The 144179-nt window shown below is 33.3% G+C and overlaps 1 protein-coding gene and 1 long non-coding RNA gene across 2 annotated transcripts; both read right to left on the bottom strand.

The window, feature by feature from the left end:
* Positions 1 to 63419: 63419 nt before the first annotated feature.
* Positions 63420 to 71486, bottom strand: LOC126883906 (uncharacterized). The gene is made up of 2 exons (XR_007697747.1): positions 70030 to 71486; positions 63420 to 67850 (listed from the first exon to the last, which is right to left on the bottom strand). It is a non-coding gene; the product is annotated as an uncharacterized LOC126883906 (long non-coding RNA).
* Positions 71487 to 71586: 100 nt separating this feature from the next.
* Positions 71587 to 130728, bottom strand: LOC126883655 (uncharacterized). The gene is made up of 4 exons (XM_050649310.1): positions 129417 to 130728; positions 101868 to 101898; positions 99963 to 100076; positions 71587 to 77103 (listed from the first exon to the last, which is right to left on the bottom strand). The coding sequence occupies exons 1-4, from the start codon at positions 130726 to 130728 to the stop codon at positions 71793 to 71795; spliced, it is 6768 nt and encodes a 2255-aa protein (XP_050505267.1). The 3' UTR covers positions 71587 to 71792.
* Positions 130729 to 144179: the final 13451 nt, after the last annotated feature.

The following is a 144179-nucleotide window of genomic DNA, read 5'->3' as shown; positions in this document are numbered from 1 at the left end:
AATAATAATAATAATAATAGCTCAAAGGTGGCTAAAATTTTTGTTATTAATTTTTATTGCTATCTATTACTATAGCGGTGCTATTGAGCTTTACCCTACTAATCAATCACCCTGTATTATTTCGTTCTGTTATAATAATAAATTTGTGTTTACTTTTATTCTTAAGTACAAGCTTTTTATCTATCATATTTTCCATTTCTGCGAGAAATTAAACTATAGTGGTATTCCATAAACCATCAAGTATCATAAAATATAATGGTTTAAAAAGTGTTTGCATAAAATAAATAGCTAACTTCGCTAAATATAGGTTGTATTAATAACTTGATTATATGAGGATAAAAAAAATATTTCGTATAATTACAAGGTGTGTCAGAGAAATTATTTGTTATTTGCAATAACTATTGATTACAAGGGAATTATATGTCATCGCATCTGCAGTTTTGTTTTACTTGTTTTTGAATACTATATAGGGTGGTCAATTAGTCAAGTCAATAAGCACTTTTTTTATTATTTGTAATTAACGTGTCTCAACTGCTTATGGTCATTGACACCGGTACAGTTTACCTACAACAATATACAGACGATGAAGATTATACATATAAAAATGTGGTAATATATAATCCATCTTCTGTATAATAGAGAAGTCCCCCTAGATATCATAAAAACTATTGAAAATATCTACAAAAAACAACAAAATGGAAGTCAGGATGGATGGATCACTTACAGAACCTATAGACCTAGGCAGCGGAATAAGATAGGGAGACTAATTGAGTCCTCAATGTAAAGGAAGAGGATACTGAATGGGAAATAAAGAAGTAAAAATACTGCGATACGCAGACGACCCAATATTGACAGAGCAAGATGAAGATAGTCTGCAAAATTTAGTCCATAGATTTAACATAAAAGCAAAATAATTACATATGACAATTCCATCTCAGAAAAAAAAGGTAATCAGTAAAGAACCAATCAGATGTAAAATAGAAATTGATGGGATCAGTATTGAACAAGTAATGGAAATAAAATACCTTTAAATTACATTGTCAAGCTACGGAGACCTGCACTAAGAAGTGAGAAATTAAGTACAAAAAGCAAATAGACTGGCATGATGTCTTAACCCGGGAGCAGTCGCGCTGTTAGAAAAAAATCTAACATTCTACCCTTTTTCGTGATAACTGGATGAAAAATTTTGCAACATAATTTTCCACTCGTAAGTGCCTCGAGGAAGGGTGTAGTAATGCGTAGGTTTATTTTTGAAAAAATTTTTTTGCTTCTACTTCTTCTCTTTGTGAAATTTATGGCTTTGGTGAGAACCAATTAGCATTAATAATGGTTAGAAATAATATTTTTAACGTAACAAGTAAATAAAAATACCATAAAATAAAAATTTGTTGTAAATTCGAATTTATATTCGTATTGTTAAATAAAATCTAACGCGCGACTGATGACGTGACAGAAGTGAGCGTGACTGTTAATAACCCTATATGACGAAACGACATCACTGAGATGAAGTCAGGAAATTATAAAGCCAGTGTACGACCAATAGTGACATATGCATCAGAAACAACACTCAATACAGCCACAACACAAAGACTACTAGAAACGGCAGAGATGAGAGTACTGAGAAGAATTACCAGAAATACGCTGAGGACGCTCTGACGACTACACATAAAAAAAGAATGGAATAACCACATAAGCAGAATGGAGAAAACCTCCTCCTCCTCTATATTTTCTCCTTCGTAAGGATTTAGTGGCGTCATGTAAGTCGTTTGACTATTTCTGTCCAGTTCTCTCTCTCCTGCGCGTACTGTTTTGCTTCGGAGAATGAGTAACCAGTAATGTCCTTTATTTGGTCCGACCATCGTAATGAAGATCTTCCTCTGGATCTTCTGCCCTCTACGTTACCTTAAACTATCATTAGTCCCATGCCTTCTCTTCTTCTAATTATATGTCCAAATTATCGCAGTATATTTTGGTTGATAGTTGTGGTGAGTCTAGTTTTTATGTTAAGTTTGGCTAATATTGAATTATTTGTGCGATGTGCGGTCCATGGTATGCGCAACATTCTCCGGTAGACCCACATTTCAAATGCCATTACACGTTTTGGATCTGCTTTTTTGATGGTCCAAGTTTCTGAAGCGTAGGTGGCGATAGGAAATATAAGCGCTCGAACAAGGCGTAACTTTGTGTTTTTTGTAATGTCAGTATTCTTCCATATTTTTGTGAATTTGGCTGTTGCCAATCTGGCCATTATGATGCGTCTACGGATCTCGTCTACCATCCTCCACTGTTACAAATAACGGAGCCTAAGTAATTAAATTGTCTGACCACTCCGTAGCCTGCCGAGTTTCTTATCTCCGTCTGGTTGTTTCTGATTCGATCGATGATCATTACCTTGGTTTTCTGCATATTTATTTTTAAACCATGTTCCGTACTCACCGTTCTTAGCCTATTCCAGTTCCTCTGGCGAAAACGCCAATGTAACAGTGTCATCAGCATAACGTAGGTTTTTGATTTTTCTTCCTCCTATAGTTGCTCCACCTTGCCATTACTCAAAAACTTGACGCATAATGTGTTTACTATATATACAGTGGAACCTCGATAACTCGGATTAATCGGGACCGCGACCGATCCGGGTTATCGAAAATCCGAGATAGCCGGAGAATATGGTAAAAATTAATAAAATAGGGTATACTTACAGATAAACTCCGTTAGAATTGAAATAACATGAAATATATTTATAAATATGCACAGTATAATACCTACTCATTAAAATTACTAAAAAAACACCAAACACAAACGTAAGCAAATGGAAGCGAACAATACAAGACACACAATACAGTCACAATGATGTAATGTTATTATTTTAACAGTGAAAACTAAAGACCATTGTTTATAAAAGAATTTTTTAAATACTCTTTCCTAAACAATGCTGACAGTTTGAAATAAAAAGGAATAGGTACTACAGACAGGTGGCTGCATTTTCTGCGGCGTGTGCTATGAGTCATTTTTAATATCGTATAGTTCAAATTACGCACATACACATTATCTCTCAAATATTATATTACATACATTTTTATTGTTGAAAGGTTTGTCTGATAATTAACTATTTTGATGGGAAATAAGCCACAATTAAATTGAAAAATACAAAATATTGAAAATCAAAATGTTTATCTGATGAAAATCGGTCCGGGTTAGCTGGACTTCCGGGTTATCGGGGGCCGACTTATCGGGGTTCCACTGTATTGAATAGAATGGGGGATACTATACATCCCTGTTGCCCTCCAGATTTTAATTTGAAGTTTTTCGAAACCACATTATTAACTCTTACATTAGCGGTGTTATTAACATAAAGTTCTTGTAATAAATACATTAGATGTTCTGGCGTACCCATTTCTCTAAGTATATGGGGAAGACACAGGTTGTCAAAATAGCAAGAGATAAATCACCAATTATTGGTAGAATAAGTAATGGCCGACCGCGCAGAAGATGGAGTGGCAACCTTCCATAAAGGTATCAATCCGCCAATGAACAAGCAGAATTGCTTATAAAGAGGAAGAAGGAGAAAAAGAAAAATGTGGTACAAATAATTAGTAGTGGAACTGTACGTTAAAATGTACACTATGTATCGGTTAGATTAGGTTAAATAAACATGTTTTTTAAACTATCCTAAATAAAGTACGTGACTCCTAGTGTTATAGGGGAGGAGGGGACACAGGAGACCGGCGGGCACATCGGTCCATTCGTTTTATTTCATTACAGGTAGCCTCACCTTTTGGATATTATCAAAAATAGCAAGTATCACTAGCAATAGTAGTGCTCCACGCAAAAGAAAATGTTAAAATTCTAGACTACGTTAAGGCCATTGGTAATGTTATTGGACCAAAGAATATTACCTTTGTATCCAGAATTTACAATAATAAAGATCTCCAGATATCTAGCGAATCTCAATCTCGTTGATCAACTTCTGAGGTCCCACCCAACTATCCAAATCGGTCCAAAGTTAAGAGCTTTGATCTACAAATAGCCTCCCCAGTGTTTCTTCTTGCAGCAGGCATACCAGGTGATGGGAACTTCCACTTACGCAGCTTCCATCGTCAGGTCTATATCTTTTCTCGCTCCGATAATTCAAAGCTTTACTTACACCTCCTTGAATGTGTGAAATTGATCACATTGATTGATCTCTAGCGCAAGCAATTGATATGCTAGAAAGGGTACCATATACCGTTAAACTAAGTTTAATGTCCTGCTTTAATTTTTTGAGCAGACAATTTAATGACATTACCTTTGAAATTATATCGAAACTTTTATTATGAGTTCCCAGAGTTCTTAAAAATTTCGATATAATTTTAAAATTAAATTCATTAAATCATCTGGCCAAAATATTTAAGCGAACGATTAAACTTTGTTTTCTGTGCTCTTTTCATACCTATGTGCAAACGGATTTTGAACATTTCAATATACAGGGTGTTGTTTCAAGGTTACAATTACTTGATATTGTTTTGTTAATCCGGACCTGGATTTTTGTTGTGATTTGTAAGTGGGTCGTTCGAATGTCGTAAATAAGTATTGGTTATTTTTAAAATGGGTATTTATTTAATAATTTTAATAATTTATTGTTAAAAGTGCTTTAAAAATCTGCTTTTTAATTTCAGTGTTCTTAAAAGTATCAATATTTTTAATTTTAAAATTAAAGTAATTAAAATTTCTCCACAAAAAATTAGAGCAAACCGATAAACTCAGATTTTTATGGTGTTTTCAAATGTGCTAACAAATTTTGAAAATGTGATTATATGTCAAGGTCACAATTACTTTATGTTTTTTTGTTAATCCGGACCTGGATTCTTCTTGTGATTAATAATTGGGTCGTTCCAATGTGGTAAATAAGTATTGACTAATTTTAAAATAAGTATTTATTCAATAGCTTTAATAATTTATAATTGAAAGTTAATAATACCTGCTTTTTAATGTCAAGAGTTCTCAAAAAATTCAATATAATTTCAAAATTAAAGTCATAAAATTGTCTGGCCGAAAAATTGAAGTAAACGGTTAGACTTAGTTTTTTGTACTCTTTTTAAATATGCAAACAGATTTTCAGAATTTTAATATACAGGGTGTTGTTTTAAGGTCACAATTACTTTATAATTTTTTGTTAATCCGGACCTGGATTTTTCTTGTGATTTGTATGTCGGTCGTTTGGGTTTTGGATGAGACACGTGTGTACCAAATATCAAAAAAATATACAGGGTGGTTCTAAAGTTATGGCTTAGGAAAGAAATTGGCAAAATCGATAAAACACCCTGTAAGTCGGTCATAAAAGTCGGTAGGGCAAAAAATGTAGTATACCTAGAACCGCCTCGGTGACCTCTATTCAGAATTAAAGTATTTCCGTTTCCCAATGAAACACCCTGTATAGGAAAAATGCCCTCATTCCGAGAATTCAATTTTTTTTTACTTTTTTACGTTCTATGTGAATAAAAAATAAAATTCAGCGGAATTTTAACCCTCTACCTCCTTTCTCCTCCACCCATACAACCAAAAATATAATTTTTTGTCTTTTTTCGGTGGGATTTAAAAATTTCAAAAAACATGTTGTATTATTTATAGAGCCCTAGGTTGAGTGTAGGTACATAACCTGAAAATGCATTTCTATTTATTTTTTTTTGAAAAATGCGTATAATTTTTTATGGAGTAGACTCCAGGTCTAATTTTGTTGTAGTTTGTGTATTTTATCAAAAACTATATTCCTAACGTTTTTCAGATTTTTCCTTATGATGCGCCATCTTGAAAAATCCAAAAAACTGACTTCAAAATAAATCCAATTAAGGTTTTTTTCGTAGGTTATATTATAATAATTAAGGTAATTATTGACTTTTTTGGGACATTCAAAAATGGGAGAAACACGTTAAACCCCCTCAAAAAGGTGGCGGTCTTTTTTGGAGGTTTAAACGTGTTTACTTTACTTAAGTTACTTTAAATTTTGTACAATCTATACAAAAACCTTGATTTGGTTTAAAGTATTTAAAATGGGGAAAATCCCCGAAAACCCACTAAAAGACAGCTTTTGGGATTTTCAACCTTACGGAAAAATCTGAAAAAAATTAAGAATGTTTATGATAAAATACCCAAAAACAAAAAAAAATAGACCTGCAGACACCCACAAAAAAGTTATCCTCATTTTTCAAAAAAAATATAAAATAAAAATGAATTTTGAGGTTATGTACACTAAAATGGAATACTTCTAAATGGAGAACGCCTAATCAACATCCGCTATGCAGACGACACCGTTATTTTTGCAGACAGTTTGAACAGTTTACAGCAACTAATAAACAAAGTAAATGAAGTAAGTGAAAGATTTGGACTTCAAGTAAATATATCAAAAACTAAATTTATGATCATCAGCAAAAATAAAATTAGAGACGCCCAACTACTTATCAATAATACACCAGTGGACCGAGTAAAACAGTATAAATATCTTGGAACAATAGTAAATGAACAATGGGATCACTCACAAGAAATAAAATGTAGAATAGAGAAGGCTAGGAGTGCACTCAATAACCTCGCCAAACTCTTTAAAAGTCACAACCTTAATCTAGAGATAAAATAAGGCTCCTAAGATGTTATATCTTCTCAATATTGTATTACGGAGTGGAATACTGGACACTCACTGAAGCAATGGAGAAAAAACTTGAAGCCTTCGAGATGTGGCTATACAGGCGTATCCTAAGGATATCATGGACGGACAAGATAACCAACGAGACCGTATTACGAAGAGTGGGCAAAGAAAGAGAGGTGATGTATACCATTAAAAGGAGAAAGTTAGAATATCTCGGACACATAATGAGAAACGGCACTAAATACAGATTACTGAAGGTAATCCTTCAAGATAAAGTATTCGGAAAGCGAGGAATTGGGATAAGAAGAATATCATGGTTAAAGAACCTGAGGAAATGGTCCTCCACAACAACAATTAATCTATTTAAAGCATCAGTTAATAAAATAATTATAGCCAGAATGATCGCCAATATTCGAAAAGAATAGGCACTAAAAGAAGAAGAAGAACACTAAACCTAGGGGCTCTATAAAAAATAAACATGTTTTGTAACAGCCTCAACTATGCCTGTGAATTTTTTAAAATTTGTAAATCCATTGCATCCCACCTAAAAAAAAAAAAGAAAAAATGACGTTTTTGGCGGTGGGGGCAGGGGGTGAGAGGGTATAGGGTTGAAGTTCCGCTGAACCTCATTTTTTAATCACAAAGAACGCAAAAAAATAAATAAAATTGAATTCTGGGAATTAGGACATTTTGAAAATATTTATGAGTTTATGTTCCTTCAGAATTTTTTTATTTACATAAAGTACTTTGACAACTATGGCCGTTGGTGCAACGTTACAAAAATAAAAAGTAAAAAATAAATGCAGAGAACGTCATGAAATGATGTTATGCAAATAAAAAGATACATTTTCGGTTGCCTCAAATAGAATGCCCTAGTGAACTTCAAATATTTTAATGACGTCAAAAGAAATAACAGGCAGCCACGTTGAAATTCAGCACAGAAGACAGCATTTCGTTGAATGGGTAACATTTCAAGTTAAGGACATTTATTTTTTCAGTGCATTTTATGCATGCATTGCATCTAAGAGGTATATTCTTTTGAAAAACGATTTACAAAAATACCTGTCCTCGTGCTTCAACGGTCGTGCTCTGACTTCAGAACTTATAGTTAAGGGGCTGATTGATGTTCCGTGTGTTATTATAAGTACAAGTATAAAAATTACGGTGAATGTTATTTACCTATTTTCTTCTACCAGTCTCTTATTTTACAATTTCTTTATTATTTGTCGATTTGATTCCATCGAACCACGTTGTACCTATGTATTAGGTTTCTAACTTTTAATAATAAATTATTAAAGTTAATGAACAAATACTCATTTTAAAAATAATCCGGATTAACGAAAAAACATAAAGTAATTGTTATCTTGAAACAACACCCTGTATATTGCAATTTTAAAAATCAGTTTGCACATTTGAAAATAGCACAAAAAAATAGGTTCGCTTTAATTTTTGCACAGTAAAATTAATGCATTTTATTTTGATATTAAATATATTGAAATTTTTAGAATTCTGAAATGAAAAAGCAGGTTTTTATAGCACTTTTAATAATACATTATTAAAGGTAATGAATAAATAAAACTACAAACCACTACAAATCTTTTCAGAGCAGCAGTGTGCAAAGTACAGATTGCCATGATGGTCGCCAACATCCGAAAAGGATAGGCACTACAAGAAGAAGAAGAAGGAGAATGAATAAATACTCATTTTAAAAATATTCAATAATTATTTACTACATTTGAACCACCAACACACTAATCACAACAAAAATCCAGGTCGGGATTAATAAAAAAATATAAAGTAATATTGACTTTGATTGTACATTTGAAAAGAGCACAAAAACTAAGCTTAACGGTTTGCTTCCATTCCAACTCTAACAAAAATTTCGATGTAATTTCAAAAGTAATGTCAAAAAATTGTCTGCGCAAAAAAATTTAAGCGAGCCATTAAACTTACTTTTTCGTGCTCTTTTCAAGTCTAAAAACGAATTTTGTTTATGAAAATTTTAATATAGAGGGTGTTGTTTCAAGGTCACTATTACTTTATATTTTGTTGTTAATCCGGACCTGGATTTTTCTTGTGATTAGTAAGTGGGTCGTTCCAAAGTAGTGAATAATTACTGATTATTTATTCATTAACTTTAATAATTTATAATTAATAGTGCTTTAAAAACCTGCTTTTTAATTTCAGAGTTCTTAAAAATTTTAATATATATTTAATATCAAAATAAAATTCATTATTATTTCCTGCGCAAAAAATTAAAGCGAACCTTTAAACTCAGTTTTTTGAGCTATTTTCAAATGTGCAAACTGATTTTGAAAAAGACTAAGTTTTCAATCTAATGGCATATAAAACAACATAATGTTACTCTACATCTCACCAGACTGAAAACAATGGGAACCTTCTCTGGTTATACCTCCGAGGCTTCTACAATTTGCAAGCCATAGCGGATGCTGAGACTAAGGAAGATGAGGGAATTTTAAAATATATAATTCACGTCCCATCTGCTCAGCGCGGTAAAGTTCCAACGTGAATGGTTCACTTCGTACTCCAATCAGAGTAAACATGTAAATCAAAAATGAATAACCATTTTCAATTTCGTTGCAAAACGAAAATACACCCGCATCGTATTTTAGTCCAATCAGAGAGTGCAGCAAGCACCTCTACCGGTTTCGAAACTTATTAGTCTCTCATCAGGAGGCACATATGCTGCTCTCTCTGATCCAACCGAAACAAACCCTGGCGTGCAGTCATGGATTGCAACGATCGAAATGGCATAGATGCCCTAGCAGCAACTGCTAGCAAAAGACTAAGTTTTCAATCTAATGGCATGTAAAACCACATAATGTTACTCTACATCCCACCAGACTGAAAACAATGGGAAACTTCTCTGGTTACACCTCCGAGGTTTCTACAATTTGCAAGCCATAACGGATGCTGAGACTAAGGAAGATGAGGGAATTTTAAAATTTATAATTCACGTCCCATCTGCTCAGCGCGGTAAAGTTCCAACGAGAATGGTTCACTTCGTACTCCAATCAGAGTAAACATGTAAATCAAATGATTGGACTAGAATACGATGCGGGTGTATTTTCGTTTTGCAACGAAATTGAAAATGGTTATTCATTTTTAATTTACATGTTTACTCTGATTGGAGTACGAAGTGAACCATTCTCGTTGGAACTTTACCGCACTGAGCAGATGGGACGTGAATTATAAATTTTAAAATTCCCTCATCTTCCTTAGTCTCAGCATCCGTTATGGCTTGCAAATTGTAGAAGCCTCGGAGGTGTAACCAGAGAAGGTTCCCATTGTTTTCAGTCTGGTGGGATGTAGAGTAACATTATGTTGTTTTACATGCCATTAGATTGAAAACTTAGTCTTTTGCTAGCAGTTGCCGCTAGGGCATCTATGCCATTTCGTTCGTTGCAATCCAGGACTGCACGCCGGGGTTTTTTTCGGTTGGATCAGAGAGAGCAGCATATGTGCCTCCTGATGAGAGACTAATAAGTTTCGAAACCGGTAGAGGTGCTTGCTGCACTCTCTGATTGGACTAGAATACGATGCGGGTGTATTTTCGTTTTGCAACGAAATTGAAAATGGTTATTCATTTTTGATTTTGAAAACTTCAATAGACAATAGTTGTTTCAAACTCAAATGAATTTATAATTTTGTTAGTCCGGGCCTGGATTTTTCTTGTAATTAGTAGTTATAGACCTATGTATACCAAATACCAAAAAATTATACAGGGTTGGTCTAAAGTTATGGAACCACAAAGAAATGTGCAAAATCTAATAAAACACCCTGTACCTCGGTTTCCTGTTTATAGCCTATTTTTATGACCTGTTTATAAAAATAGGTGAGGCAATAAATGTAGTGTATCTAGAACCACCTCAGTGACCTTTATTTATCATTCAAGTATTTCCGTTTCCTAATGAAACACCCTGAATATAGCCACTTACGTTGAGGTTTCTTGTTAAAAAATTTTATCGCTAAAAGTTATTTTCCTTTCAAATAGCTTGTAAGGAAAAGACCTTTACCATTTCTTTTATATTATATATACTTCCCCATTTTGTTCTCATCTGTATATTTATTTTGTTACCTAACTTGGAATTGAAGTATTACATAGCCTAAGAAAATGAATGAAATATTTAAGAATTATTCCTTAAAGTAGCGGGCTTATGAAATAATGAATTTATTCCTTTCATTTGCACCATACTGTCTAATTAATATTAGTATAAAAAATATCGCATATCTAAATAAAAATTATGTATATATTTGCAAAAATATGTGCATGTATTTATATATGTGCATATTTTGTAAAAATTTTGTACATATATGTCTGGTCTCTAGTTATCAGTGTTAATGTATTTTTTTATTCCTTGAGGCCCTTTGCTGATGATACTGCCGTCTTGGTCGTAGGTGAAGACCATGAAGTAGCAGCAAGACAACTACAAATCTCTGTTAACAGACTAACAAGTGGACTAAATACTGACGAATTAAATTAAATGAAATGAAGTCAGTGCATATAAATTTTACAAAAAAGAAAAAACAATACAGTCCTGTTAACGTAAATAATATTCAGATACAATATTATGCTGATACCGCGAAATATTTGGGTATTACATTAGACGCTTGGCTACGCTGGAGGGCCCATGTTAAAAAGAAAAGAGAAAATGAAATATATTGGCTATTGGGAAGACAATCCACTTTGTCAATCTACAACAAAATACTTTTTTTTAAACCTGTATGGACATATGGCATCCACCAGCTATGGGGCTGCGCTAGTAACAGTAATTTAGACATCATTCAGCGATTCCAAAACAAAGTGCTAGGGAGCATTATCAACGCTCCTTGGTACTATAGGAACAGTGACCTCCATAGGGACCTAGACATGGATACTGTTAACAAGACCATTGAAAAATTTGCCAAGAGTCACGAACAACGACTTCTTCAACACGTCAATGTTGAGGCCATTCAGCTCCTCGACAATACGGATCTAGCTAGAAGACTCAAGAAGAAGAAACCCTTCGAGTTAGTTAAGTGAAAAGTAGTGCACGGTGAAAGTGATGGTACAGGTCTACATTTGTGCAATAAATTAACAGAACCTAGGGGGTTCTGTAGTAATTTAGGTTAGAAATAAGTTGCTCATTGATCATATTATTTGATCAGATTGTAATGTTCTTAAACATCTTATTCTTTTTCTTTTTCTTTTTCTTCTTCTTATTCTTCTTCTTCTTCTTCTTCTTCTTCTTTTATATAGGCAGTACTGATTGTTTATCTCCAACGGTGCCTTTCATTCTGCCTCTAAGTTGTCATTCCATCTTTTCTTTGGGCGTCCCATACTTCTTTTGCCTAGCGGTGACTTGTCCCTGGCTATTCTTACTATCCTTGATTCAGAAATCCTGATTATGTGTTCATTTCACTCTTCTTTTCTGTTCTTTACCCAGGTATTTATATTGTCTACCCCATACATGCGTCTGATTTCCTCACTCCTTACCCTATCCTGTAGTCCTTTTCCAGCCACCCTTCTTAAGATCTTCATTTAGTGGTCTCCAGATGTATTTGTATTTTGCTTGTATCTGGTCTTGTTTCGGCCGTGTAAGTAATAACTGGTCTAATAACTGACTTATATATTCGGGCCTTTGTTTCCAATCTTAGGTGTTTGTTTTTCCAAATTGTGTCGTTTAGGCATCCGGCCGTTCTACTGGCTTTAATTATTTAGTGTTTTACCCCGTGTTCGATATTGTTGTCGGCTGATAGATTAATCTGCAGGTATTTGAAAGCACCTTATTGTTGTTTAATAAATAAAAAAATAAAGTTATTTATGATATAAGTGTTAAAAGTACACGTTTAAGGCACCCATGTGAAAGTTTGCAGAATGAGCGAAAGCGAGTTCTGCAATTCATATGAGTGCCTTAAAAATGTACTTTTAACACGCATATCATACAATATTTTTTATACAAACGTAATTACAGGACAATATCTACAAAAACTTTTACTTGAACTTGACTGACATTCCATTTTTATATTTTTTTATTTTTTTGACATTACATCAAAATTGTCTATACGGTCAATACGAACTGCAGTGCCTTAAAATATTTTAAAGCAATAGTGCCCTATACAACTAATTGTCAATGATGAATCAATAACAAAAGTTAACCATTTTAAATACCTAGGATGTTGGATAAACGAGACACTAAATCCGGATGAAGAAATTAAAACTCATATACAAATTGCAAGAGGAGCATTTATGAAACTTAGATCTATTCTGAGCAACTCTCAGCTGAACTTACAACTAAGAATCAAGTTCCTAAAATGTTATGTGTATCCTGTATTACTATATGGATGTGAAACCTGGATCATGAAGGTTAACATGATGAACAAATTAGAAGCCTTTGAGATGTGGTCGTATCGTAGAATGCTCAGAATATCTTGGGTTCAACGCATTTCAAACAGAGAAGTCTTAAACAGAGTAGGTCAAGGCGAAGGTGACTTAATGAAGATGATAAAAAAGAGAAAACTTGAATATCTGGGGCATATAATGAGAGATAGCAGATACAGGATGCTGCAGTTAATACTCAATGGAAAGATCGACGGAAAAAGAGGAATTGGTCGAAAGAAATATTCATGGCTCCGAAACCTTCGTCAGTGGACTGGCTTATCAGCAGATCAATTGTTACATGCCGCACAAGATCGAGAACGATATCGGCAAATTGTTATGGAAGCTACCCACGCCTAAAAATTTGGGCACGGTACTTAAAGAAGAAGAAGTGCCTTAAAGTAGCATTTTTAACCCTCGTATGGAGTGCTAAAAATTGCATCATTAACACGGTTGTAGAAAAAATCCTTTAGGCATTTTTTGTCACAATTTTCAGATTAATTAGCGATTTCTGCTAATCTGAAAGGACAAAACATTTTATTGTTTTTTTTTTCTCATAATCCAGGTTTACTAAAACACTGGTTGGACTCGCATAATAGGTTAAGATTATGGACAAACTTGTCGTAAGGAATTAAACTTCGAAATTTCTTCTATTACAAGCTGTTTTACAAGAACTATATTATGCTCATTTATTTATGGTAGTTATATTATATTAACTAGACTCAATAAAGTACACAGAGTCTATAAAGTTACTGTTTGTATTTTGTAACACTATAAATTTTTCGAAAAACTGTAAAGTTGTACACTCTATATTTCTTTGCTACTCGGCCTATAGCTTGAACCTCAAATATATAATGCGACTTTTTCCAGGAACCAAACCTACACAATCGTGTTAAGATGCGGGTAGCTTTATATTGATTTATTTTTTAATGAATATATGTATACATATATACTTCTTTCATCCAATGTTTCTGCATTTAAAAATAAATTGAATACTTGAGTTTGAACTTGGCGTGAGTAAACATAGTTTGTAATTCATGGAAAATTTAAAGTAAAATTCGGCTAAACTAAAGCAATTTAAATAATACTTAGAGTTACCATTAGAACGATGTAGAATACCAAGAATTATATTGTCTGTGAAATTTTGAATTATACGTTGGTCAATAAGTCCCGCGCCTAATTAATAAAATAACATTTTGTTGCAAAAATTATTCTTTATGTATCAAAATAATCTGATTGCGTTGTGTGATTTTAAAGGTTCATCATCATCACCCCCTCCAGCCCTTTGCGTTCACTGCTGGACATAGGCCTCCCTCATTTTGTACATTGTGCTCTATTTTGAGCACGTTGCATCCAATTTCTTGACATGTTCTTGAGATCGTCAGTCCAAGGAGTAGGAGGTCTTTCTCTACTTCTTTTGTCTAATCTCGACCTCCACTCAAGTAATCTCTTCGTCCACTTTTTATCACTGATTTTGGCGACGTGTCCGGCCTAGTTCCATTTCAGTGTGGCAATTCGGGAATTTACATCAGTAACTCCTGTTCTCCGTTTCAAGTCTTCATTTCCAACTCAGTCAGGAAGCGATATATTCAGCATTTACCTTTACATTTTCCTTTCAGCTATTTGCAGCGTTTTAGAAGTTATAGCTGTCAATGTCAAAGTTTCAGGACCATATTCAGGATTTTTTCAAATTTTATCGTGTCTTTTGGACAAAGGCTTTTGGAAATCTACAAAAGCCAGAACGTGTGGTCAATTATATTCGATAGTCCTTTCTATTACCGTTTTAATGCTCTGTAGGTGATCATTTTTTCCAAGTCCGGTACGAAATCCCGCTGGCTCTATTGGCTGGTAGAAATCAAGTTTTCCCTCAAGACGATTCGTTACTATTCTTGTAAGGAGTTTGTATAGATGACTAAGAAGGCTTATAGTTCTGTAGTTTTCTAATTCATGGGATCTCCTTTTTTTGTACCGGGTGTCCCAATAAGAATTGCTCTCGGCCATATCTCAGGAACCGTTTAGAGTACAGCATTGGGAAAAAAAATTTTATAACAAAAGTGGCCTCGAGAAAAGCCTGGAAATTATTTTCATATTTGTAAGTCCACCGCTAGAGGGCGTAATTGAATATCAAAAATTTAAAAATCAAAATTTTACAAAATTTACATAATGAAAGAGCACTGAAAATCGGATCATCATATTCTTCGCAAAAGTATGCGAATATTTGATTTCACAAGTGTAACTCTACCTTTGCAAATAAGAAGTGGGGGTGAGTGGGAACCTTGTTATGAAAAATGGCTGTAAGTCCGGTTCTGCTTAATCGATATTTGCAAACTTGGCCTCGTTGAAAACAGATCTTTTTCATTAATGTAAGAGTTATAATTACGAAACAGTCTAGTAAGTAATATGCCAGCAAGGGGGCGCTATTTTATGTTTTTCAGAAATCTAGTTTTCTTTGGAAAATATTAAGCACAAGTATGCACTTTTAACCCTGTATTACAAAATTAGACCAAATTATCAACAGAATATAAAAAACCGCATGTCGATACCTTTTTTCTATCTCGAGATATCTTAAGAAACGTATAAATTGTAAACAAACTGATAATGTCACCGGTAAACGAAGTTAAGGAAATCAAAGTGAAAACGGGTAGTGTGCTATAGAAACAAATTAGAGCGGGACACTTGCGGAGTACCGACAGAAGTGAATATTTCTCATAGATTCAATTATATTCGGTTCGATTCAATTCGATTCCATTTAATTGAATTTAATTTTATTTATTATAATTATGCTTATAATTTAATATATTTAAAATATACCCAATTTAATACATAATATATATGGTTTGTCAAACGTAGGAAAGAGTTTGAAAATCTTACAATCGCCGAAATTTTTAAACTTTTTGCTACGTTTGACAAACTGTACTAGTGATTTTACCCATTAATTTTAGAATTAACAAACTTTCAAAAGAAGTTTTACTTCAAATTTGATAGTGAATTTAATTATTATTATATAAAATGAATAGGATGTTTAAAAATACAATTTGAGGATAAGTAGGTTGAAAGGAATAATATAATCAACGAATTTAAAAAAAGTCACTTTTGTATAACGGCCTCCCCTTTAATGAGAGTATCTAAAAATAAATGAACTCTTTCATGCATTATTTACGATTAAAACTTACACGAAGTATTTACTATACTTCATCAATAATTAAATTTTTAAATTAAAAAATATCGGTTACATTATTAAGAAAAATAATAATTTAAAGCTTTATGTATCTTTATATCTTATTAATCCTAATTTTAACGGGTATAATCACTAGTATATAATATTATATATTAAATTAGGTATATATTATATATTTATATTAAATTGTGGATATAATATATATTAAATAAAATTAAATCTAATCGAATGGAATCTAATTGAATCAAACGAATATAATCGAATCTATAATAAGTATTCACTTCTGTCGGCATTCCGCAAGTGTCAGGCTTTAATTTTTTTTCCACAGCACACTACTTGTTTCCACTTTGATTTCCGTAACTTCGTTTACAGGAGACATCATCAGTTATGTTTAAAAATTAACACGTTTCTTAAGATATCTCGAGATAGAAGAACGGTATCGACATGCGGTTTTCGATATTCTGTTGATAAGTTGGTCTAATTTTGTAATACAGGGTTAAAAGTGCATACTTGTATTTAATATTTTCCAAAGAAAACTAGATTTCTGAAAAACATAAAATAGCGCCCCCTAGCTGGCATATTACTTACTAGGCTGTTTCGTAATTATAACTTTTACATTAATGAAAAAGATCTGTTTTCAACGAGACCAAGTTTTCAAAAATCGATTAAGCAGAACCGGACTTCAGACATTTTTTCATAACAAGGTTCCCATTCACCCCCACCTCTTATTTGCAAAGATAGACTTAAACTTGTGAAATCAAATATGCGTAGAATTTTATGAAGAATACGATGATCGTATTTCCAATGCCATTTCATTAGGCAAATTCTGTAATATTTTGATTTTTTAATTTTTGATATTCAATTACGCCCTCTAGCGGTGCACTTACAATTATGAAAGTAATTTCCAGGCTTTTCCCGAGGCAACTTTTGTTATAAATATTTTTTTCTCAAAGCTGTACTATAAACGGTTCCTGAGATATGGCCGAGAGCCATTCTTATTGGGACATCCGGTACATTAGAATTACCTCAGCATTGTGCCATTTGTCGAGTATATTACTGTCCAAAAGGCACATGTTAAAATAGTTATTTATGTACCAAGTCAATAAAGTTACTCTTTATCGAACGAGTCTGATATTATGAAGAGGCTTTACTGACGTGGTGCATACAAAATTTTATCGCCAACAATTTGATATTGGTTAACACTTACTTAAAATTTAAGAATTTTTTAAATATTAGACGTAATAAAATTTTTATAACAGTGATGACAGATGACTTTTGCATAATGGCCGCTTTCGATTTTTAATCGATAGTTATCAATACATATTGATTAATTACTAAATCGGTCAAGTTTTGATTTATTTTATATGAATATAAATACAAAATACTACAGAATTTCACTTTTTGGTATAATAAATTTAATTAACACTGTCGTAAATTTGGTACAATATTTTTAATAATTAAAGTACATAAATTGTTAGTTAACTCAAATGAATAATCGATTACTGCCATTAACCACTTACATTCAATCTCGATTAATCGCGGCAGGTAAAGTAAAATTCTTCTTTCAGTACAATAAAGTGTTACTTTAGTGCCGCAAATGGAGGCAAATGAGTACAATAATGAATGACTTTAGTGACGGTTGGCGATAAAGGTTTTTTATTTTCTTAAGTAGGCAAGTGCCTTAAATTTTGATTGCATCAGTAACTACACAATCTTTGCTTGGAGAGTTGTTATTCTTAGCTTTTCTTAAGACTAGTTTTATTTCGTCTATTTTGATTTCCGGTAGTTGTTCTGATCCCTGGTTGACAATGCCCTTTTTCCTTGTTAATATTTCTGGTACTTGATCTTCTTTGCTATTTGCTTTGTGTTGGCTTGTGTACAGCAATGTGTAGAAGTCTTCAACTATTTTAAGGGTTTCCTCTCTGTTGGTTGTAAGTAGACCATTTCTATCTTTAATCTTTATTATCTGCCTTTTCCCTGTTCTGAGTCTTCTTCTAAATACTTTCATACTTCTATTGTTCTCATTGGTATGTTCGATTTGTTCTTGGTTGTATTTTCGATTGCCTTGTCTAACCGCTTTGGATATTTTTTATCTCGCTTCTCATTTCTCTTCTTTTCTGCATTAGTTGCCTGGTATTTTGGCTGATCTCTTCTTTTGAGTTCTAGGACAGAATTTGTTTAGACTTTCCAGTAAGGCATTTGTTAATTTATTATGTAAGTCGTTTATATTACTTTCTGCTTCAGGACTGCTAAGTATGTTGGAAATAAATTGCTTTTGAAGGTTAGCACTACCGAAATAGCAAATGAAAAATTCATTACATTCGTCATGTACCGGTAGGTACATGACGGAGTAGGTATATGGTAAATCAAAGATTTAAAAAAATTATTCACATATACCTACATACGTTCCGTACTATTACAAGATTGTACCCACATATTCCATGTAATCACTCTAACAATAAATGACTAGTTTGGCCCTTACATTGATTTATACATTGCTTTTTGCCTGTCTTAATATATATGCAAAACTTTCAATAAAATAAATTATGTTTTACGACTATTACGCTTACATACTCCTCCTTACGTTTCATTTTAATCATTACTTCTTGTCCGATGCAAAAGTTGGGTTCAAGACCTTATAAATCATGGTATTTTATCTAATGTTCGTTACTGTTACTTTTTTGTTTCAATCGACTCTTTTTTCAGGAAGCTTATATTACGTGAGTACACACTTATACGGGTCCAGATCAAGAGGTATTTACATCATATTATTAAATTATTTCCTTTATAAATTATTGTACGTTCCCAATAATATTTCTACATCGACACAGTGAAACGAACTGATAACAAATTATATACAGGATGGGCAAATGAAAACAGTCCACGTTGATATTTTGCAGTATTTATTAGATTTTAAGGAAATGAGGAAACAGGTCGATTTTTGTTCTACGGGGGACACATTTTTACGATCCATACATCCGTAATTTGTCAAATCCCTCCCTTCCACTTTCTCAACACCTTATTTTTTGGCACGCCAGGTTTCCTCAATACGACTCTACTTTATCGGCAGAGTCTACGAGAAGTGTACGGTAAATTGAAGCTGTAATTACAAAGAAACAAATACCTATGTAGGGGAATACGGGGCGGAATGGACCGGCGGGGCAGAATGAGATTTGTATTTTCTGACGTGTGTATTATGCTGCCACCTACGATGTTTGGTAGTAAGCTACGCTTCGATGAGTAGTTCTGTAACTGGTACTCGCCATTGTTCACTGCGAAGCGGTGGTGGTATTTATAACGTATTTGTGAATTTCAGTTGTTTTGTTGCACTTTCTGTCCATTTCAGATTTGAAGGTAAGTGACTAAATTTTTCTTATTGCTTATTCAGCATTACTTACTATTGAAATAGACATTTTAGCTTGCTGTAAACCCCCATAGTTCTTTAAAATATTGCTGTATAACCTCACAAAACTTTGAAATTCAAAATAACGAACTGCGGGGCAGAACGGTACGGGGCAGAATGAGACGTGTCTCATTCCGCCCCGCTTTATCTTTTGTTGCTTAAGCAAAAAAACTACCTTCAAGTTTTCTTGTTACAGATGGTGCGAAACTGTTAGAAAAACAGAGAGACAAAGTTGGCCTGTGGATTCTATGGAACAGGCAATATCCGCAGTAATTGACGGTAATATAAGTTTAGACAAAGCCTCGTCTCAATTTGGTGTACCAAAATCAACATTGGCTAGATATGTGAAGAAAAAGCGGAATAGTCCGGAATTTCGCATTAACAAACAGTCAGAAAAATTTACGTTTATTTTCAATGAACAGGAGGAGTTAGAACTTGTTAATTACGTTTAAGACATGGAAAAAATATTGTTTGGATTATCCATGAAAGATTTACGTAGGCTATCATATCAGTTAGCACACCGCAATGGAATCGTTCATAGTTTTAACCAAATTAATCAAACAGCAGGGCAAGACTGGATTAATGGCTTTTTGAAGAGACATCCCGATTTAAGTTTAAGAAAACCTGAGGCAACCTCTGGAGCTCGTGCGATGGGCTTTAATCGGGCAGGTAGCTGTAGCACAATTCCAATCTCTTCTAAAAGAATGCATTGATAAATATAAACTGACTTCTGATCGTATTTTCAATTGTGATGAGACCGGCATTAGCGTGAATCCAAATGGACATTCTAAAATATTAGCAAGGAAAGGCAAACGTCAGGTAGGCACGCTAACATCATCTGAGAGAGGTGAAACTGTGACTGTGGAGTTGTGTTTTTCCGCCACTGGATCTTACATGGCCCCGATGTTAATTTTCCCCAGGAAACGAACGCAGCAAGAGTTTGAGTTGGGTTTGCCACCTGGAGGTTGGGCAGAAGTCTCTGACTCCAATGTGCAAATTAAAAATTATGTTAGGCGTAATATTAATAAAGTTATTTCCCACTAATTATACTTTTTTCCATGCTTTTCTTATGACTGTATTCATTAAAACCTATTAAAAAATTAAATCCCGTTCTGCCCCGCATACGGGGCGGAATGGGAAAAGTGAACTACTTTTTATATCAAGTAAAATTGTCAACTATCTTGATTTTTTCTAAAGTTTTATTCTATTTATTGTTTTTTAGAATAATTGATTCATTAATTTCTGCAGTTTGTTTTCATTTTCAATAAAAACTGGTTGACTAGTCAAGGCATCAAAATTAGACGTGCCATTCCGCCCCGTGTTCCCCTACGTCTTTGTATTCACTTTATCACGCTTAACGAATTACGGGATCTGGATTTCAATGCATATTTTTTTTATAATTCTCGTATCAAAGTTACGCGTGAAGTTAGTCGTATTAATGACAGTTGGAGAAACATGGGCGACCCCTTATTTTTGAATAGGGAATATACCTTGTGCGGCACATAATGGACCGTGATAGTCGTGATGTCAAATCAATGTTGGCTACTCTGAAAAGTTTCCAAACAAAGCTAAAATACACACGTGGTGTTTGTTTTCGTTTGGAATATATTGCTTGTAGAATGTTTAATTTTTACAAAATGGTAATGTGTTGGTTACCCGTGATTGTAATAAATGCTCATAGTATATTTTCCACCATATTTCCAAATAGGACAGGTTAAGAACCTGAAGAAACGCAGTATGGTTCATTCCACCAACATACGACTGTTTTATTTTATCGCGACAACGAATATTTCAGTGTGCAACATAAGAAGTACGAAAGTATATGACTCTAATAATAATTATTCCAATAAACAGCAATGTAATTTGCAATTTATTTTCGTTCTTCATATTTTGCACAATAAAATAATCGTTGTCGAAATAATCCAACATAGTCGTATATTCGTGGAATAGGGTATAAGTACTATTTAAAAGTGTAAATCCTTGATTTTGTGTACGGACATTTATAAAATTAAAAGCAATATGATTAATACGACTAGCAAGTAGTGTTGCCCAAATGCAAGACCAAGACGAGACTTGGAGAGTCTTGGTCTTGGTCTTGCACCAATATACCTGGTCTTGTTCTTAGTCTTGGTATTGCACTCCCGGTCTTGGTCTTGGTCTTGGTCTTGCAGCAAGAGTCTTGCAAGTTTCGCAGTAATCCACCAGCATATTGCTATTTATTAAACGTTACTTTAGATCTTAGAAAATATAACAGTGTAGGTACGTTTTCAGCTTGACTTAACATACAGGGTGAGGCAGATAACCTTCCTATCAGAAATATCTCGAGAACTAAAGACAACAGAATCATGAAAATTGGAATAAATGGGTTTTGAAGAGTGATCTATTTAATGAAAAAATTTTTATATAATTTCCTACTTCAAGTTATACAGGAAGTTGCTTATAACTTCGTTTTTTAAAACGGGACACCCTGTATATTTTTACATTTCTGAATTCTATTCCATGTCTTCTTTCTAAAAGTATGATAGGCTAATATTTGTAATGTTATATAGGGTAGTCTAAAAGATAATTACGTTTTCTTATTAATTTCGTAGCAACTTTCACACTCTGTAGAATTGTAGTTATTTGACATCAAAAATTTTATTTATGTTCAAATGATTTTTAATATAGTCTACTATTATTAAAAATTATTAGTATGTATATCTAAATATTGCATTTGATATACAGGGTTGGGCGAAACTAGGAATGAGTATTTTCTGAGTTTTCTTTAATGGAACACCCTGTATTTTAGTATTGTAATGAAATGATATTTTATGATATTTTTTTATTTCTTAAGCATTCCCTATACCTAACTGCCTTAATTTGTGCTTAATTGTTAATCGCACCAACAATCTTAACTACGTAGGTATTTTGATAGCTCAACCATTATTGGTAACTTTTAGGATCAGTCTAGATTGATATGTATCTATCTCCGAAAAATTAGTTGCGATTGAATATGTTCACGACCAACCTAATAAAATTTCACGTATTTTTTGTTGCAATTAATATTTGGCTTGAATCACCAATAACTCACAAACTAAAGCAGTTAGGTATAGGGAATGCTTAAGAAATAAAAAGGTACCAAACATATCATTTCATTACAATACCAAAAAAACACGGGGTGTTCCATTTAAGAAAACTCAGAAAATACTCATTCCGAGTTTCGACCAACCCTTTATTCTCAAATTAAAAATTTATCTATACTAACAATTCTTAACAATAGTGGACTATAATAAAAATCATATGAACATAAATAGAGTTTTTGATGTCAAACTACTACAATTCTACAGAGTGTGAATATTGCTCAAAATAAATGTAATTTTCTTTTAAACTACCCTATGTAACATTAAAAAACCTTATATTTTAACAACCAAGACATCGAGGAAAATTTAAAAATGTAAAAATATACAGGGTGCCCCATTCAAAAAAACGAAGTTATAAGCAACATCCGGTATAACCGGAAGTAGGAAATAGATGAAAATATTTTCATTAAATAAGTAGATCACTCTTTAAAACCCCTTCGTTCCCATTTTCATGATTCTGTTGCCTTTAGTTCTCGAGATATTTCTAATAGGACATTTATCTGCCTCACCCTGTAGACATAGTAAAAACCAACCAAATTAATAAATATCTAAACAACTCACATCGGGTGGGGTTGAACCCACGAACTAAACAACTATCCCTTCTTATACTCTCACAAACTGAGCTATCTACCAGATCCCACGGGAGTCAGTTTGTTTCTTTAAACATTTGCATTTAATAACCTTATATTACATGTGCTAAAACATGGTTAAAACACAAAAAACCAAATACATGACATAAATTTTAATGTATTAAAGAACATTATCTGTCTATTTTTTTTTTAGAAATGAATTTTGTTTGTCCCATTGATATAAAATTGCACACTCTGCAGAAAGTTTACAAGTACGATGTTTAATCATAATTTAGAATCCTACTAACTGATAAGGAAAAACAACTGAGTGTGTGTCGTATATTTTTTATTAATAGCTTAGGCGACCAATCTTTAAAAAGTTTCAATAGGATATTATGTACTGTCGGCGTCACAACACTAGATTATTTTATGAAAGGACAGCTATTCTCAAAATCTATACAATTACAATTAATTTCAGAGCGAAGGCGTCGCCGTCGTCTGCTAGGAAAGAATGTATTAAAAAATATTTTATTTTTACATTGTAATAATTTATTATGACCTCTGAGTACGTGTCAAATAAATATGTCAAGTGTTATTTTAATGAATATTTTGATTCGCTATGTATGTTTATTGTATTGTTCATAATCCGCAAGTCAAATCCGCAAGTCCAATTTTCCAAATTTTTGTTACTTATTTTTTTGCCTCTCGTAGTCTCTGAGCATAATATATCCGAACTACTAAATTCCCTAAAATGACACTCAATCCTAACTACAAGACGCAAGAGTCTCGCAGGCTTAGTCTTGTTCTTGCTCAAGTCTTGCATGGTCAGTCTTGGTCTTGGTCTTGCTAAAATAAAGCGGTCTTGGTCTTGGTCTTGCTAAAATAAAGCGGTCTTGGTCTTGATCTTTCGGAAACACAAGAACAAGACCAAGATTGCAAGACCAAGACCGATTTTGGGCAACACTACTAACAAGGATTGTGTCTATAGAAAAAATGCGCAGATGATTGTTAAAACCAAATAAAATTAAAAATGATTACACAAGTCACGTGTATAATCCATTGACAGACGTCAAACATTTGATTTGTTTGAAAACCTATTTGACGTTTTGACGTCACACTATCACGGTCCATTAGAAAGGCATGATGGAGTATTCAGACATAACGATCGCCAACGATTTTTTTTTCGATATTTGCACCGTCTTTGTCAAAAAAGTCTAAAAAGGTAATTTATTTCAAGTACAACACCTCTTAAAAATGAATGGAAATAACCTTAATTCGTTCTGTAATAGAATAGGACATTCCAAAACTTTCACGTTTATGACACCGCTGGGAGACAAACAATGAACCAAATATTGTATTTATTTATATTTGTATCTCATTGCGTTTCTTAAGATTTTTAGTGGTATTTTCCGAACATTTTGTTGTAGATTTTGTGTAGTTTTTAGTTGTAGAAGTACTCGAACGACTTTATTTAGTTTTAAGCAGTGAATAATTAAACATGAGTGAATATTTTTGAAAGTTGTTGGTAGACAATACAGATGTTGATAGTAGGTGAAAATATTGACAAAATAAGTAATATATATTCATTTTTCGTCAAGGAGTCTGAGTTCATCTAGAGTGGAGAGAGTTTTCCAAGCGTAAATAACATGGACATAGTTAGTTATTTAACATTTTTTTAGGACATTTTATAGCATTTAACCATAGTTTTGTCACTCAGATGATAACTTATTTAGTTCAGTTTAATGCTTAAAATGTGGCACTGATGGTAACCTATAAAACTGAACATTATCATGATTAGGGGAAGGTTGAGGAATACAGCGCACTTAAGCGGAAAAGGTGATTACAAGCAACTAAAACTAATTTTGAAAATAAATTTTGCAATGGCCTTTTGGTGATGGTATTGGTCAAAAATTGACTATACTCTATTCCATTCTATTCAAACAGTTTAATAATAATAATATATTTTCTACACTAATGCATTTGCGCGATATTCCTCACCTCGTGGGGTAATTTCGCGCACAGTGTGGGGTAATACGCATGTTAAAAATTGATGATAGATTCTATGATATTTATGTAAATACGTATTAAAAAAAATACAAATTATTTGCATTGTTTTATTAAGGCCATCGGTACGTAATTCGCAAATACTTTACGAGTATCCCTACTTTTTCTGTCTTTACACGGCAAATTACGTGTAGTAAAATTAACACTGGTATGGATATGTAAACATTACTAGAATGTCATTCTACCTGAAAATGTCATCATTAATTTAAAGAGATGGCTTTTGAATGTTCTTGGATAACTGTTATTTTTATAATTGCAAATTATTAATTCAGTTAATAAATGTGATAATTTTTTTACTAACTATGTATTCAGTGATTGTAATAATTGATATGTACAACAAACACTAATACTCAATCGAGAAAAGAGGAAAAGTGTTTTTTTAATAATATATTGTTACTATGGAACGCTTACAATTATGAACATCTTTAACAACAAAATAATTGGATCACAGAATATATTATCTTGATGTATTTACTGCTTGGATCTTCCACAAATAAAATAATACACAATAAATAACTTTTTATTAAGTTCACGTCTTAAATCAATTATTTATCAAATACACTATACAGTGATGAGCGCGCTAATAACCGACAAAATATCGCAAAAGATGGAAAACATATTAAGTTGTGAGATAAAAAGGAATAAAACTAGTAGACTTGTTAAATTTAGCGAAAGTAACATATAAATTGACATTATATTGATTGTTTCCCACCTTTTGACCTATCAGAGGAGTATGCCAACTAAAACTGTCACTGTGACAGTGGTGTTTCTCAAATTCATCTGATACGTCTAAAGGTGGGAAACAATCAATATAATGTCAATCTATAAGTTACTATCGCTAAATTTAACACCTCCACTAGGTTCATCTCTTTTTATCTCACAACTTAATATGTTTTCCATCTTTTGCGGCATTTTGCCGGTTATTAGTGCGCTCATCACTGTATATTAATATTATTTAATCAACAACTCAAAATATTCCCGATTCCATGTCAAATATTTCAAATTGTCACTGATTGTTACTGTCTGACTGGACTGACAGTATGCTGACAATATTCTATTCGACTGAGTGCGTTGTATGACCAATATATTACCACAGACATTGTGTTCATTTTTTTTTTAATCCTGATAAAACCAATAAATATTTTTGAAAAATTTAAACGCAGAATAAAAGACTACATTATTACCAAGGGCCGAAAGTCCCTTAGAATAAATAAAAAGTTTATTTTGAATGAGATATTTTAAATTAAATATCACACTAAAATTTCTTTCAGTTTTTCACCCCTGTACCTTATTAAAATAAACATTATAGAAGTTCTCAGGGACTTTCGACCCTCGCCAATAACGTAATATTTCATTCTGCGTTTAAATTGTTCAAAAATACTTATTAGTTTTCTCAGGATTCGAAAAAAATGAATCCTTATTTGAATAGCAGTGCAGCCGAAAATACGTACCCATCCTCTTAAGGAATACTTAAACCTTTAATTTTTTTTTATAAATTTAAAGACTTAAAATTTAAGTACCCTTTTTAATTTCTGAAAGATGTGGAACAAAAATCGTATTTAAAATTGGTAGGTGAATCCCAACCGCTACATTCCTTATGTATCCAATGACCACATCCCAAACAGCAGAACCACATTTCTTTATTTTGATCAAACTCTTAACAGAGCATACATGTGTTTTCCTCGTCCATGAGAATACCAACTATATCGTCATTATGACTTACATCTGACATATCAACATCGGATTCATTTGTCTCACTTGCATTTTCAATTATACCTACTAATTTTTTGTTTTTTTTACAACTTTTTTACTTTAGGGTTCATTTTATTCGTTTTTGCAACAGTTTTATATTTACCTTTTTTAAAGCTTTTGATTCTTTTTTTTTTTGTTGGTTTTCTATAAGTTTTGCTTTTATGGGCGTGCTGGTTAAAATGTCTGATTGTTGTTTTTTAGGTCCACCTTTCTTAGTAATCTTGCGAAAACCTTTATTCGGAATAGGTGCAGTGTTTTCACCACCTGCTTACGTACTTAGACCTGAATCATCTCTTGAATTTGAGAATTTGGAAATTTATGTACCCCCAACTTCTGTTATTTTAATTTTTGATGTGGTTGGTTCTGTTTCATCGGCTTTTCCGGGAATATCCCTCTGGTCTAAGTCACATTCTACAGGTACATTAAGATACTGTTTAGCTGGGGCAAATTCAACTTGTGTAAATCTATCTATATCTAAAGGAAAGATGACAGTCAATCGGAATCCGGATACCCCTTTTTCCAGTGTGGCCATTTTGACATAAGCGTTATATAAACTTGCTAGGTCAGCCATGTTAATTTTTTCGTGGCTGCTTATGTTTAGGCGTTGATCGCATTCTCGATAAAAGGCTCTCTTTAATGGACTGTAGAAGGATACATCAAGTGGTTGAGTGGTATACGACGTGAATAATATGATGATTTTTACAAAAATCATACATGGATAAAGAAATATGACTGTTATGGTTATCGCAGACCAAAAGAACTCGATCGTCCTCTGACGGTTTTGTATGTTTATTAAAGTGCTCTAACCAAATTAAGAACAAATCTTGAGTCATCCTCACACACTATCAGAACAGCTGTGTATTGCGCCTTGAAGACCCCCGACTTCCAAACCAGGACTCATACGTGGATGAATGAACATTGGTGGGATATAGCCTCCGGTAAAATTCATAGCACACATTACTGTAACATTTTTCCTCGTTCAGCAGATGTGATAACAAAACATTTACTCAACACACACCACACTACACTTTGCTCCCTTGAGCTAGTGATAACTATATGTAATTACCTGGCTAAAGGTTAAAACCCAAGGCCAGAAAACAAATAACTTTCATTCACTTAGAATGACATTATTTTTTATCTCCAATAATTCCAATGCAATCTCCGGTGCTCTGAACTATTTGTCGTTTTTTCGATTCGCCTTCATGTATTAGTTTCAATATAATGTCAATTTTTTCCGTATAATACTGTACTTATAAAAGTAGGGTAATGGTACTTTTCGATAGTGATATAAAATACAGAGTGTTCCATTTAAAATTATTGAGGAAATAATGTACTTGAGTTTTGACTCACCCTGTATTCAATATAAAGAAAATATTCAAGTATTCAATATATCAATATTCAGTATTCAATATAAAGAGAATAGGAAATCAATCATTTATGAAAATTTTGACAATAAATAAAAAATATGGCATCAATAAACTACTGCCGTTCTGCTTATATTTATTTATACAGTGAGTTGAACTTGTTGGGATTTTCATATAAAATTGGTTATAACTTTGTAAATGCCATGCAAAACATAACAAACCTTTATATTTTTGTAATGGAGAAGTTAAGAAGATTTCGCATATAAAATAAAATACAGGGTGTTCCAATTGAAAAACATAAGTTTGGTCTGCCACTATGTTGTCGAACGTAACATTCTAATTAATTTTGAAATATGAACCTAAAAGTTGGCTACAATTTTTGTTATACTCTATTCCACGAATATACGACTGTGTTGGATTATTTCGACCACGAATATTTTATTGTGCAAAACATGAAGAACAAAAATAAATTGCAAATTACATTGCTGTTTATTGGAATAATTATTAGAGCCATTTACTTTCGTACTTCTTATGCTGCACACTGAAATATTCGTTGTCGCGGTAATCCAAAACAGTCGTATGTTCGTGGAATGAAACATATTAACTTTTATTTCTATCCATTACTATAATGGATCTACGGAGCTTTACCCCACTAATCAATCACCCTGTATATGAAATGAATCTCTTGGTGGACCGCTGTTTTCTTTTCTATGACCTGTGTGATTGCAAATATATGACTAAAGCTCGGATTTATAGGCAACAAAAATTGAAGAAAAAGGCGCCTATATAGGCAAATATTTTTATTAAAAAGGCAGGAATATTAACATTTAGGCAAAATATAGGCAATAAAGGAATATAACTTATTATTTATTGTACAAAGTGAATTAACGTAATATTAACTTAAGGCAGGTATATTTACACATTAGTATAAATAAACTAGTAACTAAATAACTGTTAATTAATAATTAAACATTGTAACCACTTAAAATTTTATCATTAATAGAAACAACTAAATGTTTTTCAATATTTTCGGTCTTAAAACTATGTCTTCGATCACTTAAAATTAATTTGTACATTGAAAACGAACGTTCGACATCGACATATGTAATTGGAGCATATTTCAGAGCGGATAATAAATCTAGCATAATTTGTAATTCCTCGGAAAATGTCCCATTCAAAATTTTAGCAACATTATATAAAAACGAAAAACCTTCATTCTTGTCGAAAACATATTTCATTCTTTTTTAAATTAATTGACCGTTACTTCCAGGTGCCGATTTAATTTTCGTCTTTAAATTATCTATTAATTTTATTGACTCACATAAATGTATCTCTTGTTTTTCTAATAAGGTAACTGTGGTAACTATTAATTTATAATTGTCATTGATATAAGCGAGTTTCTGTTTCAATTTGGGATTTTTTAATATTTTTTTTGCTTCTCGAATGGCTTCGGAAATATCATCATCAAATTCTGACATAACTAATTATATTTCATTGCAGTGTTCAAAGTAAAAAAAACTGCTTCGAGCCAGGTTCCCCACCTTGTAATTACTGGTTTAGGTGGCAAAGGGACACCGGGAAGTCTTTCTTTATATATTTGCACCCTCAACGGAGCCTTTACAAAAACTTTTTTCATAAAATTTATAAAATTATTTACCAACGGAAACAGATTTCTTATTTCTTCAGCAATTCTATTTACCCCGTGGGCTACACAAGTGCAATGAGTTAAATTAGGATAAAAAATATTTAAACTAACAGCAGCTTTTAACATATATGCCGCAGCATCTGAAAGCATTAAAACTATTTTATTCACTGGTATAGGGTTGGGTAAAAAGAGGTTTGTTAAACTATCTTGTATAAATCGACTTATTGTTAAATTGTTTGTTTTGTTTGTTTTTTCCAATTCTTTAACAGCAACTAAATAAGGTTTTCTCGCAAAGTTTTCGTTCAAAATTCCAATCATTAAATTAGCTATATACCTGCCGCATACATTTGTCGTTTCATCCACGATAATATACAAAAAATTGCCCTCTAACTCCCGCTTAATTTTTGAAATACATTCCACATAACATTTTTCCACAGTATGTTTTCTCAATGTACTCTCGTCCGGTAAGGATTTATTAAGATATTTTTCGAAAAAGCATTTAAAACTAGGGTTATTAATTTTATATAGAGGAACGTTGGATGCAATCATCATCTGGCATAAGTCAAATTTAAATGCGTCTTCCTTCTTTTTTTTTTAACTGCTTAAACTATCCCGCAGAGATATTTGGGCTAACTTAGAGGAATTTAATTTTTCCAAATTACGTTTATGAAGTGGGGTTCCACAATGCTGGTCAATAAAGTACTTTTTTCTACTTGAAATCTGGGAATTAAAAACAAATAATTAGAATTCTAAAACCGCTTTAGAATTTAGTTATGTTGTGGGACGAGAAAAAAAGAGAAAAAATAAAACTTACCGATTTGCCGCATGGTTTACAAAATGCTCCATCTCCTTCTAGAGAAAGTTCCGAATAAGGTGCGATCCATAGCCTTAATTTAGATGTCATCTTTTCACACAAATGTCTAAAACGTTTTAAAACGTGTTCTTTGCTTTTCGGTATACGCAACAAAACTAAACTAGGATATAGCAATTTGTGACTAAACTCTGATACAGTAACCGACTGTACAACTGATAATAAATAAACTAATAAAGCTTAGGGATTTCCAAATAGTTAACCCTCAAGTCTCGATCAGGTACATTTTCCTAGAAATCTGTTATATAAACAAACCATTGATATTTTATTATTAACCCAAAATTTTATTATAGAATGGTTTAGTAATAGAATAATATCATGGGTAGCACCATGAAATTTCAAAAAAGGCACAAATAGGCGGAATTTACGGAAAAAGGCAAAAAGTGCAAAAAACAATTGTAATAGGCAAAAAAAGGCATTTTGCCTATAATCCGAGCTTTATATATGACCAATTGTAGATCTTCCGGCTCTAAATCTTGCTTGATCTTCTGTCTCCATTTCCTTATATTTGTCTTCTATTTGGTTTTTTGATATCTTTCCGTATATTTTGCTGACCAACTGCCAGCGATTAACATGTCTCGCCTGAACTAAGAAGAATAAGAATCAATTATGGTTTAATACCACATAAAATAATATTTTATATTAATAATCTTTTAATAATTTTATACTAAGCATACACCTGTATCTCACATTTTTCAGTGTATAAAATTACTAATATTTTATACCCACGTGTACGTACAATCTACATAACCATGTTACAATTTCCATATTTTTGTATGGTAGTTTGTCAAGGTCAAAGTTTAAGTGAATTTCGCTGTCAAATAATGAACACCAGCAGGCAGGCCTCTTAAGTGCGTCTCTCTATCTTTTAAAACGATCGATTTTTGATACTAACAGTTGCTTAATTCTGGTCTTCTGGTGTATGGTAGGTATAATGAAAGAGATTATTTCATTCATAGAGATTTTTTATAACATACAGCGATAATTTTTTAATGATTTTAACTTCCAATCACGTGTTTAATTCTGTCCAATCAGATTATTATTACAACGGAAATATTCTACTCTACATTATTACAGTGAGAATAATTTTAAGTGGATTGTTTCTGTTTAATTTCAATCAGTTTCCTAGTTTTGACAACTGTCACATTTAAGAAAATATCCATAATAAACTTTTAGTTCTGCATCTAATGTCAAATTTTCACGAGGAGAATACAAATCGGCAATTTTAAGCACTCAAGTTTATTTCGGTAAGATTATGTCATGAAAAAAACTGTAGGTATAAATAATTTTAACTAATACTTTAATAATATCTTAATCTTTCTAAACATTTGCTAAACTGTGCTGTTCACTTTGACAAGTTGAAAAATGTGTGTCACATGAATTGAGATCAATGTCATTGAATGCTTTTATACAAAGACTTGAATTGTATAGGTAAGTATTAAAAGATAATCTGTCGAGTATCACGCTATGGTAAGAATAAATAAGAAAATAATGCTCCAATTTTCTTTCTTAAACTCTTTTCCAATCGGCAATAGTACTCGAGCCCTCAGGGCTCTCCTGTCTATTGGCAGGAAACAAGTTTTCGAAAAATTGTCGCATTATTGTCAATTTATTCTCACTCTCTTGTGATATTAATGTTGATTATTTCATTCATAGAGATTCTGACCAATAGAAACCTACAAGAATAAAAATTGCCGCGGTAATTTTTTTCGATAATTTCCTGTCGTCAAGTATTACGTCAGATGCCCTTCGTTGCTATGCAAAAATGAACATCCAGTGACATTAATGACAATTAATGTTTTACAATTTAGAAACAGTTTAATTCATGAAATAACCTCACCGAATTACATTCGGGCTCTTAAAAATTATTGATTTGTTTTGCCCTCGTGACACTTTAACATAATTTCACTCCCTTTCGGGTCGTGAAATTAAAACTGTCAAAAAGTGTCACTCGGGATAAAAATCGATAATTTGCTCTCGTGTAATTACTACTGATTATTTCATTCATAGGAGATTCTGACCAATAGAAAGCTACAGATATCTGAATTAAATCGATAATTTTTGATAATTGCCCGTCGTTAAGTATATTACGTCAGATGCCCTTCGTTGCTACGAAAAAATACATTCAGTGACATTAATGACAATTAATGTTTTAAAAATTATAAAAGTGATGACTTTCAATCGTCAAATATTTATAAAAACTTTGTGTTTAATTGTACTAATTTGTACTTCAATAAATAAATTACAGTAAAATTTTGGTTCTGAACAGTTTTATTCATGAAATATTCGCAACAAATTGCACTCGAACTCTAAAATTAATATAGAATTTTTGCCCTCGTGACACTTGGACATAATTTCGCTCGCCTTTGGCTGGTGAAATTAAAACTGTCAAAGTGTCACTCGGGAAAAATTCAATAATTTTAGAGCTCTTGTGCAATTACTACTGATTATTTCATTCATAGGAGATTCTGACCAATAGAAAGCTACAGAAATCTGAATTAAATCGATAATTTTTGATAATCTCCCGTCGTTAAGTATATTACGTCAGATGCCCTTCGCTGCTACGAAAAAATACATTCAGTGACATTAATGACAATTAATGTTTTAAAAATTATAAAAGTGATGACATTCAATCGTCAAATATTTATAAAAACTGTGTGTTTAATGGTACTTACCTAAATAAATTACAATAAAATTTTGGTTTTGAACAGTTTTATTCATAAAATAATCGCAACAAATTGCACTCGACCTCTGAAATTAATATAGAATTTTTGGTCTCGGGGCACTTTGATATAATTTCACTCGCCTTCGGCTCGTGAAATTAAAACTGTCAAAGTGTCACTCGGGAAAAATTCAATAATTTCAGAGCTCTTGTGCAATTACTACTGATATTTTTTTTCGATAATTTCCCGTCGTCAAGTGTTACGTCAGATGCCCTTCGTTGCTACGCAAAAATACATTAATGACAATTAATGTTTTACAACTTGTCACAGAAAACACCAAGAGAAACAGATTTAGCAAATATTCAGGCGAATATATCAATAAGATATTACTCTCGAGCTCTTAAAAATTATCTATTTGTCTTGCCCTCGTGACACTTTGACATAATTTCCTATTTGTCTTGCCCTCGTGACACTTTGACATAATTTCACTACGACCGTTTAATAATATGCTCATCATTCGCTATTTTTGAATAAATAAAAACACCCATTACTTTACCCGTGAGCAGGGCCGCCGAGAGGGCGGTACAGCCGGTACATTTTACCGGGGCCCGGCGACGTAAGGGGTCCGGCGTCGACCGGACCAAAGACGTAATTTTTCCCGTTTTTTTGCTCTTCAGTTATATAATACTCGGTTATATTTAGTATTATGTTATGACCTTTAATCGATTTGACCTTTAAAATTTTAACAGCAACAAGTCACAGGAGTCAAGTACTACAGTGCAGTCAGATAAAATTATGGTATGTATATGGAAATTAAAAATATATCAGAGCTTCTAGAAGATTTACAAAAAATCAGAAGAATCTATGTTGAAGAATCTAAATTAGTTACCAGTATTTATTGAATAAATCCAGTATTTACATCAAATAAAGAAAAACGGCGCAAAAAGCCGGTGAGATTTTTGATGATTTGTCTGGGCCTAGTAGTGATGCGACTGATAATTTTGAGCCCGACGCAATATTTCGCTGGAAAATATTTAATATTGTCATATAATAAGCAATTTAACCAGAATATTTAAGGCTGAAAATAAAATTCATTCGCTATTTAAAATTTTATGGATATTCCGAGATGAAGATGAAGACAATATTAAAAAAAATATTAGGTAGGTATATATGTATTGCGCGAGTTTTATAAAGAAGACATCAATGAAGAATTGTAGATGAAATTTTTTATTTGAGAGCGATATATCTACGCGGATAATATTGGTGACTCTCAACTTTCTTCAATAGATTTGCTTAATAAAATCAAACATATCAAGTTTGAATCGTTATTGCGTTAAGAATATTTTGCACATTACCGGTGACAGTCGCAAAAGTAGAAAGATCTTTTAGTTTTATTTTTCGCATAAAAAATGCGAGGTAATAGCTACAATGAAACAGGATCGGTTAGCTGCCTATCAACTTTGTGAATTGAGAATGATTTGGCAAAATCATGACATTTTTCGAAAATTACAGACATTTTTGTCGATCAGAAAACTCGAAAAACACCTATATTATAAATATTTTCACTATTATAAATACATATAATCAAAATTTAACAAAATTTATATTTGAAATGTTTCTTATTATTTATTATTAATAATTTTGTTTTTATAAAAATGAAACAATTTTTTTGGCTCTTCACATTTTGCCGGGGGCCGCCCTTCACTTTTTGCGGGGGCCCGCCCTTCACTTTTTACCGGGGCCTGCTCATCTCTCTCGGCGGCCCTGCCCGTGAGTAATAGTCCAATACTCACGGGCTGAAGTTACTCACGGGTCATTACTCACGGGATGAAGTTAGATTCAAGTGGTGCATGGCACTTTTAATATACCTATTAGCAAATAAAATTACTGTAACAATGGGTTAGTATATGTAATTTTTACGTTTAAATTTCAACATTTGACATTGTAAGATTAATATATATATATATATATATATATATATAATCGTTAAACCTTCTACCCTCTCGGGTGTAGGTATTAACGTGTGCTCTGTTAACAGTGCACAAATCTCTTCCATTGTTTCCTGTCCTGTGCCATCGCCTTTGCCTCGTTCCATGCTATTCCTTTTTTGTCCAGAATCCTTGCCATCACTTCGTTCCATGTCTCTCTCGGTCTTCCTCTACTTCTTTTTCCCTGCACCTTCGTTTCCCATATCTTTTTAACAGGTACTTCTTTGTGTAGTCGTTGTAGATAACCCCACCAACTTAATTGTCTTTTTTCTCATTGTCTCGATTTTCAGTTCTTCTCTTATGTAGTTATTTCTTACCCTATCCCTTCTAGTGACTCCTTGAACTCTGCGTAGATACCTCATTTCTGCTGCCTGTATCTTACTTTTCTGTTGTCTATTTAGTACCCAGGATTCACATCCGTATGTAAGTACTGGTCTGTATATAGCCTTAAATACCTTGATTTTCGTATGTTTCGATACTCCTTTCTTGTTAATAATTGTTTTTCCTATTGCGTGGTACAGTCTATTCACTTTATCAATTCTTTTGTTGATCTCAGCTCCCTGTCTGCCTGTTTCTTCAATGGTTACTCCCAAGTACTCGAATGATTGTACCTGTCTAATCTCTGTATCATCTACCTGGACATGCACATCCTCTCTTTCTTTAGCTATTACCATTACCTTCGATTTCTCTTTGTTCATAGTCATACCATACTTTTTTAAAACTGTGTTCCATGTTTTTACGCTTCTTTGTAGCTCGTCTTCAGTCGCTGCTAAAATTACTACATCGTCGGCAAATGTACAATCTGCTATCTCCGTGCTTTTCAGATTTCTATACCCTATGTGTAATGGTCTGACTTTTGTTTTTGTTTCTTTTATTATTTCGTCCATAAAAGTAATAAATAGTAACGGGCTCAAGCTTCCCCCTTGTCTTACACCTTCAGTTGTTCTGAACTGGTCAGATATCATATTTTTACTTATCACACGGTTTCTAGTGTCTCTGTATATTGATTTAGTTACCTGTATAAGCTTCCCTGGTATGTTTCTGTTCTTCAGACTTTTCCATACTTTTGATCTAGGGACTTTGTCGAATGCTTTTTCCATATCAAGGAAACTGAGGTACCTTTTTTTCTTCCTAGATAATCTTTTATTTATTATATCGTTTAACGTAAAAATGTGATCTTGTGTACATCTACCAGGTCTAAAACCACTTTGCGATTCTTCTAAAGTTGGTTCTATTATTTTTCTCAGTCTACTCTCTACTATTAGCTCATAAACTTTCATCACTGTACTTAACAGAGTTATTCCTCTATAGTTATTGCAATTCTTGTTGTCACCCTTTTTATGTATAGGTACAATCAGACCAATCTCCCAGTCTGTAGGTATTTGTTCGTCTCTCCAAATCATTTGAAATAGTTCTAATAACTTTTGTACTCCCATATCATTGGGATTGTAAGATTAAAATAATCGTAAAACAATAATGTTATTAAAAGGTAAATAAACAAACGGTATTAATTCCGTAAAAGGACTTACGGATATGAAATTTATATCAATGAATTCTGTTTTACTTACTGTTGATTGTACAATAGATTTTTATTGAGAGCAGACGTTCTTTTTCATGTAATTGCCTTAAAATATGTGTCCTATTTTTAAAAGCCACCGCCATCCGCCATTCCATGACACTATTAATGACAACTGGACAACTGTTTGATTGTTTCATAAGCTCAAGAAGGGTGATTCTAACAGTGTTGCCACAGTTATATAAAATATGTTTTCTTATGAAAAATAAAATTTTTCGATTTTAAATAATGTTAGTAGTTGATAATTATATTTTTCTACTAATCCAAATAAAAAAGGTCGTAGCAAAAATATAGTATTTTACTTGCATGTAATGACTATTATTCAGTCTGATGAATTACGACACTCGCGTACGGCTCGTGTCGCAAACTTCATCATCGTGAGTAATAGCCATCATTACATGCTCGTTGAATAATATACTATTTTCTACCACCGTTTAAAATATTCTCATTATTCACTATTGTTGAATACATAATATCACCCATTACTTTACCCGTGAGTAAAGGCCGGAGCCCACTTATACGGAACAGCCCGCTATGGAACGGACCCCGATGATCGGCATTTTAACACGTTGACGGACAGAATGTAATGTGATACACCATGTCTATAGACGTTGCACTTTTCCCTATTCTACTTTGCGAAATACATATAGTGTCACAACACTTGCTTATACATTTGACGCACTGTCTGTCAACGTGTTAATATTTGCGTGTATTCAAATGACTCAGCGCGATGTGCTACGATTCCGTAAAGGAGGCGCTGAGCCATTTGAATACACGAAAATATTAAAATGCCGATCGTCGTGGTCCGTTCCGTGGCGGGTTGTTCCGTATAAGTGGGCGCCGGCCTTAATAGTTCATTAATCACGGGTCATTACTCACGGGCTAAAGTTAGGTTCAAGTGGTGCATACCACTTTTAATATATTATAGTCTGTTTTTAAACCAAGAGGAGTAATTCAAATTTCCCGCGCCGTAAAGCTTGTTTGTAATTGGTCTAACTTCAGGCAAGTTTACTACACTGTTATCAAATTTTGACATTTATAAAATTTTGACACTTCTGTCATTTTAGAGGTTAAATAAGTTATATCAGCGGTTTTTTGTATTTTCTACGTTATTCCTTTAATTTTTTAGATTTTTAGTCTGTTTTTATATGAAAAACAGTTGTTTTTAGAACTCTTTAGCGATCTATTAGTATAATACACTTAATATTTATGGCTTACCGTCAAAGGCCGATATGATCAACCAAAAAAGAAGATGTATTTGTTGATATTTCTAGTGACTTTCTTGGGTGTGAATCTGTCTTTTTTGTTTACTCCTCTTGGTTTAAAAATAAAGCTTTTTTAATACAATAATTTTTGTACTTTATATCAATAACTAAGAAAACTTTTTAAAGAATTTTTAACTGTAATGGGTCAGTAAATTGTTTACGTTTATAAATTTTTTACTATAAATTTTGACGTTTATTATTTTAAGTGACAGTGACATTAGCGCATTTCAATGTGTCTAGTGAAATTTATAACTTATAAATAGACTTAGGCAAATATGCAAATAAAAAGGTATGGAATATGCAGTATTTTACCCAAAAATATGCAAGTTTATCTAGAAAATATGCATGTAATAAAAAGATATTTACAAAAATTTTTAATTTACAAAAATATTTAAAATAGCTTCACATGTTGTATTAATAACATGTGTATTTTTTTATGTATTTTATAAACTAAGCTTATGTAATTAAATATTTAAGTATTTTAAAAATTAAATTATTTCGAATTGTGGTAACAACAAAATTATCAAATGCTTTTTTTTCTAACAGAAAAATATGGCTTCTATCTGGGTACATAGAAAAACTTCTTTCGACATCAACTGATGTAACTGGCGCATTTTTCAAATTCACCATAATAGTTGGCTCTAAATTAAGTGGTTCGGAAAATGTCCAAGCTACTACTTGAACCACTTCAGAAAGAACCTGGTAACCACTGTTTTTTTCCATGGTTGTTGAAAAATGTTTGGAAAGTTTTCTTTCCAATATATATTACTTTTAACGTTTTGACACAATGATTCAAATTCTTTTATTAAAAATGAATTGTCTAACAATTATAATTTGGAGGAATCCAATTGGGTAATAGTTTTCTGAAAGAAACTATAGTTTGATTTAATGAATGGCACTGAACACAGGTGTTCACAGCTTATTTTACAACAAAAGTGAAAAGGACCGTCATACTAAATTTTTTTACCTAGTTAGGAATATAAACTGGCATATTTTGGAACCCTTGTATCAAGGACAAAACGTGAGAAAATTATGTATAAGCCGCTATATTATTTTATGCTATATACTAATAAAAGCCGCCGCTTACCAAAAATCCGATAGCAAAAATTTGAATACCAAGAGATTATAAAACAAAATTAAATATTGAGATTTCCAAGCTATTTTTTACATGAATATAAAAATTTATATACAACCAAAATTTAAAATTATATTATGCACATTTATACAGGGTGTCCAGAAACTCTACCGAAAAACAAAGACAGGAGATTCCTCAGGTAATTTTAAGACAATTTAACCAAATTCACCCAGTCCGAAAATGCTTCCTAAGGGAGCTAGAGCTCTTTGAAAATGGCGTCTTGTAAATAGTTTTTCTTAAATACCTACAGAACGCTTCTAGTTAGAAAAACAAAAATTTGTACACATACTTATCTTCCACAGATAAATCGATTCCATCCATTGCGAATTTATAGTACCGGTCATAGGCGTCCGGTTTGGGTAGGGTAACGGTTATTTTATCGCATAACTTTTTTATCTTTACATTTTAAGCATCTTTCGCTTTGGATTATTAAATTGTGAGATATGGTAGTACTAAAAGTTACTCCTGATTTACGTCGGTAGGACACACCGTTTTCTAGAAAAATCGATTTGAACGTTTTTCGTCTCTTGAATTTGAAAAAAAAAATAAAAAAATAATTTAAAAAAAAACGACGTATTTTACCAACTTGAAGCAAGAGGAACTTTTACTACTAGAATACCTCATAATTTAATAATCTAGTGTCAAAAATGCTTAAAAATTAAAGAAAAGAAAGTTATGCGATAAAATAACCGTTGACCTACCCAAAATCAACGCATATGAACGATGATAGAAATTCGCAATTAATGAAACTGATTCATCTCTGAAATGTAATTAAACGTACAAGTTTTCGTTTTTCTAAATAGTTTTTTTTTTGAATTTTTTTTTTGAAATTTAAAAAACGAACAATTTTCAAATCAATTTTTCTAGAAAACGGTGTGTCCTATCGACTTAAAACAAGAGTACCTTTTAGTACAAGAGTACCTCACAATTTAATAATCCAGAGTCAAAAATGCTTAAAAGTTAAAGACAAAAAAGTTATGCGATAAAGTAACCGTTGCCCTACCCAAAACGGACGCCTATGACCGGTACTAGAAATTTGCAATAGATGGAATCGATTTATCTCTAGAAGATAAATATGCATAACAATTTTTGTTCTTCTAAATAGAAGCGTTCCGGGGGTATTTAAGAAAAACTAATTACCAGACGCCATCTTCAAATAGCTCTAGCTCCCTTAGGAAGCATTTTCGGACTAAGTGAATTGGGTTAAATTGTCTTAAAATTATCTGAGGAATCTCCTATATTCGTTTGTCGGTAGAGTTTCTGGACACCCTGTACAAAAATATGCAAAATTGAATATTTTTGCATCTTTTATGCATAATATGCAAAATATGCAATTTGCATATTTGCCTAAATCTACATAAAATATTGTGTTCATTTTAAAAGATGGGAAAATAATAAAGCAGGAAGCAAGGTTTAGATATCTGGGAATAGATATAACCAGTTACGGAGATGTTGAAGAGGAAGTACGACAACAAAGCTTAAAAGCAAGTAAAGCGGCGGGATCTCTCAATGACACAATCTGGAAGAACAAACACTTAATACAAGACACAAAAGCAAGAATCTATAAAGCAGCAATTAGACCTATATTAACATACACGGCGGAGACAAGGCCTGACCCATCTAAAACGAGACGACTACTAGAAACAACCGAGATGAAAATACTCCGACGAATATCAGGGAAAAGTCTGTTGGATAGGGAGAGGAGCGAAAACATAAGAAGATCATGCAATATAGAAGACATAAATGGATGGGTGACAAAACGGAAACAGGAGTGGAACGAACACATTAGTAGAATGGCAGAGGATAGGATAGTACGAATAGCACGAGATAAGTCACCAAATGGACGAAGAAGTATTGGCAGACCAAGAAAAAGGTGGTGCGATAACCTAAACAATTTAGGAGGATAATATTGAAGAAGAAACAGGCTTTAAAGCCTACATACAAGAAGGAAGAAGAAGAAGAAGATGTTAAAAGAGATAAATATAATATAAAATATTATATATAATTATAATATTGAATTATATATACCTAGTTAAATACAGGGTGTTTCATTAATAATTGCCCATATGTCCTTAGGAGAAACCTTAGCACAAAATACGAAGATTTAACCTAAAACACTTAAATAAAATGTGGTTCCTTACTGAGTTGCAGGGTGTTTTATTTAAAAATTTAAAAACTATTTTTGCTCAGCATTTTAAAACTATTCGACGTATCCTTTTTATACTTGGCAGGAAGTATAGGTACTGTACAAACTATTAAATTATGTTAAACAAACGTTTCTGGCTATTACCAGAAAGAGAATGGTTGACCCTTTCTAAATTCTACGCCACTGGCGCAATTGCTATTTTTGTTCAATTTTTGGATTCTCCAATACTTTCTATGAAAATAATATGTTCTTTATTCGTAACGATAAAGTCATTAGTTTTCGAAATATTTAACGTTAAAAATGAAACGCCACGGTTATTTTGATTAATGTATTGTGTCGCTTCATTTTTAATTTCAAATATCTCGAAAACTAATCATTTTATCGTTACGAATGAAGAGTATATTATTTACATAAAAAGTATTGGAAAATGAAAAAAATTACGCTAAAATAGCAATTTCGTCAGTGGCGTAGAATGTGGGAAGGGTCAACCAGCCAGTATCCCCTGTTGTACGCCTCTGGTAGTAGCTAGAAACGTTTATTTATCTTAATTTAGTAGGGTGGCCTACACTTTCTGCCAAGTATGATAAGGATACGCTAAATAGTTTTAAAGTACTGGGTACGAATAATTTTTAAATTTTAATCATACGAATCATATCATAAATAATTAATCAAAATAACTGTGCCGTTTCATATTTAACTTCAAATATCTCGAAAACAAATGACTTTATCGTTACCAATGAATAGTATATTATTTACGTAGAAAGTATTGGAGAATCTAAAAATGGCACTAATAGTAATTCTTCCAGTGGCGTAGAATTTGAGAAGGGTCAACCATTCACTATCCCCTGTCGTACGCCTCTGGTAGTAGCTAGAAACGCTTGTTTATCATAATTAAGTAGGGTGTATAGTAGTCGCACTTTCTGCTAAGTATGAAAAGGATACGTCGAATAGTTTTAACATGCTGAGCAAAAAGAGTTTTTAAATTTTTAGATAAAACACCCTGTAGCTCAGTAATGAACCACATTTTATTTAAGTGTTTTAGGTTAAATCTTTGTATTTTGTACTAAGGTTTCTCCAGTTGCTATATGGACAATTATTAATAAAACACCCTGTATAAATAATGTACATTATAACTTTATAAAATACGTCACCCGATAATAGCCATTTGCCATGTATTAGGTACATTGACAAGTAGGTACAAATTTGTGCCTATAATTTTTCGGAAACGAATAGAACTTGAATTGACTATTTCTTGATGTATTTCTTCAATACATAAGACAGCATTTGCTAATAGTAAGTAACTATTTATTTAGCCGCGTATTATTGGCAAACAACATTTATTTTTAAAATTACAATTTTAATACCGCCATTAAGAAGAACAATAAAATACCCTTTCTTCAAATAAAATTTTTTATCCGATGCCTAGATTTTGTGTCATTTTGGAACTACTAATGAAACAAAAAATTTTAGTAGTTCCAAAATGACACAAAATCTAGGCATCGTTTAAAAAAGTTTATTTGAAGGAAGTGTATTTTTTTTGTTCGTCTTAATGGCGGTACAGGCTCGTTTTTTTAATATTGTATTTAATTACAGAGTAATTTTCACATATTAATATATTTTTCAAATTGGGCTCTGTACCGCCATTCTTTACTATATAACGAATGCGTGTGCCAAATATCTCGAAAAAATATTCAAAATTACAGCCGCAATCTTGGAACGCGTTTTTGCTACCTGTTGATCGCTACTGTTTCCTCTTAAACAAATTAGTGAAGGTAAAAATAAATTAAGGGCAGAGTGACTTATACTTAATTACTTAAGGGGGACTGCACATAACTTTAATTTTTAGTATGTAATTTTTAGTGTACACAATAAATAAAAAATAAACCAAAAACAAATAAAAACAAAAAAATAAACAAAAAACAAAGCAAAACAAACCCTTAAACTATTTTTAGTATTTAATTTTTAGTATTGTACATAATAAATAAAAAAATAAACCAAAAACAAATAAAAACAAAAAATAAACAAAAAACAAAGCAAAAAAAACAACCTTTGAACTCTCCAGTACTTTGTGCTGCCAGTCCTAAGCCTGAGTAAAGGGTGAAGAGAGGTTGATGTTACCCTTGCTCAGATTACAATCCTGTTTGAGCACCCTATATTATGTACCTAGTACTTTTCGGTCTCCTACTGTTCGGTCTAGTGAGGTTTCGGTAAAGTGCTTTTCGGTCTAATGAGTTCGGTCTACTGCTTTCGGTCTAATAGACGGAGAGGCAGCGCTGAAAAATCTCTTTGAAATTACTAAAGCTAAATTTTTCACAGTTGATTACTGTGATTGTGTAGAGAAACATACTGTGGTCGGTCAAGCGAAACGTAGAACAGGGGTTCCTGAGAGGGTATCAAAGTTGCTTTCCTACGAAGGTAATTATTTCCATTTACTAAGGCTGAAAATCAGTACACACATTCTAAATTGAATATAAATAAAAGTTATTATAGTCGGTCAGCTGTATGACGGGACAGAGCCGGTCGGTCGGCCCCAATGAATGTACAGGGTTATTAACTATATTTTGACTCCCTTGTAAACTGCTTTATTTACAGATTTAGAAAAAAATCTAAAATACAAAAGTTATTCGATTTTTTAATTACGGTTTTTGGACATATATAACGTAGTAGTGACGTCATCCATCTTGGCGTGATGACGTAATCTACTTTTTTTAAATGAGAATATGGGTCGTGTGCTAGCTCATTTGAAAGGTTATTCAATTCTCTATACAGTAATATAAACATTAAGATCATTATTTATACGGGCTGTTCAATTTTTTTTAATTATTAATTAAACAATTAATTTAATTAAAAATTTGTTTTTGACACCCTGTATAATTAATCATGTTGATGTTTATACTACTGAATAGGGAATTGAATAACCTTTCAAATGAGCTAGCACTCGACCACTATTCCCATTTAAAAAAATAGTCGATTACGTCATCACGCCCAAATGGATGACGTCACTAGTACGATATATATGTCAAAAAATCATAATTTAAAAATCGAATAACTTTTGTATTTTTATTTTTTTCTAATTCTGTAAATATAAAGCAGTTTACAAGGGGGTCAAAATATAGTGAATAACCCTGTACATTTACTGGGATCGACCGACCAGCTACAGGTGACCGACTATAATAACTTTTATTTATATTTAATTTAGAATGTGTGTACTGATTTTCAGCCTTAGTAAATGGAAATAATTACCTTCGTAGGAAAGCAACTTTGATACCCTCTCAGTAACCCCTGTTCTACGTTTCGCTTGATCGACCGCAGTATGTTTCTCTACACACTCACAGTAATCAACTGTGAAAAATCTAGCTTTAGTAAATTCAAAGAGATTTTGTAGCGCTGCCTCTTGGACTATAATTATTTCGGCCTCTTTACAGTAAACTGCATAATAGGACCCGACGGCGGAAATGACACTTTGTCAATGTGGAGGGAGTACGAGTAAGGGTGAGGCCAATAGTAACGAACTATTGCAGGGGTCACCAATTAGTTTCCCTGAGGGTCCGTTTCGAAAACCTATGATACTTCCGGGGCCCGAATTTATGCTGCCTGTGTCTGATTGTTCTGATTCGGTTTCTTTGTGGATTATTGTTAAAAAATATCCCCTATAAACAAATCAGAAGGGTGTCGGGAGAAATTTTTGGGCAGAAATTGTTTATTATTTTTCTTATCAAATTCAAAACATCACCTTTTTTGCCCGCGAAAATATGTTTTTAGCATTTTTGGGTCATGTTAAATAAAAAAGATCTGTCATTTTATTAAAACTTAAGAGATTTCAGGCATCGCAAATGCATATTTTCGCATTTTTCCGATTTTAAACCGCTTATAACTCGAAAACAATCAACTTTTCAGAAATATGACAAGAGACCTTTATTATTTATAGTTACCCAAGAAACCTAAAAATACATTTTTTAGGCACCCTTCTGATTTGTTTAAAGGGGACATTTTTGAACAGGAATCCTCAAAGAAATCGAGTCAGAAACATTTTTCATACGAAAGTGGCCTCACACATGGACTAATATGGAAAGGAAAACTAATAATATCTAATTGTTTTTTGGTTACTGTATACTTTTCTTTAAGTTTTCCTGGTAGAATAAATAAAATATAAATTCATTGTGTATTGTTTTGATGTTATTATCAGTATATTTTGAAAACAGCAGTATTGTAAATTGTTACTGAGAATATTTTAAAAATTTTATATTTAGGCATTTATATTTAGAATGCTAATAAAGTTTTTAGATATCTTCAGTTTTGTAGAAAGGAAACTGAGGAATTTAAAATAAATAATCATAGTACAAAATGCTAATTAACATGTTATCTTTTCTATATTGGTTCAATGCATGGTGTTTGTTGCAAACTTATTAAATCTGAAAATTATTTTAACTAAATGCACATCTGAAAAGTACTCCTGCTTAATATATAGTAGAGAGGAAATGGATATAAAAAAATGCACATGACAATTTGATATTACAGTTTACTTAATTTCAAAATTGATGATTAGTAAGTATGTATAACAATAAGGGGGAAAACTCTTTAGAAAATTAAATTATCAGAGAGAAAAATGACATTTTTTTATGTACAACCTGTGTGGAGCTTGGAGTGAGTTTAGTGCAAATAAGTCTCATTAGGGAGTTGAGATATTCATCTGTTAAGTGAGATCTCCACCGATTTTTAACCCGCGAGTAGTCGCGCGGTGAGATAGAATCTCAATTTTGATCCTTTTTCGCGATAACTTTATGAAAAATTTTGCAATTTTGAAAAAATTTCGTAAGTGCCTCGAGGAAGGGTGTAGTAATGCGTAGGAATTTTCTCTTTTTTTCTTCTTCTTCTTTTTTTGGAACTTCTGGCTTTGGGAAGAGCCAATTAGCTTTAACCCGCTAGTAGTCGCGCCGTTAGATAGAATCTCACATTTCATCCTTTTTCGTAATACAGTAAAACCTGTCAGTAACTGCCACTAAAAATGAAAGAACTATTGGCCGATATAGAAAGGTGGCCGCTAATGCCAGTTTTTGTAGTCTACATATAATTGGTTTGGGAAAATTTTAAACTGGCCGTTAGGACAGGTGGCCGATGTTGGCAGGTGGCCGTTAACACAGATTTTACTGTACAGCAAAATTTGTCAGTAAGGGCCACTAAAAATTAAAGAACTATTGGCCGATATAGAAAGGTGGACGGTATTGCCAGTTTTTGTAGTCTACAGATAATTGGTTTGGGAAATTTTTAAACTGGCCGTTAGGACAGGCGGCCGATGTTGGAAGGTGGCCGTTAACACAGGTTTTTTTAATAAAATTGTTAGAAATATATATTTTCAATATAAAAAGTAGATAAAAATAGTACAAAATAAAAATTTGTTTTAAATTCGTATTTTGAGATAGAATCTCACACGCGACTATCGACGTTACAGAAGTGAGCGCGACTACTCCCGGGTTAATAAAGTTCATTCTTGATAAAGCGGAATCGCACACATAAGTTAAGCCAAACATCGTACACAATTTCATGGCCAAACATTTTCAAAATTGCCAAACACTAGGTATATTCTGAATTTATTGACGGTCTGCACAAAACTAACTCACGGTCCGGATGCGGACCGCGGTCCGCTAATTGGTGACTCCTGGACTATTGTATATTGTAAGCCTACTGAAATGTTTTAATTTTATCATTTATTTTATTTAACATGTCTTGAATTTCTGCAGTATAAATATTAAAAAGTACAGAACTTAGGACTTAATCTTAATAAATTCCGTATGATTATAATCAAAAACTGTACATGTGATTTTCTGATTCTCTAATAACATCTAGAATCTCATATCTGTCCTTATACAGATATGAGATTCTTCGTACAAACTTAAAATTCAGAGCGAATTTTATGAGCTGTAAAGTTAGAATACCAATATCCAGAGTATCATAACTCATATTTACTATCAATCCATAAAAGACAGGCCATTATAACACTGACTGAAAGTACGTTATGAATGTCGGGATAGAATAGAATGGAAATATACTTTATTGTCATTGAAAATTTAACAATTTTATGGACAAAGCTTACAAATAGTCAGAGAAAAAAAAAACAAAAACAAATACATTTTACTAAAATTACGTAAAGTGTGGCAAAGCCAAATGGAATAAATTTATTATTTCGTGAATGAGCGATTTTGGAAATAAATCCTGAAACAGGTCGATTTTTATTTTTAAACTATTAGTTCAGAGAAATAAGGAAAAAAAATATCCTGTTGGTGACACAACCCCCTCCAGGCCGAAACCAAATTTTTTGAGTATCTAGTATGGACATCTATATTAATGACCTGTATGTTTCCTGCTGCCGATTTTGATGATATACATAGTTATAAACAAATGAAGATCAAAAAACGGTAAATTTTCGATTTTTTCGTCTATAACCAAAAAGTTAAGTATTTTAAACAAATGTGAGAGTGAGAAACTCATAAATCGTATAAAAAGCTTTAATATATGGCGTTCGCTGGATATGTCTATCCTTATTGGTTGCTTAGAAAATTGCAAAATAAATAATAAATTTTGAGTTTGTATAAATATTCATAACTTATATAGAAATTAACTTAGAACGTTCTTATTACACGGAATTCTGAGACTTTTGGTGCTTAAATCATACAGTAAATTTCAAAGCAATTGGTCAAATAGCTTAAAAGGTATTGAATTTATTTATCCCAAATTATTTTTTTTGCAACGCTATAAGTCAGAAAATGATAAAGTTACATTAATACTTTTGATAGTTTATGAAAGAAGAAGATTTATAATATTAATTTAATTAAAAAAATGACAAAAAATAATTCTAAATACTGCAAAATTATTTTGCAAAAACATGTGAATTAAAAAAGGGGGAGGGGGGGCTAACTTCGTCCCTAATTGTCCTAGGACAATTGTTTTTCTATGTATAAAAATTCAGTCTTTCCAAATATGAAAAAATAAATTTTCTACGGGTAACGGTTAAAAAGTTATTCTAATTGTTTTTAAGTAAGCAAAAAATCGACGTGTTTTTGCAAAATAATTTTACACTGTTTAAAATTACTTTTTGTCATTTTTTTAAATTAAGTCAATAGTATAAATGTTCTTCTTCCATAAACTGTCAGAAGTTTTACTGTAACCTCATAATTTTCTGACTTATAGTGCTGCAAAAAAATGAATTTGGGATTAACAAATTAAATAACTTTTAAACTATTAGACCAATGGCTTTGAAATTTAAAATATAATTTAAGCACCGGAAGTTTCAGCAATTCGTGTAATAAGAAGGTTCTAAGTTAATTTTTACATAAGTGATGAATACTCATAAAAACTCAAATGTCACATATATACCACGTTCTGCGTCGAATAACATATAAATGCCACGTCATGCGCCAAATGTCACATGAATGTCACGTCAAGCGTCAAATACCACATAAATGTCACGTTCTGCGTTAAATGTCACGTCGTACCTGCGTCTAGTGCCACATACGTGTAACACGCCCTACGTTGAATGTTACATAAATAGCACGTCATACGTCAAATGTCTCATAAATATCACGTCCTGCGTCGAATGTCACTTAAATGTCATGTTTTGGGTCAAATGTCACCGGTACCTTCCCTTTCATTTAACGCCTGACACGTCAAACTCGCACCAATAACAACGGAGATATGATATAGTGCCGTTTTGGCAATGACCTTGCGTTTGTTTTTGTGTTAACGTGACATAATGTTCTACTTGTCGGACATAAAATTAAAATACCCAGCATATTTGTCGGACCAACATTTTTTCATAGTTTATATAAAGTTTGCTATTGAATAAATTTTAAAACAACCTGCTAGTTTTCACAATCATAAACTTGTCAGGATGACACGTTCCACAATTAGAATCACGTTCCACAATTGAAACCTCTCTGTTCCAGTGTTCCCATATATCAAAGTTTGTCCGACTAGACACCGTTAAGCTATTAACAAACATTTAGCTTGTTAATAAACTTTTTTCTGGTACGAGGGATTCAGGTCTATTATTCGTATTAGAATGCTTTGGCATTTTTTTATAAAAATATTTTCGTTTTCAAGGATTTTCATTATCAAAAGTTAAAGGTAATGTATTAACGTGAGTTCTTCTACAACTGAAATTAATTGCGTGATTTTAATTATTTTAAATAATTTATTATCTATGTACAAGAACTAGATAGTTATACGACGAAAAAATTAATTAAAATAGTTTTCTACAAACCTAATTTGATTTAAATCTATAGTCTTTCTGTTTAATATCTATAATTAATTATTATTGAATTCAATTCTACATTATTTGTATGTAGGTAACCGATATTCAGTTTACCAAACCTATAATTTTTCAAATTGGTTTTGCTTCTTAATAGCATTTTGTAATTTTATATTTATATAACGATACCATTATGATTCAACACACGAAAAAAAAATATTATATTTTTAGCAAAAAGAAGTTTTAGGCTAGAATGGAATATACTTACACTTGAATCCAGTGTTCTTTACCAGTGCGTCATTAATACCTGGTGAGATAAAACACATAATTTTTATGTAGCATCATTAACTTCCACGCATGAAACTAAAGACAAACCAGCTACCGCCTATTATTAAGTAAAGACACATGTTATTTTCCTGAACGCTCTAGACTCAGTACAAAAAACAAGCTTGGGGACGTTTTCAGAGTTTAAGTACAATTTGTGACGTTTCTGGTTTGTTTACTTGTCACTGTAATTTTTTTGGATTTTTTTGATGTTTTTGCTTTTAGAAGTTATTTATATTACACAAACAGTTGTTTTCAAAACTAATTTTATATTGTATTTTGAAATGTTGCGGTAAGTGTATTTAATTTTGCAATTCATTTTTACAACCTACAAATTTAAACCTCATTCACACAGTTAAGGAATGATTATTTTTAAGTTACCGCCAAAGTGAATAAAATTACAAGAAAATATTTTATTATATTTTTGTTATAAATTGTTAAAAAATCCCTATTGATATTAAATAATTTATTAAGCTACTTCGAACGTAGCTGTAATTCTGCACCAACATTTTAAAGCAAAACATACATTTGACATTCTATTTATTTGATAACGTCAAATTTAATAATATAACCCGTGATGGGAACAGTGGCCACTTTCTGTCACTTGCTGTTGCGTGGAGTAAATTTCCGACTTATTTTATATGGTTTAAATGATGACGCACGGGTAAAGAACCCTGGACTTAACTGTACACTCAACGAAAAAGTACGTAATATCAATAAAAATGTTAATTTAGACAACAAACGCAATACTTAAAATTTGTCCAATGTCCAAAACAAAGCGATGTTCATCAATTCATTATTTTCGTTAGTTGAGCCAACGTATTACGTTTATTGAATAAATGAACATTCATTCATAATATCACTTTGTTGATATTACGGACTCTGTTCATTGAGTCAACGAACACTATTCATTGAAACAACAACGTCGTTAATTGACCGACGAAGACTATTCGTTGTGTCAATAACAGTGTAATTTATCCTAACGTATTTCGTTTATTTCTACAATTATTTCCGTTTATTCTTACAATTAATTCCGTTAATTCCCACAATAAATACGGTTATTCTTACAAGCAATTCTATTCATTCTTACAATCAGTGTCGTTCATTCCTACTATGAACGTATTTTATATTAATAATTACTGAATGCATTAGCCCAATGTATGATATTGATTAATAATAATTTTTTAAATCACCCTTTTTTGTCATAAACCTAATGGACTTTGCACTGATAATATGAGAAATCATATTGACTGTGTGATTTCTCATAATATTAGAAATCATATTACGATTTCACTTATACAGTGCGCTGGAATAAGTGTTACACACCCCACTCCTCCTTATTAACTTATTTATTTTTAGCACATAAGCAAAACGCTCGGACAGGTCGATTTTTAAAATAATCAAAGTATATTATAACATCAATGTCTCGATGACATTGCACCACGGTGGAACTTTGCACCATCCCTCTTTAGGTGGCAGGCATAAATTTGATTTTTTTAAATTGGAAAGTACATCATGTGACAGCTCATTTAAAAGCGTTTGAAATAGTGATTCCAAAAATGTATAACACTTTTATCCTTTTTGAGAGCGCAGGTGCAAAATTTCGATCGAATTCTTATTAAACGCACTCATTTTTTTTGGAATCCTAAGAAAACTAATAAGTATTTTTGAAAAATTTAAACGCAGAATAAAAGATTACATTATTACCGATGGCTGAAAGTCCCTAAGAATAAACAAAAAGCTTCTTTTGAATGGTATATTTGTGACATTGTTTTCACCCAATTTTGAAAAAATGTGAAAACTTTGAATTATACACGTCCGTCTGTCCGTCTGTAATCACAACTGTTCCGTCAATATACCAGATATAATGACAGATGAGGTGTCAAATGAAAGCTTATAATCCAAGAATGGTACTAAAGGTGAGATATTTGAGCTAAGCTGTCTGTTCGTCGGTCCGACCTACCGCGAATATAACTCCTCCGTCATTATACCCTGTAAAATGACATGACAAATGAGGTGTCAAATGAAAGCTTATAATCCAAGGATGGTACTAAAGGTGATAAATTTGACCTAGGCTGTCTGTCCGTCTGTCCATCCGACCGCAAATATAACTCCCCTGTCATTATACCAGGTAGAATGACAAATGAGGTGTCAAATGAAAGCTTATAATCCAAGTATGGTACTACAGGTGAGAAATTTTAACTACTTAATTTTTAATTTTAATTTTAGCAAAAATGACTAAGAATTAGTAAATTCGTATATCAATCCACGCAAAGTTATACAAAGAATTCAAATAACGTCTTCCAGTTCTACTTTCGATTACTTTGGGTGAAAACCTAGGACTTACGAAGTCCAATTACTTGTTAAAATAATTATTATAGAAGTTCTCAGGGACTTCAGACCCTCGATAATACTGTAATATTTTATTCTGCGATTAAATTTTCAAAAATAATAATTAGTTTTCTCAGGATTTGAAAAAAATTTAAAAATAATTCGACCGAAATTTTACTATAATAGACACACGAAAACTTCCTTCTACTACGGACTACACTTGGAAACGAAATAAAATTATTATTCGGCACTTCGGCAGAGGCAACAGCATTGTTTAACAAAGAATTATTTTTTAAACAATGGTTACACAGAGAAGCTAGGGGTATAACGATAAGGAAAATCCGTTACATTTCAAATGGTCAAGCGAAACATTTATTGTCTCAAAAACTACGTTTATTGTCACCATGAACGCATTGATTGTGGTTATTAAACGCAGTAGTAGATTGATTAATACATTCGTTGTCACAACAATCAGTTTACATATATACAATGATCATACATTTATTACTCTATATTAACAACATTTGTACATTGTTTTAATGAAATCTGTACGTTGTCACGATAAACCAAGGTAATTGCTTGTCATCTACGAAATCAACAAAGTGAGTTGCTGCCAGAATTAACATTATTTATTAAATATACGAAAGTAAGTTATTGTGACAATAACCAAATACATTCGTCAATGTATAAAAGTTCGTTGAAACAAAAAATTAAATTGTTGTTACAACGAATTACTATTCAGTAATCACTCTTAATCAATATTATGAACTAAATTTTTTTGAATGTATACTGGTTGTTCAATAAGTTTTGCGCTTTGATAAGAAAAACGCAATTTTATGATTTGAAGTACACTTTATTATTCAGTATAGTCTCCCTGAACATCAATACACTTGTTCCAACGAGATTCCAATTTATAAATTCCATCCCTTAAGTGAGAATCTGGAAGGGCTGCAAAATACGCTTCCACAGCTGTTATTTACTGACCATTTGATGAAAAACGTTTTTCATGCATGAATTTTTTAAGGTATTGAAACAAATGGAAGTTGCTAGGAGCCAAATCTGATTAATACGGTGGATGCTCCAACAATTCGAAGTTTAAGGATTTTAGCCATTGGTGAAATGCTCATATGACAAGGAAGATTATAATGATGAAAAAGGGGTTTTCTTTTGCAAACCGGGTCTTTTTTCACATTTTTTTCCTTCAGCTGGTTTAAAAGGTTACAATAATATCCAGAATTAATTGTTTTTTCAGTTTGCAAGTAACCTTCTCACATTCCAAAAACTGATGCTAAAACCTTCTTGGCCGATTTCACGGCAAAATAACTACCGAATCACGACAAAATAACTCGATATGGATGCCGTAGCGACATCTGCCTAAAACAATTCGAAGTTTTAGTTTCGGAGAAATAAAACTTCTAATAAGACCAAGTCTCTGGTTACGCCATCGTGGTTTCTTTTACTTGCAAACCAAACGAATGCTGATTTAAAGAAGACACGGGTAGGTCTATAATTTACATCTTACTTCCTGTCTATTCAGCGTGCCAAAATTCCACGAATTGTTTATTTTAACACTTTATTTAATTGAACACTTAATTTATAATCTTTATTTTTAACGTATTTACACATACTTAATTTTTTATTCTAGTTACTCTTTACCATAATTTATAACACATGTACTAAAAACATATAATTTATATATAATTTGTGGAACTTATTAATTTAATAACCAACATTCAAATCACTACTTTAAGGATCACAGAAGGGGCTCCTGGACAAAAAAATCTGAAAAAATTCAAAAATATCTGAAAATAAAATTTGGGAAAACCGGTAGCCCCCCCTCGCAAAAGTAAATAAAACGTAAAAATATTGCAGTAAAATAGCTTTTAGCAATATTGCTTTACAAAATAAAGTTTTATAACAGTTACAACTACGTAAATTGTATTTAGCCGTAAATACAATTATTATATTTTTATGCAAAATTTTTTCAGTTATTGTGTATAGTCCCTTTTATAGCTTCAATAGAAACAGATGCATGTGAACTACTATGTTACTCTTTCTAACGGTAGTTTGATGTATAAATTTGGAATATGTAAGATGAGTAATGGGATAACGTTTGAAAATGCATCTATGTGTCGGTAAGATAAAATCGTGGATGTCACGTACCGTATTTGAATGCTTTATCTATATCTGTAAAGAGTTGTCCAATGTTAGTATACAAATTTTATGACGTACTTCCAAGCCTCTTCCGCTGTTTTATTGTGTGCTTATATACATGCTAATGAAATGGCGAATTAACTTTACGGCGCAGAAATATTTATTCTAAGATTTCACAAAGGTTGAAGTTTGAAAGTAGAATTAATTAGATGCTGAATTTTGTAATTTTTGTTTAATGTAAACAGTGAAAAATTTATACCAGTGATTCACAGGATGCTTTAGAAAAAGATAACACCATCTTTAGGATTGGTAAAAAACTGAAAAATAATTGGGGTTGTCTATAAAACAGCCATAAGACCGGCTATGATGTACGGAACTGAATGTTGAGCAGTGAAAAAGAAAGAGGAACAACGAATACATGTGGCGGAAATGAGAATGCTTAGATGGATTAGTGGAGTGACAAGGAAGGAAAAAATTAGAAATGAGTATATTAGGGGAAGTCTAGGTGTGACACCAATTGATGCCAAAATGAGAGAGCATAGGTTGTTACGGTCAAAATTACTAATTAACTTTAAATCATGTCAGGTTCACGATTAAAGTATTTATAAGCTAGTACATTCTTTGTAATAAAACAACTTCATCTATTTGATTAAATATAAATAGCGTGAATTCATTAATTCGATTTGTAGGTATTTTATGTTTTTTTTTTTATATTGTCATTGAAATTGGCCATTCACTCTATAGCTGACGTTTGTTTGAGTCTAGGTAAATAAAGAACGTTGACACTTCTCCTTTTTCGGATCCAGTATGGTACTGCTTTATCGTATTTTTGTTCGTTTTATGTTTTGACAGACTTTTAAATCTGTCAAATTAAAGTTATATTTTTAAAATCTTTTTATATACTTGGCTTGGTTGGTGTCACGGACTCCGCAAATTTTGTAATCCATTTTAAAAATAGTTCTAGGCTACCTAGACACCTGAAGTTTTCAGGATAGCTTAGAACTAGCTAACAATGCAATATTTGACTGCTATTATACAGGGTGATAAATTATTAGTGGGGTGAAGCTCCGTAGATCCGTTAGAGTAATAGATAGCGATAAAACTTAATAACATAAATTGTAGCGACCTTTGAGCTTCACATTACAAAATTAGCTAGAGTGTTACAGGGTGTTCGATAAAATAGTGGCAGACTATATAGCAGACTATATAAGATAGTAGCTTATGTTTTTTTAAATAGAGCACCCTGTATTTTATTTTATATTCGAAATCTTCGTAACTTTTCGATTACAAAAATATAAAGGTTTGGTATGTTATACAGGGTATTTACAAAGTTATAACCAATTTTATATAAAAATCGTAATAAGTTTAACTACCTGTATAAATAAAAGCAAGCACAAGGTCAATGGTTTATTGACGTCATATTTTTTTATTTATTGTCAAAATTTTCTTAAATGTTTGTTTTGCTATTTTTGTTTATATTGAATACAGGGTGAGTCAAAACGCAAGTACATTATTTTCTCAGTAATTTTAAATATAACACCCTGTATTTTATATCATTATCGAAAAGTACCATTACCATATATACTATAATTTTTGTATAACATTCCCTATGTGTAAATTTATTAGTTTTTGAGATATTTTCATTTTTCAGAGCAAAATTATTAATAATTACGTGTCTAAATCTTTCCAAATTTTAAGTAAGCCATGACTGAATAATTGTCTAAAACTTATAATTTACGATTATTGATTATCAATATGTAATCAAAGTTGGCTACAATTTTTGTTATTAACTTTTATTACTATCTATTACTTATAACGGATCTACAAAGCTTGACTGACCAATCACGCTGTATGGGTAAATCATTTTTTTTTAAATTTTAAACTATTTTAAAAATGTGACTACTGAAATGATATTTTAAAGTGCGTTAATAAATCGATATCTACAAATTGATGGTGCCTAAGTGGCATTAGACTGCAGATCGAGAGGTCCCCAGTTGGAACCCGGCTGTTGCGTATCTTTTTTACTTGTTTTAATAAATAATTAAAACTTTATATACTTAAAATTATATATACCGTTTTAAACAACAGTGGTATTTGGTATTTTAAAAAATACTATTTTATACTAGTGGAATTTTTGGAATAATATTTATAAATAACAGTTAATACATCTACTAAAAATTCATATTTTATATGTTAATTATTCTTTTCAAATATGTTATGACTAGTTAGGCCGTACTAAATCCATAAAATAGTATAATTTTATAATGTACTATGCTCTAATACTAATATACTATAATATAATACGGCACTTATGATTAGAAGATTTTAACCAGAAATGATTTGCTAAGACACATCGAATAATATATCGCTTATACTATTTCAGTGAATTCAAAACGGTACTTCCATTTACTACTCAAAAACCTTATTTTGGAGGTCAAAATTCTCACGTTTTCCGTACAAACTCGCACCTCTTAACAAATACGAAGGTACGCCACTGACAAGAGTCGTAATCGGTAAAAACAAATCGCAAAAAATTCAAAAAGCTCAAGTCCTAAACCACAAACCTTATATTAATCTCCCATGCATATACAAAACTCGCACCCCTTAAAAATACGCAACTACGCCACTGACAGGGTCGAAATCGGCAAAATCGAATCGAAAAAAATCCATAAAGATTAAGTCCAAAATTGCAAACCTCATTTTGCCCTCCCATGCGTATCCAAAACTCGCAGCCCTTAAAAAATACGGAAGTACGCCACTGACAGTCAAAAATCCGCAAAAACAAATCGCAAAAAATTCAAAAAGCTTAAACCTGAAAATACGCCACTGACAGGGTCGAAATCGGCAAAATCAAATCGCAAAAAATTCATAAAGATTAAGTCCAAAAGGGCAAACCTCATATTGCCCTCCCACGCGTATCCATAACACGCACCCCTTAAAAAATCCGAAACCACGCCACTGTCAGGATTAAAATCGACACAAAAAATTCACAAAAAGTTCAAAAAGCCTAAGGCCAAAAGTACAAACCTCATATTGCCATCCCCACACCTATCCAAAACTCGCACCCCTTAAAAAATACGAAAGTACGCCCACGAAAGGGCTAAAATCGGCAAAAAAAATTCTCAAAAAATTTTAAAAGCCTAAGTCGAGAAGCACCGACCTCACATTGCTACTTACACACCTATACAAAACCCGCGCCCCTTAAAAAATTCGAAACGACGTCACTGACAGGGTTAAAACGGTCACGAGAAATTCGCAAAACATTGAAAAAGTCCAAAAGCACAAATCTCATATTACCATCCCCATATATATTCAAAACTACGCACCCCTTAAAAAAACGATAGTACGCCCATAACATGGCTAAAATCGGCACAAAAAATTTTCGAATAATTTTAAAAGCCTAAGTCCAGAAGCACAAACCTCATATTGCTACTTACACATCTATACAAAACTCGCACCCCTTAAAAATCCGAAACGACGCCACTGACAGGGTTAAACCGGGCACGAAAAATTCGCAAAAAATCAAAAATCTTTTCCACAAGCACAAACACCATTTTTTATTTTGTTTTTAATCTCACGTCTATGCAAAACTCGCACCTATAAAAAATCCGTAACTACGCCACTGACAGAAAAAATTTTAAAAAAATTCAAAAAGTTTAAGTTCAGAAGCACATACCTCATATTGCTACTTACATACCTATACAAAAGTAGTTCTCCTAAAAAAATCCGAAACGACGCCACTGATAGGGTTTAAACCGGCACGAAAAATTCGCAAAAAATTCAAAAAGCTTGTCCGAAAGCACAAATCTCATTTTGTGATTTTTTTTTCTAAATTTCACGCCTATGTGAAATTCACACCTCTAAAAAACCACAACCATGCCACTGACCGAGTTAAAATCGACACGAAACATTCGCAAAAAATTCAATCACCTTAAGTCCAAAAGCACCAATCTCATTTTGCGGTTTTTTTGAAAATATCGCCATTTCCCCCCTTTCTTCTCTCCATGGATGCGCCACTGATTGAAACTTGTTTTTTCGAATCCGCTCTGTCAAACCATTTACAATAATAAAAGTTTGAGCAAAATCGAAGCCATAGGGGCGGAGCTACGTCTTTTTTTTTATTTATATTTTAAATTTTTTTTTGATATTTCCCACCAAAAATTGAAGATTTTAAAAAACGTATATTTTTAAATATACCCCCACCAAAAATCATCAAAGAATTCAAAAAGCTTAACTCGAAAAGCACAAATCTCCCCACCTCGTACTTCCGGAGCTACAAAATCGCCCCAATTTGAATTAGTATATACTATACTCCAATATACTATACGATACCACACTACGGCACTTTTGTTTAAAACTTTTTATCAGAAATGATTTTCTAAGTCACGTCGAATAATATATCGCTTATACTATTTTAGTGAGTTTAAAACGGTACTTCTATTTACTACTCGAAAACTTTATTTTTGAGATCGAAATTCTCACGTTTTCAGTAAAAACTCGTACCTTTAAACAAATACGAAAGTACGCCACTGACAGAGTCGAAATCGGCAAAAACAAATCGCAAAAAATTAAAAAAAGTCCAACCTCATATTACCCTCCCACGCCTATACCAAACTCGCTCCCCTTAAAAATAAGAAAATACGCCACTGACAGGGTCGATATCAGCAAAATTAAATCGCAAAAATTCATAAAGATTAAGTCCAAAAGTGCAAACCTTATATTGCCCTCCCAGGCGTATCCATAACTCGCACCCCTTAAAAAATCCGATACCACGCCACTGTCAAGGTTAAAATCGACACAAAAAATTTGCAAAAAATTCAAAAAGCCTAAGACCAAAAGTACAAACCTCATTACCATCCCACACCTATTCAAAACTCGCACCCCTTAAAAAATACGAAAGTACGCCAATGAAAGGGCTAAAATCGGCATAAAAAATTCTCAAAATTTTTTAAAAGCCTAAGTCCAGAAGCACCGACCTCATACTGCCACTTACACGCCTATACAAAACCCGCGCCCCTTAAAAAATCCGAAACGACGTCACTGGCAGGGTTAAAACGGGCACGAAAAATTCGCAAAACAATTGAAAAAGTTTAAGTCCAAAAGCACAAACCTCATATTAGCATCCCCATATCTATTCAAAACCCCGCACCCCTTAAAAAAACGAAAGTACACCCGTGACATGGCTAAAATCGGCACAAAAGATTCTCGAAGAATTTTAAAAGCCTAAGTCCAGAAGCACAAACCTCATATTGCTACTTACACACCAATACAAAACTCGCACCCCATAAAAAATCCGAAACGACGCCACTGACAGGGTTAAACCGGGCACGAAAAATTCGCAAAAAAATCAAAAAGCTTTTCCACAAGCACAAATACCATTTTTTATTTTGTTTTTAATCTCAAGCCTATGCAAAACTCGCACCCCTAAAAAAATCCGTAACCACGCCACTGACAGAGTTAAAATTGACATGAAAAATTCTCAAAAAATTCAAAAAGCTTAAGTTCAGTTCAGGAGCACATACCTCATATTGCTACTAACACACCTATACAAAAGTAGCTCCCCTAAAAAAATCCGAAACGACGCCACTGACAGGGTTTAAACGAGCACGAAAAATTCGCAAAAATTCAAAAACTTGTCCAAAAGCACAAATCTCATTTTGTGATTTTTTTTCTAAATTTCACGCCTATGCAAAATTCATACCCCTAAAAAATCCGCAACCACGCCACTGACCGAGTTAAAATCGACACGAAAAATTCACAAAAAATTCAATTTGCTTAAGTCCAAAAGCACTAATCTCATTTTGCATTTTTGTTGAAAATATCGCCATTTCCCCCCCTTCTTTCTCCCCATGGATGCGCCACTGATTGAAACTTGATTTTTCGAATCCGCCACATCACACCATTTACAACAATAAAAGTTTGGCCAAAATCGAAGCCATAGGAGCGGAGCTATGTCACTTTATCTGTTTCTTTTTATTTTTTTAATTTTCAATTTTTTTTTGACATTTCCTGTCAAAAATCGAAAATTTCGAAGAACACACGTTTTTCGCCTCGTTGATGGCCAAATTTTGATGCCTCGCGCGACTCGATGCGTTTTGCCATAAGGGCGCTACTGGGGCGTGAAATCAAAAAAATGACCCCCCTTTGGTAGCCACCCCCACCCTTACCGTAGGGGTGGGAAAAAAAATAGAAGTTTTCGTAAGTATGGGAACTGTGAAATATTTGGGCTATGTTGGAAATCTTTGGAAAGTTTGAAAACTCTGTGCACACGAGGGACGATATCGTGATTGTTGGCCATTTCATCAAAATTTCCCTTTTACAAATTTTTTGTGCCGCCACTGTTCGATCTAGCGGCACCAGTCGAAAAGCACATTTATTCCTAACGCTTAGCGTCAAAACGCACTAAAATTATATTACATACGACCAACCCACCCCGCACCCCTATAAAAAACTCGCTCCCCTTAGAAAAAAAGAAAGTACGCCCCTGGGAGGGATAAACATTCCACCAAAAAATCGCAAAAAATTTAGAAAGCCTAAGTCCAAACACACAAACCTTCCCGGTCAAAAACACCCGATTTACGCCCATCTAAATTTTTTTTTCAACTTTTTTACCCTTTTTTTCTCCAACCCGCAAGTTTGATAATTTTGTGTGACGCCCCTGTTCGAGCTAGCATCACCGGGTCAAAAGTGACACTTATTCCCAACCCTTGGCTTTAAAACCCAATGAAATTTTTTCGCCTTAGACAATCTCACCCCCAACCCCTAATCAAAACTCGTACCCCTTAAAAAATCCGAAAACACGCCCCTGACCGAATCCAAATCCCCACCAAAAATCATCGAAAAATTCAAAAAGCTTAACCCGAAAAGCTCAAATCTTCTCACCTCGTACTTCCGGAGCTACAAAAACGCCCACTTGTGAATTATGTATATAGAGACTAGTTAGGCCGTACTAAATGCATATAATAATACTATATATAAATATATTTTTACATTTATACTATACTTTACTATATTATTGAACTACTGGTTATGGGCCATTCCACGAACATACGCCTGTTTTGGATTACTTCGACAACGAATATTTTAGTGTGCAACATAAGAAGTACGAAAGTAAATGGCGCTAATAATTATTCCAATAAACAACAATGTAATTTGCAATTTACTTTCGTTCTTCTTATTTTGCTCAGTAAAGTATTCGTTGTCGAAGTAATACAAAACAGGCGTATGTTCGTTTAATAGGGTATAGAACTTTTTAACCGGAAATTATATAAAAACCAACAATATACATTTGTTTTTATCTTGCTAAGGCACGTCGAATAATATATCGCATATATAATCTCAAAAACCTTATTTGCTAGGTCAAAATTCTCAACATCTTTGGATTCAAAAAACGTAAGTCAAAACGTAACGTAAATTCAAAAAACGTAAGTCCAAAAGCACAAAACTCATTGTCACCCACACCTATACACAGCTTGCACTCCTAAAAAAATACGAAATTACGCACATGACAGAGTTCAAATCGACACAAAAAAATCCCAAAAAAATTAAAAAGCTTAATCTCAAAAGCACAAACTTCATATTGCCCCACACACCTATAAAACACTCGCACCTCTTAAAAAGTACGAAAGTACGCCCCTGACATCGTTGAAATCGGCATAAAAAAATTGCAAAAAATTTAAAAAGCTTAATTCCAAAAGCACAAACCTCATATTCACCTATACAAAGTTTGCACACCTTAAAAATACGAGAGTACGCCCCTGACAGTTGAAATCGGCACAAAAAATCGCAAAAAATTCAAAAAGCGTAAGTCCAAAAGCATAAATCTCATATTGTCCTCCCACACCTATACAAAACGCGCACACCTTAAAAAACACGGAATGTACGCCCCTGACAGGGTTGAAATTGACAAAAAAAATCGGACAGATGGACAGAGTCATAACATCTGAAGAATATAATATATTTGTTCTCGTCTGGCTAAGGCGCGTTGAATAATATGTCGCTTGAACTATTTCGGCGGCTTTAAGCAGTACTTTCGGTTACATTTATAAAAACGGAAGTGAGACTTCACAATTCTCATCTTGAATACCATCCTCGGGTGATAAGCTTTCATTCGACACCTAATTAATATGTCATTCTGTCTGTAATAATAAAGGAGGAGTTATATTTGCGGACGGATAGTTAGATGGACGGTCTTAAAAACGGAGGTATGTATATATTTGTTTTCGTCTTGCTTGATTGTCGCATCGAATAATATATCTCTCGTAGATGTAAAATCACTATAATACTCTAGATTTAGCCATACGGTCCACACTCCCTCTAAGGGGAAAATTGACTCATCCCAGATATCTAGGGTACCAAAATGATTGAGCTCTGGTGTGACTCTTTCTCTAGTGGTAGCACAGCTTTCTACATAGTTTTGTAAAGATGCTCATTTAGACTTTATACCAATCTTTTTGATGTTTTCTATGAGGTTCTTTGGAATTCGTGGGATCACGATGAGTAGAATTCTATTTAACCGACGTCACGTTGCCTAGCAACCCACGATTCTCCCATTGTAAAATTCGTTTTATGACGTCAGCAAAATAGAATTCTAGTGATCGTGATCCCACCTCTCTGTAGTATAAAGAATAATAGGTAGCTACTCAATTTTTTTTATTTATCGTTTTTATAAACACAATTTCCTAATTATAACTAAGATACATTATATTTTAACAAATACATATATTACATAAATTACATTAAAAATACATACTAATATTAAAGACTATTATATAAACATACATACTAATATCAAAGACTATTACCATTGTTTATATAGGGATAGTTGGTAAGCCCAATAGGAAAATTTGTTTGATTCAAATTGACAGTCCCCAGATGACCCCACAATTTTTGTCAGGGTCGCAATGTCAAAATGCATAGACACCAAGTTGGATACGATCCTATTCATAACACCTCAACTCGCATAAATATTAAGAAAAATAAATATATTTATATTGAAGAATATATTTAGAAATTGAATTAATGATGTCATGCTATTATATAATATATAATGTATAGTAGCATGACATCATTAATTCAATTTCTAAATATACTCTTTTATATATTTATTTTTTTAATACGTATGCGAGTTGGAGTGTTATGAATAGGATCGTATCCAACTTGGTGTCTATGCATTTTGACGTTGCGACCCTGACAAATTGTGGGGACATCTGGTGACAGTCTCAATTTGAATCAAACATATTTACTTATTGAGCTGACCAACTATCTCCCTATATAAACAATGCTATTACTAAATGCTTATACTAAACCAATAATGGATATTACAATAAATTTTTCTTTCAGCGCTAAGACCTAAACCTGATTCAACCTCGGAGATCTAGGCTTTGTTTGTTATTTTTTTTTGTTTGTTTTTTTATTGTTTTTGAATATTTATTTCTTTTTTTTTTCTTTTGTTTTTTTTATATTTTTTTATTGTTTTTTTATACAGTAGAACGTCAATAATCCGGATTAATTGGGACCGGACCCCATCCGGATTATCAAATTATCCGGATTATCGAAATGACCCCAAAAAAGGGCCAGTATTCACATTAAAGTACAACAAACGTTTTAAAATTTTATGTTTTCTCTTGTACAGTAAAGTGTCTAGAGGTGAAATTAATCAAAACATTTTTTTATGTTTAAACACTGTATTATAATTAATTTATAATAGCACCATGTGTACAGTAAAAACATCAGACACTATTTGGGCTTTTAAAAAAATATTTTTGAACTGCGGTAGAGGTTCGTTTTTCGCAGCGAAGTACTTAATTTATTTTAAAAGAATCAGATATTTTTGCTAGATACAAATCCGGATTATTGACGGTCTGGATTTTTGACGTCCGGATTATCGACGTTCTACTGTATATTTTTTTAAATATCAATGTTCATATTTTTTAAGTGGTTATAAACAATTTTACAGAAATTTATGTTACGTGTATAATGGATTTAAATTGGTGGGGAGAGTAACATTGGTTTTATAATAATAATTATTTTTTAATATAATTATTATTTTTTAGGTATACACGTGCTAACAAATACCAAGCAATTAAATGTAGATGAAATATTATGTTTCGAATTGAAATACAATACAATGCTACACTTCCTAGATCGCTATTTCTAAGTTTATTGTTGCAGTAAATTGAACAATTTACGATAGATAAGAGAGGCCACGCAAATGCAGCTTTTTTTCTTATAAATCTTTACAAGAACAAATTACTTATTAATTTTTGAATCAGTTATGTTAATAATAAATTTAATATTATCTTAAAATTAACAAATAGTACCTTTGATTTAGGAATTTTTAATAACAGTTATAATAATAATTGTACATATTTATATGTCGTCTTATAATGTTTACGTTGTAAGGCAGCAAGCAAGCAATTTGATTTAACCCAGCCTGTGAGACTTGTTCACTTCTTAGAAAGACATTCGAGTGTAACAATTCATTGGAGCGAGGTGTATTAACTCGGGTAAATACAGGAGTCACTCCACCACGCTCCAATGCTCCAGACCATCCCTTTCCCCCCTATAGCACTCTGATGCGCGATAGGGGCACAACTATGAGCCAAATGCTCTTCACGTGGGAGTTCTGGGTAATAAACCTCCAACGTGATGCCCTAATCGATTGTAAATTCAGGCTAGCGTGAAGCGCTTTAGACCTGTTATCCTCTAGTGACTTGTCCGCGTAACTAAAATTGCTTGCTTGGGCTCCAAGCCACTGCTCCGGGCCGCAATTTTACAAAATATACCTGCTCTTATCACAAGCTCCGTCTTATACGAATATGTCATCCAGAAAAGAAGTATCCGTACCCGCTATCAACACATCTTACAAAATATACTCGATTTCAGAACAGATGTTGTCATTTGAACCTTTTAACGAACTATTATGCAGTAATCTTGAGTGTGGTCGTCAGTTTATTGGTGGTCATCGTTTCATATAAATACGTAGAAAAACTATCTGAATCTGAATTATATTTAAGAAAATATTTAAAACTGTACGATGAAGATGAATCATGTTCTGATAATGCTTATCTTGACGTGTGCGTACGAACAAATCTAAACCGAAATAATACCGAGATAGATTATAGTGTGCAATGCAATAAATGGATAGAAAATTTTAGTGAAAATACAAAAACCACAGTGGATTCAAATTACACCACATGTGTTGGAATCGGGTATATTTTTTAAGATGTGTTGATAGTGGGTACGGATACTTACAGTTCTGGATGACGTATGTGTAGAAGGCGGAGGTTGTGCTGACAGTGGGTATATTTTGTAAAATCGAATCTGGGTTGGGCTCGGTTCAGAGACTTGGAGCTCAAAGGGTTGGGACCTACTTTCCCGGGTTTTTTGTTTTTTGTGATTTTTTTTGGCTTGCGCCGATTTTTTAATATTTTTTTTATTTTTTTGGTGGCCGAAGCCGTTTTTTGTGTTTTTTTTTGTGGTTTTTTTTTGTAGGTGTCCTGAAAAAAATTTCATATTAATTATAGTCCAGGTTGTATCGTCGCCTCCGTTAGGTAAATTATTCCGATTCAATTTTTTTGTATAAACTTACTGAAAAATAAGTCCTTATAACAAATCCACAAGGTACCTGGAGGTACCGTGGTCGAAAAATTGTTTAAATAATATTTTTAAACAAATTAAATTAATTTCGGACAAATTTTTATTAGATCATTTAGGTCATTCGGAGCAAAAAAGGTCTCTTGTAATTTTTCTTTAAAATTAATTGTTGTCGAGTTTAATGCGATCTAAAATTTGAAAAATGCGAAAATTATCGTTTCCAAGATTTAGTATCGGTTAAAAATTATTATTATGAAAGTCAGAAAGTGACCAAATCAAAGTTTAAATCCGTTCCTACAAGATTCTTAAGAAGTTTTTGTCATAATTTTATTACTAAGCTATTATTTTCAATTATTAACAATGAGCACTAAGAGCGTATTGAGACGGCCGTCAATGTGAATGTGAGTAAGATGCAACATTGAAAGGCCAGAATGGTGCATCTCTTTCGCACTTACCATTGACGGCCGCCTAATACGCGCTTAGCACTGATTGGTAATAATTAAAAATAATCGTTTAGTGATACGATAATCATACACATAGCGTCAGGATCTTATAGGGGCGACTTTTAACTTTGATTTCCTTCCTGATTTTCATAATAATTTTTAGCTTGGTTATTAAGACTTGAAAATTGACTATTTTCGCGTTTTTCAAATTTTAAATCGCATAAAACTCAACAACAATCAATTTTAGAGAAAAATCACAAGAAATCTTTTTTGCCTAGAATGAATGACCCAAATGATCTAAAAAAATTCGAACTAAAAATTATTTTTGTGAATTTCTTTAAAAAAATCGTTTACAATTTTTTGACCACGGTATCGCCTGGCACCCTGTGGATTTGTTATAAGAAGCTCTTTTTGAGTAAGTTTGTGCAAAAAAATCGAAACGGAATAATTTACCTAACGGGGACGAACATACTTTCTTCCATGGTGATGACGACGAAGTTTGCGATGACTTGCGATGTGAGCCAGCAAGCAAGCAATTTGATTTAACCCAGCCTGTGAGACTTGTTCACTCCTTAGAAAGACATTCGGGTGTAGCAATTCATTGGAGAGAGGTGTATTAACTCGGGTAAATACAGGAGTCACTCCACCACGCTCCAATGCTCCAGACCATCCCTTTCCCCCCTATAGCACTCTGATGCGCGATAGGGGCACAACTATAAGCCAAATGCTCTTCACGTGGGAGTTCTGGGTAACAAACCTCCAACGTGATGCCCTAATCGATTGTAAATTCAGGCTAGCGTGAAGCGCTTTAGACCTGTTATCCTCTAGTGACTTGTCCGCGTAACTAAAATTGCTTGCTTGGGCTCCAAGCCACTGCTCCGGGCCGCAATTTTACAAAATATACCTGCTCTCATCATAAGCTCCGTCTTTTACGAATATGTCATCCAGAAAAGAAGTATCTGTACCCGCTATCAACACATCTTACAAAATATACTCGATTTCAGAACAGATGTTGTCATTTGAACCTTTTAACGAACTATTATGCAGTAATCTTGAGTGTGGTCGTCAGTTTGTTGGTGGTAATCGTTTAATCTAAATACGTAGAAAGAATATCTGAATTATATTTAAGAAGATATATAAAACTGCACGATGAAGATGAATCATGTCATGATAATGCTTATCTTAACGTGTGCGTACGAACAAATCTAAACTGAAATAATACCGAGATAGATTATAGTGTGCAATGCAATAAATGGATAGAAAACTTTAGTGAAAATACAAAACATAGTGGATTCAAATTTCACCACATGTGTTGGAATCGGGTATGTTTTTTAAGATGTGTTGATAGTGGGTACGGATACTTACAGTTCTGAATGACATATGTGTAGAAGGCGGAGGTTGTGCTGACAGTGGGCATATTTTGTAAAATCGCCTCTGGGTTGGGCTCGGTTCAGAGACTTGGAGCTCAAAGGGTTGGGACCTACTTTCCCGGGTTTTTGTTTTTTGTGATTTTTTTTGGCTTGCGCCGATTTTTTTAGTATTTTTTTTGTTTTTTTGGTGGCCGAAGCCGTTTTTTGTGTTTTTTTTATGGTTTTTTTTTGTAGGTGTCCTGAAAAAAATTTCATATTAATTACAGTCCAGGTTGTATCGTCGCCCCCGTTAGGTAAATTATTCCGATTTGATTTTTTTGTACAAACTTACTGAAAAATAAGTCCTTATAACAAATCCACAAGGTGCCTGGAGGTACCGTGGTCAAAAAATTGTTTAAATAATATTTTTAAACAAATTAAATTAATTTCGGACAAATTTTTAGTAGAGCATTTAGGTCATTCGGAGCAAAAAAGGTCTCTTGTAATTTTTCTTTAAAATTTATTGTTGTCGAGTTTATTGTGATCTAAAATTTGAAAAATGCGAAAATTATCATTTTCAAGATTTAGTATCGGTTAAAAATTATTACATATTATGAAAGTCAGAAAGTGACCAAATTAAAGTTTAAATCCGTTCCTATAAGATCCTTAAGAAGTTTTTGTCATAATTTTATTACTAAGCTATTATTTTCAATTATTAACAATGAGCGATAAGAGCGTATTGAGACGGCCGTCAATGTGAATGTGAGTGAGATGCACCATTGAAAGGCCAGAATGGTGCATCTCTTTCGCACTCACCATTGACAGCCGCCTAATACACGCTTAGCACTCATTGGTAATAATTAAAAATAATCGTTTAGTGACACGATAATCATAAAAATAGCGTCAGGATCTTATATGGGGAACTTTTAACTTTGATTTTCTTCCTGATTTTCATAATAATTTTTAGCTTGGTTATTAAGCCTTGAAAATTGACTATTTTCGCGTTTTTCAAATTTTAAATCGCATAAAACTCGACAACAATGAATTTTAGAGAAAAATCACGAGAAATCTTTTTTGCCTAGAATGAATGACCCAAATGATCTAAAAAAATTCGAACTAAAAAAATTATTTTTGTGAATTTCTTAAAAAAAATCGTTTACAATTTTTTGACCACGGTACCGTCTGGCATTTGTTCTAAGAAGCTCTTTTTGAGTTACTGACATTTGTTATAAGAAGCTCTTTTTGAGTAAGTTTGTGCAAAAAAATCGAATCGGTATAATTTACCTAACGGGGACGAACATACTTTTTTTCATGTTGATGACGACGAAGTTTGCGATGACTTGCGATGTGAGCCAGCAAGCAAGCAATTTAATTTAACCCAGTCTGTGAGACTTGTCCACTTTTTAGAAAGACATTCGGGTGTAACAATTCATTGGAGCGAGGTGTATTAACTCGAGTAAAAACAGAAGTCACTCCACCACGCTCCAATGCTCCAGACCATCCCTTTCCCCCCCATAGCACTCTGATGCGCGATAGGGGCACAACTATGAGCCAAATGCTCTTCATGTGGGAGTTCTGGGTAATAAAACTCCAACGTGATGCCCTAATCGATTGTAAATTCAGGCAAGCGTGAGGCGCTTTAGACCTGTTATCCTCTAGTGACTTGTCCGCGTAACTAAAATTGCTTGCTTGGACTCCAAGTCACTGCTCCGGGCCGCAATTTTACAAAATATACCTGCTCTCAGCACAAGCTCCGTCTTCTAAGAATGTCATCTAAAAAAGAAGTATCTGTACCCGCTATTCACACATCTTATAAAATATACCCGATTCCAGCACATAATGTTGTCATTTGAACGTTTTAACGAACTATTATGCAGTAATCTTGAGTGTGGTCGTCAGTTTGTTGGTGGTCATCGTTTCATTTAAATACGTATAAAAAATATCTGAATTATATTTAAGAAAATATTTAAAACTGCACGATGAAGATTTATTAGGGATTGAATCATGTTCTGATAATGCTAATTTTAACGTGTGCGTACGAACAAATGTGAACTGAAATAATATCTACCCAGATATATTAAAGTGTGTAATGCAATAAATGTATAGAAAACTTCAGTGAAAATACAAAAACACAGTGGATTCAAGAACATTTACTTGAATCGGGTATATTTTGTAAGATGTATTGATAGTGGGCAAACATACAGTTCTGGATGCAGTATGTGTAGAAGGCGGAAGTTGTGCTGACAGTGGGTATATTTTGTAAAATTGCCTCCGGTCAGGTCCGGTTCAGAGACTTGGAGCTCAAAGGGTTGGGACCTACTTGCCCGGGTTTTGTTTTTTGTTATTTTTTTTTGGCTTGCGCCGATTTTTTTGTTTTTTTTTTTTTTTGGTGGCCGAAGCCGTTTTTTGTGTTTTTTGTGGTTTTTTTTGTAGGTGTCCTGAAAAAAATTTCATATTAATTATAGTCTACCCTGTATCGTCGCCCGCGTTATGTAAATTATTCCGATTTGATTTTTTTTTGTATAATCTTACTGAAACATAAATCCTTATAACAAATCCACAAGGTGCTTGGAAGTACCGTGGTCGAAAAATTGTTCAAATCATTTTTTAAACAAATTCACAAAAACAATTTTTTAACTTCGGACAAATTTTTATTAGATCATTTCGGTCATTCGGAGCAAAAAAAAATTTCTTCTGATTTTTCTCTAAAATGTAATGTTGTCGTGTTAAACCCGATTTAAAATTCGAATAATGTGACAATGACCGTTTCCAAGGCTTAATATCTCGGTTAAAAATTATTATTATGAAAGTCAGAAAGTGACTAAATCAAAGTTTAAAGCTGCCCCTATAAGATCCTTAAGAAGTTTTTATCATAATTTGATTACTAAGCTATTATTTTTAATTATTAACAATGAGCGCTAAGAGCATATTGAGACGACCATCAAAGTTAATTCGAGTGAGATGCACCATTGAAAGGCCAGAATGGTGCATCTCTTTCACACTCACCATTGACGGCCGCCTAACACGCGCTTAGCACTCATTGGTAATAATTTAAAATAATCGCTTAGTGATACAATAATCATACAAACATCTTCAGGATCTTGTAGGGGGGACTCTAAACTTTGATTTGTTTACTGATTTTCATAAAAATTTTTAGCTGAGTTATTAAGCCTTGAAAATTGGCTATTTTCACGTTTTTCAAATTTTAAATCGCATAAATCTCGATAACAACCAATTTTAGAGAAAAATTACGATAAATATTTTTTGCTTAGAATGAAATGACCCAAATGATCGAAAAAAATGATTCGAACTAAAAAAATTATTTTTGTGAATTGGTTTAAAAAAAATATTTACAATTTTTCGACCACGGTACCGCCTGGAACTCTGTGGATTTGTTATAAGAACCTTTTTTTGAGTAAGTTTGTGCAAAAAACTCGAATCGGAATAATTTACCTAACGGGGGCGACGATACAGCCTGGTTTTCTTCCATGGTGATGACGGCGAAACTTGCGATGATGACGAAACTTGCGATGACGACGAAATTTGCGATGATGACGAAACTTACGATAACGACGAAACTTGCGATGACGATCAAACTTGCGAATGTCGACGCGTAGCTTATTGGAACCGATTCATAACCGATTCATAAACTACGTTGCGAGCCAAAGTTCTGTTTATGTGATTTTCCTTAGTCGTTCCTTGATGTTCGCTTGTTCGAATTTGGACTTTAAGTGCTGACATTCGTTTGGCACGTGAAAGTGCAGTGTACAACTGACCGTGTGCGTACACTGGTGTCGTTAGACATATACCGACTTTCTCCAAAGTTTGACCTTGCGCTTTATTCACAGTGATTGCAAAGCTTAATTTCACTGGGAATTGTCTTCGCTTGAGATTCACTGAATGCGTGTCGACTCTGCATTTGATGTCGAATTTTGGAATAAATACAGTTTTTCCTTTATTCACTCCGAAAGCAATGTCGGCTATGATAGCGTTTTGACTGACTTGTTTTATGATGAGGCGTGTGCCATTCACCAAGCCTGATCTCGCATCAATATTGCGCAGCAAAATGACGGGTGCGCCTACCTTAAGCATTAATTCGTGATCAGGTAAGCCGCCGTATTTGATACGATTCAGAAATTCCATCGGGAAATTTTCTGCGTCTTTCGGATTGTCAGAGTCGACATTATCGACACTATAAACGGTCACGATATCGCCTGGCAACCGTCTCAGCATCTTATTATTTATCTCGGTGCAGACGTCGTTCCTTAGGCAAATTATTGAGCGGTCTGCTAATAATTGTGGAAAGGTTGGGAATTTGAAATCAATATCACCGTATATGGCTCCCACAACGTCTTCCACCACGCATTCATTCGGTATTTGAACTAAATCGGTTCTCATCGATCGTGGATGGGTTATTCGAATCTCTGGGCTATGCCGACCAACCTTTTCGAGCCAATTTGCAAATTCCAGTTCGGCGGGATCAGCACGCATGTTCACGTTGAGTTTCATGTGCTTGAAACTATGCCATTCGTTACAATGGTAGAAGAGCGATTGTAACTGTTCTGCTCTTCCTCCGCTAACGATTGGTAGCAGTTGTTTTATATCACCGCCCAATATAGTGACAATATTGCCGAATGGTCTTTCATCTTGGCGAATATCCCTTAAACATCTGTCTATTATATTAATTATTTCATATCTGGCCATTGATATTTCGTCAAATATTAAAATTTTCGCATCTCTCAACATTTGTGCTTCTTCACTTTGTGCCATTATTGTAGAAGTGCTCTCAGGGGAAAGATCAATGGGTAGCTTGAACTTTGAATGTGCCGTTTGTCCTCCTCGCAATAACAGGGCGGCAATACCTGTAAAAGCTACCACGATCGCCGATATGTTTCGTCTGGCCAGCAAATCAATGATGGTATTATACAGGTACGTTTTTCCACACCCGGCGCTACCATAGATAAAAAATCTACGATCGTGGTTAGCGTCGTTTAGTACGGCATTTTTTACTTGCTCGTAGCATAACCTTTGTTCAACATTCATACGATCGATAATTTCTTCTACGGGCGCAACAATATTGCCATCGTGTTGTACTCCACCGTCGTTGTCAGAATCATCATCGTCATGGTTGATCGGTTCGTTTGTTTCGGGTATGGAAATGCCGTAGACGCTTAAGCTGGTTCCCAGATACCGCAGAATGTTGTCAACTCGTCTAAGCGCTTTCACTTCTGCGATTTCCTCAGACTCACCTCTGCGCGCGTAATCTTCTATGAAATGCCTTTTGAATTTACGCCATAATTCCAGTGCATTTTCTATGCTGCAGTAACATAAAAGATATGCAAACAACCTTCGTAGTTGTGCAGGCATTTTTGAGTTTGAGCATTCCTCTATGCACGCAATCCACGCGTCGTCATTTTCAGTTAGCTGGCGATTTCGCGCTGCCTCTTGGAAAGTAGCACATAGTACACCGTCTACTGTTTTTAAGGCACTGAAGGACGTGGCGCCGGCCACATGAAGGAGTAGTATCCGCAAGTGCATGCGTTCCACTTCTTTGGGCGAAACGGTGTACATTCTCGAGATAATAATACCTTTATCGTAAACTCTTCGTACCCATTTGTGTGCAGAGGCATTCCACCAATAATACATGGGTATGTCGGGATACTTAATGTTGTTCGCCTGTTCATCTTCCCGGTTTAGAATAAAGTAGGCTTCGAGTTTTGAAAATTTTCCTTCGGCATTTTCTATTGCCGCTTGTTCATCGCCTTCTCGAAAGACAACGGATCTCTCTCCCTCTAAATGAATAGGCAATTTTTCAATTTTTTGCATTTTGTCAATTAGAGGCAACTCGAATATTCGCCATGCTGCTTCGCAGGACGATAGATATCTACTCTCTATATGTTCGGTAATTTCGTCATATTTTTTGTTCGTATCGTCCGCATCGGTCGTATTTGTTGTCTCGGTTGTATTTCTCGTACTTTGTACGACATTCATTACGGCAGAATCTGAGCCCTTCGAAATATACTTGAATATGTACTTGCATGCACGTGTAGTGTTCACAAGTTCTACATTCAGGTGACAGTTGTATTTTTTCAACAGCCAAGGATTGTAGGGTACGACGTCCTGATTGGTCATATCTTCGTATATCCGTTGACCTCGTTTTACCTTTCCATTTCTTCCGTTGTTTCTTCGGCGATACTGCGCGTAGCGACCGATATTCGGTATGGTTGTTTCGCGAAATTCTTTTGGATATTTTTTGCTGCACGTATTATCATCGTTTCGCATACATGAGCATGTTGGATCTCTAATACCACATGGTCCATGCATCATATGTTTAAGCACCAAATCATTCAATTCCGGTTCGGTGTTCATATCGGGAATTTCTGCACATATGACGCTGTCTATGTCATTTGCTTCTACAGGCCGATCTTCTACTCTGATTGTTACCAATATATGCGCATGTGGCAAACCTCTTTTCTGAAACTCCACAACATATATGAAAGTGCTCACTTCGCCTAAAACTTGCTTGACGACAATGTCGTGAATTAGCTCTTTTAATTTTAGGTGAAATACACGAACCGTGATGTCTGGTCTATCTTGAGCGCACCGATTCGGTCTCATGAACTTTTCTATTTCGGGCCATTTAGGATTGCACGTCATCGTTACAAAATACGTCGGTTTACCAAAACGACTTACAATGGCCATGCAATCTTGATAGTACTCCATCATAAATCGCTTACCGCCATAGTAAGTGGAGGGTAGAATAATTGGGTGCCCGATTCGGACATTACAGTTTGATTCGTATTGGGCTAGATAGTCTTGTAATCCGGAATAGTTTGTCACCATTAGCTTCTTTTGGTTTATTCGTAAATAATACATGTTGTTGCTCTCTATTTTCGTATAGCAATTAACAATATATTGTTGCGTTAATTTTGCACTTTCTAAAAGTGGATTGAATGTATCGCGAACCATAAACCTATACGCATAAAAAGCTCTTAATGTGACGCGTTTTCTGGTAGTGCTTTGGCGTGTTAATGATATGTTCTTGCACCAACCACGACCTCCAGTAGGATACAATAGCACATAACTTAACGGATCGGCTAACGGTGACAAATGTGAAATTGTTAATAAGCTGCTATCGGTTTGATTGTCGGCAACTTCCGGTCGGAGATAGAGCTGTAATTCGATATTTGCGGGGATTTCCCCATCCCCCGATACGAATATAGCTCCTATTTCATCATTGGCTGTTGGTTTATTGTAGACGCGCCTATCGATTCCAGAATCATCGAACCAAACCAACGAGATTTCGGGCACTGTCGCGTTGTTTCGTGCTGCATTCTTTCGTGCTTTTTCATAGACCTCTTTCATGGTGCAGTATAGACCAGCGTATGGATTTACTTTCCTTATAACTTTATCGAGTTGGGTAATTAGTTCCGCAGACATTTCGGCCGTAAATATTGTATTCGCGCTGCGAATGTCGTTGGCGCGTCCTGAATCCAAAAAGTACAATTGTCCGAAACTTGGTCTTGTATCGTTTTGGTATACATGCATCATCTTGTGATACATGTTGCCTTGTATTACGAACACATCGACTCCAGGAGGTAAGTCAGTTCGCAAAGTCGACGAAATCGATGCGAAACTTAGGAGCGTGTTGTACTTCATAATGTTTTTCAAATACAACTTGGAAGTCGAGCTATCGGAAAGCAGTTTTGCTTTTAACACTGATGGATATTCATCTAGCGGTGGCAGTACAACATTTCCTTTATTACAGCACATTTTTCTTTCTTTCTTGTAAAACTTTGCGCCGCACTGGTCGCATTGTTCTACCATATCACCAACAGTGAACGTATCCACTTGTCTGGAACGTTTGGCTAGCAAGTACGTATTTGAACGCCCAGGTATACGTACATTGCTAGATGATGCCACAGGAACTTTCGGAGGAACAGGAACTGTAGGCGGAGGCATCAGCAACGCCGTTGGTGATACTGCATTGTCCTCTGCTATGTTGTCTTGCAGTACAATTGTTATAGGAGCAATTGTAAATACATTCCGATAGTAGTTATTCACGTTTGCTTCCGTTTCGTTTTGCCAATGTACGTGCATTATGTGCTCTGCTAGTAAGTCCATAGAAACGAACTCCAGCATACATGCTTTACCGTTTGGCCGTGCTCGACCATATTCGTCTCTAGAGTGCGAGTCGAACAAGTAGTACATTTCATTATGTTTTGTTATCGCCGTGGATAGCATATTGCAGACGAATATGCCAGAGTCATATTCGTCGAAGAACTTAGTTATTCCTTGATGCAAGTTAATGATCTCTGCGTCGATTGTTCGTAAGGAGCCGTTAACATGATCTCCTTCATCTGTATTTAGCACGTACCGACGATTTAAAATCGTCATGTTTGGTGCTAACTCTATGGGCATTAAATACTCAGAGTTTATTTCTCGCCTTAGCCGGGTTCTTCTTCGGATTGATTTTCTATAAAAATCGTCACCGGTATTTAATATTTGGTCGATTATTTGACCATTCCAATTATTTTCGCTGTGTATTTTCCTAAATACCAGCGCTGTAGCAGCCATTGCTGTGCATTGCTTGCCCCTCGATCTTATAGGGAAGCTGTCACTATCTTGTGCTTTGCTTCCACGTATTACCTTCGACGCTAGTCGCACATAGTCGTCGATACGTATATGAATACCCGCCGCATCGCCTGTCACATCCATCGAAATGGAATGTTCGGCGTTTTTTTTGACATTTCTTGTCTGGTCCGAGTCGTTGCTTGATGTAGAATAATTATCCGTCGAATTCCTCCTTCTGCTCGTCTTAGGAATCGTTGTTCTTTCTAATAATTCGATTTCTGCTCCATATCTTCGTTTCTTTCCTTTTTGACTCACATCCGGATTATCGTTTGTCAGATTTATGTTGTTTATTTGTCTGAAAGAAATTAAACCGTCACATTGTAGATATTTTGTTTACATTTAATAAGTTGTGTGTCATGCATAAACTGTTTTACTCGGATATTTTTCACAAAAATTATTTTACTTCCTCGTTAACAAGAAGTAATATCCTAGAGTTATATGTATATCGCTAAAACCAGAATCAAAACACTGGTAAATGACACCTTAGCATACAGGGTGACCCGTTCAAATTTTAAAAATTAAATAGATTTCTGGTTAAACCGGAATTGAAATTGTATAATTATTTACGTAAAATAATCCTCCCTAATGAGCAAAAAAAGTACAAAAACAGTTTTAAAAAATATTTAATACTTTTCTAGGAATATTTATGTATTTAAATAAAAATGATCATCACATAACCTCACTTCTTTAATTTCGGGTATTAGGGGAGCTAGAAGAAGTATGAAACTTTACAAGGAGTGAAATTATAAAATCTTGGTAGCGTTTTTGAGAAAATTGATTTTAAAAATTCTCCCTATTTTTTTACGTTCTTGGACTGTTAAAAGTATATATAAAAAAATATCCAAGTAAAAATTATAGACAACATATTTGTGCAAAACGGCGTCAGTCAAATCCGGAAAAACACAGAAGGGAAATATATATATATATATATATATAATAAAACAGATGAAATAGAGAATGTGGAAAAAAAATAGAAAAAAAAAATATATATATATATATATATATATATATATATATATATATATATATATATATATATATATAAATCCTACTATCAATTTGGCATCGATACATTATGCATTTACCATCAATTTGGCATCGTCTTGCAAAGTGGCATCTGTATATCGATGCCACTTTACACTACCTTAATAACTTTTTTCCTGTACTTGTTAGCAGAAGTCTAATCAACTCTGTAGTTAGAGATTTGATTCCTTGATGTTACTTTAATATATCAGCTTTCTTTGTTTATTCCTTACTGACTTATATAAGTTTATTCCATAAAATGTTTGAGTTCAAAATGATGGCACAGTGAAAATATTATATACATTTAGTTCAGTGTTTTACCGTTTTGTCGCTGCCGCTATATACATGAAAACGTATATCCCACTTTCATTATCAATCATTTTGGCATCAGAAATTTGGCATCACTGTTGAATACAATATTATCCACAACGAAAAATAGGCAATTTGAGAATGTATATATTATTTTCATCAACAAATCATTCTGGCATCAAGTTGTTTTCACCCAATTTTGAAAAAATGTGAAAGCTTATAATCCAAGGATGGTACTAAAGGTGAGAAATTTGACCTAAACTATCTGTCCGTCGGTCTGTCCGACCGCGAATATAACTCTTACGTCATTATACCAGGTAGAATGACAAATGAGGTGTCAAATGAAAGCGTATAATCCAAGGATGGTACTAAAGGTGAGATATTTGACTTAAACTTTCTGTCCTTCGGTCTGTCCGACCGCAAATATAACTCCTCCGTCATTATACCAGGTAGAATGACAAATGAGGTGTCAAATGAAAGCTTATAATCCAAGGATGGTACTAAAGGTGAGAAATTTGACTTAGGCTGTCTGTCCGTCGGTCCGACCGACCGCGAATATAGATCCTCCGTCATTATACCAGGTAGAATGACAAATGAGGTGTCAAATAGAAGCTTATAATCCAAGGATGGTACTAAAGGTGAGACATTTGACTTAGGCTGTCGGTCCGTCCGACCGCGAATATAACTCCTCCGTCATTATACCAGGTAGAATGACAAATGAGGTGTCAAATGAAAGCTTATAACCAAAGATGGTACTAAAGGTGAGAAATTTGACTTAGGCTGTCTGTCCGTCGCGTCGGTCAGTCCGACCCCGAATATAGCTCCTCCGTCATTATACCAGGTAGAATGACAAATGAGATGTCAAATGAAAGCTTATAATCCAAGGATGGTATTAAAGGTGAGAAATTTAACTTGGGCTGTCTGTCCGTCCGACCGCGAATATAACTCCTCTACTATACCAGGTAGAATGACAAAAGAGGTGTCAAATGAAAGCTTATAATCCAAGGATGGTACTAAAGGTGAGAAATTTGACTTACGCTGTCTGACCGTCGGTCCGTCCGACCGCGAATATAGCTCCTCCGTCAATATACCAGGTAGAATGACAAATGAGGTGTCAAATGAAAGCTTATAATCCAAAGATGGTACTAAAGGTGAGAAATTTGACTTAGGCTGTCTGTCCGTCGCGTCGGTCAGTCCGACCCCGAATATAGCTCCTCCGTCATTATACCAGGTAGAATGACAAATGAGATGTCAAATGAAAGCTTATAATCGAAGTATGGTACTAAAGGTGAGACGTCGGTCCGTCCGACCGCGAATATAACTCCTCCGTCATTATACCAGGTAGAATGAAAAATGAGGTGTCAAAAGAAAGCTTATAATCCAAGGATGGTACTAAAAGTGAGAAATTTGACTTAGGCTGTCTGTCCGTTTGTCCGTCCGACCGCGAATATAGCTCCTCCGTCATTATACCAGGTAGAATGACAAATGAGATGTCAAATGAAAGCTTATAATCCAAGGATGGTATTAAAGGTGAGAAATTTGACTTGGGCTGTCTGTCCGTCGGTCCGTCCGACCGCGAATATAACTCCTCTACTATACCAGGTAGAATGACAAAAGAGGTGTCAAATGAAAGCTTATAATCCAAGGATGGTACTAAAGGTGAGAAATTTGACTTACGCTGTCTGACCGTCGGTCCGTCCGACCGCGAATATAGCTCCTCCGTCAATATACCAGGTAGAATGACAAATGAGGTGTCAAATGAAAGCTTATAATCCAAGGATGATACTAAAGGTGAAAAATTTGACCTAGGCTGTCTGTCCGTCGATCCCTCCGACCGCGAGTATAAATCCTCCGTCATTATACCAGGTATAATGGCAAATGAGGTGCCAAATGATAGCTTATAGTTCAAGCATGGTATTAAAGATGAAAAATTTTACCTAGGCTGTCTGTCCGTATGTCTGTCCATCCGCGAATACAACTCCTCCGTTATTAATACAGATAGAATGACAAATCGGGTGTCGAATGAAAGCTTTTAACTTAAGGATGGTATTATTAAAGATGAGAAATTTGACGTCGGAGTTCCGGTTTTAGAGTTGCAACCGTAAGTATTTACTATTTTAAAGTTGCCGAAAGAGAATAAGTGATATATTATTCAACGTGGCTTAGCAAGATGAGAACAAATGTAAAATTTTGGTTTTTACGTAATTTCCGCTTAAAAAGTTATAACCGGAAATGCCATTATTCGCGGTGTGCAAGTACTTGGAACGGATACGAGAAACGATCGTGCGCGAATAGCGGAGAAATATTGCAACTTTCTTAAATAATTCATATTGTCCATTGAAATTGTCAAATTGACGTACATTTCATACCTACTGTCATTGAAGAAGAAAAATTATATGTTGCTCTGCAATATTGATATTATATGCAATTATTATATGAAGGCAAATTAAATTAATTGTATTTTGCTTGCAGTACTGCATTTTAATAACTAATTTTATTTACTACATACAATTGTTTACGTTTTAATAACATAACCTGAATCTTATTTTTTCTTCTTATTATTTTTTTGGATTATGGCCTTGACAATTATCCAGTAACCAGGACTAATATAATTGGCCAATATAATTAAAAGTGCGAATAAAGTTGCAGAGCGTAGAAACCAGGTGTCGTTTTGCCGAACTTGCACGGTCCCAATAGACTCAGAAATAGTATACGAACACATAAATCGAAGCGTATTGAAAGGTTTGAATCTTTAGAGTTATTTCTGTGTAAACAGTTTAGTAAAAATGACTCAAAATTAGTAAATTTGTATATCAATCCACGCAAAGTTACACGAAGAATTCAAATATCGACTTCCAATTCTACTTTCGATTACTTTGGGTGAAAACCTAGGACTTACGAAGTCAAATTACTTGTTTTCTTTAAAAATAAGACATGTCATAAATATGCCTTAGGCATCATAGAAGACAATGACACAGAAAAATCAAACAAGCAGCAGGTCAAAAGGGCCTTAGTTATGTATCTTCGGTCCTATTGGTTCAATCGTGACGTACAGCGCCTGAAACGATGGGATTTAACTGGCAGAATACGATGGTGTAGACAAATGAAAATGACGGCATGTAATAACACTTTAAAATTGTAGAAATAAAATGGATTAACGCACATGGTATGACATATTATGTGAGAGTATTTAAAAAATAGAATACGATTACATACGTCCAGTTTTTGACAAGCGACTTCTCTACATATGATAAACGCGAAAGGGCCCCAACGTTCACTGTTCGACATAGGCCTCCCGTTCACTGCATATACCCACTGCTTTCTGACGCTGTGACTTAAGAGGATAGGATTTAACGAATAAAACGACAAAGAAGACTAAACAAGGCAGATCACGGGAAAAACACAACTGTCCGTTTTATACTCCACAGGGAAGCATCAAATATTCAACGTAAGGATATATTATAGTATAACGGTATGATAAATCTTTTTCTTTTTTTTTTTTTTTTCATTTAGTGCATTCCGTACGTTTTTTAAACATAATCAGGAGAAGTTGTTGAATTTCTGAAGTCTATAAAAGAATTTCTTAACAAACCTTTTTTTAATTGTGTTATGGATTATTTTTAAGAATGTGTTTAAAAGGTAGCTCACAGGCTTATTGTTCAATGGTCTTATCACTTTTAAACGCCTGTCTTTTTTGTAGGACTATTAATTGTGATTTCAAACATTCTAGCGGGACAATGCCTTTTGTGTAACTGAAATAAATATTGTTATCCATTTAATTTTTTTCCTCAATTAATTGAATGCCTCCTACTGGTGTTTGGTCTAAGCTTACCGCTTTTCCCCATTTAAGCTAAACTGCTCGTCAAAAGTTAGGGATATAGAAAATTATGCTCATTTTCATAGCTAATTTTTTCGAGAACAGATTAACGGATTCCACTAATTTTTTTTAATATTTTAGATTTTTCGTTAGTATTTACACAGTTGTGCAAAAGTTTACCCAAACTTTTTTTTGTACTTTTACCGAGTGGTATAAGTACAAAAAAGAAGTTTGAGTAAACCTCTTGTTAGGTATTAGTTACGTATCTTCACTCCCATTGGTCCAAACGTGTCGTACGGCGGCTCAAATGATAGGAATCAGTCAACAGAATACAATGACACAGAAAAATCAATTACAGTAAAATATTGAAAGGGCCTTAGTTACGTATATTCGCTGCTATTTTTCCAATCATGACGTACGGTGGCTAAAATGGTAGGAATTAACCAACAGAATACAATGACACCCAAATCCGGTGTCGGAAAGCTGGTCGAGAACACTTCGTCGACGGAAAATTGGTCGACAACAGTTGGTCGACAAACAGTTGGTCGAATGCACAATTCATCGAATGGACAATTCATCGACGAACATTTGATCGAATGGAATTTTCGTCGACAAACTGTTATTTATCTTTAGGATAAAGGGATTAATGGTGACAAACGACGGGTAACTGGAATATTGTATTATATATTTTTTTTGGGTTTTGTTAATTTTGTACCTAAATCTTACCGGAGGTATTGCGCCTTTTATAAATGTGTAGTTGTGAATTAAGTTTTTGATAATAAAATCAAGAGGGTAAGAATCGCTTTACTTTTAAACTCTTCACTTTTGGCGCATCATGGACGGCTCGTTTTTAAAAGAATCGTTTTAATTTTTTTTTGTATAAACATGCTCTTTCATTCGTTTAAATGTTGCTTTTCAAATTTTCTAATATTTATAAACAAAGCCCCGGTGAATTTTTGAAAAAAGTGGCTAACTCGGGTTTTAAGGGTTGTAGGGCATTAAATTTTTGTTTCAGTTTCTATAAGAATACCAACATGTCGAATAAAAAAAATTAACTTCCTACGTGTTGTTGTTCTGAAGCTATTTTCTTGTGGCATTTTTGGAATTAACTAGTTTTGATGGGAAATAAGCCACAATTTTACTAAAAAAACTGATTTTATTAACGTTTCGACGCTCAAATCGGGTGTCGTTGTCAAAATAAAACCATTTTTTTTAGTAAAATTGTGGCTTATTTCCCATCAAAATTAGTTAATTCCCACATGTTAATGCGGTTGTTATTTTAATTGTTTATTCGCGAACTCAATCGACTATAGGTGGCAGTGCAGTTGCATGAAAATGGCCGATGTAATTGGGATAATGCATTTTGATATAATTAATATTTTTATTGATGTAATTAATTAATATAAATAAATCATTCATTAAATGAACACACCAGACAAGCATTCAATCGACATTGATATATAGGTTAACGGATGTTTTGTTTAAATCTTCATCCCAATTCCTCTAGTTCAAAATAAGCGGCAGCACCCTCGCTTGAGTTCGCGAATAAGCTTAAAATAACACTACTTTTTCAAAATTATTTTATAATTATTTATAATATTTATTATAAACTTTTTATTCAAGACTTGATCTAATTTGATAAATTGAACCTTTCTCTTTGGTTTGATGTCTTTAGAATTTATGTTGACCTAATAGTTTATGCATAATAACGCTGTAGATAGAAGCTTTTTGGGATAAACAATTTCAATTTTGCAATAACTATTAGGTAAAACTTCTTGAAATTTTAACGGCTGAATACTTCTAATATTGTTCCTTTACTTACGCGAAAATAAAGCTTTTAGTGTATTTTTAGAAAAGTTATTAATTATTTTCAAAAAATCGACTTTTGAAGCTATTTTCCCAATAACTAAGCAACAAATTAACAAAAAGAACTTTCCAAACACTCATTTTAAAGAATTTTCTATGCTCTTCAGTAAAATTGTATCACCTTTCCATACAGCATACCGGTCTCCACCTTTAATATTTACAATCAAATAGCGATCTTTAATTGTTTATATATTGTTTATAAGTTAAAAAGTACGTTTGATTTTTTGCATAATTTTTATATTGGATACTGTTGTAACTAAATTTACCCTAATGCCATAAGCAGTTCTTAGATACCTGTATCAACGGATGTCACGAAAGAGGCCATTTATTTGCTAATTTCTCTGGTCTATCACACCCTTTCTTATCTGTGTTTACAATCCAAATCATTAAGCCACATAAAGAGGTAGGGCAATAAACTCACTATAGCTATAGAAATGCTTTTACTACAAAATTTTAAAAGATAAGAGTTATAACGGAACAAGTATGCATACCTGCATTTTAAGACCCAGGTAGATTTTTGGGGATGACACAATGACACTAAAAGATGGCTTTGCCGATGATTGCATTCAATTGAGATGGTAAGTAGGTATGAATCACCTCTAGTTATATTTTAATGGCTTTGTAATTTAACTTCATGGGGTACGAAAGAATTAAGAAACTTTTAAGAATTTGAAAAAACATAGTTTTTGGGGGGTTTAGGTGTTTTACACAATTTTTGAATATCCCTAAAAACTCAGTTATTTCAAATTATATATACGTAACCTATAAAAAACCTTGAGTTAGTCTATTTTGAAGTATATAAAATGGAGAAAATCCCAAAAAACTACCGAAAAAACCAGTTTTCCGGATTTTTGAAGATGGCGCACCTTACGAATAAATCTGAAAAAAGTCAGAAATACAGATTTTGATAAAATTCACAAAACGCAAAAAAATTAGACATGCAGCCATCGCCAAAAAAAGTTATACGTACCTATTAAAAAAACAAAAAACATTGAGGTTATGTACACTCGACCTTCGGGTCCATAAAAATATATGTTTTGTAAAAGCCTCAGCTGTGCGTGTGAATTTTTTGTAATTTATAATTTAATTGCAAACCAACTTAAAAAAAAATAAAATCGAAAAATTGACATTTTTTGATGTGGGGAAAGGGGAAGGGGGTGGTGGGCTAAAATTGCGGTGATTCTTAATTTTTTTAATCACATAGAACGTAAAAAAATAAAAAAAAATATTCAGGCTGTATCGACTTCAAAATAATACAGCATCATGCCAAAAGGGCCTTAGTTATGTATGTTCGGCCCTATTGATCCAATCGTGACGTACGTCGGCTGAAATGATAGGAACTAACCAATAGCATACAATGACATAGAGAAATCAAATACAGCCTCATGTCAAAAAGAATAGAATAAACAAAAATTTCTTTTGAATTAAATATTTGAAATAAAAAATCACACTAAATTTTCTTTTTTTTTCACCCTTTCACTTATCAATATAAACATAAAAGTTTTTAGAGAGTTTCGCCCTCGGTTATAATGTAATCTTTCATTCTGCGTTTAAATTTTTCCAAAATTCTTATTAGTTTTCTCAGGATTCGAATAAACTGAATGCATTTAAATAGCATTGGTCATAATTTTGCGCCTACTCCCTCAAGGCTTAAAAAATGTAACATTTCAAAGGAATGGAGATATTTCAAAGATTCGCTGAGACTATAATTTTTATCTAATATACATATATCTGTAGTCCATCCACTCACGGTAAATATTGCAAAACCTCCGAATTTTAAACAACCGCTTGGATTGACATGAAATTGGGTATGCACATAGCTGACAGGTCAAAGAAAAAGTGATATTGTGCCGACGTGTGCTTTTGCCTTGGGAGTTAGTACAACCACTTTTATAATGTGAAAAGACATACATTCAAAATAAGTCCTAAAGTGGATAAACTGAGTAATTCTAAGCTAGTTTTTGTTCTATAGATTTTTTCTTAACATACTGTTTGAGTTATTTGCAAGTGAATATATTATGTTCGTTTTTCAACAAAAAAGTCACGTTTTTAGACGGTTTTAGAAAAAAACTCAAAAAGTATTTTAACGAAAAATATTCTTAGCAAAAATATAGCGTATAAAAAAGTGAAAACAATGGTGTATGTATGAAGTCTGTAGACCCTGTAAAAGTAGAGTTGTAGTTAAGAGGAAACAGTAGCGATCAACAGGTAGCGAAAACGCGTTCCAAGATTGCGGCTGTAATTTTGAATATTTTTTCGAGATATTTGGCACACGTATTCGTAATATAATAAAGAATGGCGGTACAGAGCCCAATTTGAAAAATATATGAATATGTGGAAATTACTCTGTAATTAAATACAATATTTAAAAAACGAGCCTGTACCGCCATTAAGAAGAACAAAAAAATACACTTTCTTCAAATGAACTTTTTTATCCGATGCCTAGATTTTGTGTCATTTTGGAACTACTAAAATTTTGTATTTCATTAGTAGTTCCAAAATGACACAAAATCTAGGCATCGGATAAAAAGTTTATTTGAAGAAAGTGTATTTTTTTGTTCTTCTTAATGGCGGTACAGGCTCGTTTTTTTAATATTATATTTAATTACAGAGTAATTTCCACATATTAATATATTTTTCAAATTCGGCTCTGTACCGCCATTCTTTATTATATTACGAATACGTGTGCCAAATATCTCGAAAAAATATTCAAAATTACAGCCGCAATCTTGGAACGCGTTTTGGCTACCTGTTGATCGCTACTGTATCACCTTAATGAAAAGCAGGTTCTACTTCGTCAAAATACAAATCGAATATTTTAACATGAAATAACCATAAAACGAAGCACTTTTCGGGAAAAACTCATGACTTACAACTGTTATAAAATGTCTAAAAAGTTTTATTTGTATATTTATAAACGTTTCTAGCATCAAAAGTTAGTTAGCATCAAAATGAAGTCTCTTTTTTGTTAAAAAAATGTAAAAATCACCGCCTAATTTACTTATGTATTGTTTATGTGATATGTACATTTTTTACTCTTTGAGATATTTAGTATCACTAATGTTTAAGTTATTTTAAACCAAGGCATTTTTTTTCAAAATTAAAATTTTTTTATTTTAAAACCAATTTTTTTTAATAAGCATTTCTTGCCAATAAATCTTATAGATCATATAAACAGTATAATATAAGTAAATTAACTAGGGCGGTAACTATTAATTTCATATGGAATGCTAATTAGGTGGTGATTTTCACGATTTCTTTTAGCAAAAAAAGGGACATATTTTATTTAAAGCGTAACTTACTTTTGATGCTGATGGTGATAGAATAGATACTTTTTAAATAACAAAAATAAAACTTTTTTAAACACTTTAAAAAATTTGTGGCGAGTTTTCCCCGAAAAGTGCGTTATTTTTTGGATATTTTACGTTGAACTAGTCGATTTGGAATTCGACGAATAAGAACCAACTGTTGTTCAGCTCCAACTCTGTTTTTATTGTGTGTCCAGACTTCATACATACATAATTTTTTTTACTGTTTTATCAGCTTTATATTTGCTAAGAATAGTTTTTTCGATCAAATACTTACTTTTTGATTTATTTACGAAAAACCATCTAAAAACAAAAAATACAAGGAATTTAATTAGTTTATCCACTTACGGACATATTTTTACCTATATTTTTTCACACTCGAGAAGGGGGTGGTACTCATCCCCAGAAAAAAGCACACACTGGCACAATATCACTTTTTTCTTTGACATGTTAGCTATGCTTATGTCAAATTTCATGCCAATCCAAGCGATTTTGTAAAATCCAAAAACAGTGAGTAAATTGTCCAATGATATCTTTAAAAAAGACTAGTGCATTTTACAAAAACTTAGGTCAATAAATAATATGAAAACAGCGGAATATCAACCAATGTTGAATGTTTTTACAAAGTATTGTTTATTTTTCGCTACTCGAAGGGGACAACTATTAAACTGGTTTCTTCCACTTCCAGACAATTTTTTAACCGCATATGACATCAAAACCAGAATTAAAAAAATTCGGTTTCGACCTCTTAATACACGTAAATTGATCAAGTATATTTTTCTGTGACTATGTGTGTCACTTCCGGGTACACCATTTTAACCGGAAGTGGTGTAAAACTAAAAAAAGTATTTCTTTGTTCTCATTTTTCTAATGCGCGTCAAATTTCTAATCGCTAGTACCATCTATGGGTTATAATCTTTCATTTAACCTCTGTGATTATATCTGACAGACGGACGGACAGACAGGCATAAAACCGGACAGGCATAAATATTTGTTCTCGTCTTTCTAAGGCGCGTCGAGTAATACATAGTTTGTACTATTTCTGCGAATTTAGAACAATACTTCGGGTTGCAACTCTTTATCCTGAAGTCGGAGGCCAAATTTCTCACCTTTAGTACCATCTTTGGGTTATAAGCTTTCATTCCACATCTAATTTGTCATGTTTTAACCCGGCATCCGACAGGTGAACTTTTTTGCCACTAACAGACAGGTGGGATGTGACAAACCCCAGCATTGAAAGAGTTAAAGAATCTCAAAAAATATCTCTACGTTTAGATTAGTTAACAGAAACAGTAAAGATGCAGTAGAAATAAACAAACCAAGACACGTTAAATGATACTAGGAGCACTCCCGAATCATAATTTACAATGTGTAAACTTTGGAAATCATGACTTGGAATTTACAATGTATATACTGATGTGATCTTGATTATTGATATGAGATAATATTCTTATATGTCACTTAATTTAATCAATGTATTAATACTAATCTAATTAATTAACCAGATCACATATCAATATGTTTTCAATCTCAGGGCGAATTATAAATTAATTACTTACTTTCGTGGCTTCTGAATATTTCTTAATGGTTCCTAATCGGGATAGAAAAGAAAAGAGTAAAAAAAAAATACAAATATGGGTTACAATTATAATCAAAATATTTTTTATTTTATTCAAAAGGCAATCAATGCTTAATATTTGCTATTTCTTATTATTCTTAAACATAACATTTACAACTGGGAATTTTATTTCCTTTTGGTTTTCTATTGAAAGTTTTTATTAACATTTAACTATTAGGAGTTATTAGGGACAACTCTATTTAAGTTTGATGAAGCTTTTCTGATATTATTGATTATGTTATTCAATTTTTTATGTGGAATTTAATACGAAAAACCCATACATTCATGTCCAAACAAATGAGACTGACCTTTTCCTGGTGAACTGAAAATGTCCTCACACAAAACCCTTTCCTGCTATCCTTGGCTGCGATCAAACCTCGTCCTGGCTTCCAGTGATGTTCTCCTTTGAAAAACTAGCTCGAATAGCTCTCGTTCCTGCTTTTGTCGTGATGCTGTGTTCTACCTTTTTCGAAACTGCTATCAGCTACCGGGACACTCTGGGCTCAAGGAGGTTCTTTTACTCTCGACCTGGCCTACTTCTCGTTCCACGATAGATACTCCACACTCACGGAACTACCGGCTTTCTCACTCCTCGAACACTACCGTCTACTACTCGACTTCACTTCTCGACAGCTCAAAACATTCTGATCCCACTTTGTCATTCATTCACCTACTTTCTCAATATCCCTTCCAGATTCACAAATCAACCTTCCACCACCAACTCTCATTCTCAGTATTCCTCAAAAACCAATTTTTAATCTTTCTAAATATGCTTAATGGATTTCAAAAGAAAATATTTAATTCCCATTCTAAAATCACTTTCTACTATTTACAAATTTTAATGACCTATTCTCTCTTTCAAATGAGTCTTATTTAGCATAGGCTAATGATCGAAACCTTCCGCGAAAAACGATAATGAACTATCATCTATTTCACTGAGTTTTATTTAGCATAGGCTAATGATCGACCTTCCGAGAAGAACGATAATGGTACGCGTCATTCACTTTGTTTATTTTAAGCGCACTGTCCCGAGTTCCGTCTAATCACTTCTTAAAATTAAATATAACAATTTGTTGTATACAGGGTGTTCTAAATTTATATGCCCGTGGTTGAGAAAATTGAAAATATTTTATATTAAATTGAATCCTGTTTACAACCATCAAAATTTAATTTTCATATCAAATAGAAATATAACAATACATTGTAAATAATTATGATTCGGGAGTGCTCCTAGTAGCATTTAACGTGTCTTGGTTTGTTTATTTCTACTGAATCTGGATTTTAAATTTAGTATAAATTTCTACGTATTATGACTGTTTCTTGTTGAGAATAAAGAAAAAACTTCACCAATTATGGTTTCATTTCGAAAACAACGCACACATCTTATGGAAAATATAATGTCACTCAAATTCAATAAAATTTATACGAATAGATCCGTTTTAATTTACCGATCAAATCTTATCATTGCGCCAACTCTCTATTTTCAAAAATAAGAGCAGAAATTGATACAAATAAATCTGAAATCAAATGGGTAGGTACATAAGTTAGAGAGAGAAAAAATATTTTAAACTACCCAGATTTTCGGTACTCCATAAATCAGCGGATTAGTTTCACTAATCCGCTTAGGCCCAGCGGGATTTAAGCTCTTATGAATAGCACTCGGAGCAATAATGATTGTAACTTTAACACTTTTAACACTTTATGGACTCCAAAAATGTGATTTCGATAAACTTTAATTGCAATTTGCGCCGTAATTAATCATAATTAAGAGTTGGCGCAATGATAAGATTTGATCGGTAAATTAAAACGGATCTATTCGTATAAATTTTATTGAATTTGAGTGACATTATATTTTCCATAAGATGTGTGCGTTGTCCGTATTATGACTGTTTCTTGTTGAGAATAAAGAAAAAACTTTACCAATTATGGTTTCATTTCGAAAACAACATAAGTCCACAAACTTTAAAACATAATATCAAAAAAATAAGCAACATTTAAACTTTTTTGGTCTTTCAGATATAGGTCTGGATCCCGCGTATGAAAAAAAAGTTGATTAATAGCAAGCTGAAAATTTGTTAATAGCTTAAGGGTGTCTAGTCGGATAAACTTTGATATATGGGAACACTGGAACAGGGGCAGTTTTAATTTTGGAACAGGTTAAAAATTTGAAACGGTCACACCACGAAAACGGCACATGTATTTTGTCCGACAGAACAGACTTAAACTCTTCGAACAGAGAATAAACTCTCATGCAAAAATTAGACTGCTATTTATCACCAAATGGGCCTTTTAATGAGTAGAGCATGTAGAATATGTCAAATGACAGGAATTATGACAGGTGATAAATAGCAGTCTAATTTTTGCATGAGAGTTTAATCTCTATTCGGAGAGTTTAAGTCTGTTATGTCGGACAAAATAAATGTGCCGTTTTCGTGGTGTGACCGTTCCAAATTTTCAACCTGTTTCACAATTAAAACTGCCCCTGTTCCAGTGTTCCCATATATAAAAGTTTATCCGACTAAACACCCTTAAGCTATTAACAAATTTTCAGCTTGCTATTAATCAACTTTTTTTTCATACGCGGGATCCAGACCTAATAGATGCATTTATAACCCATAATACTTATATAAAATATAGTATTACTATCAGAATCTCTAACTACTAATGGAAAGATTTTTACGTTTCCTGAAAAATTTACACATTGTAACATACAGTGCTTCCATAAAGTAACGCATAATTTCATTATTTCGTAAACCGGCGACTTTAAGGAAAATTTTCGAAACAGGTCGATTTTTATTTTTAAATTACAATTTTTTGGCATATTACATATCATACTAGTGATGTCATCCATCTGGGCTTGATAACGTAATCGATGAATTTTTTAAATGAGAATAGGGGTCATGTGCTAGCTCATTTGAAAGGGTATTTAATTCTCTATTTACTAATACAAACAATAACATAATTATATATACAGGGTGTCCAAAAAGAATTCTTTAATTAAATTAATTGAGACAAAAAGAAAAATGTATGTAACTTATTTAATTCAAAATTCGTTTTACTTTTGTCAGAAAATTAAATGTTAGAGCTGCCATCCACCTGCCTCTTGGAAGTTTAAGATTACGCTTAAGCGAAAATCAATATTTAGGTTTTAAATAAAACATTTTTATGTTTGCTGGCACCAATAAAATATATTTAGAATTAAACAAATTACATACATTCATCTTTTTATACCAATTAATTTAATTTAAATAACATTTTTTGGACACCCTGTATAAATAATTATATTAACAATTATATTATTGAATAGAGAATTACATACCCTTTCAAATGAGCTATTACATGCCCTTTATTCTTATTTAAAAAAATCAACGATTACGTCATCACGCCCAGATGGATGACGTCACTAGTATGATATGTATGCCAATAAATTGTAATTTAAAAATAAAAATCGACCTGTTTCGGTATTTTTCCTGAAAGTGTCCGGTTTGTGAAATAATGAATTTATGCGTTACTTTATGGACGCACTGTATATTGTTTCGCAATGACCCATTAAATTATTATAAATGCAATTAACCATTGACCATGTCATGAAAATGGCAATATAAAATTAATTTTTCAAATGTCAAACTTTAAAATTTGTTTTTGTTAACAAAAAAATAATTTAAATATCTATTATGAAATTCGTTACAAACAAAATCTGATATTTCAACTAAACGAAACAAAATACACAATAAAAGTGAATTATTAAACTCATTCAGGGACCCGTTCAGACAAAAGAGCCTACAACTGGTTTTTACCTGAGTGCGAGTGGAAGACTTGTAACGTGAAGCGATCGATATTATGTATCTAACTAGGTACTGTCTTTTCCGTAAAAATGTATATCTTGGCAACATCCTGTTGTTGCCAAAGTGATGTTTAAGCAATGTTTTTGACCTACGGGGGTCAAATTGTCGTTATAGTGTAAGGAATAAAATATATAAATAAATCGGATTACTGAAAATCCGACAACGGTGCCAAGCTTAAAGAAGTGTACTAAGCGAACATTCACGGATTATACCTAGAAAATGATAGCATTTCTAGGTGATGCCAAATGACTGCAACGTGAAAAGATGCCAATTTAATAGCGGGATGTATATATATATATATATATATATATATATATATATGTAGAAAATTGGATCAAAACAAACATGGATAAAGTAATGAAGACACAAAGAGGCATGGAGAGAACAATGTTGGGAGTAAAATTAACAGACAGAAAGAAAAACAGCTGGGTAAGAAATAAAACAAAATTCAAAGACGCAGGACAACATATAGCTAGACGAAAATAGAGCTTCGCAGGTCATAACGTTAGACAAACGGACAATAGATGGAATACCACGATACAAAAATGAAGATCATGAACAGGAAAGAGAGCAAGAGGACGACCCCAGATGAGATGGGGAAACGACATTAACCTTCCGATGACCAACCTTTTTTTGTTACACAGATGACCAAGGGGGGGGGGGGGAAATGACCCCAGGTCAAAAACGACAATTAACAAAAAATGAAAGTTTTTTTTATGGCATGGACTTTATGTCATTCAGCCAGTCACAACATAAGTATTAGTGTCATGTGTAGTGTGTATGTTGAGTAAGTGTCTTGTTACTTTGCAAAGTCGACGTCATTAGCGTAAAACTACTTGGAATTACACATTATAGACGCTATTTTACTAAACATCAAATTCAGAATATATTTTTTATTCGTAAAATATAGGGAATTTTTTTTATTTCAAAATATGAGGATATCTAGAATGATATTAAAGTTAAATAAAAAAATAATGAGTTAAAAATTGAAAATACTTTTGAATTTATTAAAGAAAAACATACGCTGGGGTCACTTTTCCCCCCGCTTGGACATCCGAAGGTTAAAAAGATAGGAGAAACGCACTGGAAACAAAAAGCACTAAACAGAAGCGATTGGAGGAAACTCCTCCAGCAAACTGGAGGAAAATTAAAGGGCAAAAGAAGAAGAAGAATAGAAAATTGGTTGAATATATGCTGGCTCAAATTTAAATTGTTTAAGAGGAAATAATTGAGTAAACAGCTGACATGTACAAAGTGTATTGCAATCAGCAAAGTTTAAACTCACCATTTGTTATAAAAATAAATGAAGCACTGTTATATAAGAGAAAATTTAATTTTAAAATAATCACGGTACTTTCAAAGCGAAACTTGGAATGATGTAATAGCGACATCATGTTGCAAGGCGAATCCTCGAATTGCAAGCGCTCATATATATTATCTGGATGTAAAAGTTAATATTAATTATAATAGTTGTTAATAATAGAAATTTTTTAATGAAATACAAACCGTACAACTTTAAAATCACATTAAACTAATCTGCATAAAAAGAGACCTTATTATACATTTTAAAAAATGACCATTACATAACCTCACTCCTATTGTTTCGGGTATAACTACTATAGGGGAGCTAGAAGTATGGAACTTTACAGAAGTGTAATTAAAAAATCTAGGTAGTGTTTTCGAGAAATTCTGTACATTTCGTTACGGTCCTGGACTGTTAAATTTTAATATGTATAAAAAAATATCTAAGTAAATATTATGGACATCATATGTATTCAAAACGGCGTCAAGCTTTTTTCGATACCTTTTCATCAAAGTATTTTTGGCTTCATAAAATTTGAAAAACATGATACCAAAATATTTTCACCCAGATATATGCCCAAGGGGCCCGTGGGCCCCTGGGGCATATATCTCTTAAGCTCGCTTCATTTCCGAATGAAGAATCTTGTTATCGTTTTCTACTATACTTCGTTATATCTACTTCAATTAAAATATTAATTCGGGGCTATGATTCTAATTCAAATTTCGACTCAAAACAGGTCGCAATCAATATGGCAACGTTGAAATACGACTTTACGATCCTTGTGGATTTCAGTTGAACTAACTAAAGGACGTCATTAAATTTCGATAGATCGCAATAGGGCTTTTCATCGATTGTCATTTGTTTCGAGCTTCTGTCATATGTCACATAATATTAATATATCTACGTCATACGTCTTTAGTTTGTATCATTGGTATCAATAACGTATAACGTAGATATATTAACATTATGTGACACACGACAGAAGCTCGAAACAAATGACTGTAAATGAAAAGCTCTATAGGGCCTTTCATCGATTGTCATTTGTTTCGAGCTTCTGTCATGTGTCACATAATATTAATATATCTACGTCATATGTCTTTGGTTCGTATCATTGGTACATACCAATAACGTACGACATAAATATATTAATATTATGTGACACATGACAGAAGCTCGAAATAAATGACTGTGAATGAAAAGCCCTATAGGCTCTGAGCTTCGCTGGTGGCGCTCCTGGCGGATTACTAATTCAACTTTCACGGGTAATTTTCAAATGTATTATTTAATTGTTATCGCTTAATATTTACATCGCAAAAAATTAATTAAATTGTACTCGATTTTTTTAAGATTTTGCTAATCATTTTGACGTTCTATTGATAAAATATGAATTTCTTATTTCGGATACTTTCACAATTATCGTGTAGATGGCGATAAGATTACCGTTTATTTCAATCAACGATATTACGGAACATTAAAAAAACTTAAATTCAGTATTTAAAACGTAAGTATATTTAAGGTAAAAATATATACCACAGCTTTGACCAAATAATATTTTTTAAAATTAATGTTTTTACTTTTAATTTTAAATTAATCACTTTGACATTTATGTCAAATTTCCAGTAAACGTTTACAGACTTGCCACTACTGGTGCTCGTGAATTTGTAAATATCCCCTCTACGTACGAGCTCACAGCGTATTAATTGCGACTCCTTAAAAGTGATTGAAATTATAATTTCGAGTCGAAATTATTGTGACATGAACATGAATGAATGGCCGAAAGCAAGGTTAGATTCAGTTTGTTTAAGATATGTGTTTTGTTTGTTTCTTGCAAGGACAACTAAAGCAAAAGGTATTAATATGGCTGGGTTTCATGGAAATTTGCTGGTTTTGGAGGAATTACATAGAATAGTATTGAATTAGAGATATAATAATTGATATTGTCCACAATTCATTGAAAGATGTAAGGTAATAATCTTAAAAAATTAGAAACAAGGAAAATTATGTACCAGCTATTTTATTACTGGACATGTTGGAATTAAATCAAGATTTCATATATTAGTAATATAGCTATGCAAAGTCCGCAGAAAGTGTGCTATTTGATTTATAAACAAATTAGCGCTCCGAAATCTTTTTTTCAATTAACCAAAACCGTTAAGTTTTCGTGAAACCAAAAACATTCACATAAAAGTTCACTGTAATTTAATTCTGCACATAGATATTTTTTTCCGATTTCCTTCGGTGGAAATTTTCCTCTTAACATTCGGGTTTTTTAAACAAAATCTTTAATTTTCAACTAAAATTTTAGGGAAGTAATTATTTATCATTAATTAAATAACTTGGTGACATAAATCTTTTTTCTTATAATTGACTTGAAGATATGAAAATTTGTATGTACAAAGAGGACCGGAATAAAAAGTTAATGGTTCAAATATTGAAATCCTGTTGTTTATAACTATGTCTCAAATGCCGGTCAAATTTGACCGGTTACCTATACCTGAAACCACTCCTCGGAATTCATTTTTTTTTCTTCGAAAAGGGCACAGAAATCGTGCCCTTTTTAACAGCTTTAACTTAATTTAATTTAATCTAATAGTTTCCGAGGGGTTCTATTTGTTTATAAGCCAAAAAATTGTTTCTTTATAACATTCCCGAGACCGCTCAAATAGTCCAATATCAATTATGTAAAATACGTTGAATAGGTATAGTGCTTTTTTATATGAAAATCATAGTTAGTCTGGTGTATCATATTCTTTCCGGTTATTATTTCAGCCGATATTTTTTAATTAACTTAATTATTGCCAAAATATTGGTTGGATTGGCGCCAGCCTCCTGATATATAATCTACTATAAAAAAATCTTTCATATCACCAATTTAATTAATTATTTATAAATAATTACTTCCCTAAAATTTCAATTGAAAATTGCAGATTTTTTTGAGAAAACTCGTATTGTCCGAGGAAAATTTTGATTGAAGGGAATCAGAAAAAAATAACTTTGTGCAGATCTAAATTATGGTCAATTTTTATTTGAGTGGTTTTGGTTTAAAGGAAAAATCTTACAGGAGTTACAGAGCACTAATTGAAAAAAAAAAAGAAGATTTAGCCTGTTCATTCCCCATATTACTAATATATGCAATCTTAAGATTCGATTTTAGCAATAAAATAGCTGGTAAATAACTTTTCTCAAAAATGACATTTTTTTGATAATTTTCCGAAACTATTAACAAATGTTGCGGTAATTGCATAGTCAATAAATCCAGTAAATCGGAGCGCCAACCCAAATTCTGAACAGTGTCAAAATGATAACGTTAATATCCCCAGTTGTAACTAATATCGAAATGAATAAGAATCTCTATAAATTGCGACTGTCATGGCGGAGTTGCTATTAAATTGCGACCTCGAAATGAATTAGGATCAGGCCCATGGTATTACTAAATCGGACAAACTATTGATATTTGTTGGTTGAGACTTGAGATTGTTTGTACTGTGGAGACCCACACAGAGGAGAGGAATCGAGATAGGACGACCTTGAAATTTGTGTACACGATTTTGCCTGTTTGCTTGGTTTGTCACTAGGGCAGCGTGGGCGTAGACAGGTGCTAGTTTTGCATTGGAATAAATGTGAAAATTTCGAAAATAATTAATTATCCGTAGTTAATATAAGATTACTGATTTTGGTGGTTAATATTATTTAAATATGAGTGCCAAGAAAGCTCACACTAAAAGAACTTGCTTCGTACCGGGATTTATATCCAGTTATCGATAAAAAATTCAAAAGAGAACTTAACAAAGTTAATACAAGACTTTTTATAAAGATTTGTCTTTATGTTATTTAAAACGATCATGGATTATATTTGTTTGTATGTTATTTCCTTCGGTGTAAATAATATTTGTGTTTATAATCCTATTATTGGTTTTTATTTTAACCTGAAAATTATAATGATAATAGTAAAAGGATCTTGAAAGTTTTTCTGTCTAAACAATACATTTTTTGAGACAAAATATTTCACCAAAATTAACATTAATTTTATAAACGTCAGACTGTCGTTTGTAGTTAATTTATATACAGAGAGAGTCTGTAATTTGGAATAAATTCAATATCTCAAATACTAATTGTTTTTTAGAAAAACGCTCAGACCCGTCGATTAGTATTTCAAATTGTCCTTTTTGGCATACAATAATAGTGTATACAGGGTGTCCCAATTCAGAGATATGACGTCATCGTTGATTTTCTTAAATGGCAACACTGTCATTTTGATAGCTATTTCGATAGGGTGTGTAAAGTTATACACAACTGCAAAATTTCAAATTTTTATTCTCTACCATTTAAAAGATAATAGAAAATAACCAAGTTATGTCTGTAATATGGAATAAATTCAATAATTAAAATACTAATTGTTTTTTTTTAATGCTCAGACCCGTCGATTAGTATTTCTAATTGCATTTTTGACGTACAATAATAATGTATACAGGGTGTCCCAATTTAGAGATATGGCGTCATCGTTGATTTTATTAAATGACAACACTGTCATTTTGATAGGGTGTGTAAAGTTTTACACAACTGCAAAATTTAAAAATTTTGTTCCCTACGATTTACAAGATAATAAAAAATAACAAAGTTATGAAAAACAAATAATCAAATAATAATTGAATTTAATTATTTCAATTAAGCAAATACTCATAATGTTGCCCTCAATTATTGTCAAATTGTCAATGGGCAACGTTATGAGCATTTGCTTATTTGAAATAATTAAATTCAATTATTTTTGATTACTTGTTTTTCATAACTTTGTTATTTTTTATTATCTTGTAAATGGTAAGGAACAAAAATTTGAAATTTTGCAGATGTGTATAACTTTACGCACCCTATCAAAATAGCTATCAACATGACAGTGTTGCCATTTAAGAAAATCAACGATGACGTCATATCTCTAAATTGGGACACCCTGTATACATTATTATTGTATGTCAAAAATGACAATTTGAAATACTAATCGACGGGTCTGAGTATTTTTTCAAAAAAACAATTAGTATTTTAATTATTGAATTTATTCCAAACTACAGGCATAACTTTGTTATTTTCTATTATCTTGTAAATGGTAGAGAATTAAAATTTGATATTTTACAGTTGTGTATAACTTTACACACCCTATCAAAATAGCTATCAAAATGACAGTGTTGCCATTTAAGAAAATCAACAACGACGTCATATCTCTAAATTGGGACACCCTGTAAACATTATTATTGTATGTCAAAAAGGACAATTTGAAATACTAATCGACGGGTCTGGGCATTTTCCAAAAAAACAATTAGTATTTGAGATATTGAATTTATTCCAAATTACAGACTCACTCTCTATATTTTTATTAACTAAATTTAAAAATCTGTATATAAGCATTCAGAATATAAATGAAGTGTGTAAAAGAAAAAGCATTTTAAATTTTGATAAAAAGAATAATTAATTAATATTATATCAACAAACTTTAAATAATTTAAACAACTTTTTAAAAACAGTTAGGTACAGTTAAGTTCAATTTTTTCAACTACAAATTTTTTTATATCAATTAATTTGCAGTTGAAATACCATTATTATATAAATGTTGCAGTTAGATAATGTGACAAAATATTTCCGTTTCAAAATAAGCTGTCCCACATTAAAGTACCTACTGACAAATTTAAATTTGATGTCACATCTCCATCTACGATGGTATAGAAAGAATACACTTTTTACCACACGTTGATATGTTATAAAGTTAAAATAATTTATTTTTGGCATAAAACATATTCAGCACTAATCAACCAATAAATGAATGTTTAATTACGCTGAAAACATGAATAAAATGGGTTAAGTAATAAATAAGTCCATAAGAACTAATGTATTTGTAGCACCTATTCGAACAATTGCACCTCTAGCGGCGATTGCTGGAAGCTGAATTAGATGTTGAAAAGTTAGCCCACAAACGATGCATTGTGTTCCCACTCCTTCTTACAGGTCTCCATAGTTGGTACACATGTCTTTTTATTTGTAGCCACATAATATATGTAGTTACATAAGTAGGTACTTACTTGCTAATTTCATCAAGCTTATTCTGGGCTACTTGATGATGTAGTACAGAGCTAATACTACAAGTACTCTCACCACTTTGTGCATTTATGTCTGCAGTTCGATTTGTCTTAGGTCTAAAAACGAAATAAAAATATTTGGAGGTAGGTATTTATATTAAACCAACTAAGTATATTTAATAGATAAGCAGGTACCTATTCTACACAGTTGATTCTCAATATAGACTAAGAACTGAAGCTGGAAATTTCTCGTTATAAGTAATATAGAATATTTTTTTATGAAATACATCCATTATATATTATTGATAATTATGATCCTTTGCAGACTGACATTGCAGTGGGTACTATAAATAACTTTGTTATTTATAGTATCATGGTTGTAAATATTTATCTTTGAGTCCCACATTATATAAAGTTAAAAGAAACAGTTTGTTCAAAAAATTAAAAATAATACTATCAGGGGAGGAACCCCTTATGACTACGGGTATGAAAAATAGATAACAACTTTTTCTCAGTTCGGTCGAATATACATGTAAAATTTTATAAAAATCAATCAAGCTTTTTCGGAGTATGGTAACTAATAATGTGACCATAGAATTTTATATAATATGTATTACATAATTATGTTACGAGCAAAGCCTTATATTTGACATTCCTATCATTGTACAAAGAATATTGTCCACTTCTATTATTGTACCCCCCAACTGTACAATATCCGAAATGAAAAAAAAATAAAAATGATTATCGAAATGGTCATCGATTCGAATCGATTATTATTAACAAACGACACCTAATCCAAAATCGAACAGTGCTGTCATTGGTCATTGGAATTGATATATTTTGTTTATATCTGAATTTGAGTGAATTATATTATTTATTTATTATCAAGATCTATATTCTTTAGTGTTATTAATATTATTATTAAGTTGTTCTTTTTCAAATCGACAATGTGTATAATGTGATAAACTGCTGTGTCCAAATGAAATGTAAATAATATTCTAAGTACATACAGCAATTGATCCTCTTATCTCAACATTTTACATCATTGTTTATATACCATCCAAATATAGAACCAATGTAGAACCTAATCCCAGAGAAATCTCTTGTCGGACTTATACATCTATAGTTTTAGTAGGAAAGGGCAAAAATGGTTAAAAATATGTTGAAGAAATTGTTCTACAATAGAGTGATGTTACTGAAACATTTCAAAGCTTCAAGAGGTATAATAAATATATTGTTATAATACATAATATAAAGCCAATGGGCAACATTAAAAATTCAAAACATAAAGTAGAATGCAGCAATTGCAATAAATTCAGTGTTAAATGAAGCAGTTGAAGTGTAGGTATTTGGTTATGTACAAATGGACAATTAACAGTATATATTGGTTAACTTAACCAAAGAATACATATCTCCCAAGAACCGACACAAACGGATTATCTATGAACTAAATTTTTATGCGCATGTGCCAGATCGGCCATTTCTCAATTTGTATGAATAGCAAATAATTTTGGTGACATTTGTCTTGTACAGGATCGGCGTTTGTTGTCACAGTTGTTTGTTTGGCTTGGCTTGGCGTTAGTATTTTGTTTTTGTATCAGTTTGTAGCTCATAATATTTTGTATAGACTTATTTTCTATATATATTTTATTACATAGCCTACAACTATTAATTGTTATTTTCCAACATTTATACAATTTAATTCTTTTTGAGATATCTTGATTATGTGAATTAATTATTTTAAGCTTTTTCATGAACTATAAACTATCGTATAAAAAATTAATTTTGTAAAATAAAAATGTATACCATTTTTATTCACTACTTTAATTACTACTTCGTCAATTAATTTTGTATTTATTGGGATTTCACAAAGAATTTTAATCTAAAATATCATACAAATTCTCTAACCTTTCTTTGACCTCTACTGTACCAAATGAATCTGCAGGAAGAGCACAAAGTCATATTTTATATGTGTTCATTCCACAAGCCACGTGCTGTGCTTAAAAAGTTGAGAATCCAATACACACAAAAACTTCCATAAAGTACTTTTATCAGCAAACCTAAATTAAATTTAATAAACTATGATTCATTAAATTGTTTCTGTAGTTTGTATAAAACAATAGCTTAGGTCAAATATATAAAACAATTTATGAAACTACTTGAAATTCAGGATTTTCAGGAGTAACATTATATAATTTAGCTAATTCAAAAAGTTTGATCCAATATCACTTGAAATTGTTTCAACGTTCAAGTTAATGCTTGATAATTGACAATACACTCTTCATAATAGGTTTACATTCTCTTGATTATGCTTGCGTTCCAACAAAAAAAGCTAAAGGCAACGGCGGATCCAGCAACCTTGCAAGGAGGGGGCAATGAAGTAAAAATTTTTGTTTCGTTTGACGATTAGAAATACGTGGTTTTGCTGTGGATAGTTGTAGCTGGTTGGCCAATAGTTGTACGTCTTTCCAAATTTTTGAAAATTCAATCTGAGCACTGTTTCTTTTGTTTTGTAATGTTTTAAGGAAATCACCGATCACGTTTTTAGCAGAAATTAAATCTAATGATTCTTTTTGCAATAAGCTTTTTAGTAAAATTGTGAACGAGAAAATGTTATTGATGAACTTTAACACGATAATGAATGGTGGTCCTCACAATTTAGGACCAATTATTTAGGAGTCCTAAAGCTATTTAACAATAAATTAGTTTTAGGACTCGAAATGTTAGCATTATATGTAGCTAAACGTGTTAGCTAAAATGTGTTAGCTAAAACGTCGACAATCTTCACAAACTTCTTTTCGAAATGCAATGAAGCGTTGTGCGTTTCTACCTAATGTGTATCACATAGGTTAGATAAATTAGAGTGTTAAGAATTTTTCAATAAAAAACTTCGTTTAGCGGAAGCATGAAAAAAAAAGAAATAACTTCCCTCGTAACTCCATAACAATTCCTTATACATGACACTGGAACGGATTTCAAAATTGGTGTTAAGGAAGTGAATATAACAAAGAATTTTTACTGTAAATGGTATCTCCTTATAGATATATTTATGCTAAGTGTCTGTATAAATATCAATACAACTTTTTATATTAAAATAGTTCTTTTCTAGTATCGCAAATTAATTTTCGATTCCAAGGAATTCTGCGTATTTGTGTTTCAGTTATTCAGTTATCAACGGGATACAAAACTCCCTATTTATTTTCAATCGTAATTATCTCTTTCTTGAAAAAAGTGTCAGTAGAAACCAGGCGAGGTCTCAAGGAGGGGGCAATTGACCCCATTGCCCCTCCCTTGGATCCGCGCCTGGCTAAAGGCTGCTTTCATATGGAATATAAGCTTCTGACCATAATGATCAAAACGTTTCCATATATATATATATATATATATATATATATATATATATATATATATATATATATATATATATATATATATATATTAATTAATATATTAATTTAAAAAATCACTTCGATCAATCAATTCGATTTTAACATACAGTTTCTTGTTGTTGATCACGAACATTTGTCATCCAAAAAGAATTGGATTCCGTGACGGTTACAACGGCTGTTATTTTTCGATTATTTTACGAAATAACGAATAGGTATGATAAATTAGGAAATACCTCGACAAACAAGTAATTGGTCCTAGGTTTTCACCCAAAGTAATCGAAAGTAGAACTGGAAGTCGATACTGGAACTCTTCGTGTAACTTTGCGTCGATTGATCTACGATTTTACTAATTTTGTCATCTTGTTTTACATTCATATCATATTTTGAGTGACTTTAAAGCAGTACCTACGGTTGTAACTCTAAAACCGAAGTCCGATGTCAAATTTCTCATCTTTAATACCATCCATGGGTTATAAGCTTTCATTCGACACCTCATTTGTCATTCTATCTGTATTAGTAACTGAGGAGTTGTATTCGCGGTCGGACGGACAGACAGTCATGAAACCAGAAGTATATATTTGTTCTCGTCTTGCGAATGCGCGTCGAATGATATATCACTTGTGCTATTGCGGTGACTTTAAAAGAGCACTTCCGGTCGCATTTCTAAAACCGGAAGTCCTAGGTCAAATTTCCCACCTTTATTTGTGATTCTACCCATGATACTATAAATAACAAGATAATATAATGCACATCCGGAAGTCGTGACGTAACTGGAGACCGGCAAGTTCGTAATGACCGATTACTTTGAATTGTTCGCGGTTGTATTTTATATTTTATCTTTGACAGTTATTTTGACTGGAATCTCGACACTAAATTCTCTTCGAATACATTGAAGTTTAATGTTATTTTGCTAATTGATTAATTTTATCACATAATGCATACAAATCCCATTTAACTTTAACAAGAATTCAAATTCAACTTCCGGTCTCCAGTTACGTAATCAATGCGCGAACTCGGACGTATTTGAGCTACGGGAAAATACTATCTCTTTATTTATAGTATCATGAAGGCCGCGTCTCACCATCAGATAATTTGATCAAACAGTTTGAGCAAACTGCGGAAGTACGTCAAAGTGACGTCACAATTGCAGTTTTTTTGAAATTCTAAAAATCTGTGCTCTCACTATCAGTCTAGTTTGATCAAATTTTTTGTATTGAGTTGTCTAACTTGTTTGTACTTTATTTAAAATTAAAATTTTTCATTATTATCCACAATGAACACTAAGGATGTGACGTCATTAACTGTCACTTTCAGTTTGCTCAAACCAGTTTGATCAAATTATTTGATGGTGAGACGCGGCCTTGATTCTACCAGGTATAGTGACGGAGGAGTTACATTTCCGGTCCGACGGACAGACAGTCTAGGTCAAATGTCTCACCTTGAGTACCTTCCATGGATTATAAGCTTTCATTTGACACCTCATTTGTCATTCTACCTGGTATAGTGACTGAAGGAGTTATATTCGAGGTCGGACGGACAGACAGCCTATTAGGTCACACCAAGTCGTTCAAATTCTCACCAACTTGTTCACACTTTTTCAAAATTGGTGAAAACAACAAATTATATTTTGTATCGTTGTATCAATATAAGCCAAAAAGAATAATTAGTGAATGTCACGCCACTATAATATATTTTATTATTGGTCTTTCAATGCTAAAATCAGGATAAAAAAGGTATTTTATCCATGGTTTTAATCAATATAATTCTCACCATTACTTTCTGTTGTATTTGCAACCTTTTGTAAATCAAAAATAATTATACCATATTAAGAATGTCAACAAAAGCCGGCCCTGCATGCAACCTTTCTCTCAGTGCAACTAAAATTTTATTGATACACGCCAGAAATGTGCCAGACTTTTCTCAGTGTACTCGCGTGTACACTTGCCAACTCGATACTAAAATTAAGTACATGCTAACAACAAAAGAATCGCCGTCCGTGTCGGTTCTTGTGAGAGATATGTATTCTTTGACTTAACTATCACATGAAATAGCATCTAGTGTTTATCAAATTGTAAAATCCCATAAATTTCATCTTTATAAAATGACATTACTTCATTGATTCAAGGAAGATAATATATAGGTATAACATATAGCCTGTAATAATTTTTCCGAACAGTATACATTTATATTTTTAATGGTGAAGTTAATATGCATAATTGTCATTATTGGAGTGACAGTAAACAGGGTTTTGGACGGGTCCAATAGATTAGCTGATCATATCATCAGATCATTGGATATTTCACTTTTGAACTTATTTTTGAAGGTACACCTTAAATCAAAAGTATATGCTTCTCGTATGCAAATCTTTCAGCACTGCAAAATAATGCCCAATACAGATACTTGAGGTTTATTCAAATGTACAAATAGGCCTTAAATGTTGATTGTATCATTATATGAAGATCATTTCGAACATTTTATTTTTAATTTGATGAAATTTTATATTTTTTTGTTATAACTGATTACCAACAAATTAAATTATTATATCTAAACTAATTTTATGAGTCATTTCATAGATTACCTATAAAAAAATAGTATGCTGTGTAGAGAAACAAGTTACCACCGAAATAATATGTTACCAGACCACACTTGCTATTGAAAAAACTGGATGTGATGCAGTATAGTAGTAGTAGGTTACATCTGTATGTACGAATTTTGTATGGAAATGTTGCAATAAAATTTTACATATCTTTATCAATTATTTTTTACCAAATTTTCATATTATGACACGATGAATTTTATAATCTTATATTTTTTACATTTTTAAGTGCCTCCATTATTTCTGTAAACTGTCTTTAATTTGATGTTTCTCCACTAATTTGGCATTTTTCCTTTTTCTATTATTTTATTGAACAACCCCGAGCCAATTTATTTCACTTTCATCTAATGCCTTAGATTAACTTTTTACAAATGATATTCATGTCAAAGAAAACTATTTAGAGATAAACTGAAGCATATTTTTTAGGGTGATATAAAGTTTGTACCAATGAAATAGTATCCTGGTTAATGCTAGCTAATGAAGGTTATGCAAAGATTCAGTAGAAATTAGGAAATTGATGAAACTAACTATGGTTATCTCATAAATGCTCTAGTACTACAAGGGTTTTAAATTTTCAATGCAAAACTAAAATAAAAATATATGTACTATAAAATAAATTAACTAAAAATATAGCAAAATTATAATCTTAATAAAACAACTTTTTGTTCTACTTTACTAATAGTTCCAAATCACGAAATCTAAAAACAAATTAAATCAAATCCCATACTGTTTGCAGACCATATACAGCTAACACAATAATATAGAATACATACAGATGCTTTATTTCTAATACTACAGTAGAACCCCGCAAATCCGAACCCCGCTAATCCGAACGTTCAGCAAATCCGAACCAACAGAAAGTGAAAAAAAAATTAAAAATTCAAGACAAAAACTTAAACAGGATTATTATAGATAGTAAAACCAGAAAATTTAACAATCTACGATTAATAGGTCTTTGACTCACTCACTTTTTTCTGATGCATAGAGGTATAGCGAATTGACGCAACGATGGTAAACCATTTACGCATATACATTACATCAATGCAGCAGAGTTCTGCTCCTCGTAACGTAAAATCACAACCAGACTTTAGTGGCATCCACGTGTGCAACTCTATATGACAGGGAAATTTCTTCCTAGCTTTCTTCATCTTCATTAGGGTTGCCTTGAGGTTAAACCAAGTCTACAATGTCTTCATCTGTAAATTCTTGGTGCCCATTGTTGTCAGCTTCAATCTATTCTGTAATTGCACTTTTTTCTTCGTTTTCTCATCCTGTTGTACGGCTTCTAGGTCATCTTGTAATAGAGAGTGGAAAATGGAGCTTCTTCAAATTGTAAATCTAGCCAGCGAGTTTGACTAAACACAAACAATTACACTGGCTCTGCATCAGTGACATCAACATGAGATAGATGGAAGAGGGAGAGAGTGAGACCCGTGCAGCGACTCAAAATCAATTATTATTCAAAGCGACGAAAGCTTTGAATTATTAGTTAGGCTAACTTTCAGATAATCCGAACTTTTCGGAATCCGAACAGACTGTCCCCCCAATTAGTTCGGATTTGCGGGGTTCTACTGTACTTATAATGTGTATATTACGTACAATTATATATTTATGATATTAGAAATAATTGTCGTTATGTAACATCATCCTATTAATTTAATATGAAAAAAAATAACATTTTTTTATTTATTTAATTAAATGAAGAATGTCACTTTGAGTTACATATTAAGTCTATTTTTGCGTCAATGACACTTTTCATCTGCACATTTCTTTTTATAGTTGCATTTGATAAATATTTCTTGAACACCAAACAATGATGCATCTTTTGCTTCCAAAACTTCACTAATAAGTTCTTTATTTTCATTAAATTTCATTAAATTAAATTTTCTTTATTTTCATTATCCATTTTGGACGTTGAAACATTAATAAAATCATTCTTTTAGTTAAATTGTGGTTTATTTCCCATATAGATTAGTTAATTTTTTTATAATCAGTTTTGGTTTATTTCGAAAACTATTTATATACCACCCAGCTCATTCACTTTTTAATTAAAAATATTTTTCCACCTACCTCTACCGAAAGTATACTTTCTCTGAGAACTGAAAGTCGTACTTTTCCTCCCTAGGGAGGAGTCATGGTATGTCATTGATGAAATAACTTATTTACATCCTATACAATATTATATTATCTATTACGTAAGTATCTATACATTCTAACATTTATTTATAGAAAACCCTGTAGTTTGCAGAATGATAAAAAACAGTAAATTGTTATTTTGATTAAACAATGGGTGCATTCGGACGACCACAGCGGCTGGACAGCTGAGCCAGCGGTAGCGTTTAGATGACACCTCTGGAAGTCAGCCTCTGAGAGATTTACTAAGCTTTCCGTATCAGTGCTGGATACAACCACTCAGCTGATTTCTGCTGACAGTCAGCTGCTGTGGTCGTCAGAACGCAACCAATGTTTACATTAATAATTTGACAATATTTGACAGTTGAGTTATAATGTAGGTACCTACTTGTTAGTTTTGGCTCTCTAATAAATTTTGTTAATAGGGAACTTGTTTAACATTTTAAATTTGGAAAAAATATTATAAATCACAACAGAACATAATTTAAAACATATATAAAAAATAAAAAAGTTTTGTTTGTCTTTCGTTTGGCCCCTAAAGACGATTAAAAATTCAACTTATACCAGCCGGCAGAAAACGCGTTGTGACATCACAGTGTTATATGTTTACATTCGTAAACAAAATTCTATACAATTTTAAATTAGACATTATAAATGTCATTAGAAAATACACATATGTGATATTACAAGTGTTTTTGAACATTTGAACTATTCATAGAAAACTTGTACTTTTACAAAATGGTTTTATTTTTCATAGTAAACCTTCTTTGTGTTCCTTCAAAAACTGTATCAAACTCCAATCTCAACAAACTGGTAGGTATACATTATTACAATGACATACGATAAATGTCATTAGAATATAAATATTTTCCCTTTATTACACAGCGACGAGCTAGCCAAATACCCAAGTGGGTGGAGGCTAATAAACTAAAGAAGAAGATACCTAAATATAACCATAAACGGAACCATATAGTTAAACTCTATGACGTCATGGGTCGTTTGAACTATTTTAAGATATAGAAGACTTTAAATTTGTACTTCTAAGTTATTATGAATTTTTGAAGCGTGAAATTTTGTAAATCTCATTTTTATAGAAAACTGAACATTATTATGTAATAAAAAAAATGTGCAAATTCCCTATTAGTTATATAAATAAATTATTTAAAAATGAAAAAATGTCTTGTTATTTGAGGCACACACACACACACACACATGCTCGTATCAACCCCAGCCCCGGGGGACATGTGTGTTCCAATGGAAAAGTGGAACCCACATGTCCGAAGATCAAACCGGTCACACACCGTAATTTGAGGAAGGTGGAAAAATCATATATGGGAGTAAAGTGCTATTTCCTCTCTTGAATGATTACTACCCTCCACTACGCGTCAGAAAGTAAACTTCATTCTCGGGAGGAAAAGTAGCACTTTCCTCCCTTGTTATACAAATAGCTAATTCCTGGGTCATTTTAAAGTGGTAGATTACCTACACAAAGAATAATAATAAGAATAATTTAATAATAATAACTAAATAAAAAATAATTTAGTCCACCAATTCAGAAGTAAGAAATGCTAAACCAAACTCGTGATTAAATATCAGTGATATGGATTTATAACCTCATCTTCATTCATTGACATTTGTTTGCATGTTAATAACAAATATGAAATCAATAGAATATTCTTAAAAATCGATATTTATCATTTTCTCTTGAACTTTTGACTGATTCGAACATTGTACAGTATACTCTCTATATAAAGTCCAAAGATCACATCTATTTTAGAGTTTACTGTAAAGAGACCGAAAGCAGTAGACCGAAAAGCACTTTACCGAAACCTCACTAGTCTGAAAAGCAGTTATTTTTACTTGTAGCAGTAAAAGAGATAAGACTAATGTAATTAACATTATCTAATAAAATGATGATAACATCTCTCTACCCTTATTTTATTTTTACCTTCACTAATTTTTTTAACGGATGAAAATTATTTCATATCAGACTGTACATAGTAACAATTTACACAGTCTATACATATATAAAACAATACAAAAAAATACAATAAACAAAAAGACAGATATACAAAATCTTAGCATAATTTACTGCAATCGTTTTTAATTTATGTACAATTTTGGTCTAATGCTGTTCAGTCTATTGAGGTATCAGTAAAGTGTTTTTCGGTCTAATTGTTGTGTACAATATTTTGAACATTTTACCTACAGAATGGGCACTATGCTAGAAATAGACAGTATTTTCTGTGCAATGCTAGAGTTATACGATTTCGGGCATTGCTCATAACATATATAGTAAAATAGGTACTTATAGTAGGGTAACTTATAAGTATCTTATTAGATAAATAGGTACTTACTGTTTCTTGCGATAAGTCTTATAAGTTAAAGATTTCCTTCTAGGCATTTTATTGATGTAAATCCAATAATACTCCTTGAAAAAACTTTAGAAAACACGTTTCCTACAGACCTACCACGTTTAGGTTGCAATGATGTCACACAATCACTAAATTTGTAAAATTTAGCTTTTGCTAGTAGTTCTACGTTCTACTTTACAAAATAACTCATAAATCTATTAAAATTCAATACTCAACAACTCGATAAATACCTTTTGTACAGAGAAACCTCGGTAAGGTAGGCGGCTGGGGCTGGCGATGGCGGTAAAGTGAAAAAATTGGCGCAATTCACATTCACTACTAATTATTTTATTTAACCTCTTTCTTCTTCTCCTTTTTGTTTTCGATCTCGCTGCAAGGTGATTACCAGCACGATTTATAGGCGATCTTGATTTAGTCTGGCTCTAAGCCGTAACAAAATCTCTATTTTTCTTGTAAAAATATTTTTTTATGAAATGTAATATAATGAATATGAGTTTAATTAGGTCAGGTTAATTTTACCTATTTTAAATTTTAATCTAAATAATACACTGTCACCCCTCTCCCACATCATTGCTTCTGTCTCTGTCACTCTGTCTAACTTGTACGTCAGAAATGTACAAATGGTTAAATTCCGACAGAGGGCGCTCAAAATTTCAAAGATGGACGATAACTCTAGGAACAGGAAAACAATTCATTTTGTCATTTGACTTCACAGTTCTAAAACGTTAAATTGAAATCATTTACACGAGTGTTTAGCCAAAATAACCACTAAGTTTTGTCACTAAGACATCTTATAAGTTAAAGACAACTCAAAATTATGTTTCATCTGTATGCATTCATCAAAATTTGATGCTAACTACTGTTTAGTTTTCACCTTTTTTTTTTCATAAAAAAATCTGGCCCCCGATAATCACACAGTGTTTTAAAAATTATGAATCTATCTTAGAATTTCAAATTTTATTTTTAATTTAATTAATAGGTAAACTACAATTTATTTTACAATTATTAGATATAAAATAAATTCACCTACTTAGTTTCCAGTTTTTATTTAATTAAAAATTGTTATCTGTTAAAGTTGGATTTATAGTTTGACGTAGCGTAGACGTAGACGTAACGTAGACGCACTGGAAAAGTTCAACACCGAGTTTTGTGTACTCTTGTTTATAAATGAACGCAAGCGCCTGACGGAACATAAGAGAAACGTAACGTAACGGAAGAGATGACCAACTTTCATCTTTTACAGTGCGTTTCTTCCGTCTGGCCAATCATAAGGCATAATTTTGTTCTGTCACTCAAAGTGGACCCGCCCCGCCCCCTCAAACCTTGTGTTGTATAAAAAGTTGATTGTCAGCATATTCGAATTTTGTTAATTATTTGTTAATACAATGGATGTTAAGTTATTAATTTAATAAAAATATATCATAGAGTAATTTCAATATTTCAGATAAACATGAGTTGTTTATTAGCCTAATTCGTGGTTATTCACACATATTATAGGATAGGTAAATCCAATAAACATATAAAGACCAGGAAATGAAACAAAATAGTTGGAAATCCCACGGCATGCGGCACCAAAGAGCATACTTTCGTTTATTTCCTAATCCATGCAACACACAAAACAGATATATATTATAATAAATAATAGTATAAGTATAAATAAATAAACACAAAGTTTGTTTACTGTTCGTATAATTTTTAGGCTATGTTGTTGAATTAGAATTAAGTCATTGTTTACTCTTTCTACTCATGCGCAAAAATTCCGCTACGTCGATCTATAAATTGACATAATATTTTCTTCCGTCTCCAGTCCGTTTCTTACGTCTACGTTGCGTCTACGTCTACGCTACGTCAAACTATAAATCCAAACAGATAACAATTTTTAATTAAATAAAAACTGGAAACTAAGTAGGTGAATTTATTTTATATCTAATAATTGTGTTCTGGAAATTACAAGAGGTGGTCGGAATATTTTGCATAACAATGTACATTCTATTTACAGAATATATACACATTTCATTTATTTATTTAATTTTGCAGTCGCTTAACACATTCGCGGTCATGACTGCATATGAAGTCATTTACTCCATAAGAATACGTGTATAAAATGACAGCGTGTCCGCGAATGTGTTAAACATTAAAAAATACTACGTTTAATACAAAAAAACGTTAAATTAACAAAATGTGTGATTTGGCATTGGTTAGTTTAAGTCATTATGTAGAGTACTAGTTAGGCCGTACTCAATCCATAGAATACTATAATTTTATACTAATACTATGCTCTAATATACTATACTATACTATACTATACTATGGCACTTTTGTTTATAACTTTTTAACCAGAAATGATTTTCTAAGTCACGTCGAATAATATATCGCTTATACTATTTTAGTGTGTTTAAAACGGTACTTCTATTTACTACTCAAAAACCTTATTTTTAAGGTCAAAATTCTCACGTTTTCCGTACAAACTCGTACCTTTAAACAAATACGAAAGTACGCCACTGACAGGGTCGAAATCGGCAAAATCAAATCGCAAAAAATTCATAAAGATTAAGTTCAAAAGTGCAAACCTCATATTGCCCTCCCACACGTATTCATAACTCGCACCACTTAAAAAATCCGAAAGCACGCCACTGTCAGGGTTAAAATCGACACAAAAAAATCGCAAAAAATTCAAAAAGCCTAAGGCCAAAAGTACAAACCTCATATTGCCATCCCCACACCTATTCAAAACCCCCCACCCCTTAAAAAAGCGAAAGTACGCCCATGACATGGCTAAAATCGGCACAAAAAATTCTCAAAGAATTTTAAAAGCCTAACTCCAGAAGCACAAACCTCATACTGCTACTTACACACCCATACAAAACTGGCACCCCTTGAAAAATCCGAACGACGTCACTGACAGGGTTAAACCGGGCACGAAAAATTCGCAAAAAAATCAAAAAGCTTTTCCACAAGCAGAAATACCATTTTTTATTTTGTTTTTAATCTCACGCCTATGCAAAACTCGCACTTCTAAAAAAATCCGTAATCACGCCACTGACAGAGTTAAAATTTACATGAAAAATTGTCAAAAAATTCAAAAAGCTAAGTTCAGATGCACATACCTCATATTGCTACTTACACACCTATACAAAAGAAGCTCCGCTAAAAAAGTCCGAAACGACGCCACTGACAGGTTTTAAACCAGCACGAAAAATTCGCAAAAAATTCAAAAAGCTTGTCCAAAAGCACAAATCTCATTTTGTGATTTTTTTCCTAAATTTCACGCCTATGCAAAATTCGCACCCCTAAAAAATTTGCAACCACGCCACTGACAGAGTTAAAATCGACACGAAAAATTCGCAAAAAATTCAATTAACTTAAGTCCAAAAGCACCAATCTCATTTTGCGGTTTTGTTGAAAATATCGCCATTTCCCCCCCTTTTTTCTCCCCATGGATGCGCCACTGATTGAAACTTGATTTTTCGAATCCGCCACATCAAACCATTTACAACAATAAAAATTTGGCCAAAATCGAAGCCATAGGAGCGGAGCTATGTCATTTTTTTCTGTTTTTTTTTATTTTTTTTAATTTTCATTTTTTTTGACATTTCCTGTCAAAAATTGAAAATTTCGAAAAACACACATTTTTCGCCTCATCGATGCACAAATTTTGATGCCTCGCGCGACTCGATACGTTTTGCCATAAGGGCGCTACTGGGGCGTGAAGTCAAAAAAATGACCCCCATTTAGTAGCCACCCCCACCCTTACCGTAGGGGTGGCGAAAAAATAGAAGTTTTCGTAAGTATGGGAACTGTGAAATATTTGGGCTATGGTGGAAATCTTACAAAAGTTTGAAAACTCTGGTCACACGAGGGACGACATCGTGATTTTCGGCCATTTCATCAAAATTTCCCATTTAAGAATTGTTTGTGCCGCCTCTGTTCGATCTAGCGGCACCAGTCGAGAATCACATTTATTCCTAACGCTTATCGTCAAAACGCGCTAAAATTATATCAAATACGACCAACCCACTCCCCACCACTATAAAAAAACTCTCTCCCCTTAGAAAAAAAGAAAGTACGCCCCTGGGAGGGATAAACATTCCACCAAAAAATTGCAAAAAATAGAGAAACCTTAAGTTTAAACACACAAACCTCCCCGGTCAAAAACACCCGATTTACGTCCATCTGAATATTTTTTTTCAACTTTTTTACCCTTTTTTTCTTCAACCCGCAAGTTTGATAGTTTTGTGTGATGCCCCTCTTCGTGCTAGCAACCCCGGGTCAAAAGTGACACTTATTCCTAACCCTTGGCTTTAAAACCCAATGAAATTTTTTCGCCTTACACAATCTCACCCCCCACCCCTAAGCAAAACTCGTACCCCTTAAAAAATCCGAAGGCACGCCCCTGACCGAATCCAAATCCCCACCAAAAATCATCGAAAAATTCAAAAAGCTTAACCCTAAAAGCTCAAATCTACTCATTTACTACTCAAAAACCTTATTTTGGAGGTCAAAATTCTCACATTTTCCGTACAAACTCGCACCTCTTAACAAATACGAAGGTACGCCACTGACAAGAGTCGTAATGGGTAAAAACAAATCGCAAAAAATTCAAAAAGCTCAAGTCCAAAACCACAAACCTTATATTAATCTCCCATGCATATACAAAACGCACCCCTTAAAAATACGCAACTACGCCACTGACAATGTCGAAATCGGCAAAATCGAATCGCAAAAAATCCATAAAAATTAAGTCCAAAATTGCAAACCTCATTTTGCCCTCCCATGCGTATCCAAAACTCGCAGCCCTTAAAAAATACGAAAGTACGCCACTGACAGTCGAAAATCCGCAAAAACAAATCGCAAAAAATTCAAAAAGCTCAAACCTGAAAATACGCCACTGACAGGGTCGAAATCGGCAAAATCAAATTGCAAAAAATTCATAAAGATTAAGTCCAAAAGGGCAAACCTCATATTGCCCTCCCACGCGTATCCATAACACGCACCCCTTAAAAAATCCGAAACCACGCCACTGTCAGGATTAAAATCGACATAAAAAATTCACAAAAAGTTCAAAAAGCCTAAGGCCAAAAGTACCAACCTCATATTGCCATCCCCACACCTATCCAAAACTCGCACCCCTTAAAAAATACGAAAGTACGCCCATGAAAGGGCTAAAATCGGCATAAAAAATTCTCAAAAAATTTTAAAAGCCTAAGTCGAGAAGCACCGACCTCATATTGCTACTTACACACCTATACAAAACCCGCGCCCCTTAAAAAATTCGAAACGACGTCACTGACAGGGTTAAAACGGTCACGAGGAATTCGCAAAACATTGAAAAAGTTTAAGTCCAAAAGCACAAATCTCATATTACCATCCCCATATATATTCAAAACTACGCACCCCTTAAAAAAACGACAGTACGCCCATAACATGGCTAAAATCGGCACAAAAAATTTTCGAATAATTTTAAAAGCCTAAGTCCAGAAGCACAAACCTCATATTGCTACTTACACATCTGTACAAAACTCGCACCCCTTAAAAATCCGAAACGACGCCACTGACAGGGTTAAACCGGGCACGAAAAATTCGCAAAAAATCAAAAATCTTTTCCACAAGCACAAACACCATTTTTTATTTTGTTTTTAATCTCACGTCTATGCAAAACTCGCACCTATAAAAAATCCGTAACTACGCCACTGATAGGGTTTAAACCGGCACGAAAAATTCGCAAAAAATTCAAAAAGCTTGTCCAAAAGCACAAATCTCATTTTGTGATTTTTTTTCTAAATTTCACGCCTGTGAAATTCACACCTCTAAAAAACCACAACCAAGCCACTGACCGAGTTAAAATCGACACGAAACATTCGCAAAAAATTCAATCACTTTAAGTCCAAAAGCACTAATCTCATTTTGCGGTTTTTTTGAAAATATCGCCATTTCCCCCCTTTCTTCTCCCCATGGATGCGCCACTGATTGAAACTTGTTTTTTCGAATCCGCTCTGTCAAACCATTTACAATAATAAAAGTTTGAGCAAAATCGAAGCCATAGGGGCGGAGCCATGTCATTTTTTTTATTTATATTTTAAATTTTTTTTTTTGATATTTCCCACCGAAAATTGAAGATTTTAAAAAACGTATATTTTTCGTCTCATCGGCGCGGCGCGCAAATTTCAATACCTCGCGCAATTCGATACGTTTCGCCGTAAGGGCGCTACTGGGACGTGAAGTCAAAAAGTTGACACCACTTTGGTAGCCACCCCCACCCTTACCGTAGGGTTTGGAAAAAAATAGAAGTTTTCGTAAGTATGGGACCTGTGAAATATTTGGGCTTTGGTGGAAATCTTACAAAAGTTTGAAAACTCTGGGCACACAAGGGACGACATCGTCATTTTTGGCCATTTCATCAAAATTTCCCCTTTACGAATTTTTTGTGCCGCCCCTGTTCGATCTAGCGGCACCAGTCGAAAATCACATTTACTCCTGACGCTTATCGTCAAAACGCGCTAAAATTATATCACATACGACCAACCCACCTCCACCGCGTTATTCGCGTTCGACCAACCCGCTCCCCACCCCTATGAAAAACTCGCTCCCATTAAAAAAAAGAAAGTACGCCCCTGGGAGGGATAACCTCTGCACCACAAAATCTAAAAAAATTTAGAAAGCTTAAGTACAAACGCACAAACCTCTCCGGTCAAAAGCACCCGTTTCACGCCCATCAAATTTTTTTTAAATTTTTTCTGCAACCCGCAAGTTTGCAAACTTTTTGCGACGCCTCTGGTCGAGCTAGCGCACCCCGGACAAAAGTGACACTTATTCCTAACCCTCGGCTTTAAAACCCAATGAAATTTTTTCGCCTTCGGCAATCGCTCCCCACACCCCTAATCAAAACTCGTACCCCTTAAAAAATCCGAAAGCACGCCCCTGACCGATTCGAAATCCCCACCAAAAATCATCAAAGAATTCAAAAAGCTTAACTCGAAAAGCACAAATCTCCCCACCTCGTACTTCCGGAGCTACAAAATCGCCCCAATTTGAATTAGTATATACTATACTCCAATATACTATACGATACCATACTACGGCACTTTTGTTTAAAACTTTTTAACCAGAAATGATTTTTTAAGTCACGTCGAATAATATATCGCTTATACTATTTTAGTGAGTTTAAAACGGTACTTCTATTTACTACTCGAAAACCTTATTTTTTAGATCAAAATTCTCACGTTTTCAGTAAAAACTCGTACCTTTAAACAAATACGAAAGTACGCCACTGACAGAGTCGACATCGGCAAAAACAAATCGCAAAAAACTCCAACCTCATATTTCCCTCTCACGCCTATACCAAACTCGCTCCCCTTAAAAATACGAAAATACGCCACTGACAGGATCGAGATCAGCAAAATTAAATCGCAAAAATTCATAAAGATTAAGTCCAAAAGTGCAAACCTCATATTGCCCTCCCAGGCGTATCCATAACTCGCACCCCTTAAAAAATCCGATATCACGCCACTGTCAAGGTTAAAATCGACACAAAAAATTTGCAAAAAATTCAAAAAGCCTAAGACCAAAAGTACAAACCTCATATTACCATCCCACACCTAGTCAAAACTCGCACCCCTTAAAAAATACGAAAGTACGCCAATGAAAGGGCTAAAATCGGCATAAAAAATTCCCAAAATTTTTTAAAAGCCTAAGTCTTGAAGCACCGACCTCATATTGCCACTTACACGCCTATACAAAACCCGCGCCCCTTAAAAAATCCGAAACGACGTCACTGACAGGGTTAAAACGGGCACGAAAAATTCGCAAAAAAGTTGAAAAAGTTTAAGTCCAAAAGCACAAACCTCATATTAGCATCCCCATATCTATTCAAAACCCCGCACCCCTTAAAAAAAACGAAAGTACGCCCGTGACATGGCTAAAATCGGCACAAAAAATTCTCGAAGAATTTTAAAAGCCTAAGTCCAGAAGCACAAACCTCATATTGCTACTTACACACCAATACAAAACTCGCACCCCTTAAAAAATCCGAAACGACTCCACTGACAGGGTTAAACCGGGCACGAAAAATTCGCAAAAAAATCAAAAAGCTTTTCCACAAGCACAAATACCATTTTTTATTTTGTTTTTAATCTCAAGCCTATGCAAAACTCGCACCCCTAAAAAAATACGTAACCACGCCACTGACAGAGTTAAAATTGACATGAAAAATTCTCAAAAAATTCAAAAAGCTTAAGTTCAGGAGCACATACCTCATATTGCTACTAACACATCTATACAAAAGTAGCTCCCCTAAAAAAATCCGAAACGACGCCACTGACAGGGTTTAAACGAGCACGAAAAATTCGCAAAAAATTCAAAAAGCTTGTCCAAAAGCACAAATCTCATTTTGTTATTTTTTTTCTAAATTTCACGCCTATGCAAAATTCGCACCCCTAAAAAATCCGCAACCACGCCACTGACCGAGTTAAAATCGACACGAAAAATTCGCAAAAAATTCAATTAACCTAATTCCAAAAGCACCAATCTCATTTTGCGATTTTGTTGAAAATATCGCCATTTCCCCCCCTTTTTTCTCCCCATGGATGCGCCACTGATTGAAACTTGATTTTTCGAATCCGCCACGTCAAACCATTTACAACAATAAAAATTTGGCCAAAATCGAAGCCATAGGAGCGGAGCTATGTCATTTTTTCTGTTTTTTGTATTTTTTTTAATTTTCATTTTTTTTTTGACATTTCCTGTCAAAAATTGAAAATTTCGAAAAATACACATTTTTCGCCTCGTCGATGCACAAACTTTGATGTCTCGCGCGACTCGATACGTTTTGCCATAAGGGCGCTACTGGGGCGCGAAGGCAAAAAAATGACTCCCCTTTGGTAGCCACCCCCACCCTTACCGTAGGGGTGGGGAAAAAAAGAGAAGTTTTCGTAAGTATGGGAACTGTGAAATATTTGGGCTATGGTGGAAATCTTACAAAAGTTTGAAAACTCTGGGCACACGAGGGACGACATCGTAATTTTTGGCCATTTCATCAAAATTTCCCCTTTGCGAATTTTTTGTGCCGCCCCTGTTCGATCTAGCGACACCAGTCGAAAATCACATTTATTCCTAACAATTAGCGTCAAAATTCGCTAAAATTATATCACATACGACCAACCCATCCCCCACCCCTATAAAAAACTCGCTCCCCTTAGAAAAAAAGAAAGTGCGCCTATGGGAGGGATAAACATCCCACCCAAAAATTGCAAAAAATTTAGAAAGCTTAAGTTCAAACACACAAACCTCCCCGGTCAAAAACACCCGATTTACGTCCATCTGAATTTTTTTTCAACTTTTTTACCCTTTTTTTCTTCAACTCGCAAGTTCGCGATTTTTTTGTGACGCCCCTGTTCGAGCTAGCGCACCCCAGACAAAAGTGACACTTATTCCCAACCCTTGGCTTTAATACCCAATGAAATTTTTTCGCCTTAGACAATCTCACCCCCAACCCCTAATCAAAACTCGTACCCCTTAAAAAATCCGAAAGCACGCCCCTGACCGAATCCAAATCCCCACCAAAAATCATCGAAAAATTCAAAAAGCTTAACCCGAAAAGCTCAAATCTTCTCACCTCGTACTTCCGGAGCTACAAAAACGCCCACTTGTGAATTATGTATATAGACTAGTTAGGCCGTACTAAATCCATAGAATAGTATAATTTTATACTAATACTATTAATATACTATACTATACTATACTACGGCACTTTTATTTAGAACTTTTTAACCAGAAATGATTTTCTAAGTCACGTCGAATAATATATCGCTTAAACTATTTTAGTTAGTTTAAATCGGTACTTCTGTTTACTACTCAAAAACCTTATTTTTGAGGTCAAAATTCTCTCGTTTTCCGTACAAACTCGTACCTTTAAACAAATACGAAAGTACGCCACTGACAGTCGAAATCGGCAAAAACAAATCGCAAAAAATTCAAAAAACTCAAACCTCATATTGCCCTCCCACGCCTATGCCAAACTCTCTACCCTTAAAAATATGAAAATACGCCACTGACAGGGTCGAGATTAGCAAAATCAAATTGCAAAAAATTCATAAAGATTAAGTCCAAAAATGCAAACCTCATATTGCCCATATCCATAACTCGCACCCCTTAAAAAATCCGAAACCACGCCGCTGTCAGGGTTAAAATCGACACAAAAAATTCGCAAAAAATTCAAAAAGCATAAGACCAAAAGTACTAACCTCATATTACCATCCCCACACCTATTCAAAACTCGCACCCCTTAAAAAATACGAAAGTACGCCCATGAAAGGGCTAAAATCGGCATAAAAAATTCTCGAAGAATTTTAAAAGCCTAAGTCCAGAAGCACCGACCTCATATTGCTACTTACACACCTATACAAAACCCGTGCCCCTTAAAAAATCCGAAACGACGTCACTGACAGGGTTAAAACGGGCACGAAAAATTCGCAAAAAAATTGAAAAAGTTTAAGCCCAAAAGCACAAACCTCATATTACCATCCCCATATCTATTCAAAACCACGCACCCCTTAAAAAAACGAAAGTACGCCCATGACATGGCTAAAATCGGCACAAAAAATTCTCGAAGAATTTTAAAAGCCCAAGTCCAGAAGCACAAATCTCATATTGCTACTTACACACCAATACAAAACTCGCACCCCTTAAAAAATCCGAAACGACGCCACTGACCGGGTTAAACCGGGCCCGAAAAATTCGCAAAAAAATCAAAAAGCTTTTCGACAAGCACAAATACCATTTTTTATTTTGTTTTTAATCTCAAGCCTATGCAAAACTCGCACCCCTAAAAAATCCGTAACCACGCCACTGACAGTGTTAAAATTGACATGAAAAATTCTCAAAAAATTCAAAAAGCTTAAGTTGAGAAGCACATACCTCATATTGCTACTTACACACCTATACAAAAGGAGCTCCCCTAAAAAAATCCGTAACGACGCCACTGACAGGGTTTAAACCGGCACGAAAAATTCGCAAAAAATTCAAAAAGCTTGTCCAAAAGCACAAATCTCATTTTGTGATTTTTTTCTAAATTTCACGCCTATGCAAAATTCGCACCCCTAAAAAATCCGCAACCACGCCACTGACCGAGTTAAAATCGACACGAAAAATTCGCAAAAAATTCAATTAACCTAAGTCCAAAAGCACCAATCTCATTTTGCAATTTTGTTGAAATTATCGCCATTTACCCCCCTTTTTTCTCCCCATGGATGCGCCACTGATCTAAACTTGATTTTTCGTATCCGCTACGTCAAAACATTTACAACGGTAAACATTTGACCGAAATCGAATGCGTAGAGGCGGAGCTATATCATTTTTTCTGTTTTTTTTTATTTTTTTTATTTGTAATTTTTTTTTGACATTTCCCACCAAAAATTGAAAATTTTAAAAAACGTATATTTTTCGTCTCGTCGATGCTCAAATTTTGATGCCTCGCGCGATTCGATACGTTTCGCCGTAATGGCGCTACAGGGACGTGAAGTCAAAAAGTTGACCCCATTTTGGTAGCCACCCCCACCCTTACCGTAGGGGTGGGAAAAAAAAGAGAAGTTTTCGTAAGTATGGGAACTGTGAAATATTTGGGCTATGGTGGAAATCTTACAAAAGTTTGAAAACTCTGGGCACACGAGGGACGACATCGTCATTTTTGGCCATTTCATCAAAATTTCCCCTTTACGAATTTTTTGTGCCGCCCCTGTTCGATCTAGCGACACCAGTCGAAAATCACATTTATTCCTAATAATTAGCGTCAAAATTCGCTAAAATTGTATCACATACGACCAACCCATCCCCCACCCCTATAAAAAACTCGCTCCCCTTAGAAAAAAAGAAAGTACGCCTATGGGAGGGATAAACATCCCACCAAAAAATTTCAAAAAATTTAGAAAGCTTAAGTTCAAACACACAAACCTCCCCGGTCAAAAACACCCGATTTACGTCCATCTGAATATTTTTTTCAAATTTTTTACCCTTTTTTTCTTCAACCCGCAAGTTCGCGATTTTTTTTTGACGCCCCTGTATGAGCTAGCGTCACCGGGTCAAAAGTGACACTTATTCCTAACCCTTAGCTTTAAAACCCGATGAAATTTTTTCGCCTTAGACAATCTCACCCCCCACCCCTAAGCAAAACTCGCACCCCTTAAAAAATCCGAAAGCACGCCCCTGATCGAATCCAAATCCCCACCAAAAATCATCGAAAAATTCAAAAAGCTTAACCCAAAAAACACAAATCCCTCCACTTCGTACTTCCGGAGCTACAAAAACGCCCCAATTTGAATTAGTATATAGACAAATATAAAAACTGTAACTCTTCGTCACTGGAATTCATTTTTATTCTACAATTTTTAGAACTTTGACATTTAAAAATTCTAATTACTTTCAAACCACAAAACTGTCAAAACTTTTGTTGTAATTCATTGGTCATACTGTCATCACCATGACAACGCGAAAGATAAGGATTGCGACCATGACAACGCGAAAGTTAAAAACAGTGCGAAAAAGTAAAGCCCATTTAAAATACATTGTTACTTCACGCACACTTTAAATCCTTCATGCACTGCTATCTATAATGACAGTTTTCACAAACTAAAAACTTATACATAATATAACATAGAGTAGAAAAAGTACTTTTTATAATATCACGGTTTTGTTATTGTACATGTACATATTAAATATACGTACAATAACAAAACCGTGATATTATAAAAAGTAGTTTTTCTACTCTATGTTATATTATGTATAAGTTTTTAGTTTGTGAAAACTGTCATTATAGATAGCAGTGCATGAAGGATTTAAAGTGTGCGTGAAGTAACAATGTATTTTAAATGGGCTTTACTTTTTCGCACTGTTTTTAACTTTCGCGTTGTCATGGTCGCAATCCTTATTTTTCGCGTTGTCATGGTGATGACAGTATGACCAATGAATTACAACAAAAGTTTTGACAGTTTTGTGGTTTGAAAGTAGTTAGAATTTTTAAATGTCAAAGTTCTAAAAATTGTAGAATAGAAATGAATTCCAGTGACGAAGAGTTATAGTTTTTATATTTGTTTATCGTAGATAAAATATTGTATGAAACTGTACGTGAAGTACTTTTTGCAAACTTACGCGATTTATAGCACTCACTCCGTTGTCGCTCGTACTCTAAATATCGCGTGCGTTCGCAAAAAGCATAATTAACGAACTGTTTCATAAAATAACTATTTTTATTAGAGTGTAATTTTTGGAATTTTAAGCATTTTATCGTTAAATCGTTTATCGTTAAATAATTTTATATTCTTTCCTGTAAATAATAAAAAGGTTTTATTATAAAAAGTTCTTTTTTATAAAAGTGTAATTATTAAAAGAAAAAATGACGTAGTTGGTCACTTAGAAATCTTGTTAAATCGAAATTGTTAATTTGAATGTGACTGCCGAAATTTTTAAACGTCTGATTTTTTGAAAATAAGGATTTATCTGATCCATCCATTAATTTGGGATCTATAAATCAGGTTTTTGCATAAACTAGTAATTATTGGAGTTAGTAAAATTTATTTTGAGGATATATTGCTAGTTTAGTCCAATTTTTGGGATAACATACGGCTGTGGTGTCATTTCTTCGATTTGATACGAATGAATGTCTGGTTTGAGGCCAAAAAAGGATTGAAGTTGCGCTGAAAACACGTGATTATCTGAAAGCTGGAAGACCCCATAGATTTTGGGGTTTTTCCACAAGGTTTTTTATTTAAGGGTTCATTTGGTGTGATCTGTAAAATTCCTGTGAGGAGCTGTATTTTGTTTAGGAAGTTGTTAAAGAGTTTCGTCGCCGGTGGGTCTAAGGGTGTGCTCACTACGGAGACCAAAGGATTGTATCCTCGCTCCGACCCTCGCTACCTGGTATTTATATTCGTGAATTCTCGCATATAAAATAATGTATTTATTTTACATCGAAACTATATTATCGATCGCTATGTAAAATAAATACATTATTTTAAATGCGAGAATTCACGAATATAAATACCAGGGAGCGAGGGTCGGAGCGAGGATACAATTCTTTGGTCTCCGTAGTGAGCACACCGTAAGAGTCTTCGGAAGTGGGTGAAGAACTGGATCTCAGATGAGTTTTAAACTTTACTTTTATGATTGTGATTTGTTATCATTTAGTTTGTTGATCGTTTTTTTTTAATTTGTAGTATTTGATAATTTAAGTTGCGTTGGTTTATTTGTATAGTTTTTTTTATACATATAAGAGTTTTCGGGGTAAATTATTTATTTGTTGAATTCAGGTATCTACATTAGGTTGATTTTTTTTTATTTATTAATAATTTCTTTTATAATTTCTTATGTACACGGCTCTTGATCGGATAGTCGATTGTTCATTTTCCGCTACGCGTACTCGACTTTACCATTCGCAGAGCTCTACAATTGAGTCTCGATATTTATAAATTAGGTTTTTTATATACGTTTATTTATTTCTTTGTTGCTACCCATATTTAGGTAATTTACCCAGTGATCAGGGGGTAGTTGTTTGGTTTAGTTTGGTTAGTTTTAGTAGTTAGTTTAGTATAATTTAAAAAGTGTTCAATATATGTGCTCAATTAAAGTGTCAAAGGTGTAGTATTATTCCGATTTTTTTGGCAAATTCGGGAATTTAGGTAGACTGGATTGGTGTTTGGGGCATGAATTTGTCTGGCGCCCATTTAACATCAGAATAGTTAAATTGGGAATCCACCCTATCTTCACTGTATAAAAGCTAGCCCGCAACACCTGTGCTCTCACCTCCAACGAATTGTGTGTTGACTTGTGAGGTGGTGGCAAGGTTAAGATGGTTTGGTCATGTTCAAAGTCGAGACGTTAATCACCCAATACGAAGAATAGCTGAAGTGCAAATTCCTGGAAGGAGTAGGAGAGGAAGACCAAAGAAGACTTGGGGGGAGACGATAAGGCAGGACATGTTGGTAAAAGGGATTAACATTGATATTATCCAAAATAGAATTGTAGACCGGCCTAGTTAGACTCAAATATAAGATTGAGGTTACAATAATTACCATCAAGCTGAAAATTGGCAGGATTGTTCAAAATAACATCATAAATGAAATCTAAAAGTCCTCCTAAATCCGAGCCGAGCTAAAAAATTACGCGGGGTCAAAGGTCACCAAATATGGTTTTTAGCATTTTCAGCGAAACGGTAAGTTTTATCATAAAATTAGTTTTAACAAAAAATGTAGATTAGATAATCCTCTATAAAAAATATCTTAATACTTTTTTCGTAAGAGCCACCGTTTTTGCGATACAACGATTCAAAGAGGTGAAAGAGTTCTAATCGTCATAATATACAGAGATAGTCTGTATTTTGGAATAAATTCAATATCTCAAATACTCATTGTTTTTTTGAAAAATGCTCAGACCCGTCGATTAGTATTTCAAGTTGTCATTTTTGACATACAATAATAATGTATGCAGGATGTCCCAATTTAGAGATATGACGTCATTGTTGATTTTATTAAATGGCAACACTATCATTTTGATAACTATTTTGATAGGGTGTGTAAAGTTATACACAACTGCAAAATTTCAAATTTTTATTCCCTACCATTTACAAGATAATAAAAAATAACAAGGTTATGAAAAACAAGTAATAAAAAAATAATTAAATTTAATTATTTCAATTAAGCAAATACTCATAATGTTGCCCTCAATTATTGTCAAATTGTCAATGGGCAACGTTATGAGCATTTGCTTAATTGAAAATAATTAAATTCAATTTGATTACTTGTTTTTCATAACTTTGTTATTTTTTATTATCTTGTTAATGATAGAGAATAAAAATTTGAAATTTTGCAGTTGTGTATTACTTTTCACACCCTATCACAATAGCTATCAAAATGACAGTGTTGACATTTAAGAAAATCAACACTGACGTCATATCTCTAAATTGGGACACCCTGTATACATTATTATTGTATGTCAAAAATGACAATTTGAAATACTAATCAACGGGTCTGAGCATTTTTCAAAAAACAATTAATATTTTAATTATTGAATTTATTCCAATTTACAGACATAACTGTTATTTTCTATTATCTTGTAAATGGCAAGAAATAAAAATTTGAAATTTTGCAGTTGTGTATAACTTTTCACACCCTATCACAATAGCTATCAAAATGACAGTATTGCCATTTAAGAAAATCAACAATGACGTCATATCTCTAAATTGGGACACCCTGTATACATTATTATTGTATGTCAAAAAGAACAATTTGAAATACTAATCGATGGGTCTGAGCATTTTTCAAAAAAACAATTAGTATTTGAGATATTGAATTTATTCCAAATTACAGACTCTCTCTGTATGTGTTAGTACACCACGTACTCGTATTAAATCACTGAAGCTGTAATATAAGTACAGTAAAACCCCGAAAATCCGAACTAATTGGGGGGACAGCCTGTTCGGATTCCAAAAATTCGGATTATCCGAAAGTTAGCCTAACTAATAATTCAAAGCTTTCGTTTTCGTTGATTTTGAGACGCAAAACATTCTTGAAAGAGTGTGGATAATATTTTTGGACTCAAGTTGACTACAAGAGAACCGGACTTTTATGTTCAACTTTCAGAAGCACTACGTATAAAGTATGTATTCACTTTTAAGAAATTTTTTAATGTCAAAGTCCTATTAATCCTACATTGTTCAATTTTGTAGGTTTACTTTGTATCATAAATATGCTTGTAGTGTTTTATCTTGAATTTTTTTTAAATTTTTTTCATTTTCCGTTGGTTCGGATTAGCGGGGTTCTACTGTAAACACAATATCCTATCGATCAACTTAACTTATATTATACATAATACTATAAGACATTATAAATATGACAATGTTTCTACTATACAGCTTGCGGTCTACCGAGGGATGAAATATATAAGCTGTATTATACCGGGTGTCCACTTATATTTTACTCCATTTTAACTGCCTATAACTTCTAAACGGTTTAAGATAGAAATATGCGGTTTTCGTTGAAATGTTTTATTTTAGCAAAAGTTTTGTCTGAAAGGATTGAATTTTTTATATCGCTTTCAAATACGAAAATAAAAATGGCGGATTTTAAAAAAAAAAACGTTGTTGACTTTTTTTTTTACGGAACACCCAGTATATTTTTTTGTAAATTGAAAGAAATGTCATTCACCTATCCAGCGATATAAAGTTTTCAAAATCGGTTGTCAAATCACTGTAACGAAGCAAATTGATATTATGTTATGTGATTTCCACATTGCGTTGCAACAACGTTTTTTTCAAAAATCCGCCATTTTTATTTTCGTATTTAAAAGCGATATAAAAAATTCAATCCATTCTGACAAAACTTTTACTAAAATAAAACATTTCAGCGAAAACCGCATATTTCTATCTTGAGCCGTTTAGAAGTTATATTCAGTTAAAATGGGGGAAAATATAAGTGGACACTCGGTATTACAGTGCCAACAAAAAAATCTTTACGAAGTGAATGTAGCGTAAAAATAATAAGAATTATTATTTCGATTTTACGGCTTATTCCCAACAAAAATAGTAAATTGATATGACATTCTTCTTACTTATGCGTCTTATTCAATAATTGAATTTGTAAAGATGTGTTTAAAGCACACTTACAAGTTCATGTAAGGCTCATTTTCCGCCCACACCGTACTTATGCCAATACATTTTATTTCTTTTTATTACAACCATAAGATAGCCTAATTATTCTTTTTTCATGTTCAATTTGTAAAATTTCATTTGATCTATTAGTTAAAGAATTACAATAAAATAACACAGTCGTGCACTTCGCCGTACGCTAGTTTACAGTGCGCCAATAGGGAGTTTTTGTTGCTACGTAACGTACGCATCTCCGTATACGTAAAGCAACTAACGTGTCGTAGAGGATGAATGTTAAAATAGGTAGTTTTTGTAACTGCCTTAACGTAACGTAAAGCAAATCGTAAAGTCATTTTTAAATTCCGTTGACATTCAAAAAAATAAAACAATGTTCACACAATATACAATTAATATACAAATGTAAAAAAAGATAAATGAATGATGAAATTGTATGGTTTTAATTGCTTCTATTTAAATATAAAAATATTATGTTTCCTTAGGTTAAAATTTTTTTATTTTTGTTTATACCTACTTTTTAGTTGTAAATTATTGTATACCTACATCAGAATTCCAGTAGGTATAATGTAAATAGTGTGGTAATATTTATTTGAAAATTTTACTGAAACTAGGTCATTTGTTTATCTAGTTATTAATTGTGGTGATCACTGTATTTCTTAAATTAATACAAGATTTGTTTGTTTTGCTTTATTAATAGACAACTTAAAAACAATAAATTTTTTTTTTATTATTTAAATTAACGTGCATGTGACATCTATGGCCATTAGCACGAGTTACAGTTTACATGGTAATATTATAAATTACAAATTATAAAATTATAGTTAACATTAGTAGTAGTTAACATAAGTAAAAAAAGATCAGTTAACAATAATTATATTTTGTTTAACAGTTGATTCTTCTCGAGGAATTTGATAACCTTGTTGATTTGGTCTGTACTGTTGAGGACATCTTTGAAGTTAGGACTAATACCAAGCTGTTGGCGTTACGGGTATGTCCTATACGCAGTCTTCGTAAGATTGCCATGTTTTTCCGAGATAAACTAGGGCAGGTAAATAGGTTCACTGAGGGCTTAATTTTATGCAGCACTGAAGTAATTTTATTCCAGTGAATTTGCCAGGTGGACAGAGTGTGCTTCTTCAGTCTGGCTTTTAGATCATTACAGATTTGTACATTAAGTATGGTATCCATCGATGATGCAGCTTTTTTGGCAAGGCAATCGGCTTTTTCGTTACCACTAATGCCAACATGGGATGGTACCCATAATAAAGTGACTTTTGTATTATTTTTAGAAAAGATCGGTATCATTGGTGTTGGAGGTACATGAATTATTGGATGAAAGGCTTGCAACTTCGTCAGCGTCTACGGGATTTAATGTGATCTTAAGCTTTTTAGATAATCTTGTAATTCGATTTTTAAGCGATCTATCAGATACAGCTTGATATATTTGCGTAAGGTCTTCTAAAAGAGACTTAATGTTGGTGGTAAAGTTATGAGCTTCTTTGAGAGGATCACTGCTACCAAAGGAATTTTCCAGGAAGGCAATAAGCTGTAATGCTGTCAAAGAAAATCTCTCTGGGTTAGCACTAATTAATTGTTCAATAGTTGATTGAGCAGAGGGAGTAATTTTACCAAGTTCTTTGTCATCAGTTTTTAATTTCTTTTTAGGAGCTGTTTTAGGAGTTGAAAAGGCTGTGGGAGATTTATCATTTATAGGGTTTAAGTCTGGGGGGTTATCAGTAACCGATAAAGTGGGTGATTCGAGACTTGTTTCGGTAGAATAAGTTCTTTTGATGCAAGGATTTGAAGGTAAGGACACTGACATTAGAGACTGTTCATTTGGAATTATTAAGTCGTTATTAGTTGGATTGATTTCTTCTTTTGAGGAGGAGGAAGGACGAGACATAGTAGAAGGAGTTTCAAATGGGATTAGGCTAGAAGTTGTATTTTGAGAAAGATTGGTAGATATTTCTTGAGGGTTAGAACAGGAGTCTGCAGTGTGTCCAGATTGTTTACATAAGAAACATTCAAGTTTATCCGAAGTGATAAAGATTCTATTATTGTTATTTTCATGCGATATTAAAATTGAGGTATTTAATTCAAAGTTTTCTTTATCCGGTATAATATAGATAGAGCGTCGAAAACTGAAAATGTGAGCGTATTCGTCCTCAGGTGAGCCGCATCGGATAAAAGAGATAGGAGAAGCAAGTTGTAATCGAAGTTCTTCTTTAAGTGCTTGCTCTATGAGTGAATTCGGGATCGAAGGGCTCACGTTGGACAGTAGTAGCCTCTTTGCAGGTGTAATAAGTCTGCGAATAGATACTGTTTGATTTCTAACAGTAATGGTCGGATAATTTTGCAGGAGATTATCCACTACGGATAAGGAAGAAAGATATATGCATATACGCTGGTTAGAAATTCGTGAAGCAAAGGTTATTTCTTTAGGGGTAACAATTTCGCCGATTGCCTTGATGTATTCAAATAGCACGACGTCAGGAAGAGCGTTCATAACGATGGCGAAACTTCTACTGGGACATGATATTGCTGTTGTAGGTTTTTTTGGTGTGATTTTTGTTACTGCGGCGAAGCTGGGTTGTACTGTTTGTGATGATGTTTGAGATGATGTTGATGCCATAATTTGATTTTAATATTCTGGATGCCAAAATATTAAATATGTATGGCCAGTAAGAACTGGCCTAATTTTTTGGTTGTCGATATTTGCTGTTAATTAAAAATCGCCTTACCAGTATTTTTGTTGGTAAACACAGCACATTAACTAACTAGTTTTTATATGATACACTATTAGCAGAGACGATAAGCGAGGAGTACTTTACTTGTTGGCTTCTGAAATGGGAATGAATAAAATTTTAAATCTATTATGAAGTTCCAATTAAAAACACAGAATAATTTTACTCAAATAGACTAAACCAATAACCAATATAACCTTAAAATGTTTATAAACGGGTAGTACGCTGATGAAATGTTCATTTGGTAGGTAATCGGGCAAGATCCTCGTGTGCATTCGGTGACTTTCGGCTCGATAGGGATGCGTGTGAACCTAACGTACCAGCCCGTAACCTTAGGTAATACGTATCGCGATACGGGAGTTCAACCATTAATGCGCAAGCGTATATGTCAAAAAGATGCGTTACGTTTACGTATTTGTGTGCACAAAAACTCCCTAATATTTGTGAGCAGGGCAGTGGCGGCCCGTGAGGTAGTGCCATAGAGCCATGGCACTACCTTGCTAACTATCCATAAACATATTTTTTATCTTCAAAACTTTTTAATTCCTATTAATTTTTTTGTGTGTATTTCTTTTGATCTTCATAAATTATATAAAATATGGCAACTATGGGCGCAATACAATCCCTGCCGACAGCGGAGAGTATTCGACAGGAGAATCTCCTTCGCGCCGAAGTCAGTACTGGCACGAGTAAAGAGAGAAAGATTTTACGAGCATTATATGTAAGTGACAGAGAAAGAGCTATATTGGACTATTAGTATACCTTAAGGCCGCTATTATATTAGGCAACTGGTGACGCCACCAAGTTACTCCACCAGTGACTCATAACGTCACGGGGCATTTAAGTAAATGAGACCTATTAGACTACGGCAACTGGTTGCGCCACCAGAAATTGTTGTCGATCTGGTGGCCGAACTAGTCCACCAGCCGGGTAACCGGGTGTGGTGGTGCCACCAAGCCGGGGCATTATGTTATATGGACCCTATTAGACTGAGCAACTGGTGTCGGCCACCACTAGTTCATTTGTATTGTAATCGAGTGCTTCGTATTTCTTTTCTATTAACTTCTATATTTTCTATTAACAAGCGTATATTTTTATAAAACCTTTTTTGTTGATTTATAAATATGCTATATTAAAAAGTTCTTCTCGCAGATTTAGCCGTTAATTGTTTATTCATTGTTTAAACAATAAAAGCTCTTTTTATATTTTAGAAATATCGGTGAATTCATCACTTTACCTTGATCAAAAATGTTTCTATTTTGTTTTTAATTATGCTGAATCCGAATGTGACGTTAATTGGAAAATTTAAAAAAATTGAGCTTTTATATATGGTAGGGGAGCCCAAGCGGGGATTTTTGCAGTTACTCGAGCGCGTCAGATTATCATATGGGGAGAAACCTGGTACCTTGCATATGTACCTCTACCATATATTGGCTTTTAACACAGGGGAGTTCGTTAAGGGGGGCCCGAAAAAAATCTATCCCTAAAAAAACTCGACATTGTCAGATTAAGATAAGGTAAGTTAAGTACATGCAAAAGAGTGTATATTTCAAAAATCTGACGATTTGAGCCGGGCGTAAGGAAATGGGCGAGTCCCAAAATTTCACAAGAAAAAAGCGAATATTTCTCGAAATGAATGACAGATCGAAAAACTAAAAAATATGTGCCAATATTTTTTTAAAATCTATCGAATGATATCAAACACGACTTCCCACGGAGAGGGGTGGAGGGTAAATTTAATATTTTAAATACGAATCCCGCGATATTTCGCGAAATGAACATCAGATCGAAAAGCTGTAAAATACACTTATTTAATATTTTTAAAAAGTCTATCGAATGGCACTAAACATGACCCCCCACGGAGGTGGGATGGGGGTTACTTTAAAATCTTAAATAGGAGCCCCCATTTTTTATTGCAGATTTGGATTCCTTACGAAAAAATAAGTAACTTTTATTCGAAACATTTTTTCGAATTATGCATAGATGGCGTTATAATCGGAAAAAACGATTGGTGGAAATGGAAAATTAAATTAAAAAATGGCAAGCGCCCACTAAAATGGAAAATGTTACTTAACTTTTTTTGGTTTTAGGACGTACTCCTCACAGCCCAATAGGTCTCCAAAGCGCTCGAGTAACTGCACATTTAGCATACTTTGCTCCCCTACCAATATAGGTACAGTATGTCTGCGTAATTTGGAACCATATGGGAAACTTTTTTCTTATCAATTTTACGAAAATAAATTTTCTTTTTAAAATGCTCTGCATAGTCTATGTTATACGAGGGATGTCAAATAAATTGTATGTAAAGTACCTTTAGATTTCACATCGAAAATTGTTATTATGAAAAGTTGTTAAGAATTAAAAAAACTATGTTTTGGGACGCATTAATTTTATTACATCATACTAATTGAAAAAAAAATGCATTTTTTTTTAATTACGGATATCCAACTTCATTTTATTACAAATATCTATGTTATTATTAATTTTACGAAAAAAGTTATTTTTTACAAAAAGCTTTATATGGTCTAAAATCTAAGATGCAATCATAATATATAAACTTTTATCAATTCTATACGAGGTATGTTAAAAAATATGAATTTCGTCCAAGAGTAAAGTACCTTTACAGTTCACAATATTTCAATTAGAAGAATGTAATTGCATATTCAAACATAGCTTTTAATTCCAAACAACTTTTTATAAAACATTTTTCGATATTGTTTAATATAAGGATACTTTACTCTTGAGCGAAATTCATCTTTTTTGACATACCTCGTATAAAATTCACAAAATTTGAATCTGATGGTTGCATCTTATATTTTATACTATTAAGAGCATTTTATGAAGAATAACTTTTTTTCGTAAAATTGATAACAAACAAGTTTCCAATTGCATTTGATTATTTTTCCAATTCCAATTCATTTTATTATTTTTGCTGGTGGCTATTCTCGGCCACCAGTTGCCCGTGCTCACAATTTGGTGGGCCCACTAGTTGCGCCACTAGTTGCGCCACCAGTTACCTAGACTAATAGAGCCCTAACATTAGAATCTCTGTGCCAGGCACGAGGGTATGAAGTCAGGTCTATTTATTTTGAGTTTCTTTACGTGCTGGTTTGTCGCTTTTATTATGTATATTTTCTGTTAAAAAGTTTTTGTATTTATAACTAAACTTTTGGTGCATCATGGTCGTGGGTATTTTGATAATATTTTGATTATTTCTTAAGTTTAATTTATTAATTGACAATAAAGATTAGTATTTTAAAATTTTTTTTGGTGGTTTTTCGCTAGAAAAAAAACTACAAATGTTATAAGGTGTTGTGGAGCTTTCGAGTTAGCTTTAAGAGGTCACGACGAAAAAGAAAATTCAGAAAATAGAGGCATATTTAAGGAGCTGGTCAATTTTAGCGCCGAACTAGACAACGACTTAAAGGTTCATATTATTCAAAGTACCAGATCTTTCAAAGGTCTACCTTCTCCGGACATTTAGTTGCTTCTAATTTATTTATGTCGGAGAAGTTTTCTGCTTATAAGCATCAGTTCTCCGAATCATTTCTTAATGAACCATGGAGACTGGAGACAATTTTAATTTTTAAGCAAAACTCGGTTTAAAACTGAATTAGAAGTAGGTACTGTATTAGCGAGACGAATTAAGTACTACCTCTGGGGCTGTTTCGCTATCGGTTTTATTGTAGAGGGAAGGTTCAAAAAGCACATTTGAAGAAACTATTAAACTTTTAAGTATTTTAGTTACCATTCCTATATCAACATCTGAAGCAGAACGCTGTTTTTCGATGTTTACATCGAAACCTAGTGCTTTAGGTATGCTATCTGCAGAAAAGCATTTTGTAAATTGTATTGATAATTTTAATTATAAAGTCATTGAAAACTTTGCAACCAAAAAATAGAAGAATGAACTTCATATATCGTAAACTTTAAAAGTGACATTACAAAAATTTGTGCATGTGTGTGAATAATGAAATAGTATTATTTTTATAAATTGGTAAATAGAGACTAAATCGTAATAACAATTTTCAAGCACTATCAGCAGTAAATGCTGGTGGTAGGTTAAGAGGTTTTTATTATTAATTAATTTACGGAACTGTTTTGATCAATGTTGGACAATTGCTTGGCACCTCAGATCAATAAACTTAAGATATGTACATAAGATAAAAGTATCCGCGCATATTTTTTTTAGTTTTTGTTGTCAGTATACCTTTTTTTGACAATATCGTGAATCCGTCACTAAAAATTTTGGCGGCTGCCCGAGTTGTGGCACTACCTTCTTAAAGTGGTACGAGCCGCCACTGGAGCAGGGTGACTTTAGCGTTATAAATAAAAAATTATAGAAGATACAGATTTAATTTAAGAAAATTCTTTATATAAGGTTTCTTTTGTAAAATTTTCTGAATTTTTCAATGATTAAGTCAGTTTTTTTCTAAAGTTTATATTTTAGGAGTTATTTCAAACAACATCTAATTTCGTAGTTCATTTGTTTAATAAAAAATGAAGCACCCACCTCTCGAGTAGAACTTTTTGGTATGTTGTTTATTAAACATTTCTTAATGAAATTACAAAAAGTTCTATCTTGTTTGATTTTTTTCGAAGTGAAAATCTATATGCACTCCCCTAATATTGAGAACTGTCAAAGCGTATGTATTTGACATAGTAATGTAAATCCGTATCATAATAAATTTCATTATGATACCAGTAGTGAAATTATAATTGATATATTATAGTATGAGAATAGAAAAAAAATAAGGATGTTCGGTCGTTTAGCGATAATGAAAATCTGTATCATAATAAATGTCATTATGATACCAGTAGTGAAATCATAATTGATATACCTATTATTATAGTATGAGAATAGAAAAAAAATAAGGATGTTCGGCCGTTTAGCGTTAAATCACCACACCATTAGTGTGTCTTAGGTATGGGAGTTAAATACACCTTGTCGCGTAAATATGGCCTCGTCCGCAAAATAATGCATTTTAAAAAATCTGGATTGAGGGCTGTCCTTTCTTACAAGGGTTCACAAAAATCCACTCTAACCGGTAGATCGTCTGGCAAGGTCTCTTGGACTTTTTAAGTATCCGCCAAGTACTTGAAGAAAACATATTTGTTTGTCTTGCCATATTACTTACGCTAATAAATACACACACATCGATTTTTGGACGGTCGATTTTATCGCCCGTTCAAATTCCGATAGTGAAGCACATTCGAGAACGGTCGGCGTGTCTGAAAGTCCCGTTCTCGCATGTGGTTCACTATCGGAATTTGGACGGGCCATAAAAATCGACCGTCCAAAATCGATGTGTGTGTATTTATAGTCCTGGATCCCACGTACCAAAAAAAGTTGATTAATAGCAAACTGAAAATTTGTTAATAGCTTAACGGTGTCTAGTCGGTCAAACTTTGATGCACGGGAACACTGGAACAGCGGAAGTTTTAATTGTGGAACAGTTTAAAAATTTGGAACGTCAGATTACTAAAACGTCCCATATATTTTGTGGGACAGAACATCCTATTGATTTGTTACCCTTTTATTAAACTCTCATGCAAACATCAGACTGCTATTACTAACCAACATGATTCCTGTCATTTGATATGTTCTTCGTGTTCCACTCATTAACATGCCCAGTTGGTGATAAACACCAGTCTGATTTTTGCATGAGAGTTTAACGAAATGGTAACAAATCAATTGGAAGTTCTGTCTGACAAAATACATGGAACGTTTTCGTAATCTGACGTTCCAAATTTTTAAACTGTTCCACAACTAAAACTTCCCCTATTCCAGTGTCCCCGTACATCAAAGTTTGTCCGACTAGACACCGTTAAGCTATTAACAAATTTTCAGCTTGCTATTAATCTTTTTTTTTTGATACGCGGGATCCATGCCTATTAGCGTTAGGCTAACTATTTTTTTTATATGTTTATTAGGCAATCTTTTATAACATATAACAATAGGCATATTTTATCTGAGAAATAATGACATGAAGAGAGACTGTGACCAGCGCCACACATCTCTATAGAGATAATATTAAATTACTGTATTACATAAATATATTAACTTAGCTACTGTAACAATTTTAATGTCTGTGCGGTAAATCTAATGGTGTCTGTCTCTTTAACCGTTTTATTTCCTGACTGTTGTCTAACAAGTTAATTGCAAGCACATTCGCGTGGCTTTCAAGACGTACGATGCATTTTGCACTTAACTCCACTATCACTTCACTGACGGTTTTCGTTTCCAGATCATTGTCAATATCTCTGTTAGTAACACACCACGGAGCATCGATTATTGAACGTAACACCTTGGACTGGAATCTCTCAATTATGGATACATTCGACTTGGATGCTGTTCCCCAGAGCTGCAGACCATATGCCCATACTGATTTGAATATTGTGTTGTAGACTAGCAGTTTATTTCTTGTCGTGAGCTTAGACTTACGCCCTAGAAGCCAATAATGCTTACTAAATTTTATGCCCAGTTGTTTCCGTTTGTTCCATATATGGGTTCTCCAGGTTAATCCCCTGTCCAAGTGCATGCCCAGATATTTTACAGAGGTAACTGAGGGAATTACCTTATTATTTATTGTTACTTTAGGTGATTCACCGTGACATTTTGTAAAAACAATATGGTTTGTTTTTTGTTCATTCAATTTAATTCTCCAATTTTGTGCCCAAGTATTTATTTGATTTAATACTCTCTGGAGTTTTGCAGCAGCTTCGACGGGATTTTTGTGTACTGCTAGGATTGCAGTATCGTCTGCAAAGGTGGTGGTCGTTGTATCACGATTTGTGGGTAAGTCGGCTGTGTAAATCAGATACAGTTGTGGTCCCAGAACGCTTCCTTGCGGTACCCTTGATCTGATGGGATATAGTTTTGTATAGGCTGACTCAAACTTCACTCGGAAGTATCTTTCTGATAAATACGACTTAAGGAGTGTACATAGTTCCTCTGGTAAGTTCTTTTTCAGTTTATACAACAGTCCTTTATGCCAAACTTTATCAAAAGCCTGGCTAACATCGAGGAATGCTGCTGAATAGTAACTTTTTTCTTCAAAGGATTTATTTATAACGTTGACCACTCTGTGAACTTGTTCGACGGTACCATGCTCTTTCCTAAAGCCAAATTGGTGGTCGGGTATCATATTTCTCTCTGTTAGTATTTGTAGAAGTCTTTTTTCTATTATTTTTTCCATGATCTTAGACATTACTGGCATTAAACTAATTGGTCGATATCATTTGGAGGTTTTCCTGATTTTTGTATAAGGATAATTTCCGCAATTTTCCATTGGATTGGGAAGTGTTTTAGCCTTAGTACCGCATTACACAATTGAGTTAGCATTTTAATTGCTTTGGTAGGTAGATTTTTAATTACCTCACCTGTGTTTTAGTCATATCCAGGTGTTTTCTTTTTTATTAGATTATTGTTGATTATGTTTTGAACTTCTTTGGGTGAAGCGTGTAGTGTGTTTTCTCCTGTCGGGATTTGGTTCTGTAGGAAATTGTAGATTTCTTGATCGTTATTTGTTGCAGCAGCTGGTATAGGTTTGAAAACTTCTTCTAGGTATTCGCCGAAAGTTTCTGCGTTTTCATTGTTTGTTATGGCCCATGTTCCGTTGGATTTTCTAATTGGTGGAATATGACGATGTTGCTGTTTTAATTTTTTTGTAGCCTTCCATAGCGCATAATCGCTGGCATCTGACGGCGTTAAATTTTCTAGGTATTCTTGAACGCTGTTATTTTTTAGTTGTTTTAGTAGTTCCTTCAATTTTCGTGCTGCTCTATTGAGCCTTAACTTGTCATCTGGATGTCTAGTTTGCTTCCAAGTTCTACTCAGATACCTTTTTCAATTATTTTTTCTCTGACATTTATTGGCAAATTAATTTTTTGTTTTGCTTTTGTTGGTGGAGGTGTTGATTTCCATGCAGCTTCCTGAATCGTTGTTGTGTAATTTTGGATTTCTTTTTCTAGTTCTTCTGGTGACTTTAGTGATACGTTTAGTTCAATATTTGCTTCAACCCTTTCTCTGAAAGCTTGCCAGTTGGTTTTGTAATTTAGCAACTTGGGCAGAGGCTCTTTTTCTTTAATTCCTGAATGTACAGTTGCTACTACAGGAGTATGATTAGACTCTATATCGAAATTTGATTCGATATTTAGATATCCCCTTGAGAACCCTTTTGTAACAAAGAAATCTAAAGAGTCGGGAACTTTCTGCGGGTCGGATGGCCAGTATGTAGGCTGATACGTAGACAAATGGTCCAAGTGTTGTTCTGATATGATTTGATGTAGTACCCTGCCTCTTCCAGGAGCGCACAGTCTTGAACCCCAACTAGTATGTTTGGCGTTATAGTCTCCACCTGCCAGGAAACGGTTACCAAGTTGGTTAAAGAGATTACTTAAAGAATTTTTGTTAGCTCTATAATTTGGTGGGCAGTATACAGCAGCTATCGAGATTGGTCCGATCCAATCTTCTATTTCAATGGAGGCTAACTATTGGATCTCGATCAAGTAAATTTAAAATCATATTTTCTTTATTAATTATTCTTGTTGTTCGTGGTGTATCAGAATTTATTTTATTTGGTATCACTTTCCCAGTTTCTCGACAACGTCGTTAACCTTTGTCGAGGGGTATAATTTTACACCGGTAACAGACGGCATAGGAACAATTATTATTGTAACTGTTATACATTTTCTTAAAAAATCCTTAATCTAAAGGGAAATATTTGTTCGTTTTAAGATAATATTATTTAATACTAGCATAACCGGTTAAAAAATTTTTTACTATTGCAATAAATAAATAATAATATTTGGTATTTTGTTCTTGTACGGATTTACAAACAAAGATTAGAAGCCGCTTTTAAGTGAACCTTTTTATCTATGGTAAATTATTGAAATTACTGTAACAATATATCCGGAAATAGTGGTCGTAAACAAATTCTAGGAAAAGTATAACTGTATTGTATTTCAATTGGAAGATTTCATTCACATTAAGTTCTTTGATGCTTGCCAATACGTGTATACCTAGAAATTATCATGAGATATAATGATTCTACATTTAGTTTGCCGGCATGCCGACAAAAGAGGTATACATATGTAGAATCAACAAAGAAAACTTGTATGAGATGTGGAATATGGAGTCTCTGACACTAATACGTGCAGCAATGTCTCGTGATCGTTTCTAGACCATGCTAAAATTTATAAGATTTGACAACGAAAATACCCGCCAATAACGCAAAATAGCCGATAAGGCTGCACTCATACGAGATAGCTGGACAATGCTGAATAAAACTGTGCAATAAGTCTACAAACCATCCCAATGCATAAACATAGATGAACAATACATAATTATTTCTATTTAGAGGCCGCACAAAATTTACACAATATATATTTTCCAAACCCACTAAACATGGTATTTTGAGTTTTTAATGCATTAAATACCTTATCCCATACAAATTCACCTTTATATTTTAAAAACAGCATATTTATGATTCCCGGCAAGTTAACGTTGGCGAAAGAACAGTTTTGAATCTGGTCACGTCTTATAAAGGTTCTGGGTGAAATGTTACCACAGATAACTTTTTACCAGTTTTGAACTTACTTAAATCTAGAATTCATGTCATATGACGTTAGCTGCTCTTTTAGAAAAAATAAGAGATTTCTACTCACCAATATGAAAGTAAGTTAGAAAAGAGCTACATATTTTTTCTTCCACAAATCTTGCCTACAATCATGATGCTATTGTATGATCTTATTTGCTAAAGAAAAACAAAGCAGTAGTGTTACTCTCGTCCATGCATATAACAGGACAAGTAGCCGGAAATGGTTGAGTATTAGAGTTAAATTAAAGGGGGGTTGATACCATGAATAAAATGCTGGGTGAGTATAAAATCACACGTATAACATTGCTTTTTGGCTCTTGGTCTTTTTTTATAATATAATTGACGTCACTAGTTTAGCATCCTACATTATATCGAGAGCACAATCCATTACACAAAAAAGGACCAACGCAAGAAGTTTTTGAAGGATCTTTTTAAACATCTTTGTCTTGCTGTAGATACTCCTCCTCAAGTATTTCACAGCATTCGTGGATCTACTCCAGTAACCGGAAGTTGCCATATTTGTCAAAACGAAAGGAAAAACAACCTAAAACGAGTAAGATATGTTTTCTACCTTTGTGTGACGAAAAGTCTTTTTCCGACATCTATGTATTGCGAAAATCCACACTACCATTCATTTTTGTATTTTGACTCAAATACTTATATACAACATGTATTGATTTTTTTATAACATTTATTAAAAAACCTACAAGGTACAAATGTACCTATGCCGTCGTTTACGGGGGTAGGAAAAATTTAAGCCCCCTGCTGCAAACTGAATAAAGATTTCTTTGTTATACATATTTGGCTCACAAAATCTACTGGATAAATGTAGAGATATCACAAAAGATCAAGTCTCTATCTCGTTAACAAAAAAGTTATCACAATTTGAAAACTCAAAAGTTACAATTGTACCTTTGTCGCCCGACGAAGGTTAAACGGCCTTGTTTTTTTTTACTTGGTAAATTTCTTCTAGGACTTTTCTGCATAACGCGTAAAAGATGCCTTAGAGTTTCCTAAATACTCGCCTAAGGTTAATAACATATCGGTGCATTCAATATTTGCGTACATTTTGATTAACGATATCTAATTTTATAAAATAATAAGGTTACAAAAATTTAATTATTGTTGAACTACCGTCATAATAATCAATAAAGGTCAGTTTCCCTTGGCAAACTTTAGAAAATCGGGATATACCAATTAGAACTGTATCATTACTTTACACCAGCATCGGTTATTATTTCATAATTGTCAAATCAAAATATTTCAAAAACGGTACACAGACAGTATCGAGACTTAGGTACCAAGAGTACCTTTTTGGTGTAAAATTGTGCGATGTTTAAGTTTGCTTGAATTTTGATTCACTATATTATACCCTTAAAAAATATATAAAAACAAATTCATGGGATGTATCAGCTTTCAAAATATATTCGTATGACATTGCATTACATTATTGCCAGTAGTTTCGACAAAATCGTAAAAAATGTGTAATTTTTTTTCATCAACGCCCTTTATCTTGAAAACAGATGGCGTTACAACAATTTTTTACTAAGCAAACCCCAATTATTTTTCAATTTTTTACCTTTCCTAGAGACGGTGTTAACTTATTTTGAAACATCCTGTATAAACTCAACTATCAACAACTTGTATCGACAACATCTACAACGATAGTTTTAAACACTGGTTAGTGCGAGATTGACACTTCGGAAAAAAAGTTTGATGCTACTCAACTGTAGATACTTGTGTCATGATCCAAGATAGGTGATAAAAAAGAGTATTAAAAGCTAATGTAGAACAATTAATTAGTTTGTACCAAAGTAAACTTACTAGTTATGAATTATGAATTATGGGATGTTACAAGTGCAATTTATAAGGACAGATTTAATAGTATATTATGCAACGAGCATTTAATGATGGTCATTATGAAGCGAGTATGAGGGATACGAAACGAGCCGCCTAGCGGCGAGTTTCATATAGAGTACAAGCTTCATAATGATAATTAAATGCAAATTGTATACACGATTTTTTGTATGATCATTCACAACAAAAAATATATTCAAATTTATTAATTTTGTAACGCAAACAAATTAAGTAGTTTGTCATTTTGACAGTTAATTTACATGTTGAGAACTGTCAAAGCGTATGAGAATAGAAAAAACATAATGCTTATAAATAGAGAACGGATTTATATGCTATCAATTTTGATAAAATATGCGCATACATACCTATGCTGTTAAAAATTTCGTAATGTCCTCCAAAGTTTTAAAGCTGATAGAGAATAGAGTTAAATTTGTGTTCGATAATTACCAAAATTATACCTACTAAACGTAATACAATTAAATAAAATTCGTATTTCCCGGTAAACCATTCTTATAGACGAGGGCATTTAGTACAAAATAAATAAATTTTTAAATACAGCACCTACAGACTTGCAGTTTTTTGCATTATGTACAGGATGACGTCAGGAAAAAAGTCTACTATTCAAAAATGGGTGAAAATCCATAATTGCACTGTAAAGTGCATAAAATGCATCCAAAATTACATAAATATAAAAATAAAGTCAAAATCAGTATACTAAGGAACAAAATTTATCATTTGGGGGGTTTTTGGGGTCACTGAATACGATTACACAATCAGAACTGACCTTCGGATCACCTGGTGCCCAAGGTCAGTGCAAGAGAGGTCATCTTCTGGAGTTTCGATGGTTTTCGGCATTAAATCGATGCAAACGGATTACTCACGGGTTTTAGGGGTCAATCAGTACTAATATGCCATCAGAATTGACCTCCAGAGTACCTGGTGCCCAGGGTCACTACTAAGGCACGTCATCTTCTGGAGTTTCGAGGAATTTCGGCCCTAAATTGATACAACTGGACTATTCGGGGGTTTTTGAGATGGTTAAACATGAATATGCCATCAAAACAAACCTCTAGATTACCTGGTGCCCAACGTCACTGCAAGGGACGTCATCTTCAGGATTTTCGAGTGCTTTCGGTATTTAATTAATTGATTGAAACGGATTACTTACCGGTTTCTGGGGTCGCTATACACGAATATGCCATTAGAATTGAATTCATTCCGAAGTACGTGGTGCCCAGGGCCGGTACTAAGGAACGTCATCTTCTGGGGTTTCGAGGGCTTTGGGTATTTAATTGATGCAAATGGATTACTGGAGGATTTTTGAGGTCGCTAAACACGAATATGCCTTCACAACCCACCCCCTGTGCACCTGGTGCCCAAGGTCACTACAAGGGACGTCATCTTCTGAAGTTTTAAGGAATTTTGGCATTAAATTAATCAAAATAAATTACTCGGGGGTTTTTGTGGTCGGTCAACACTAACATGCCATCAAAACAGACCATTGTAGAACCTGGTGCCCAGGGTCACTGCAAGGGCGTCATCTGCTAGGCGAGGTTTTCGGTACTATATTGATGCAAACAGATTACTTATAGGTTTTTGGGGATGCTGAACACGAATACCCCATCAGAACAAACACCGGAGGCCCTGATCCCTAAGGCACCTCATCTTCTGCAGTTTAGAAAGTTATAGGTACTCAATTGATGCAAACAGATTACGCACAGGCTTTTGGGGTTGCTAAACACAAATACGCCATCAGAAGAGACACCGGAGCACCTGGGCCTAAGGCACGTTATCCTCTGGAGTTTTGAGGGTTTTTGGCATTAAATATATTCAAACGGATTACTCATGGGTTTTTGGGGTTGTTGAAGACAAATACGCCG

Source organism: Diabrotica virgifera, chromosome 4 (assembly GCF_917563875.1).
Source record: "Diabrotica virgifera virgifera chromosome 4, PGI_DIABVI_V3a".
Lineage (NCBI taxonomy): Eukaryota > Metazoa > Arthropoda > Insecta > Coleoptera > Chrysomelidae > Diabrotica > Diabrotica virgifera.
The sequence above is the reverse complement of the archived record's forward strand: the minus strand, read 5'-3'. Positions and strand labels throughout refer to the sequence as shown.

Bases quoted from the DNA above. Each gene is read 5' to 3' on its own strand.
- LOC126883655 (XM_050649310.1), bottom strand. From the start codon at position 130,728: ATGGCATCAACATCATCTCAAACATCATCACAAACAGTACAACCCAGC. The intron at 101,899-129,416 runs GTACCTCCAACA...CTCTTCCTGCAG, and splicing joins CCTTTCATCCAATAATTCAT to ATTCATTTGGTACAGTAGAG. The intron at 77,104-99,962 runs GTAAGTACCTAC...AATTTCTTTCAG, and splicing joins AAGCTTGATGAAATTAGCAA to ACAAATAAACAACATAAATC.